Source organism: Felis catus, chromosome A3, assembly GCF_018350175.1.
Source record: "Felis catus isolate Fca126 chromosome A3, F.catus_Fca126_mat1.0, whole genome shotgun sequence".
Classification (NCBI taxonomy): Eukaryota; Metazoa; Chordata; class Mammalia; order Carnivora; family Felidae; genus Felis; species Felis catus.
The window spans coordinates 14,743,462-14,884,438 of record NC_058370.1 but is presented as its reverse complement, the minus strand read 5'-3'; the positions used below and the strand labels follow the sequence as shown (position 1 = coordinate 14,884,438).

Here is a 140,977-nt window from a genome sequence, read left to right as displayed (position 1 = left end):
GAGTCAGAACCCAAATCCCTCAGCTGAGAGTGATTTTATTTTATTTTTTAAAAGGGAAACAAGTAACATTATCCTCAAAGGATTTTTCCCTTTTGGAGAGGGAGGGAGAGAGAGAGAGAGATGGAGAGAAGTTTAAAAAAAAGAAAGAAAAACTAATATCTTCATTTCCATCCCCCCCTTTCAAGCTAATTTGTGGAAAATTAAAATGGGGAACTCACAGAGGCTGGCATTTTAATTGGATCTTGTCTGGCGTCCTCTCTAGGATTCCCTGATTAGCTTCCTTCATTAATTCCTCTGTACTCTGTTTAGCCTGTTTCCTGTTCTCCATAGGGCCCGGGTGACTCCCCACATAGAGAAGGGGCTCGAAGGAGGCTCTGGGGTCAGAGTGGCCCGGGTTGGAATCGTGGCTCTGCCCGGTGATCTGTGCGAGGCGCCCTGCCGGCTAGGCCCCCGTCCTCGTCTGGAATCCCCCTGAATGATTTACCTGGTGCATACAGTCAATACATAGTATTTCCTCCTTCAGCCCACCTCCAAGAGCTGGGGGGCCTTCCTAGGGTGGGACAAAGGCTGCTCCGCGGTGCCTTTATGCCCTGGAGGGAAAGCTTTCTCCCGCATCCATCTACCATCCAGTCTCTGGTTAAAAGGACAGTTTACTGCTTTTCTCACATTCAGGGATTTGAGTAATTAAAAATGAAAACGATGTTTCTTGAGGGCTCACTTCCTGTCTGGCGTGTCCCCCGCAGAAGCCGATTTTGTCCTCATGACAACCCAGAGAGGTAGGGACTATTATTATCTTCCCATTTTATGGATGAAGAAACTGAGGCCCAGAGAGGTTAAGTAATTGCCACACAGCTAGTTTAGGTGGCCGAGCCAGCACTGGAACGCAGGCGGTTTGGCTCGTGAAGCCCCCTCAACCCAGCCTCAGTTTCCCAGGTTTGGGTTTAAGACTTGTGTCTCCTGGCTTGGGGTTTCTGGCCCATTCCTCTGGGGCTCAGATCATAGCCGCTCCCCTCCCCACCTCCCCTCCAGGAGCCAGACTCTTCCAGAGCTGGTGGGAGAGGGACCCCCAGTGCCCTGCACTCCCCCACCCTGCAGGCCCAGCCTCTCTGCCCCGCGGGGGTCTGCAATCAGCGCTAATCAGCCTGGCTAATTACTCAGCCCGTGGGGAGGTGAGCCAGCAGAGACTCTAGGAGGGTTCCAGCCCCGCGGCTTGCTCAGTGGGACGCTGGCACGTCCCTCTTCCTTTCTGGGTCTGGGTTTCCCTGGCTACACGCAGGCGTGGGTGAAGGCAATAGGTCTTTAACTCTGAAAGGCAAGGGGAAGGGCCTAGCCACCCACCTCAGAGAAAACTACGGTGGCTGCATAGCTCCTGACCACAGGTATGGAGGGGCTCAGCCGGCTGCCGGGTTTGAAACCCCGCGCTGCCCCGAGCTGCCGGGGTAACCAATTTAGCTGGTCAGCTCTCACTTTTCCCATCCATCAGATGGGGATACGAGGATAAGCTTCAAGGACTCCTATCTGCTTAAGATGATTGTTACGAGGATTCAGTGTGGTCCTTGGAACAGTTCCTGACACACTGCAGAGCTCAATAAATGGCAGCTATGGTTACATTTCATTCCCAGAACAGCTTCCTTCTCACAGTTGAGGAAACTGAGGCATCGAGAGGAGAAGCCCCTTGCTTTGCAGGGCTGGCATCCGTTCACCCAGAGCATTTGCAGAGCCCCGACCAGGCTCTGAGCCCGCTGCTGAAACAGACAGAGAGCTCCCACCCTCTCGGGGCTCAAGTTCCAGCAACGTGACCACCACCCTGCCCCCCTGCCCCCACCCCCGACTCTTCCGGGGAAGGACACTTCCCCACACCCTTGTAGTAGCTGGGCAGGAAATAAGGGGAGGGGGGGGGGTCCCAGCAAATGGATATCCTTGGGGTTCGGGTGCCTAATGATCCCCTCCTCATAAACATCTCATGTAAATTTCTTTCATAATTACACTGAAAGCTATCAAACTATCTAATTTAATTTCTTTGCGAAAATAAATAGCTAAAGTGGCCCTAGGTACTGGCATAAATACTTCAGGCAGAACGGTCCGGGATTGCTGCTCGTGCAGGCCTGACTGGCCGCTGTACACACTTAATAAGTACATATTTATTGGGCCTGTGGTTCCCCACCCCCGCCCCCCCGGAAGAGGCGAGCATTCTGCTGACTCAGCCAGAAGTAGAGGAAGGCAATTGGGGCCATGGTGGCAATGTGGGAAGGAGGGGAGGGAGCGGAGGGAAAATATGCCGGGTAATTAATTATCCGTCTCTGTACATCCATAACTTTTTATTAAACAAATATGCAAATGCTGCCTAACCAGCTGCCTTCGCCCGGGTCTGCCGGGGGGATGACTGTTAATCTGTGGCCGGCCCGCGGGGGAACAGGCATGTTCGCAAAGTGGGTCAGGGCTGGGCCAGCCTCTCCTCCTTCCCCCACTTGCTGGGGCTCCTCTGGTCCACTGGGCCCAACACTGTTACTCCGATCCGCGTACCCACGGCCAGTGGATTTCGCCTTCTCTATCCTGCTCCTCAAGCTCCCACCACTCGTCCTTGCTGCCAGGGCTCAGCATCTGGCACTATCCTCTCTTGTTCTGGCTTCTGTCTACTACTTCTGCCTCATTTCCTGTTCTTCTCCCTCTTGGCTGGTATACCTCAGCCGGGCTGGCCTCCAACCAAACCCGCTCCACCCCAGGACCTTTGCACTAGCTGTTTCTCGGCCTGGAGTGCGGTGTTCCCACAGCCAGTTCTTTCTTGTCATTCGGGTTTAAAGTCAGTGTGGCTAATGTGGTCATTTCTGCTTTTATGCTACTCTGCTTTATCATTTTCCTCACGGCATCTATCACTTCGGTAATTTCCCCTTTTATTTATTAGCTTTCTAAGTTTATTATTTTTTTCCTTCCACTAGAATGTAACTTCCGAGACAGAACGGCCTTGTGTTATTTATTGCTGTATCTCTGGGTGCCTAGAGCGATACATCGCCGGCCCTTGCTAAATATCCATTACCCAAATGAGTGAACAGAGCAAGGAAGAGCCTCTAACTCCTCTCTTTGTCCCCGGCCGTCCTCTTCCATTCTCCACACGGTTTAGGATAGTCTTTTAAAAACACAAAACTTACTGTGGACAACCTTCCATGGCTCCCTAGTTCTTTGGAATAGTATCCAGATCCCTTTACCTGCCTGCCCCTGGCCTTCACACAAAACACCAGTCTTCCACATGAGCCTTGACACAAGTTGTTCTGGCTGCCACATTTTCTCCCACACTTGTCTCTGCTTGGCCAACTCCGCCTTCTCTTTTCTTTCTCAGATGGGGCATCACCTCCTCCAGGCAGGCTTCCTGCTTCATCTGTTTTGCCTTCCTCCGCGAGTGCACTTTCCGTCTCACTCTCTGACTTTTCTGCTTCTCTCTAGACGGAGAGCTTCCGGAGGGTGGGGCTGGTGTCTAACTTCTTATCATCCAACCATCAGACGATCGTGGAGCTGGGATATCAATCGGGTTCATGGATTCCAGAGCCGTCTCCCTGGATTCATACCCCGGCTCCATTATTTACTGGCTGTGCCACATCCCCACTAAGATGGCTCCCCAATGGGGTGGTGGCCTTTGCGTGGTACCTTTTTCTTGAGTGTGGCTTGGACCTAGTGACTTGTGTTTGATACACACCATACAGCAAGAATGATGGGCTATGACTTCTGAGAGTGGGGTTATAAAAAGCGGAGGCTTCCCTCTTGGACACCCTATCCTGCCGGCTCTCTACGAGGGAAGCCGGCCGCCATATTGTCAACCGCTCTATGGGGAGGCCCACGTGCCAGGAGCGGATGTCTCCAGCCAAGAGCCGGGGACACTGAGGCACCCGGGTAAATGGTGTCTGGATTCCTGACCTACAGAAGCTGCGATAATAAATGTTGGTTGTTTTACGCTGCTAAGTTTTGATCTAACTTGTTATACAGCAGCAGGGGACTAGATACTGACTGGGTGATCACGGGCGCGTTACTTGACCTGTGTCTCAGTGTCTACATCCGTCAAATGGGCATAATAATCGCACCTACCTTGTAGGGTTGTGCAGACCGAATGAATTAGTACTTACGACAGTGCGTGGTACACAGCAAGTGCTATCTTGGCTATGATCCTATTCTCAGCGCTTTGGAGATGCTTAGGAAGCACTGAACAGAAGCAAGGTTTATCGCTCTCTGGGCACCAAGGTCCAGCTTCTCAAGATGGTACTCAAGTCACTCTATGATTCCTCTGTTTTCTGGCCAGCTTCATGGCTGTGGTACTGGCCATTCTGTTCAGCCTGTCGCGTCTCATACCCTCCTTACAACATGCCTGTGAGGTGGGGACTGTTTTGTAATACACGTGGAGGGCTGGGGGGACACAGTTCGGTTGGTTACGCGTCGGACTCTTGATCTCCGCCCAGGTTGTGATCTCACCTTTCGTGAGTTCAAGCCCCGCGTCGGGCTCTGTGCTGATGGAGCGGAGCCTCCTCGGGACTCTGTCTCTCCTTCTCTCTGACCCTCTCCAGCTCGTGCTCTGTCTCTCCCTCTCAAAATAAAGAAATAAACTTAAAAATGTTTTTATAATAAACATGGAGACCTGGGTACAGAGAGGTTAAGTAAATTGCCCAAGGTCACACAGCCAGAATGAGATTAAACTAAGTTTTGCCTCCAGGAATGTCTGGCTTCTGGACACACAGCCTACCTGTGTGTCCCCGGTGCTCCCACAGGCCTGGCATAAAGCAGGAAGTGGGTGCATGGTCCCTGAGGGGGCACCTGCCTGGATGGATACTGCGTCTTCCCCCACCTCCCATTTGTCAGGTGAAGAGGCAGCAAGAAAGCTCAGCCTTGCCGAGAGACGCGGAGAGCAATGCCTAACCCAGAGGACTGACTGGCCAATGGGGCCTGGGGCATCAGCCCAACGACCCTGTTCGGTGGCCTGCTTTGACAGAGGAGGAGGCATCAGGACCCAGCAGGGACAGCTGCCATTAGCCCTAATTAGCAGCCCGTCTGGAAAAGAGCTTGGGCGGAAATTAAGATACCGTCAGTGGGTCCCAGCTGGGTCATAGCAGAGTGGCAGCTGCAACATTTCCAGAGCCTGAGCTCAAACACTCAGCTGGGAAGCCCTCTCTGCCTGATTCCACCTGAACCTAGCGGCCCCCGGGAGGCAGCCAGACCCTGCTTCACCAAGACGATGATCGCCCAGAGCCCCTCACACGTCAGAGGACTTCAAAGCTCTGGCCACCGGATCATCTCCTCCCACAGTGCTGGGAGATGGCACCTTTGTACCCATTTTGCAGAGGAAGAAACAGAGGCTTGAGAGTCTTAATGATGTTCCTGAGGCCACACGGCTGGGAGGTGGCAGAGTTTCGGGGGACTCTTGAGCCTGTGCCCGTCCGAGGCTGGGGGCGGATGGCAAAGGGGAGGCCCAGGAAGATGCCGACGCGGTCTTGGGTGGGGGTAGTCACCAGGAGGGCAGGGGACGGTGCCCAGGCTCCAAGTCGCTATCTTTGACTCCATCCCCTCCTCCCTTGCCGGGGCAGGGCAGAGACCTTTGGGGGAAGAGACAAGTTGTGCCCCAGTAGCCAGTAGTGGAGGGAGGTGGGTTGGGCTTGGGGCTTGGGAGGGCGGGGAAGAAGGGGTGGAAGAATCAGAAAAGCAAGAATCGAGAAGGATCCAGCCTGCCCCCAACTCTCCATTTTTTTTTTTTTAAGGCGCTAAGAATAAACCAGGCTTTAAAATCAAACTACAAAAAAAAAAAAAAAAAATCACAAATACCCTAAAGCTGCCTTCCAAGAAATCGATCGCAGTGATTTGTGCAGCAGATGCGTGGCGGGAAGCCCTGCTGGACAGCGGGAGGGGCCGCGTGGCGGGAGGTGAGCCAGGGGGTGCCCCGCCTTGGGTGGTCAGTATTGTTGTTCATAATAATAACAGGTACCGAGTTGAGGGCTTATTACCTACTAGATACTTTTTTTTTTTTCTCCCTTGCAGTTCACTTTATGAGGATGGGTACGTATCAGTCCTGTCCTTTTCTTCTCTGTAGCTGAAAAACACCAGCGCAGAGGGTGAAGACGCTTGCCTTCGTGACAAGTGAGGAGGGAGAGTGGAATTTCAAGTTCAAGTCCGTTAGGGTCCGGAAATTTGTGCGTGCCTGGGCTATGCGGGGTGGAAATGCCCTGTCAGCTCGGAGGGAGTCCCGTGATTTCGCCTCGAAGAATGACTTGGAACTTTTCGTACGAGTAAGTTTTGAAAGGGGAGAGAAGGGAGCAGGATAATGGTGGCCCAGGAAGCATGTGGTGGGGCATCCTGGGACTACGCAGGGGACCTACGCCTGGCCCGTTGCAGACCTTGTGGGGATTTCCTTTGGCCCTGGGAGCTCCTAGGTCCTCCTGGATCTCGACTAGGGCTTAGCAAACCACGACCTTTGGCGAGTCCCTGCCTATCCTTGTCCAGAAAGGTCTACTGGACCATAGCCACGCCCACTCGTACTGTCTGTGGTGCTTTCACACTACAGTGGCACAGATGAGCAGTTATCCAGTACCGTATGGCTCTCAAAGTGGGAAATGTGTATTATCTGATCTGGCCCTTTGCAGAAAAAGCTTGCCAACCCTCGTCCTAGACAATATTATCATCCCCTTTTACAGCTCAGAATTTTAGACTCCCAGAGCTGAAAGCATCCACAGAGGATGTTCTGTCGAACTGAGGCACAGAGAGGGGAAAGGATTCACCCCAAGACACACAGCAAATGGCAAAAGGTTCAAGGAGAGCAGGCACCCTCAGCTGTTGCATTGGGCCACTGCAGCGGCCGGGCAGGTCAGCCCTGAGAAACCCTGACAGCACCAAGCCTAGTGTGCTTCCAGAAGTGTGACTTCCATGACCTCAAGACCCATTGGCAAGAAAGGGGGCTCCTTCTCGGCTCTCCTTTCTTCCTTTCTGACTGTGTCAGAGAAAGGATGGTTTTGGTGCTGGCATGTCTGAAACACCTGTCTAATTCTCCATAATCTTCTTTTGTTATAAGGAGGGTGTGAGACTCAGATTGAAGACTTCAGCAGGACAGCATTATCAGAGCAGGGGTTGATAATATCATTTTACCTGAGTGTGTTTGTTTTTACGTCACCATCTATGTCCTGTGTTACTGTTTTTCCATTTAACGTATTGATGCACGTTTTGCTTCCCAAATAAAATTAAGTGTAAAAAGGGGGTCGTTGGAAGAAAAAGATTCAGTAAATAATAGCCCAGATGGTACTTGGAGATGGCAGAAAATCATGAATATGGTATTCGAATAGCTGAAATGGGGAAAATGCTGATCGATTCAATAATATTTCTAGAGCTGAAGTTCCAAGGTTGTGTGATTTAACAGCAGAATCTCATTTCAAAGCAAAGAGAGGGCTGCTATGCATGATGGTGCAGGCTGTCCACTGCACAAGGTTGCCAGGCCCTCCCCTGGAGGAAGGGGTTGCTTTTTCTAATTCACATGAAGGTGTTCTATGGGCTAGCAGACTCCCTAGCCAGGTTCCATCACCCCTGTACTCTGACTTGAGAAGCAAGTCCCACGGGGCTGGGAACTCGGAGATAGCCAGATGACTGGCAGAAGTCAGAGGTTAGATGTCGCCGAGATACAGGCTGTTCTCTGTTGCCACGTGGCCACTCCTGTCTGCAGTGAGGCTGCTCTCATCCCAGGCTGCTATGTGGCAATGACCTTGGTGCCATTGGGTGACCTGGCTTCAGAGGCTGCCAGCTGCCTCCACAGAAGCCAGGCTCTGGAGTCAGATCAGTTTGGGTTCAAGCGCTGACTCTGTGCTTGCAATGTGACATTAGGTAACTTCCCTCACCTCTCTGAGCCCCAGGTTCCTCGACTGTGAAATGAGGCTCCTTAGTGATCAGACCTGACTGCTAGGGCTGAACGTGAGGGTCTGGATTAGGTGGTGCAGGGGAGTGGGTGGCATACAGTGGGAGTGGAATAAATGACAGGTGGATGGAACATTCCTCATCCTGCAGTGGCCCTCTGGGAGGTACTGGGCAGTCAGCTCTGCCAGGGGTCATGGCTGGATCTATACAAAGCTGGCAACTGCAGAGGCGGGGCTGGTGACTACAGCCTGCGTACCCCCGTTTCAGCCTACCTGCCCACCCCGCTGCCAGGCAGAGTTGATGGCAACTGGCTCCCCAGCCAGCAGGCAGCTACTGCCATTGTTATGGGCAGATGACAGGTGATGAGCTTTCCTTTCAGTACCTGGGGGACATCCTAGAAAATGGTATTTGAATTGGAGAGCGGGACCAGGGAGAGTAGAGCCAGGAGGTGAGAGGCCCTCCCTGCCTCTGCCCATCTCCGTCCCTACCCCCATCTCCACTGCAAAGGAGAGAATCTGGTGAAGCCATCAGGCTCACATGGGCACCCAGAACCACTAGGGGTGAGACGGCAAGCGGGCTTGTCTTCTGTTTCGGGATTACTTTGTGTCAAACTCTGGTCCCAGAGGCTGATTTCCTGGAATTACCGATGGCACTGATTTTGCCTTGAAGGTCATCCTTCCTTCCTTCCTTCCTTCCTTCCTTCCTTCCTTCCTTCCATCCATCCACCATCCATCACCCATCCATCGATCCATCGATCCCTCCATCCCTCCACCATCTGTCGATCCCACCCACCCATCCATCCATCCATCCACCCACCCACCCACCCACCCACTTGTTCATCCGACAGGTAGTTATGGAGCATTCTCCTTGGCTAGGCACCGGGTAAGGTCCTGAGGAGAAGGTGGCCAACAGGGCAAAGAAGTTCCTGTCCTTCCCAAGAACCTTCACTCATTCATCTATCCAAAGGATGTTTATTGAGCTCCTATTATGTGCCAGACACTGTGGCTAATGGAGATACAGTGATGACCAACAAGGACACAGTCCCTATGCTTGGGGGCATCAGTGAGGATGCCGACCCAGGGCTTTGGAGATGGACACTGATGGGTACTCCTGAGAGTGTAGATGATGGACTTGCAAGGGAACTGAGGATGAACCTTGATGGTGCCCCCAGATCACTGTCAGTGTCCTCAGGGGATTGGTGCTACGTGTTGTTGTGCTCCCAAGGACATTGTTAATGACCATCGATGGCGCTCCTTTGGTACCAATGGTGGGCACCGGTGCTGAGCCCTAGCGATGCTCTCCGCAACGTTACCCACGGGCACAGGGAGGCTTTGCTCCTGACTGATCTCAGTTCGCCCTCCCCATTTGGTCTCCCTTTCCCCCAATCAATTACAACTCCTGCAGGCAGACAGACCTTGGGATGACACCGGGGTCCACAATGCGATGTGATGGTGGTCATCCCACCGCCTTCCCCCACCGGCAGGGCAGGCTCCCCAACTGGAGGCCGATTGATCCCCTTGCCGGGGATTTTCTCTGTGGCTAGACTGTCATTTTCCACAGAAAAACCCTCTTTCTTGCAATTACTGAGAATTACTTATGAAGAGAGAGAGTGTGTGTGTGTATTGATTACCACCCCCGAGAAGCTCAGGAATCATTTAGAGTAGATTAACCTAACTTTCTTTTGCCTTTTGGGAAGTTGGACTCTAAGTTATTTAAGGAGATTAATCAGCTCATCAGAGAACCAGACAATCTTCCTGGCTCTCCTTTTGTCATTTTCATCTGGCCTTTGAAATATCTTTTTTTTCCACAGCACTGCCTGTATTTTCACCATTACTTCTGTTCAGTCAAGCAGGGTCCTCTGTGTGGTCCTTTTTGGGGAAGAGGTAGGCACATCTCTGGCTGCCATTAGTTTATCCGGATGGCCTTGTTGCCCAGACCTCAGTCTGGGCACAACCTCAGAGAGGCCTGGGCCACCCCGGGCAAGTCTCCCTCATCCAAGCCCTGGCTCTCTGCAGCTGTCACCTAGGAAGGGTCCAGCCATTCCATTTACTAAAAGGCAGTGGCTTCCGGAGGCTTTTCTGCAAGGCTCGCACATCGATTCTGCAGATGTCAGTCTTATGCATCCACACCTCTGAGTTTCCAGGTGCAGCTCAGGCCCTCCTCCTGCTTTCCAGGAAGCCATCCCAGACTGTGCCATCATCCCGGGGACATCGGTCCTGCTTAGGAGGTGGAGAGGAGGGGAGGGGAGAGGAGAGTGAGACAGCCAGAGAGGTGCGAGGGAGAAGGCAGGAAGGAAGAGAAGGGAAAAGGCAGGGAGAGGGCCTGCGTAGGAGTCAACGTCCGCCTGACTCCACCGCACGTCTTCCGGAGTCACCCTGTGCAGGTGGATAAAGGGCAGGTATGGAGTCAGACAGCCTGGAGTTCAAATCGCTGCTCCAGGCTTTCCTGGCTGTGTGACCTTGGGCAAGTCACTTCACCTCTCTGAGCTTTAGGTCCCTCATCATTCAAACGGGACAATAACAGTTCCTATCTCGTGAGGTTTTCTGATGGCAAATGGTCATGTATGTAACATGCTTAAAACAAAGCCTGGTGCTTAGGAGGTGCTCTACTGACAGTAGGCAGCTCTCCCTGGGCCCCGGACGTGACGGAGTGACTCCCAGGAGATCGTCTGTGAAGACTTGCTGTGTGGTCTGGAACTTTGTCTCCGCCTTGGGGACCTCTATTCCTCTTCTCTGTCCCCAGGTAGATGCCGATGGGGCAGCCGGTGGCCCTGGGTCGCTGGGAGGAGAGTCTGAGAGTCTCAGCTCCTGGGGTCCGGGCTGGGAACCAGCTCCTTTTCAGAACACTGCAGGCCCTCGCTGCCCCCTCTCTGCCATCTCTCTCCTTTTCCGGGAAAGAAGTTTGAAGTCGAATGGGTCCCGAGGTGGGATATTTTCCAAATGTCAGTGCAATCTGTGGTACATTACAGCTAAATGTGATCATCTCAATGCCGGGTTCTGAATGTCAGCGCACCGGTCGTGATGGAGTGACAAACAGCAGGTTGACAGGGAGGGCCTTGGCTCCCTGTCTCCTGGGAAATCACCCTGGGGGCAGAAGGAACTGGGCCATTTGTGGGTTCAGCAGGCAGGACCCTGGGTGTCTGTGGGGACATGCAGAGGGCCAGTAAGGTGCGTTGTGTGTTTTGTGCGCGTGCGTGTATGCACCTGCGCCCGTGTTTCTGCGCCTGTGCGCCTCTTCACTGTCATTGTGTGTCAGTGTCACATGCTCAGACACCCTGGGGGGATGTTCAGTCAGTACAGCCTGAGGTCTGTGTGTGGCTGTGTTTACGTGTCCCCTCCACCTCAAGGTGTCACCGTCTGTCCGTCTGTGTGTTCCCACACATAAGCAGCACTCCTGGAATGCTGTACACATATTCCCACCAACCGAACACAAAACTGTGTGTCTCTGGGTAGATACAGACACCATCTATCTCATGGGGCCCTTTGTGTGTCGTGTGCTCTCTGTGCTTCCATGTGTGGTTGTGTGTGTGCGTGCAATTGTGTGCGCTTCTGTGTATACGTGATTGTGTGTATACAGTCTCAGGATTTCAGCGTGTGTGTGTGTGTGTGCGCATGTGTCTAGGTTGGCAAATCCCGTCTCGACTACAAAGGCAGATGGGGACACCGGAGTGAGGAGGGGGCTCTCTGCTTCGCTGCCCTCGTGGCGGGTCATTCTGCTTTGCTGCCTGCTCTGTGGAGCCTGTGATTGGCTGGGCGGGATGGAGATGAAATCGCCTCCAATTACCGGGGAGTGAATGGTGAGCTGTGAGGCCACAGGGATGCTGTGTATATGCCAGCAGCTGCCAGCCACAACGGGATTAAAAGGTCCTGTGTGTGCAGATGGGCTGTGTGTGCGCGTGCACGCGGATGCCCGTGTCGGTGTGTTTTGTGACTTTGCGTGTGGGGATACAGACCTATGAGAAGGCACGTGAACAGAGGTGCGTCGTGTGCGATGGTGAGGTCATAGACGTGTCCCTGCGCATCCGTCTCAACGTGGCGGTCATTGTGCCCAAGTGGATGTGCTAACACACGGCCGTGTGTCTGGGGAAGGCGTGTGAGTTGCGGTCTGTGTCGGTGCGCGTGTCCGTGGCTGTGAGCAAGTGCGTGTAGGATTAAGATGTGTAGGATTCTGCATGAGTGTCTGTGTGTGTGTGTGTGTGTGTGTGTGTGTCTGTGTGTGTGCGTGCACCTTCGTGCATATGGGTGGGTCTCTGAGGTGTTCTCTGAATGGAGAGTCTGTGTGTGTGTGTGTGTGTGTGTGTGTGTGTGTGTATCTGCAGTTAAATATAAGGTTCTGAGTGAACCAAGGTGTACGAAGGAAGAAGAGAAGAGGAAACTATGTCCCATCCCTACCCCATCCCAGCTCATGTCAAGGTCCCAAGACCTCCTCCCTCAGACCGCACCAGCCTCCACCAAAGGGTGGAGGCCACACACAGCCTCAGTAAGGGAGCCCGGCAAGGGATCTGCGGTGACAGGGGTTGCTGAGCCCGAGACGGGGGATGTTATGGGCTGAATTGTGTCCCCCTAAAATGCACGTACTGAAGTCCTTACCTGCTGTACTCCAGACTGTGATCTTATTTGGAAATAGGGTCATTGCAGATGTGATTCGTTCACACAAGGTCATACTGGAGTTGGGTGGAGCCCTAACGCAATGTCACTGGTGTCCTAAGAAGGGGAAATTTAGACAGAGAGACACATACAGAGCAGGAAGACAGTGTGAAAAGACACAGGAGAAGGCAGCCGGGGAGAGGGGACTGACTCTCGCAGCCCTCGGAAGGGAACAAGTCTGCTGACACCTGCATTTCAGCCTTCCAGCCTCCAGGACTGCGAAATAATAAAATCCCGGTTGTTCAGACTACTGGGCTTCGGGAGCTTTGTCGCAGCAGCCCTACCAGACCGATGCAGGGGATGGGTGGGGTTAAAAGCTTTTCTTCCAGCGTCTTCTGCTCCCGGAAGACCCATTTCAAGGTTTCCGTGTGGTCCTCAGCTGGCTGGCACCTCTTCTCTCTGCCCAGGGGGATCCAGCTCAGAGCACGCAGCTCGCAAGGCCTCAGTTTATCAGCCCCTCCTCTGGGCTAGCTAACCCTACCTCTCCGCCCCTCTCCCAACCCCTCTCCCATCCCCGGACCTTCACTTTCTCCCATCACTCTTGGCAAGGCTGGGCTTTGTCACCTTTCCAGTGGTAAGCGTGTCTTCTCCCCGTTTTGTCCCTCTCCCCACCTGGCTCTCTGTTCTGCATATAGCAGTGGCCCCCTAGAGGTCTCAGCGAAGGAGCCCAGGGTTCTAGACTCTTTCTGGGGTTGGAGTGGGAAGAAGACTCATCCCCAGTGCTCCTTTGCCCACGTGAAGCCCTGTGACCACGTCCTGACGGCTGCCGTGTTTTGTTTGTTTGGTTGGTTGGTTGGGTTGTTTCCCCTTTTACTCTATGCCAGGGCTGAGCTGGGGAAGAGCGTGGGTCACTTTGTCCTCCAGACAACCCCATGAGGTAGGTACTATTCTTAGCCCCATTTTCCAAAGGGAAAACTGACCACTGGGAGGGGAAATAAGTGGTCTGAGATCACACCTTAGAATTCTTGAATGTTAGATCAGAAGGGAACTTTAGGGATCAGTTAGGTTACCCCTTTCCGCCGCCCCCATTTTACAGCCGGGGAAACTGAGGTCCAAATGGCTCCTCTCCCTCCATCCGCCCGTGAGGCTTTCTCAGAATTCACCTAGACCCTCTGATCCCATGACTCCACACTCTGCTCAGGCCTCCCTTACTCTTATGGCTGTAGCTGTCCTGTAGATGGGGGTGACAAGCAGAGGTCGTGAGCCCCTCCTCTTTCCTGAGCTCCAGCCCTGAATTTCCACACCTAGGGCACATGGCCTGTAGGCTCTTCAAACTCAGCATCCCCAAACCAAGCTGACTTCCTGTGATCCCAGACCGTAGGCTTCTCTGAGTTCCCTGGCTCATTACCAGCTCCGTTGTCCGTATCACTCAAGCCTGACCTTCTTTACCCTTTGACTCTGGACGTCTTCTGTCCCCCATCGCTACATACACACCTACTCCTGCCGGATCTTCCTCTGAAATATTTCTCAAATCCACTATCGCTGGCCCAGATTCAGCTTCAATGTCTCTCACTGAGATTCCTGTGTCAGTTTCCTGTATCTGCTAGAATTAAGCGTGGCTGCTTAGGACAGGAAAAATAACAGTGACTTCAACATGTTGGAAGTTTATTTCTCTCTCATCTAATCCAGGTGTGGATGGGGGCAGTTCAGGGCTGGTATGGTGGCTCCATGAAGTGGAAAGGAACTAAGTCTCTTTCTACTTCTTTGGCCATCCATAGGGTACAGCCTTTGCCCTTGTGGTCCAAGGTAGCTGCTTGAGCTCCAGCCGTCTCAGCTGGGTTCACGCAGAAGAAAGGAGGAAGAGCAGGAAAAAGAGGCAAAGGCATTGGTCAACAGTCTTTTTATTTAAAATTTTTATTATTTATTTTTGAGAGAGAGAGAGAGAGACAGAGACAGAGTATGAGCTGGGGAGGGGCAGAGATAGAAGGAGACACAGAATCTGAAGCAGTCTCCAGGCTCCGAGCTGTCACCACCAGAGCCCGATGTGGGCCTGAATTCACAAATCGTGAGATCATGACCTGAGCTGAAGTCGGCTGCTTAGCCGACTGAGCCACCCAGGTGCTCCTGGTCAACAGTCTTTTGAGGAGGTGTCCCAAAAGCTGCCACATGACAACTCTGTTTCGACTGTATTGGCTGCAACTCGATCCATGCAATGCACAGTTGTGATGGAGGCTAGGAAGTGTGGTCCTTACAACAGAGGGCTATGTGCCCAGCTAAAAATTGGGGATTGCTTGATGAAAGAGGAAGGTGAGGTTGTGACCTCCTCACTTCTTCACGGGTCTCTCTCTCTCTCTCTCCTCTCACCCTCTAATCTATCTTGGATGCTGCAGCCACGGGGATCTGTCTGAGATGCTAATCCATAAATAGAATTGGCAGATTTGGCAAATAAAATACGGGGTGCCTAGTTAAATGTGAATTTCAGATGAACAACGACTAAGTGTTTTAGCGTTGTGTCCTGTGCAATGTTTAGAATATACTAATGCTAAAATAATTATTTGTTATTTATCTGAAACACACATTTAACTGGGCACCCTGTATTTTATCTGTCAACCCTAAGTACCTTTTATGGTTCTCTGTTGTTCTCGGTGAAAAGGCCCCAGCCCTTTGGAAGGGTTTTCTGGGCCCTTTGCAACTTGCCCTCCACCTGCCCTGCCCAGCGTTTCCTGGACAAGCCCCGCATGGCTATTGTGCCTCCAAGCCTTCTAGTCCTTGCTTACGTTGTTTTGTTGGCCCGGAATGCCGTTCTCCATCCAAGCCCCACGCACTGAGGGACTGTGGCCTTTGTGTTTCTGTGTTCCTGTGACATGGGGTGAGAGATGGTTTGGTGAATGAAACAAGTCCAAGCCTGCATAGCAAACAAGGGGCGAGCTTGGAGCGGCCGCCTGGACTCATGACTCCCTCCCCAGTGCTCTCGGCACCCGGGCTGGCTTGCGTGGGCCCAGTGCTGCCATCCGTCTCCTGGGCCTTCGTGCTCTGCGAGCATGGTGCCCCCGGCACACAGGGGGTTAAGCCAGCCTTGGAATTGGGCGCTGGAGCCCATGGAGTCCTTCCTGACAATAACGCTAATGAATCCCTCCTTGCCGGTTTCTCTTGCACAATAACAGTTAATCATCATGTGCACAGCGGATGAGAAGTTTGCGGCAGATGCAATTCTGCACAAGTGGCGATTTCTGTGTGTGGGCACTATTCCTGCTGTCCCCAGCACACCTGACAATCTGGGACTGGGGCAGGCTGCACCCCGGAGGGGGATGTGTGCACCCGTGTGCCAGGGCTGTGACCTCACACACACAGGGGAGCTGGGCTTCAGAGGCACATGACTGTGTGCACGCTTGTGTGCGGAGTTAGGTTCAGATGGCGAGGCTGTGAGTGATCCATGGTGGGCCTGCCTGAAGGGACGCGTGGGTAGAGCTGGTCAGGTGCCTGAGGACTGCATTCTGGAAGCGGAGGTACACACGTGGAGGCTGGCAGCGGCCTGGGGGTATATATTGTTGCACGTGTGTGCGGTTCTGAACGCTTGTATGTTTCTAAGAGATCGTGTTCGTTACGTACACACGGACTTATGTGCCTTATGTGCTCATGCAGGCAAACGGATCTATAGGCATTATGTGCTTGAGTTTAGAGTTGGTAACAGCGTTCCTGAGCCTATACATGCTTTCCTATGCAAGCACGCAAATGTGCATATGCACTATGAATGTGTGCATGGAGCTATGGGTTCGTGTGCATGTGCGCGTCTGAGGGGATACGCATACATGTGCGGGGTTACTGCGTGGGGGTGCCGTGAATGCGTATGGGTGCACGCCTGGAGGGGAAGATGGAAGCGTACCAGTGGACACACACGCACACGCGTGTAAGAGAACACAGCTACAGAAGGCGTGTGTATGGTTTGTGTACAAATGGGAGTGTGCACGTGAGAGCTTGCCTCCAGTACACGTGCAGTGTATGGGCATGTGACCACATTTGCAGAGCTGCAGATACGCTCTGTGTGCATGGCTGTGAGCATGCATACGTCTGCACCGTGCACGCAGGTAGGAGCGTGTCTGGGGGTCCACATGTGCATGCATCACGAGCCGGCATGGGCACGTGGCCGTGTTCCCACACTCATGTGCAGGCACTGAAGCGTAAACCCTCTCGCCTCAGAGTGAGGGCTGACAGGGTTACGTTTTCCAAAGGCTCAGCGGCCAGTGACAGAGCTGGCCTGAGAGCGCTTGCTGGCAGGAGGTAAGTGGAGCTGCTGATTCGTGACCCGGGGGTGGGCCGCGATGACGGCCGGCTGACGGATGCGGGCGCTTAGCCGCCCCCTAGGACAGCAGCCGGCTCTCTGGGCCGCCGGCCCCCGGAATCCGGAATCGGGAGGCGGGAGGTTAGTTCTTGACCTGTGTGCTTGAGTGCTGGCTTCCCACTTCCCCGGTGCGTGCCCACAGCCACATGCAGACACACGCACATCAGGACGCCCCGGAGATGCAGAGCTGGGCACGCACCGCAGCCCCGGCCCCACTGCCACCTTGCCTCCCGGCTCGGCCATCTGTCTGCAGGCCCCCCCCTCCTCACCAGCTGCTCCTCTCTCCGCCCCCAGCCCCAAAACTCCACTCCGAATCTGAGCTGTCCGGGTCCTGGGCAGAATCGAGGGGCGGTGTGCGTGCAACAGTCCCGCCCTTACAAGCTCTGTGGCCTCCGGCAAGCCTCTCCTCCTCTGCGAGCGCTGGATCCCTCGTCCGTAAACTAGGGCTAATCACCGACTTGTTTGCAATTCAACACTGCAACTTACGTAATGAGCTGAACACAGTAAACACAGAGCCCACCCTCCATGGCTTTTACCTGTGCTTGTGATAATTATGTTCAGGGCTCAGAACAGGGCTTAGGGCACGCAGCAAGCGCCAGGCAAGTGGGCTGTCACCGTCACCGTCATTACCATCACCGTCGCGGTCATTAACGTCCCTGGTTCTAAAATCCTTGGCCAATTACATGCCAATTCTTGCTCGTGACCCCGAATCCCCTTCTGTCCTGTGACGAGGACGGGGATGGAGATGATGACAATAAAGGGGGATTCTTTTCATTTCCCCAGACGCCTGGCAGAGAGGGCAGACATGGTAAATGGAACACTCATTGTGTTCTGAGCTCCCTCATGGAGCTGGGTGTGGCCAGCGAGAGCCTAGAGCCAGGGGGGTGGCCGCACTCTCTGCCTGGCACAGGGAGAGGATTTGGAGCTCCCCCGGGGGAATTTGGTGGGAACCCGGGAGACAGATGGCGAGAGGCCGTGTGCTCCACAACAGGACCCTTCTCCGCGCCCCCCAGCTCATCAGAACAGTCGCTCGCAAAATGCTCGGCATCAGTGGACGCCTCGCGGAGCCCAGCGCAGCAGCTGGACCCACTGGACTTCCCTCTTGGACTGGCTCAGAGTCCAGTGGGGATGGTGAGTGTGGCCACAGGAGCCAGAAGCAGAGGAGACAGGGGAGGCATCGCCTCCACACCCCACCCCGGAATTGGAAGAAATCATGGGGAGGCTTGAGGCCTCCCACGGGCCAGAGACCGCAGCAGGGAGCGGAGAGCAAGCTCTCCCGGGGCACAGGCAGCGACATCCCGATGTGTCCAGGCCACTCGTTCACGATTTCCTATGGGCCGGCCACCGGGCGTGCCGCTGAGGGTGCGGGTGCCGAGGGCCAGAACACGTGGCTAAAGTCTTGGCATCTCTCTTTATCAGCTGTTTGATCTTGGGCAAGGTATTCAACCTTTTTTGTGCCTCCGTTCCTCACCCATAAAATGAGGGCTGCTTACCGGGTGGTTGTGGGGTTAGATGGGTTCGTTCACCGTGACATGCTTTGGGCAGTGCCTGGCACGTGAGAAAGGCTCAGTATCTCCAGTCATGACAGCATTTCATCCTCGCCACAACCCTATGGAGCAGGTGTGCTCAGCATGGGCACTTCATGGATGAGGAAACGGAAGCACAGAGAGGGTAAATGGTACGTCCAAAGCCACACAGCTGGTAAATGGTAGAGCCCGAGGCTCAGAAGGTGAATCTGGATGAATAATGTTCTTGATTTCTGGCAAGATCTTTAAAACTCTGTGTGACCTTGGGAAGGTCATCCCCCATGTGTGGAGTTCGGACAAGATATTCAAGGAGGCCCGTTTGTACGTCCCTCCGGGCATACGTCCCTCTTTGTACGTCCCTCTTTCTTGGCAGGGTCAGACTCTGTCAAGGCAACCAGCACATGTGCAAAGAACAGAGACTTGGAATGAGGGCTCCTCTGTTGTCCCAGCTCTGTCCTGTACCAGCCGGGCCAAGTGACCAGTCACTTCCCTCCTCTGGGTCTCAGTTTCCCCCACTACAATGGAGAGAGCAATAATCAATCTGAGAAATGTCGCCGGGATTCTGTGACAGTGGAGTACACGCGGGTGAGGGAGGGAATGGCGTGTCTCCCCACGGGGCCCTGTTACCGTGCCCACTTGTAGAAGAGCTATGGGAACCATGGGCCAAGTGTCCTGCATGGGAGGAGGGTCCCAATACCACCCCATTTGGGACTGCCTCACTCAGCCCCTATACCTGCCATGAGCCACCCTCAATGGACATCAGCAGACATGCTCGAGTTGAGGAAGGTTTGTTGGCCTGGACTTTATGTTCTTTCCCCTCCTGCCTCCAACCAGCCTTCCCTGCCTCACATCTCACCGTTTCTCCACCCGCTGATCCATGGGACCATACACTGTCCCCGGAACCACCACAGGCTTCCGGCCTCCGCCCCACCACCGCCTTGGAATATGCTCTTCCCTCTGCTTGGAATGCTCTTGCTTGCTTGGTCATCTCGTACATCTCATTCTTTACGATCCAGCTGGAGTCACCTCCTCCGGGAAGCCCTCCACAAATGATTCAATCTTTTTTCAGTGCTGGGAGGACCTTGTTCTGTTGGTTCTGCTACAACTCTTATCAAGTGCATTATGATTGGCTGCGTCTGCCCACCGCACCCGGCCCAGTGGGGCCTTGGTTGGCTGGAAGGCAGGAAGTACTTGTGACCTGTGTAAACTTGGGTGCACTACGACATTCTGTGCCCCAGTTTCCTCACCTGTGATGTGGGGCCGACAGTATCTAACTTAGATGAAATGATAAGGCACTCAGGACAGAATGACCATCTCTGGATGTGTCACAGTGGACCTTGGCAAATGTGGAGGGAATCAATGAATGTTCCCTGGGAGAGTTAAAAAAAAAAAAAAAACGCTAATGAACATTTATTGAGCACTTGCAAGGTGTCAGGAAGGCACTGGGATCAGAGCTTAACATTCATTAGCTCCTTTAAGCCTCTTAACAACCCTTTAAGGGAGGAACTATCATTAGCTCCATTTTACATATGAGTAAACTGAGGCTTCAGCAGTTGAGGACCTTGATGAAGGCTGCCCAGCTAGCAGGGCTGGAATTGACAACTGATCAATGCGGGATGAATGAATCACTTGGGGGTGGGGCAGGAGGACAATTAACCAATCAAATGGTTTTAGAGCTGGAGGCTCTTAAAGACGACTTAGCCCTGAAGTTCTTAACTTGGGGTCCATGAATGGGGAGACTAATGGGCTCCTGGACCCAACAAATAAGGTCCCCATTACACCCAGTGGCTTCTGGCCCCTCCACCCCCTGCCAGCCCTCTCACCTCACCCAAGTCCTAGAGCTGCCCAGCTTCTCCTCTCGGCACCCCTGCCAGGGGTCCTCTCTCTCCCAGTCCCACCTGAGACTCTGGAAGGCTCCACTGTCCCTGAGAATGTCCCTATTCCCTACTCAGGGCAGGGGCAGAGCCAACAGCTGGGACCATTTTCTTCTCCCTTGGAGATGCTGGGGAAAGGGGGAGGGTGACTGGTCACAGAGAGAGCCATAAGGGGAGGCAGACGCGGTGGGCTTCTAATAACGACAAAGATAACAGTAGTGTCAAAGGCTAACATTTATTGAACACCTACTATGTGCCAGGCACTGTCCTAACCACGTGACACATACGAACCCTTTTTTAATCCTCAGGACTCTTCGAGGTAGGTTCTGTTATTAACCTCATGTGACACAGGAGGAAACTGAGGCCCAGAGAAGTGAGGTCACTTGCCCAAGGCCAGGCAACTTGGTAAGTTAAGTGCCAGAGGCTCCACCGTTTTGGCTAGGTGTCCTTGGACAGGTCACAGCCACTTCTCTGGGTGGCCTTCTCCCTCTGTTACCTGCAGGGCCCCACCTCATGGTTTCTGTGAAAACAGATGGTCTCTGCAGTGTCCCAGCACACAGTAGGCGCTTAGTAAATGAACAGCCTTCCTTCTCTCTTAACTCCGATGGGGGAGACCCGGGAGGGGGGACACCTCGGCAGCGTCCTCCCTCCTCCCTCACCTGCCAGGAGTGAGTAACCCCCCCTTCTCCACCCAGCAACGCGGCCCTATCCCCCCTTCTCACCCCAGAGCCACGCAGTGCCGGGTCTCGCTGCAATTTTAATGACGTTGGTGGTAATTCCCGTATGTCTGGGCAAAAGCTGCCCCACCCCACCCCCTGGGAGGGGGGGTGGGGGGCCAGAGGGGGCGTCGGGATGTCCGCCCCCAACGAGTCCTCCCTCCCGTCCGGCCGCCCTGGGAGGGTGGGAGAGCTGGGGAAGGGGGTGAGCAGGGGAAATGCTGGGTCCCGGGGCCCCGTCGGGCCCTCAGTGGGCCTGGAGGCGCGCCCCGACGGCAGGACGGGGGCGCTAGGAGGCCTGGGCCTCGTCGTCCGCGCGGTGGCCGGCGTAGAGCGCGGCCAGGGGCCGGAAGCGCGGGCCCCAGCTGCTGAGATAGGCGAAGTCCTGCTCGGAGCCCGACGAGCCGCTGTGCAGCGAGCTGAGCGAGGCGGCCGGCGAGTCCGCGCCCTCGAAGGCGTAGGTCTGGAAGGCGTCGTAGGGCGGCACCGACAGGTCCCCGTCCGCCAGCGCCACCTTGCGGCTGATGAAGTCCCTGAACACCGAGAAGTCCGGCTCGGGGCTGGGCGGCCCCTGCGGGAGCGAGTGGTGCTCCGAGGGCAGGCGGGCCTGCGGGGGGCTGCCCGCGCCCCCGCCGCCGCCCGGGCCCTCGCCCGCCGGGCCCCCGACCCCGTCGCCGCCCTTGAGCTCGCCGCCGAAGTCGTAGAGGCTCCGTAGCGCCGACATGTCGTAGGCCTCGGTGTCCTGCTCGCCGCCGCCCTCGTCGTTGTATTTGATGACGTTGTCCCGCATGTCCTCGTCCTCGTCCGAGCTCAGGTGGCTCTTGTGGTGGCGCCTGAGGGTGAGGATCAGCAGCACCAGCACTGCGAGGGAGACAGAAGGGGGCGAGTGAGGGCCGAGCCCCGCCCGGGGCATTCCGGGGGACCCCCCACCCCTCACATCCCAGTGGAGCTGGCCTAGCCTAGACACTGGTGCACATTTCCTAGATTTCTGTGCGCAAAGACGTTTCTTATGGTCAGAACTGTGCTGGCTAGATGGACAGGTAGTGAGCTACCCATCTCGAGAGGCGTGCAAATAGAGGCTAGACCACCGTGCCGCGGTGTTAAGGGATTTCATGGGTGTTGGGGGCTGGACCCACCCTCTGAAGTCTCCATCCTCAACTCTACAGAGATACAACCTGAGACGTCTCTAGGCTCTGGGGGTGGGGTGTACAAAGGGGGCAGCTGACGGGGCAGATGGGACTGGGCGAATGAAAGATGTGTTGAACCTGACCTCTCTTTCATCCTGGCCCTCCAGAAGGGGGAGCACCTGCTTAGCCCTTTGGGTCTCAGGTCAAGATGGTCTCCAGCAGGAGCCCTTCCCCAAGAGCTCCAGGCCAGCCAGGTTGAGTGCCTTCACCTCCAAGCTCCCCTGGTGAGCCCTTCCTCCCTCTGTCGCAGGGGTTCTCAACGCCCACTTGCTGGTCCAGCAGCATCAGTATCTCCTTCGAACTTGCTGGAAATGTGACTTGTTGGGTCCTGTCCTAGATCTCTTGGCAGTTAGAGCCGCCTCAACATACACACTCTAAACTCCCCTCTGGGACCTGGGGAGTGTTCCCCTAGCCTGGTTCCAGGCAGGCAGTCAGCCCTTGAAGTGTGCCTGTTGGCTGAATGACTGAAGAGGCGGATGGAGACGTGGTGCGTGTAAGGCTGAGACAATGACTTTGCTTTGTGCCCTTGACTTCCAGGACTCCACATTCTCTCCCCCGCCCCCATCACCTCACCGAGCTCTCATTCTGGGTCTCCTAAGCAGGTTTCTCCTCGCCTGTCTGACCCCTTAACATCATATGTCCCAGGATTCAGTCCTTGACCCGTTATCCACACCCCTGTCTGGGGGCTTTTGTACGGTCTGCTGGCTTTGCGTTCCACGTGGAGGCTGATAACCGCCCCCCATCTCAGGCCCCGGGCTCGGACTTACTTCTCCCCCGAAATCTAGATTGTATGCCCAATTTCCTACTGAGCAAGTCCTCTGGGTCGACCCGGAGCATTTCAAACTTAACACGTCCAAACTTGAAATAATCTTTCCCCTTCTTCAGTCTCCCCCGTCTCCGTGATGGCTACTTTAACTTTGTAGTTACTTCAGGCTTTTTGTTTCTTTTGTTCACGGACGAATTCCAGCGCCCACAACAGGTTAGCACATGGGGGGGACTCACTGGATGGATAAATAAGGAGCCGATGAACCAATGAGAGAATTAAATGGGTAGGTGAGGAGGTGGATGGAGACACACACGCTGGGTACCACGCCAGGCCGGGCCAGCTGCTAGGGCCATGGGGCCGGGTTCCCGCACACGACCTAACAAGGTGGCGCGTGACAGGGAAGGGGGTAGGGCCTGGGAACAGCTCCGGAGGGAGGGAAGGTGTCAGGAGAGAAGTGGGAAAGATGGATGGACGGCTTTCGGAGCGGAGGCTGGGAGCGGCGGAGGGGGATGCCCGAGAGAGCAGATGGTGGGGAGCGCGGGCAGCGGGCAACAGATGTGCCAGGCCTGATCAGCGATTCCGCCCGTCACCTTTAGAGCACTGATGTGCACTTTCTTCGTTTGTGGGCAATTAGGCAGAAATTTGTTTGCACTGCCTCGGAAAATGAAACCGCTGTAAAGTGCACCCTCTGGAAAAAGGGTTTCTGAGCCATGGGCTGGGGAGGGGAGACAAGGGGGGGGGCGGCCTCCCAGCTAGGAGGAGCCAGCCCGGGGCCTCTGCAGGGGGGGTGGGGGCTGGGGAGGAGCAGCGTGGCCTCAGGCAGGTTCTCAGGGGGTGGGCAGGGCCACGCCAGTGGCAGTGGGTGGGGTAGCTGACATCTCCCAGGGAACTGGGCCAAGCTGGTGTCTGCGATCTGGACCGCGCTCGAGTTCCTGGGGCTCTGGCTGGTCGGCGAAGTCCAGCGGCCAGAGCTGAGGGGAGGCCTTTGTGCTGTGACAGGAAAGAGGTGGCCTTATGGCCACTGGGATCCCCCTTAGCTCCTGGGACTTGGCCTCTTCACTGGTGACACCAGGTGGGTTCCACTGGCTGCCCATAGGATTGCTACAGGAGGAGAGTTTGCTTCCACTAAGTGTCTTTCGGATTTTGCCCCAGCTGCCCCAAGAGTTTGTCCCAGCTGCGATTCGTAGCAGGTGGTGTCGTTAAAGGAGCAAGGCACACGAGGTGAGCAGGCCTGATTTCAAGTCAGAAGACCACGTACCCTTATGTAAGCCACTTAACCTCTAGGGGCCTCAGTTTCCTCATCTGAAAAACGGGGACGATAGCTGGCTAAGTGGTTGTGAGGTTCATTTCCAAGAGCCCTTTTTTTCTAAAGTCCTAGGACCATGGACATATTTTTATAAGATGCTTGGTTTTTTAAACATTTTAGGGAGAATTTGGGCTGTGTAGAGGGCGGCCAGCATGAAAGTGGTCACGGGTGGGGGTCGACACTTTCTGGAGCTGGTGGGGGGACTGCCGCGTACTTAGAAGACTTGTCACGGGAGCCTGTCATTCGGGCCACCCTTCCTTGTGGGAGGGGCAGCTGAGGCCCCGTGGGGGCGACTAGGAAGGAAACCCAGGGCCTCAGGGTGAAGGCCAGTGGGGCGGGGCGGGGCGGGGGGGGGCGGGGGGCGGACTCACCGACCAGGATGAGGACACAGACCAAGAGGGCAATGAGGGCGCCTGGGCTGAGGGAGGCGGCCATGACGAAGGCTGTGGTATTGCAGGACTGGATGGTTCCGGAGCTGTCGCAGCCACAGATGCGGATGGTGAGCGTGCCCGTGCTGCTCAGGGTGGGCGGCCCGCTGTCCACCACCAGGATGGGCAGGAAAAACACATCCTGCTCCTGCCGGTTGAAGCCCATGTGCTGTGTGTGCACCGCTGCTGTGTTGTCTGCTCCGGAAGAAGGGAGGGGCGTGCGACTCGGGGTCCGGGGTCAGCCCCCCCCCCACCCCGTCCCCGCCACCTCCTCCTGATGCCACCGCGGGGTTTGCCTCCCTGTGTCCCCAAGCTCCTGCCTCCCAGGTGGCCCACGGATCCTTCCCCCCCCTCCAGTTCCCCCAATTCCGCCCGAAGATCCTGTTCCCAGCCACATAGCCCCCGCTTCTGTCCTTGGCTGTCACGAGATTCTATTCCCAGCTGTCTGAAGATTCTGTTTTCAGCTATTCCAAGGTTTTGTCCCCAGCTGTGCCAAGGTCCTGTCCCCAGCTTTTCCAAGATTCTGTCCCCAGCTGGGCCAAGGTCCTGTCCCTGGCTATGTCATTTTTTTTTTTCCCTCATTCATCTCAACAGCCTGTTTTTGTTCCACCCCGGACACCCAGACACCCTGACCCTGGGGCCCCGCGGTCCTTGGGTTGTGGCTTGCTGGGCCCTGACAAGTCCCGGGTCACAGAGAAGACTAGTCTTCTCCAGCACGGGCTTTGGCTGAGGGCTCTTTCTGGCTGGAGTCTAAGTGGCTGAGCCTGGAGGGCTGGGACCTGGCCCCTGGGGCCTGAGGAGGGGACCCTAGTGCACCAAGGTCTCCTTTCTACACGTGTGACCACAGAGGACAGCGAACTAACACCAGCCGTGGTCATTGCACCACGCCAGCCGGTTCCCGGGGATGCCAGGCAGGATGGCGGTGGCGCTCGAGCCTCCGAGCGCAGGCTCACGCGGTAGGTGGCGCCCACTTCTCCTGCCCTTCCTGCCTCCTCCGTCCCTCTCCCGTACGAGCCAGGCCACCCCTGAGCCTCCATCACCTTGATGGCCGTCAGTGCAGTGACCCGGAAGCACGCAGAGCCCGGCTGGCTGCTGCCCCCGCCCTTTGCAGCCAGCCCCACACAAGGGGGCCCTGCCTTCCTGCCCAGGGCCCAGGCTTCACTCCTGCGTCCTTCTCCCTGCCCCCACAGTCTTCCCGCTAACCCCTCTGACCTCAGACTTCAGCAGTCTGGGTCCCTTCCCTGGCTTGGTGGCCCCAGTTAGCCCAATTCAGTCCCTAGTCCTGTATCGTGGGCACGATACAAGAGAAAAGAGCTGGCCTGTGACCTTGAGCACACCTATGAACTACAGATCCAGCTCTCACAAGATGAATCATGGGTCGAAGCTCATGGGATGAGGAGATTTCGTGGGATGAGTATCAGGAGATTTCAGGAGATTCTATCTACTTTTATACATATTTTCAAGTTTCCACTAAAATGTTAAAAAATAATGCCAAGTCGATCGTTTGCCAGCTCAGGAGCTCACTAAGCTACCCTGGGCCTCGGGTTCCTCATCTGTAACCCAGGAAAATGGTAACACAGAGGTGTGAAGGGTAAATGGTGAGATTCACGAATAACCCTTAGAATGGGTCCCGGCACAGAGAAATTCTCAGTAGCTGCCGGCCGCTAAGTCGTTTGTGCCCCACCCCCTGTTCCCTACGCGGCCCACGTGCCCACTCTCTGGGTGGGCCCACTCCACCTTCTTGCCTGTGCAAATTCCTCATCTGTCATGCTCCAGCTAAATGTCACCTCCTTTCCGTGGCCTCCTTTCTCTGCCTCCCTGGAAAGGAAGGATTTATGGCTTGTCCCTCCTTGCTCTGACTATGCAGGTGCCACGCACACTTCTGTTACAGGACTTGTCACGTGGCGTTAGGTTCGGGTGTGCCTGACTCTCCCCTGGCACCGAGCCAGACCTGAAGAATGACACTTGCATGACCTGCACGTTTAAGGTCACTGGTGGTCCCGGGTCAGCTCCTCAAGCTCTGCCTCTCCCCGTCAGAGGGAGAATCACCCCCGGCTGTGAAAATATCTGCCTTCCCCAGGGGAGGAAAGGAGGCTTGAGAGCAAGACAAGGAAGAGGAAATGATGTGGGACTCCTTTGTGCTGACTGCATGCTTTTTATGCCTCAAGGATTGTGTAGATGCATGAAGTATATAGTGATGTTTAATCATCACAGCCACCAAGTGTTGTGACATTATTCCCATTTTATACACGTGGAAGTTGAGGCTCAGAGAGAAGTGACTTGTCTGAATTTAGTCCGTGAATTGGTGGCATAGCTATATTTTCCATTAAATCATCCATCCATCCTCCATCCATCCATCCATCCATCCAATAAATCTTTACTGAGTAAGTACTATGTCCTAGTACCCTACTAGTCGCTGGAAGAAAACAATGGAGAGCTGAACCAATCATAGTCCTGGATCTGAGCTCAGATCCTACTGTGAGAAACAGATGTTAATTAAATAAACTCACAATTTAGTCTACAGTTACAAACCATGGTGAGTGCTAAGAAGGAAAAAGTATAGGAAGAGCACCTAACGGAGGACCTGACTCGGTCTCAGAGGTCAGAGAGATCTTCTTGGAAGAAGTGATATTATTGCTGAGCCCTGAATGATGAGTTCAAGGAGACGGAACAGCCCATGCAAAGGCCCTGAGGTCGGAAGAAGCACAAGATGTTCAAGGAACTAAAGCAGTGCTTTGTGACTGGAGGGATGAAGGAGTGGCTAGAGTGAATCAAAGTGAGTCTGGGAGTCGGGGTGGGCTCCTCATGGGAAGTCTTGGAGGCCGTTGTAAGGAATTGGGGTTATTTTCTTTCTTTCTTTTTTTTTTTTTAATTTTTTTTTCAACATTTATTTATTTTTGGGACAGAGAGAGACAGAGCATGAACGGGGGAGGGGCAGAGAGAGGGGGAGACACAGAATCGGAAACAGGCTCCAGGCTCCGAGCCATCAGCCCAGAGCCCAACGCGGGGCTCGAACTCACGGACCGCGAGATCGTGACCTGGCCGAAGTCGGACGCTTAACCGACTGCGCCACCCAGGCGCCCCAGGAATTGGGGTTATTTTCTTAAAAGCAGCAGGAGGCCACTGATTGGTGGGTTTTAAGCAAAGAAGAGACTAATCCCACAGCAAATACTAATTGAGCACCCTCTGTATGCCAGGATTAGTCTAGCCCTCGAGGATACAGCATTGAACAAGACAGACATGGTCCCTGCCCTTGCTGAGCCTATGTGTGGGGCAAGGGAGTTTCTAGTCTAAAACACGAGTGGATGTGGAAGATCGGTCAGGAAGACACTGTGTGTTTTAGGTGTGAGAGGATAGTGGTTGTAGAGGGACAGAGAAGTAGACAGATTTGAAAAATGAGTGCCTGGCTCTGGCTCAGCCTCAAATTCCCAAGCAAGAACAGAGGAGGGGAGAGATGTTTGTTTCTCGGGGTTGCTGTCTTCGGCCACGAAACCATATGGTCTGAGAGCTCTGGTCCCTGCCACTCCTCGACAAAGGGGAATCCCTGGGCATCATCCCTGAACCTCCCGAGCTACTCTCCTGGGCAGTGGCTGGCTTCACCTGGGGAAGTCGCTGGCCACCCCAGACCCTTACCCCACCCTTCCAGGCAGGATCTGCGCCCAGCACCGTATCCATCCATCTGGCCTGACATACATCAGTGTTAATCCCTGGCTGGGAAAGCAATATTTATAAATCACGTTTCCAAACTGGCTACAAATGTGTACAAAGAAACAGATGGGTTGGGGTAGCTGTTTGTCACCCAGGATATTTATACGGTGAGGAGGAGGGGGCTTGGCAGGCCGTGGGAAGGGGCTAGGGGGCTGGCGGAGGAGCCCTTCAGCGGCTGTGCTGAGCTCAACACATGGCCCGCCACCCTTCTCCTGGAGCTCACACCAGGTGGTCGCGCCGGATGGGAGCTCCTGGTGGCTCCCCATCAAAGAGAGGCAGTTGGGACAGAACTTTAGGCCCCTTAGGTTGGAAAGACTTGTGAACTTGATGAGGTTAAGCCAGGCCTATTTGTGTCTCTCGGGGCCAACTCAGGATACCACTGGAATAATGAGCAGGCAAGGCACCACCAGTTGTTAAAATATTGAAATACTTCCAGAAAGGCTTAAATAGCTATGACTCTGAGTGTCCCACGTCCCTCCCTGCTGCCTTAGCCTTTTCCCCATGCCCACCCCCAACTTTGGCACAATCAAGCCATTGAGGGGGTGATGCCGGGCCCAGCAGGGGTTCTAGGGTCCCGTGCCAGGTTATTTATGGTCAGTGTCCCTTTTGATTGGTTGTGAGATATTTTTAATATGACTCTCGGAAATACAGAAGGTCTGGCTTCCAAGACCACTGAGGTCCCTTCTTTTGGAGGGAAGCATTGTAAAGGTCTCAGGGGTGATCCCAGAGATGTTCCAGGGTCAGAAAGAATCAACATGGCCTGGTCTCCTAGTCCTGGCACCCCCTCATTCCAACCACGCAGGCCTCCTGTTCCTTGAACATCCCAGGCCTGCTGCCTCCTCAGGGCCTTTGCACTTACTATTCTGTCTACCTGGATCATTCTTTGTCCAGTTATCAGCATGACTTACTCCCTAATTTCCTTTAGATCTCCACCACTCTTGATTCCCTCAGAGAGGGCTTCCCAGACCCCTTTATTTAAGATAGCTCCTACTCGGGGCGCCTGGGTGGCTCAGTCGGTTAAGTGGCCGACTTCGGCTCAGGTCATGATCTCCCGGTCCGTGAGTTCGAGCCCCGCGTCGGGCTCTGTGCTGACCGCTCAGAGCCTGGAGCCTGTTTCAGATTCTGTGTCTCCCTCTCTCTGACCCTCCCCCGTTCATGCTCGGTCTCTCTCTGTCTCAAAAATAAATAAACGTCAAAAAAAAAAAAAAGTAAGATAGCTCCTACTCTTACTCGGCTTTACTTTCCCCCGTTTTGTTTAACACGTTTGATTGCACACCCACTATGTGCCAGGCACTGCTCTAGGCACTCGGGGCCCAGCACTGAACAAAACAAGGTCCAGACTCTTGGGGAGATTGCATGATCCACGTTCCAGCCACTTAGCATGCCCGACATATTATTTATTTGTTTACTTTCTACCTCCCCTCACCAGAAGGTCAACTCCATGAGGGCAGGGGTTTCGTCTTGTTTGCCACTGTATTCTCAGGCCCTAGAATAGTGCCTGATATATAGGCACCGTGTTTCAATAAGCGCTCAATAAATAATTGCTGAAAGCAGGAAATGACACGTTCTGGGTACTAACAATATACCTTGGTAGCCCTCATCTCGTTGGGGCCACCTAGCCACCTTCGGCCGAGCTAAAGGGCGAGGACAGGCATTTTCAGCCCCATTTTGCAGATGACACAACGGAGGCTTAGGGAGGTGCAGACCTTGCTGGGGTTGCACCGAGAGGCCCTGGCTGAGCCTGGGCCAGGGACCTCACTCCCAGCGCACTGACAGTCCCCCTCCCGTAGCTCATTCCTCAAAGGTTCAGACTGAGGCTTCTTGAGGGATGTCTCACAGCGCGATCAGCTCAGGCTGGGCCATCACTTGCAAGGTGGTGAGTGAGCTAAAGCAGGAAGCGTGCTGGATCTGAGACAGGGGTGGCTTGGAATCCCAGCCCACCACTGACTGACTCCCTGCATGGCCCTGGGTGGGTCCCCTTCTCTTAAATGTTTATTAGAGACAGAGAGAGAGGGAGAGCGGACACGTAAGTGGGGGAGGGGCCGAGAGAGAGGGAGCAGATCTGAGGCGGGCTCCATGGTGACAGCAGAGCCCATCGTGGGGCTAGAACTCACGAACGACCAGGTCACGACCGGAGCCCAAGTCGGATGCTTAACCGACTGAGCCCCCCCGGCCCCCCGGCCCCTTTCCTCTTAGAGTCTCTGTTTTATCACAGGGGGCAAAATAGGAGGAGGGGTAAGAAAACCGCCTCCCACTTCCCAGGACGGCCGTGAGGAGGCAAAGAGAAACATGAGTGGGACACAGCGCTTTTTAAACTGAAGGGTGGGAGTGTGTGCACGTGGGCTATTTCAATCTTCACTCAGACCCGGGGCTCAACCCACTCCTCATCTGTTCCTTTTCTGTATCTTTCCATTCTCTTCTCTTGGGGTGCCCCCTCTCCACTCTGCCAACTCACCCCCAGCTTGTGCTCCAGGGTTTGGCCAGTGGGCTGGCTAACAGCTCCAGCCTGGCCCAGATTTTTCTGGGTGATGTTGGACCCGACGCTGATCCTCTGCATGCCCCAGCCTCTCCCCCTATAATATGGGAAGGGGAGGCTAGGCCCCTCCCTCCACGCCTCCTAGGATTTGGTGGTTCAGAGGTGACTCACCTTGGATGTCAAGCAGGGAGAAATGAGGGTTGCTGGGTGCTTCAGGCACCAGGCGGAAATAGAAGCGATGCCCGCCCTGAGGCTCGTCTCTGTCCACCACGCTGATGGTCTGGATAAGCTGAAGGGTGAGGACAGGGCAGGGAGCTGAGGCGAGGCTGAGCCCACTCTGGACCTGGATAGAGGGTGTCCCGGCCAGTCCTGGCAACAGGCCCCCGGCCCCAGCCCCTCAGTGTACCTGTCCTGGCTTGGCGTCCTCGCACACCGCTGCCTCGTAGGGGGTGGCCAGCTCCGGGGGATTGTCGTTCACATCCAGGATTCGGATCCTTAGGGATGCCCGGGAGAGCTGGGCATGATTGTCTGCAGCGAGATCACAGGAGCAGGGTGAGAGGCATCCAGTGCGAGATCTAGACAAGCCCCCATCTGCTGCTAGGACCAGACTAGGCAGTGGGGTCATGCTGAGAGACCTGTGGGTTGATCAAGCAGGTAGGAGGATCAGGACTGAGGACGTCTGGCATGAGTGGGTCACCAGCACTGTTGCCGTCACCATCCATCACCACCCACTAGGTCATCGGTGTAATCATCACTGTCACTGTCACTGTCACCGTCACCACCATTGCCTTTGGCACCCTGGTATCATATCATGTATCATGGCAACCTCCGCCACCATAACCCCCAGTGCCGCCCCATCACCGTCGTCAATACCATCTCTGTCACCCATTACCAGCGCCATCGTTACTGCCATTAGTCCCACCGTAAAGACCCATATCACCGTCATATCACCACCCCTACTCCCACCCCCAGCAAAACTGTCACCGCCGTTGCCATCAGCCAACATCCTACGCTCAGCATCCCATCACCATCGAGCGCACAGAATGCGCCTGGAGTATCCACATCCATTGTTTCAGGTACCCTGGCGGAAATCCTGGGCTTTGGTTCAATGTAGATCCCCGCTTGGCAGAAGAGAAACTAAAGCACGAGAAACATGAAAGAAATGGGCCACTGGCACCTGGACCCCCAAACCTCTGCCCTTTCGAGAGCTGATCCTGAAAGGGCAAGACAAGGCCACTGGGTGTGAGTCTTGGCCGGGGCCCTCAGCAAAACCATGACCTCCCCACACTTCTACCTGTGATGTCTTTGAGGTCAAGGTCCCTGTTGTATTAATCCCTGGGCCCTCGGCATTGTGGGATACGGCCCAGAGTAGGTTCTAATACTTCTGTTGGACGAATGAATGAAGTCTGGGAGGACTTTCACGGAAAGAGGCTTGAATTCCTGGCGTGGCTCTGTCTTTGACCCAGTGTCTGATCTTGGGTAAGACCTTTCCCTCCCCGACATCACTTTCCACGTGTGGACAACGAACGGAGAGCACAGTGATTCAGAGCAAGGTCTCCGAGCCAAGGTGTTCCGATCTCAACTCCGCCACTTAGTAGCTGTGTGATTTGTGGCAGGTCGCTCGACCTCTCTGTGTCTCCACTTTCTCACCAGCAAAAAGGGGCTCCTAGTAATGGGTTGGTTAAGAGGACAGATTGAGTTAGTATCTGCAAAGCACTTAAAAGTACGTATGTAACACATAGCAAGTGCTATATGAGGATTTATTTGTTAAATAAACAGACATCCTTCAAGGGTCCTTTCAGCAACGACATCAAGTGATTCAAGGATACCTCGTCCCAGCCTGTCCTCTCTGAGCAGCACCCTGCGTGTTGGCCTTTTCTGCCCCTTGCCCCTCAAACCTCTTGGGTGCTCGTTGGTGCCCTGCTCTCAGCTATCTTAGTCATGAGTTCGTTACCGACAAGCTTTACCAGCCAGCGACCTCGAGGACTAGGAGAGGAAGCCACCCCTTTCAAGCAGTGACCTGATGGCTGGATCTCTGGCCGGGAGCTATTTTGGGGGGGAGCCTAGAAGCTGCCAGGCAGCCAGGAACCCCACGAGTTCTGGCGGGGAGTGAGGTTGATCAGCTGCCTCTTTTCACTGAACTCAGGGGCCACCACACACAAAGAGAAATGGGATTGGGAGGCAGTTGCAGCCACCTCCCGGGGGTCAGGGAAAGGAGGGGGGCGAGGCCTTAATTAACTCAGACCCTGACCCCTCTCTGGAGCTCCCCGTAGCCAGGGGCACCTTATCTTCTCAGCTCACCCAGACCTGCTGCTTCAGTGATTAGAGGGGGCTTTTCTGGGGGCGGGAGATTGGAGTCGTGACTGGGAATGCCCGGCAAGCCGTTATTTTTAAGAGCGTGCTGCCGGAGAACTTAAACAGACAGAAGGTGGGTGCATTTGGGAGGAGAGGAGGTGGGGAGGGTGAGGCCCGCTGCCAGGACCAGGCACCTCTCTCCCCGCTGAGGCAGAGGGAAGGGGTGATGGAGCCTATGCGCCATGCAGAAGGGGGAGCCCAGAGCGGGGCGAGCTTGTCCGCGGCAGACCCGCTGTGGAGAGTGGGGGTGGGGGGGGGGGCTGGGTCCACTGCTGGCGAGACCCGCATTATTGCACCATTCCTTTGGGATCTGCTGGGCCTCTTCTGGCTCCCCCCCCCTTTTTCCCCCCATCTCTAGCTTTATTGAGACAGAATTGACATATAGCCTTGTGTAAGTTTAAGATGTGACGATTTGAGACACGTGTATTTCGTGAAACGTGTCCCATAACCAGGTTAGTTAACCCATCCCTCACCTCACATAATTACCTTTTTGTTGTTGTCCTACCTTAAAATGTCACAGGTCACCACTTGGGAAAGGCCTGAACCCTTTGGCATAGCTGAGGGTCCGGGATCTCAGAGGCGGGGCAGCTGAGTGAGCAGGGAAGGGGGTGCCTCTAGGTTGCCAAATTTGCCACCTGCAGAGCTTATCCCGGGGCCCCCTGAGTTTGGGCCTGGCCTGGCACTCCCAGAGCTTGTGGGCCAGCCCTCTGTCAGTTTCCGGTGCCCATGACATCACGGCGGCCTCCAGCCTGGCTGCACATTTAGAATCGCCTGGGAAAGCCTTGAGAAAGCACTTATGCCCAAAGCTTAAGGTTTTTTAACAGCTCCAGGAGTCTAATGTGTGCCAAGGGTTGCCAGCCACTGCCCCGGGTGACTGGCGGGTGGGGGGAGTCCCATCTGACGTCTTACTTCTGGTGGGCTTCCTCCAAACCCCTCCTGATCAACATCGTTTGTGATAATTGCTAATAATGAATTCGTAGTGTTACCCATTTAAATGTTTCTGGGAAAAAAACAAAGAATCCATCAGTTAATTGACCTTCACCGCTGTGCGGGACGTTCCAGTTTATAACAAACTTTCGTATCTGTGACCTCATTTGACCTGAAAACAACCTGTAAAAGAGGTCTGGCTAGACCCATTTTGTAGAGGAGAAAACTGAGGGCCAGGACTTTGCCCAGAGCCCCAGGCGAGTCCGTGCAGAGCTGGGTTGGGACCTGGGTCTCCTGCCTCTCAGGCCAGTGCTTGGTCCAGACACAAGGCAGGCAGACTCTCCTGCAGCCTGGATGTGTGGCCCTCCGGCGACAGCTACTGCTCGGACCCAGGCCCAAGCCGACCTTCCCCAACACCCAGCAGCAGGTGCCCTGGGTGCCCCATGGGCCTCAACCCCCCTCTTGGCATCTATGTTCAGCTGACTGACATGCAAATTAGTTTAATTATTTCTTCTTCTAAAATAAATTATATTTTGCAGTAGCTGCAATATGTTGTGTCAGGCAAAATTGCATTCAATATTTTTAAACTAATTGATGCAGCCTTGAGGAAGGCTGATTGACAGCCCGGGGCTGAGCAGGCCTGCAGCCTTAACAGATTCCTAAATGAAAATTAAACGTGCTTCGGCCTGGTGCTTCCTCCCCGAGCTAGCTCACTATGAATCCGAGAAGGTGGCAGGTGAAGCCCTGGGGGCCTGCGCGGCCGAGGAGGCTGGACAGTTCAGTGGGTGCCTCAGGAAGAGACTGGACTCGGGGCAGGAGAACTGCTGAACCACGTGGGCAGGTCTCCTTCCTTCTCTGGGCCTCAGAGCCCCTGACGTATAATGGACAGGGGATGGGACTGAGCGGTTTGGAGCTGAGACTTCTGGGTTTTGCTGACAATTATGAATTGAGTGCCTCCTTTGCGCCAAGGACTTAACGGTGAATGAGACCAACGCGGTCTGTCAGTCTGGTGGCGGGGATAGACATCACTCCAGACTCCGATAAGAGCTAAGAGAGAAAGGTTCGGGAGCGGGGTGGGTGCAGGGACGTTTTCCCTGAAGTAAGTGACCTTTGGGCTGAGATCCAACGAGGAAGTAATCAGGTGAGGGGGATGGGAGGGAAAGGGAACGGCATCTCCCCGAGGGGAAGGGCGGGCTGCAGATAATGAGGTCCTGGATCCCCTCCAAGGAAGACCCCAGCCCCTGGCAGGTACTTACCTGGTATCTGAACCAAACCGGGCTTGGAGGGCTGGGGGCCACTGGGAAGGGAAGAGGAGCTGGGAGCTGGCCCGGTAACTGTTAGGGGCACCCCTAGGGACGTGAGCCTGCCCGGAAAGACATCAGCAAACACCTACGGAGCATGCGCTGTGGGCCAGGGTCTGTGCTGCCCCATTTCATCCTGTCAACCGTTGTGGGAGGTAGAGACTAGTATTATTGGCGTCTTACTGATGAGGAACCCATTCAGAGAGGTCTCCTAGGGAACGACCGATCAATCTGGGATCGAACCTGGGTCTGGCTCCAAAGGGGGAGCCTCCAATCACCAGGCGGTACTGCCTTTCCTGCCGTCTTTAGCTGTCAGAGTCCTACTCGCCTCAAAGTCCTGAACGAATGTCTCTGCCTCCTCCTGGAAGCTCTCCGTGACTGCCTCAGTCCTGGGCCACCAGAATATACACCCAAGTCCTACATGCTCGCAGGCCGCACACAATCTTGCCACTATCATCTCCCTGGCTTTGTCCCTCACCCACCCCTCTTTGGCTCTGCCCCAACTTCGATCCTTCAGTTCTTTGCCCAGATGCCTTTTCAGAGAGACCTCTCCTGATGACCGTATTTAAATACGCCCCTTGCCACCCCACCAGACACTCCCTTCCCTGCTTTCTCTCCATAACGCTTACCCAACACCTCCTCTGTTTTGCCTTACTTGAACTTGCTCATCACCGATCTCCCCCACCGGAAAGTAAGCAGAATTTCTGTTTTGTTTACCGTGATGTGCATGGCACATAGTAGGTGCTTAGTAAAGATGTCGAAGGAATGGATGTCACTGTCTATGGCATCCCTGACTATGCTGGGATGCTGGGGAGGCCACAGGGAGAGACCAAGCCCTCTCCGGATGGACTGACCCTGTGGGGGCTGCACCCCCTCCAAGGTCTCTCCGTCTGGGAACCAGTCAGCCCGTGTGACCCTGTTCCTGCCTCTCTCTTTGGACTAAGGTTTTCTCATCAGTAAAACAAATAGGAGCTGCACTCTCAAGTTCTTGGCTGCCACAGACAGAGTGAGAAGTCAGGGCGAGGAGGGAGGGACTGGCGGGGAGGGGGTGGGGGGAGGGGCAGGGGGAGGGGAGGGAGAGAGGTTGGGGGGCAGCTCAAAGGCACCTCCTTCCCACTCACTTGCGGTGGGGGGTGGGCAGCAGAGCCGGACCCTCTTCTCCAGTCCCCCCCCCAGCCCCTCCCTCTCCCGAGAGAATTAAATTGCATCCAAACACCAGGCTCTGATTAGAGCTGGCCAGCTGGGCAGGAAGATTTATCATCCCAATTACCCGCTGGCCAAGACAAGCGTGCAGACCGGTGAGGGGGCTGGGTGAGCAAGTGGGGGCGCTCCAGGGGAGGGGAGTCAGGGCTGTCGAAAGCGGAGTCCTTACACCCCTGCCCTGTCCCAACTCCCCTGTAGTGGGACCACCAGGTTTAGGCACCCTTCCCCGTCTCTCTCGTCTCTCTCGGGGCTTTGAGATCTCTTTGGCTTCCTCCTCTGGAGGCTCTGACTTTGTTGGGGGGAGGGATGTGTAGTCCTTCAAAGGGTGAGGGGGGACTTCGGGGCGAAACAGGAACCCTGGAATGGGCTGGGTGGGAGAGAGTTTTCCTTCCTAGGGCTGAACTGGTCCTGGAGACTCCACGGACATCACGAACCCTTCATTCCAGGCGTCATCTGTTAGGTATTCAGATGGCACAGGAGTCTGGGAGGCACCCATGGCGCGAGGAACCCAGGCCTGGTTTACATACCTCTGGTGATGGGGAGTTCAGTGCCTTTCAAAGCAGCCCCTTCCATGCAGGGTCGTGTCAAGCCTCTTGCCCAGACTCTGCTCCCCTGGCGCCTCTTCCTGCCCGTCCTAGCCCTGCCCTCACACCCCCAGCTCGTGTCTAAGCCTGAGTCTTCACAACGGCCTCCCCTCCTGTTTAGCCATGAGCCCAAGCGAACGTTGGGACCGCTCATCTGACCATATCAGTCTTCTGCTCAAAGACCTGCATTGGTTCCCCATTGTCTCCAGGAGATGTCTGGCTCCGCACAGGACATCCAAGGCCCTTCCTGTAGAGGACCAGTGAGTTTCTGCATGCTCGCCTCAGCGGCCTGCTGCAGCCGGCCCCCAGCCCTGGCCCCTGGCCACGCTCCGTCTCCCTGTTCTCAGAATGGCCAGTGGACTGCCCAGCTTCTAGGTCTTTCTGCCTGGAGCCTCCAAACCCTCTTTCCTCAGCCCTTTAGACCCAACTCACATGTGCCCTCTTCTAGGAAAGGCTTTTTGCCTTCGTCCCCTCCGGGTGGGCAAGTCCCTTCGTGTTCCTCCTGAGTGCCCACTGTCCCCTTACTTCCACTTTGTGTTCTAGCTGACTGTTGGCATGTCCAGCCCCTGCCCTACCCCCCCTCCATGAGCTCGGAAGGCAGTGGCCAAGCCTTGTTTACCACCAGGTCCCAGCACCCAGCCCAGGATGGGTGGTGGCCAGAGGCCCTCAGAAAACACTGGCCCAGGGTAGACGTGGGGGAGGGGCGTGTCCTTGTGGTACCTTCTCACTCCTCTGCCAGCCCTCACCCCCATCCCTGCTCCTTCCTCCAGCCTCCTCAGATCCCCCTCTGTTGTCCTCCTAAGGAGCACTGGACTGGGAGTCATAAGGCCTTACTGCTGGACTTGAGTAAGTTGCTTCCCTTCCTTGGGTTCAGTCTCCCCAGCTATGAAGCGGGGGCGGGTGGCGACTGCAGTCCATCATCTCTGACATTCCTTCTGCCCTCCGATTCTTTCTCTGGCTATAAATAGCACATACTGTGTGTTGGGAACCATGCTAGGCACTTTACATGCACAGATTAAAATGTACACGCCATGAGATGCTTTATATAAAGCCTTCGACATGATGTCTGGCATACCGTTAAGTGTCAAATAAGTAGAAGCGGCTATTATCGTAAAGACAGCGTAAAGTTATGTTTGCAGCCATCTAACAACAGTGCCACTTTACAGATGAGAAAACTAAGGCAATGAGTGGGGGTGGGGGGGACTGACCTGTCCCAACTCACCCCGCAACTGGCACAGAGTTCTTGCCTGCCACGCCCCCTGCTTTCCTAACTGGGTGGGTCAGCCCATTCATCCGTCCATTTGGTAAATATTTACACACGCCTACTAAGTGCCAGCCCTGCATGAACGGGGCAGATGCAGATGCAGACCCTGCCCTCATGGAGGGTATGCTTCCTGGGGAAAAGAGATTAGCTACACACGTAAATGCATATGTAAATCATAACGCGAGCTCCGTGGTATGATGGAAAAACCAGGGTGCTGTAAGACGTACTCGGCCCGGGGTGACCCAGATGGGGAAGCTTCTTGCTAATCTGGTTAACTCTTTGCTGTTCCCGGCAGCTAGTGACCACCCCCTCCAGACCAGCGTAGGGCCAGACGATGCTGGGGGAGGGGGCCGGATGCAGCCCCTGGCACCCCCGTCCCTGGCACTGGCTTTCCAAGTCCACACCCCCGTCTCTTTGAAGACTGTCCCTTTACAACTGCCCTTTCCACCGAAGGATTCAGACACAAATTGTACTTTAAATTCAATATTGGTCATTAATATTTCATGATTACAAAACGTTAAAGATAATGTCAGTGGAAGGAGTGTCTGCATGGGCAGAATGGATGACTCAGAAGTTCGGGGAGAGGGGAGCCGGCATACTAAGTGGCTCGGGAGTCTTTGAGGTAATCCAGTATGACAGTGGCGGTGGCTCCTGACCGAGCGCAACGTTCTCCAAGGGGGCTCACCAAGCTCCGCCACTGTGTATAAATATTTCCCCTCTGATTCTTGTCGCCTCGTGTTTGTTACGCCCGGAGCAAGTGGGGCCACTGTGACCCTGCCAGCATCCTCGGTTTCTGAGCAAGTCAAATGGATGCTTCCGCAGGGGGGCATGGGCGGGCAGACCCACTGGCATGGCACTTGGCTGGCTGCTGGGAGGCAGGAGGGCTGGGGTGGAGCCCTGGCGCCGCACGGATTTGCTCTGTGACCATGGTGCCATCGCTGTTCCTCCCTGAGCCTTTATTTCCTCATCTGTAAAGTGGGGATAATCATTCTGCCCCTGTCTCACACCCGTGGTGAGAAGCTGGAGTGGGTGGGTTATTTGTGACACTCTCGGATGTGTGCCTGGCACCAGAGAAACGCGACTCGAGGGGCATCTGGGGGCGAGCCGGGCTTTGGGGTCAGACGGGCTGGGGCTGGGAATGTGGACGAACGACTTCACCTCCCATCCACACGTTGGGGACAAGGGCAGAGCCGACACCTCTCAGGTGGGAACATTCAGCGAAGGCAACACTGTAAAATGCCTTGCGCCGGGTTGGTGCTTAAGTCAAGTGCACAGAGTCAGGATCAATACATATCACTAATTGAGCACTTATTAAGTACTAGGCTAAGTTCTTCCCATGCGTGATCCTACCGAATCTTCCCACCAGCTCTGTGAAGTGGGAGCCATTCATTTTCCCATTGATTAATACCTGGTGAAGGTTGGGCAGGGGTTGTTGATTGCAGCTCAGAGGGGGAGGATGTCTAGCCCAGTAATCAGTCTTCTCCCTTCCGAGCCTCATCTACCCCATGCTCAGCTGCTAGGGACGGGTGGGTGGGAGAGGGGTGGGGCTGGCTGCAGAGAGTACCAGGGAAAGGGAGCCCACGTGGCAATGGCGTAGAGGGAACCAGGCAGGCTTGCTGCACCTCCCTGGGCCAGTTTCCTCTCTGGGCCTCCATCTTCCCGTCGGTAAAATGGGTGCTGATAGGCTACGGATCCTGATTCAATAAAAGTCCCCCCTAGAAAGCATCTAGCCCAGAACGTGTATTAGGTTAACGTTGCAAAATGTTTGTGGGAGGGTCCCCTCCACCTTCTCCTGTGCGATGGCAGCCTTACCGACTTTGTCTGCCACTCTAGCTGCTTTCTGAAAAGAGACCCACTGGCTTCACCCAAGAGTGGGGTACCAGGCACTGTGACAGGCTAGCGGGGGACACGCGTTTGTGGGCAGGGAGAGGAGGCATCTGGGCCCAGCAGCCAGGCCAGTCCCCCCAGCTGCCCAGGGAGCAGGTTCAGGGAGGTAAGGGGGGGGAGCCCTCCTCCCCCCTAGTCCAGCCGCCACTTCCTCTCCAGCCACCTTTCTTATCTCCCTTTCATGCCGTGGAGGAGTGGATTCAAAGGCTCCGGAGCAGCAGGCACGGAGGTTTGAGCCAGCTTTGTATTTTCTTTTAAACTGCAGTTGAAAGAGACCAAGGGAACTTCAGCCGAGGGACTTCCTTGGCCCACGGGCCAGTGGGGCCCACAAAGTGGGAGGGGGCCAGCAGGCGGAGGAGGAGGGAGGCCGGCAGGGGGGCTCACATGGGCAGGAGGGGCTTGGGGCCGAAGTGTGCAGAGGCAAGCCTGAATGTCGCCCACCCACCCGAGGCTCAGAGGCTCAGAATCTCTCTGCTGTGTCAGGGCTGCTTACAGACAGCTCTGCTGGCTCCTGTAGCCTGAGAGCTGATGGGGGGGTGGGGAGGGGGGAGGCTTGGGGCTTGGGGACCAGGGCCCGGCAAGTGCACTCTCCCCTCTCCTGGGGCTCTGTCAACCCCTGCGCTCTTAGCTCCTCACTTCCATGGCCTTGCTTATCTGGACCCCGTGCATAGACGCCCCCCCTTTTCCCTCCCAGCCCACACTCCTCCCCGGTTGCCCACGCACACACGCCCTCTTCCAGAAACCCAGGCCAAGCACCTCAGCGTAGTCCTGGACCCCTCTCCATCTCTTACCTCCCTTTTCAGCCTGTCTCCCAAAGCTGATCACACCTCGCACCCTCTGTGGCTGATCGCCCCGGCCCAGGCCACTGTCACATTTAACCCCCAGTTGAGCTCCTGCTTTCCCCCTCAGCCCCCAGTCTATTCTCGAACAGCCACCAGAGGTATCCCGTCAGGCAATGACCCCTCCTTGGCTCAAATGGCGACACCATCCCGTGATTCCCACCTCATCTAGAGTCGAGTCCAAAGACCTTACAATGGCTGATCACTCTGCCCCTCACCAACCATGCTGGTTTCCTCGCTGTTCCTCCAACGTGCTGGGCAAACTACTACCTCAGGGCCTTTGCACTGGCTGTTCTCTGCCCTTGGAACACTCTTCCCTTAGACATGGGCCCGACTCCTTCACTTCAGTGAGGTCTCTGTTGAAATGTCTCCTTCTCAGGGAGGCCTTCTTCTAAGAGCAACAACACCCTCTTCTTCCCAGTCCCTTTCCCTGGCCTTCCTCCCCGGTTTCTTACTAGCCCTTCACACATCTGACATATGTACACCCTTTCCATCAGTTTGCTGACAGTCTAGCCCTCCCCCACAAAGCCAGGAGCTTTTCTGTCTTGTTCAGGGCTGTATCCCCAGCCTCTAAAACAGGGCTTCGTATGTAATGGGTGCTCAATAAATGCTCAAAGAAGGAAGCCAGCTTCAAGACCGGCTCTTCGCCTTTCAGCTTGGGATCCTTCCCAGGTCTTTGCTCCTGCCCATCAGCTTTTGCCTCCTGCAACTCAGCCATCGGCGCTGGGTTTCTTTCTCTTTGCCCCGCCTCAGCCCCGCCCCTCACTCTGCCCTCGTCCCTCCCCCCCCATATCCGCCCCGCCCCCCGGCTCACCAGCCTCCATGGCCAGCACCGTGATGTTGTGCCAGCCCGCGGTCTCGCGGTCCAGCCCCTTGCCCGTCACGATGGCGCCCGTGTCCGCATCGATATCAAAGATCTGATCCAAATCCGAGTCACGGTCAATGGCGTACCTGAGGGAGGCAGGGAGGGGCTGATTGGAGGTGTCCTGGCATCAGGTGGAGCCCATGCCCATGTCCCCTCCAACCCACCCTAAAAGAGGGACCACCTGCCAGGGAGACCCCGGGAGCAGAGACACTCTTTCCAACAGAGGAGCGGTGGAAAGGGATCTGGGTTTGGATCTCTGTTGCACCGGTACCTGCTGTGTGACCGCGGGCACCCTCAACCTTTCTGAGCCTCAGTTTCCGCAGCTGGGTAATGGGGCTAATAATTTGCACCCCACAGCTGTGACGGCTGGAAGCGGGCAAAGACCCTGGCACAGCGCCATAGCACCCACTGCACATTCTATCATCGTTCCATAAGAGGTGACCCTAGAATTGGGCTTGTCAAGGGGGCGGGGCAGGCAGTCCGGGCTGGGAGGGAACAGAGGTGCAAAGAATCCTTCCGAGAATGTCGGGCAGGGATTGTTCAGAGAGTGGCAAACGGTGCCAAACGCGCAGAACGGGGAAGCAGGCAGAGCGTGGCCCCGGGCCCCCCCCCCCCCCCCCCCCCGGGCGCAGAATTCAGGGCTTGGACGTGTCGGGGAGGGGGGGAGGGGAATTCGGAGCAGGAAAGAGGGGGTCGGCGTGGAGGCCCCAGCCCAGGGACCCGGGCTGAGCGAGTGCGGTGGCGAGGGGTCTGGGCGGCGGTGGGGGTGGGGGGGTGGCCGGCGGCCCCTCCCCGCCTGCGCAGCACGCGCGAGCTAATCTGCGGCTTTTCAGTTGCCGCGTGAAAAAGCCCTTTGTTCCGCCTTCTTCCCGGGCCTTTGTGCGGCGGCTCCAGGCCTGAAAGGCCCGTGTCCAACACATGTCTCGGGCGGCGGCCCAGAGAGGCCCCGCCAGCTCCGGCCGCCGCTTCCCGGCGCTGATAACGCGGGCGGGGGGCGCCGCCGGGCTGCGCGGCCCACAAAGGCCTCGAATGCCAAGCAAGGGCGCATTGTGCGACGAGGACAAAGAAGCTCGGCAGGGCGGGGCTCAGCCTGAGCCGCCAGGCCCCTCCCACAGGGCGGAGAGGGGCCCTTTCCCCATCTCCCAGAAGGGAAACTGAGGCCCAGGAAGGTGAGGACACGAGAAACGCCCCCTGCTGGAGGCACAAAGTCCCGAGGTGGACCCTTCAGTGGGGCTTAGCTGCATTACCAAACTTTCGGGGGCCTCCGTTTCTTCATCTGTTAAATGGGAATGATGACACCCAGTGGAACTGACGGGTCTGAGACAGAGCTGGGTTTGAATCCTGGCCTGCCTCCTCTACCGGTGTGACCTTGGACAAGTCACTGACCTCCTTGGCCTCTGTTTATCTGGAAAACGGGTGATTCATACTCATCTCACATGGGTGTGGGTTAGAGGAGCTAATTCATGGGACTGGGCGTAGGTGAAGCCCTTATTCTTTGCATAGTTACTAGGTTGGGGGCAAAGGCAGCGAAGGCAAACTGTGTGACCAACTATAAAAGGCTGTGCCTGTGGGGACAGTGGGCATTACAGCCAGGCTCCCCAGCCCCCACTAACTCTCCTTCCTGTCCCTCAGCTGCTAAACCCACCCCCTCCTTGCCCCTGACCAACCTGGGCCCTCCTGACCCGGGTGAGAGTGACCTAAGATGACACTTCCTGCTTTTCCTGCAGCCAGCTCTCTGTGCGTTCCTTTGCGCCCAGACGTTGAGTGCCTCCTCTGTGCTACGTCCCGGGATAAAAGGGCAAAACGAGATAGATGAGGTGACCGCCTAGCATCCTGTGATGCTGATGGGATCTCCCCCGTCTTACAGAGGAAGACACTGGGGCTCAGAGAGGAAACTTGCCAAGCTTAGGACTGCCACGTACGGTTGTGCAGGCTGTGTCCTGCACAAAGGTACCAGGCTGAAGGGGTGAAGCGGAGTGAAAGTCTAACCAGTCAGTGTTCAGCTTGCCAACCACGTGTCCTAGCTGAGGGAGTATCTTCTCAGAGAGGGATTTTTTTCCTTATTTATGCAAAGATGCCATGTGGGCTAGTGATGACCCTGCCTAAAATTGCACAGGGACTGTCACAGAATTGGAATTTGTACCCATACTGGGGACTCTAGACCCAGAGTTCTTTTTAGCTCGTTGAACCATCCAAAACTGCGAAGCACGGCGCCTCAGGTCCCCTTTGCCCCCAGCCTGGCCCTGACAGATGTTTGGGTCCAGAGGAGGAAGAACCAACCTCTGAGTGTCAGCTCAGCTGGAAGGAACCTCCTCTTGGTTTTACCGGTGGGAGAACAGAGTCCAGGAGAAGGCCAAGGCCTGCACAGCCTGGGGCTCCTGATCACTGGGGGGAGCCGGGGGTGTGAGAGCTTGTGGAAGGATGCCTACCACCTTCTCGCTTCTCCCCTTCCTGCTCAGACCTCCCTCCTGTTCTCTCTCCTCCCAGCTTCTCTCTTGTTCCCTCCTGGAGGGGAAGGGGGCGGCTGGAATCTAAGTGGAGGCAGCTGTTCCCAAGGCCGTGGGGCGGGCCGCAGGGACCTGCCATTAACCAGCAAAAGACTTGGGGCTGCAGGTCAGCGTGGCTGGCTGAGCCCAGGTGGTTTTGTTCCAGCTCAAGAAGCCAGCCAGTGAGCGGGAGGGAGGGGTGGAGGGGCGCGGGAGGGAGGGGTGGAGGGGCGCGGGAGGGAGGCAGAGAGCACGACCTGGCAAACATGGGGGGGGCGGGAGGGGGGAGGCTTGTGGACCTCACGTGTAGGTGCATGAGTTGTGCGGCTGGTCTGTGTTGTGGGTGGAAACCGTGTGTGTGTGTGTGTGTGTGTGTGTGTGTGTGTGTGTGTGTGTGAGAGAGAGAGAGAGAGAGAGAGAGAGAGAGAGAGAGAGATACTGCTGTGCTGTTGGAAAAGCAAACGCTCGAGAGAGGCAGCCGCTTAGCCCTGGGTGTGGGTCCAAGTCTACGATGCCCCTGACAAGTCACTTCCATCTTTGAACCTTAATTTTGAGCAAAATGGAAATGATAATCCTACCTTGCGAGTTGCTGGGAGGATTAAATGCCTAGCTGGGGGATAAGGTGCCTAGCTGAGCTCTAGGAAAATTACTCCGTGAGAGGGAACTATTGTTATTCTAATTATTATTCAGAACCGTCTGGTAAGGGGTACTCAGGAGCCCCTCCCACCCAGAATGTGGTCCGTGTGCTCTGGGTTGGGGGGGGGGGTTGTGGGAGGCACGCTGTATGGTCGGCCCAGAGTATTGCCAGCGGGCTGAGAAGGGCAGGAGGCAGCTGTGAGTCTGGAAGGTCCTGCTCCTGGTTCAGTCCGCCGGGGCCTGGAGGGCAGGAAGGGGAAGCAGCACAGGTGTGGGTGGAGAAGTGCAGCGAGAGAGTGTGGGTAGGTGTCAGCTAGTGTGCGTGCGCGTGCGTGTGCACGCTTGTGCACGCGTGCAGGGGAGGCCCCGGGATGGAGGTCTGCAGGGCCGATCTGGTGCCCAGCGGCCTTCGTTTGAAATCTAGCTGTGTGGCCTTGGGTAAATCACTTAATCTCTCTGTTCTTCAGTTTCCTCCTCTTAAGAATGGAGATACTATCAATACCTGCCTTACTGCTGACCCCGCGGCGGCGAGGATTAGACAAGCGACTAGCCGCACAACACTCGCGAGAGCACTGGGCACCTGCCGCGTGCCCGGTGGGTCAGCTCTGATGCTTTTTGCCAGGCCTGAGGGCGGGCTTTACACGCGTGAGCTCCTCAGATCTTCCCGGGTACTCTTATCACCCCCATGTCGCAGATGAGGAAACTGGGCTCTCAGAAGCCGGACGCCTTGCCCTGGGTCGAAAGGGCTGCGTAGTGGCAGAGCCAGGTTCCCAGCCCACACGGGTCCAGGGCCTCAGGTCCTAAGAACACGCCCCTCAGGGCCAGCCGGGTACACCTGCGGGCACTCCCACACACTCTAACAGCCCCAACTGCCGCTGTCGTCAAGGTTAAGGGTGGGAGGAGTGGGGAGGGTACTGCTTCCTGGCCCCGGGTGTGCATGTGGTTTTTCTCCAGGTAACTATCTGCATAGACAGCGCACACACAGGCACGATAAACACGAAAGGCTGAGGCTCCCGCGTGTATGGCCTGCCCAGCGCTCCCCTGTGGGCTCGGTAGGTGAGGGAGCTACTGGAGGGAGAATCTCTTCAGATGCAAAAGGGGCTCCCCCACCCGCCAGCAGGGAGTCCCCTCTGCCCCCTCCACCCCCCCCCCCCCCCGCCCACACCCTGCCCCCCCCCAGCCCCGGCTTAAGACACCCACTTAAAGCCCACACATGATGCCTGGGAATTCGTATGTGGTTAGTACTGGCTGCGGAATGAAGGGTAGAAACGGGTGGCCAGGCCACGAAGAAAAATAGTAATGTCCATTTCCTGAGGACCTACTATGTGCCAAACAAGCCTCCCTCCAACCCTGGGAGCGCCAAGCACAGAACCTAGCAGGGCACAGGAGACATTTCATACCTATTTTTTTTTTTTTTTTGAGTAAAAGAATGAGGCGGGTACTATCGTGATGCCCATTTTAGAGATGGGAAAACTGGGGCTCGCTGTGGGTCCAGTGATTTTCCCACGGTTCTATAACTGAGCTGGGATTCCGAGCCAGGCCCTCTTTGATTCCAGAGCCTACGTACTTTCTGCCGCACCCCACTGTGGAGAGCTGGGAGGAAATGAGATATTTGCTCCCTCTGGTCTGGTGTGGGCTTGGCTGTTTTCAGTGTTCAAGGGAGACCCGCCGGGCTGTAGGGCTATGCTGGGCTGATCAAGGGCCTCTCTGCCCCTCAGAGATGAGCCCATCCGAGCACCGTCCTTCCTCCCTCCAAAGCTTCCAAGGCTTCCCATCGCCTAAGCACAGAGTCCTAGTGCTTCGCCTGACGTTCAGGGTCCTTCCCAGCCTGTCCCAAGAACCCCTCTGTCCTCATCGCCGCACACCCTGACACGAGCTCGTCCAGCTAATCATCCTGCGGCTGGACTTAACCTCCTGGCTCCATGGCTCTGTTCCTATCGCCCGGAGCTCCCCGTCACCCCAACCTGGAGCGCCCTCTCCCTGGTCCAACCTCGCCTCTTCAGCCTTGTTCTGGGGCCTTCTGGGGAAGCCTGGGCTCACTCCCCTCCGTGGCGCACACCGATTACTTGCCCTTCCGTGGAGTTCTGTACTCCCCCAGCCCCTGCCTCAGGCCAAGACCACTGGGACTTTGATCTGTCACTAGATGCCTTCACGTGGGGGCCTAGCCCTCCTGTCGGCTCGCGTCTGATTCGCCTCTGTGCCTTCCGCACAGGGGAGGACACCTAACCACACAGAGAGTAAGAAGCAGGGGTGGACACGAACCGGAGGCTGGACTCAAGAAGCTGACAATAATGGGTGAAACCATTCCTTCCTCTTTCAAGCGGCATGACACTGGGAGAGTCACTTCTCCTCTCTGTGCTTCAGCTCCCTGATTCCTCCTGAGGGGGAAATGCCACAATACAAGGCACTGTCCACTCTCCCCAGTGCAGAACTCAGAAGGACATCACTCTGTGTATCTGCACCTCTGCATTCCCCAGGTGCCTAATGTGGTAGGCAAAATCTCCCAGGACACCACTTAATGTCTTCACCTCCAGGAACATACCAAGCCGCCCCTGCCTCAGGACCTTTGCACTCGCTGTTCCCTCCACCTGAACCTGACCGCTCTTCCTCACAGCTTCACAGGTCGGCCTCTCTCTGTATCTGATCTCAGCTCATCTGTCAACTCCTCAACTACTCATTCCATAGAAGCCCCTGCTGCCCCAACCCTCCTTATCCCATTACCCTGTTTACTCCCTTCATAGCTCTTCTCAGCAATTATTTCAAGACTGTGTCAACGAATGCTTCACTACTTGTTGACTGTGTCCCCGCCCCGGGAGAAGGCAGACTCTACGCGTCTGGGGAAGAGGCTTTTTTACCTTTGTTTCCCCTTGACTCAACGTGTAGGTGGTGACTTGAGTCCCTGACCCTTAGAGATCAGGAGCTGGGATACAAGCTGGGCTCTGGGCAGTACATGGGTCCCATGAGGAGCCCTTCTGTCTCTCAGTGGCACCTCACCGGCCTCTTGTTTCCATGTCTGTCCTCTGTAGGCGGGGGTGCTCCTCCCCAGCTCTGCCCTTGGCTGAGTCAGCTTCCCCGGGCCTGGCTCAGGGCCGGGCGGGCATGAGGAGGAGCTGGGTAAATGTTTGTGGTGTTAAATTGGACCTGTCTCGAGCTCCTCCTCGCTGAGGAGCCCCAGGGAAGGGGCCAGCAAAGAGAGATGAAAGAAGGTGAGAAGCTGGTTTCAAAGTTGGCCCTTTCCGAGCAGATAAAAGCCGGAGGAAAGGGAAGCCGAGGGAGGGAGGAGGGGGGAGACTGAGAGGGGGTGTGAGAGCCACACTGCAGGGGAGGGGAGCAGGCAGACAGGAGCACTAACCTGGGAGGCAAGGACTCAGCTCCTACTCCTGGCTCTCAACTCCCTGGGAGGGTCCGGGGGCACCTCCTCCCCGGCCTGGCCCTCAGTTTCCTCCCAAACGTGGGTGACGATTCCCTCCTGGGAGAGGTCTGCGGTCCAGCCAGAGGCTAGGGAGATGCCGCCAGATGCTGGGCGGAAGGGCAACGGAGGAGCTCAGAGGCGACAGGACGGCTCTGGCAGTGAGGAGGGCAGGGGCGGCCCAGGCCCTCTGGACAGAGGCCCTCGAGGCCTGTCAGACTTGGCTTTTGCTGCCTCGTCTCCCTCAGTCCACTGTAGCCATCACAGCGGCACATCTACCACTCCTCTGCCTCCATCTGTCTGCACATGCTGTTCCTCTGCCTGGAATGCCCTTCACCTCGTATTTACACCTGACCATACACAGGGACCAGCTCGGTTAGTTTCCTGCCTCCTCCAAGGAGGTCTTTTAAGACCCCTGAGGGCATTTCCCAGTCTGGGAGCCCACAGACAGTGGCAGGATGGCCTCTCTGCGTCCTCACCCGGGGCCGCCGTGTAAGATTGCACAGGCTGTGCACTGTACAACTCAGAGAACCATTCCCATGGATGGTGATGGGAATGTTACCCATGCGGAATTGTGTAATGCAGAGATCCTCAAACTAACCTCCTTTCTCCCTCTCTTCACTGCTCGGCCACATAGCTGGTTCAGGGACAACTTACTTATTATGTACAGGGGTTTTGGGGAGGAAGCAGGGAGCTCAGGAATCTCCTTCCTGTCTGTCCAACAATGGCCATTGCCCCTACCCCCTGACGTCCTCTGGATCAGTTTCGGCTGCAGCCTTTCTTCCCTTCTCTTCTGTCCGACCTTCTTCCAGCTTGGGTCACAGTCAGGGACACCGACAGAGCTGCAGCGTCCCCTCCCCTCGACCCTCCTGCCTCCCTCCCTGCTCGCCCCTCTCTCTCCCTGTGTCTGTTTCTCTTTCTTCCCCTTTCTGGCTTTCTCAGCAAATCTCCGCTGTCTCTACATTGTCAGGTAGGCCCTCTGCCTCTTTTAGGTACTCCCCCTCTTTCCACTGGCTCCCCCCTCTCTCTGGCCTCCTCCTCCCACTGGGGGTCTCTCCCCATCCCCTTGAGTCTCTCTCTGTCTCTTTTCTGTCACCATGCAGGCAGTGAGTGTCCACTAAGTGCTGGGCGTCAGGCTAGGCCCTGAGGGTAAACAGAAACCCCTACCCTCACGGAGCTTATCTTATAGTGGAACGGAGACACGCAAAGTAGTCAGAAAAATAGGTCGTATGTTAGATCGTGATGCGGTGGGGCTGGGGGCTGGGGGGGGGGGTGCCGAGCAAAGACCGGGGGTGGGGGGGAAGTAAGACGACAGATTGCGGGGGTACTAAGGAGGGGAACATTCTAGGCGGAGGAATCAACAGTCACAAAGGGCCCGGAGGCCGAGAGTGAGCTTGGTACGTCTGTGGGGCTGTGAGGGGGCCAGTGTGGCTGAGCAGAGAACTAGGAAGCAGGGCCATGGGAGCAAGGGTCAGAGAGCGTACAGAGCTCATGGCTCTGGGGGTTATTGTGAGAGCTTGGTCTTTTATTCTGAGCCAGATGGGCGCCTCTGGGGGGTGGGGGTGGGGGTGGGGAGGCTCTGAGCAGAGGGGGGCGGTGCTCTGATTTCAGTTTGGGCAGCATCGAGAGCCTCCCGGGCCAGTTCCGGATTAAAGAGGGGGCGGGGCAGGAGCAGGGAGACCCGCGCGGGGTAGAGGGAAGTGCAGGAATGGGGGTAGCAGCAGACGTGGAGAGAGGCGGTCGGATTCCGGATAGCCTGCTAAAGCGGGGATGGCGGGGACGGGCCGGGGTTCGGAGGGAGGTGTGAGAGAGAGAGGCGGGAGTCAGGGGGTCTCCAATATTTTTGATCTGAACAACCGTTAGGGTGTTTATGTTTTTGTTTTCTTTGGGTGGAGAGACCTGGAGCTGAACATGGTGAAGTCTGGGGTGCCTAGGGGAGCCAGATGGCCAGGTGAGCAAGAGTGTGGAATCGGGGGTCATAGGCATGTGGATGGATAGGCTGAGGGCACCGAGGGAGCCAGTATAGACAGAGGAGAGGGGCTGAGCCCGGTTCACTCTGCGGCGTCTGTCGCTCCTGGGTCTCCCTCCTTGTCCTGAGTCCCTTGCCTCTCGGTGACCGTTCTCACACCTGTTTCCTTGGTCTCTGTGTCCACCCTCCTTCTCTCCCCCCCCCCCCCGCCCCTCCCCCTGTGCCCGCAGTCCGTCCGCGGGGCGGTGGCGGGATAGCAGGCAGCAGGCGTGGCCCCGGGCGGGGGTCTCACCGGACGGGCCGGTTGGCGGCGTCGGGGTCCCGCGCCGTCACCACGCCGACCAGGGAGCCCACCTGCGCGTCCTCCTGCACCTCCAGGAGGCCGGAGGGCGGCCGGAACTCGGGGGGCTCGTCCACGTCGGTCACGGCCACGCGCACGATCGCCTGGTCGCGGAACGTGCCCAAGTCAGCGAAGCGGGGATCCACGAACTTGTTGAGGGCCTCCAGGACCACGGTGTGCACGGGCTGGGACTCGAAGTCCAGGCGCTGCGGGGAGGGAGCAGAGGGCGGGTGAGGGGGCCGGGTGGGGTCCGCGTGGGGAGAGGAGGTGAGGGGGGCGGGCCCAGAGGGGGCGGGGCTGGCCCAAGGTCACGTCGACCCTGCCGGGGAGCCCGAGTAATGGACTGCACCAAGGAACCGGCGGTTGGAGACCCAGACCAACCTTCCCTGGTCGCAGGTGGGCAAAGTGAGACGGCAGGGGACAGTCTTGCCTAGGGACACACAGCCCATCAGGGCTAAAGGCCACTGCCCGCCCCCCACCCCCAACTTCCCGCCTCCCAGCACAGAATGTTGGGGCATTTGATTCATGTATTAATTCACGAAGCACTTACTAGGCACCAGTGTTTTAAATACATTCACTCATCTAATTTTACAACCTCCCTAAGAGGCTTGGGTTGTGATTATCTCATTTTACACACGAGCACGTGGAGGCCCAGAAGGCTCTGTAACTTCGCCCAAGGTCACTTAGTCACCGGCAGAGGCAGGATTCAAACCCGGGGCCAGCGCAGCTCTCCAGCCCTGGCCCCTCCTCACGGGAGAGGACAGCGCACTGGTTCTGCGGCTGACTAGCTGTGTGTCTGTGGGCCATCTATTTAGCCTCTCTGGGCCTCAGTTGTGAGGGTTAAAGAGACATTCCCCCGGTGTGCTGTGTAGGCAGCAGCAACTAATGTGAGTTGAGCCTGATAAGCCAGGCTGCCTTAGAGCTTTCCTTGGAAATCTGGCTAAACCCATGCTGAGCCTTGCTTCCCATCAGGGAGTACTAATGGGTGACCTTCTGATGAATGAGCTCCAGGGCTGTGTGTCCGCTCCGGCCTTCTAAAGACAACGCCTTACAGCAAAGAGAAATCACAGTGGTGGAGCTCAGCCACCTCAGTAGTGTGGGGGGAGCTATCTGAGTGGCAAGGGTAACCTTCCTGGGGACCTGCTCCGTGCATAGCGACCCTCCGTTTCTCTCAGAACATCCCCCCCCCCCCCCCCGGGGACCTTCTCCAGCAGCAAAAAGACCACCTCCGTCCTCTGTCCTGTTGCCTGGGAAATCAGGACGCAGGGAGGCTGGCGGTAGCCAAGCCTGTGAGTGAGCGATGGGCTTTGGAGCCAGGCCATCAATCAGACATGGGCTCCGCTCCCCGAGCCAGCGAGCCAGCGTGACTCCACAGAGACGCCTCAGGCGCCAGGGCTGGAGCAGGTGGGAGGGGCCCGGGATGGGGGGAGGGGATTAGGAGCAGCCTGGGGGTGAGAGCAAATGCAGAGGCGGGACCTGGGACCTGACTCTGCTGCTCTGTGATGCTGGTCCCCATCTGTGAAATGGGCTCATCTTCCAGTGAGGACAAATGGAGCTCAGAAGACTGAAAGCCATGTAAGCTTAAAAGGGTAGATTCTGGGGGCGCCTGGGTGGCTCAGTTGGTTAAGCATCCCACTCCTGATTGCGGCTCAGGCCTTGATCTTACCGGGTTCGTGAGATTGAGCCCCACATCGGGCTCTGTGCTGGCAGCACAGAGCCTACTTGGGTTCTCTCTCTCCCCTCCCCTCTCTCTCTGCACCTGCCCCCCAAATACATAAATAAACATTTAAAAAAAGTGTGGGGTGCCTGGATGGCTCCGTCATGATCTTATGGCTTGTGGACTCCAGCCCCATGTCGGACTTCACGCTGACAGCGTGGGTCCTATTTTGGATTCTCTGTCTCCCTCTCTCTCTGTCCCTCCCCCCGCCCCAAATAAATAAAAACATCTTTAAAAATTATTTAAAAAAAAAAAAGGGTGGATTCTGGAGCCAGACTGCCTGGGCTCATAGCCCTACTCTGCTCTGCAAGGTACGTGACCTTGGATGCAGATTACTGAATTTTCATGGCCTCAGTTTCTCATCTATAAAACGGGCAATAATAGTACCCTAGGGATCGAATAAGTTAATACATGAAAAGCAGTTGAAGAGTGCCTAGCACACAGTCTACACTTTATTATTAGTAGTAATAGCTATTATATTTTAATCTTATGGGAAGTAGCTGGGGAAACTGGGGGTCTTCTCTTTTCACACCCTGGAGGCCAGGTAGGGAGCAGGTCGTTAGATGCTCATTGAGTGAAAGAAGGGCCCTCGGGGCAGGTGTTGCTGTGGGTCCCAGAAGGCAGGACCCAGGCTGACAGCAGCAGATTTAGGGCGACACAATCTGGCTGAGTGGGGGGGGAGAGCTAGCTTCTGGACAAGGGCAGGGAGCGAGCATCCCATCCTGGAGTGACCAGACCAACCGGGGTTCAAATCCGGACTCTGCCCCCTCCTGGTGTGACCCTGGGCCAGCCCTTTTGCCCCTCTGAGCCTCTGTTTTCTCACTGGCAAAAACGGGCCGAAGGACTGAAGTCTCTTCGGAGGGAACCACGAGAATTAAAGGAAATGATGAGAGTCAAGGGTGTGGACTCGAAGGAGCCCGTGGCAGTGATCACAGGAGCACAGAGCCAAATCTGGTTTGAATCCTGGCTCGCGTAACTGGCTGTGCAACCTTCACAGGCCGCGTATCCTCTCTGGGCCTCTTTTTCTCATTTGCAAAATGGGACCGGTACCACCACTGTTTCCCCAGGCTGGTCCTGGGTCTGTGGAGCGACCTCATCTCTGGAGCCGAGTGGGGTGGGGCCGTCTGGCTGCTCTGAGGCCTCCCAGACCCGGCCACCCTGGGTCTGCCTCCCCCTGTCCCTCGAGGCAGCGGGGGCGGGGGGGGGGGGCACACCTTCTGCACTACAATGATGGCCTCCTGAGTGTCGCTGTCCGTGGTGACCTTGAACACATGGCCGCCGCTGCCGCTCTCCTCCTTGAGGTGGTAAGTCATGTCTGTGTTCTCGCCCACGTCTGAGTCCTCGGCCTTCACTCGTCCCACAGCCGTGCCGATGGGGGCCGACTCCTGAATGCTGAACTGGTACATCTCTGTAGGGGACACAGCTGTGAACAGGGATGGGGAGCAGCCCCTACCCTGACTTCCACCAGCTTTAGGGGACAGGAGGCGGGGGGGTCCAGATGGGCTCCGGGGAGGACAGTGTCTGCAAGGGGCTCCCAAGCGGGCAGTGCAAAGAGGAGGGTCCTCATTCTGACCCTGGGTTTATTTGCTGATTGGTTAGGGAAAGTGCCTGCAGATTGGAGGGCTTCGGTTTCCCCATCTGCCCACGAGGGGCACAGAGGAGCACAGCGGTCAAGGCCCAGGCTCTGGAGTCAGCCCTGGCTGTGTAATCCTCAGCCTTGGTGTCCTCATCTGTAGAATGGAAATAATCATAGTGTCTTCCTAACAGCCCTGCCATTATCCCGATTAACTGAGATGATGGGGCATGAAAAGTGCTTAGTACAGAGCCTGGCCCATGGTGGCTACTCGATAACAGGAACAAACTATATTACGGTAGTGGGGCTTCATGCTGATTTTTCTGTTGCCGTTGGTGTTCATGACATTGATTCCTTCATTTCCACAGATTTGTTAAGCACCTGCGACATCTCAGATGCAGTTCTAGGCACCGGGCTTATGGCAACAAGCAAAACAGACCCAAATCCCAGCTCTCAGTGCCTTCCTCTTACGCAGGAAGAGAAAGACACAAACAATCACATCAGTAAAACAGGCAGTATATCAAATGGTGATAGGTGCTTCGGAGAAAAATAAAGTAGGGGAAGGGGAACGGAGAATACCGATGAGGGTGTGTGTGGAGTTTTAAATAGGGGAATCGAGAAAGGCTCCCGGGGAAGATGGCATTTTTGCAAAAGTCTGAGGGAGGTGAGGGAGTAGGCCAAGCAGATATTTGGGAAAGAGCATTCCAGACAGAGGGAATGGCAGGTGCAAAGGCCCTGAGGTGGGTGTAAATGCCTGGCGTGTTTGAAGAATGGCAAGATGGCCGTTGTGGCTGGAGGGGAGAAGCAGAGAAGAAACAAGAAGAAATGAGGTCAGATGGGACAGAAGCAGGACCCTGCTCTCGTCCCAGAGTTGAGGCCGAGATGAGGGTCATTTGCGAAGTGATGGGCCAGTACAGGTGACGCAGGGGCCGTGGAGCTGGGGATGTGCCTCTTGGAGTCCCCAAGCCTGGATGACTTGTGTGAAACGGCGGCCTCTGATTCATTCTCACACAACAGCAGGCGCGGGGCTCTTTCTAAAACAGGCTGATGGTGCCACTCCCCTGCTTGAATCCCTTCCGTAGCTCCCGCTGCCCTGAGGTGAGGCTGTCGAGACCTTGGGCCTGCCCCACAGGACGCCTGCTGCCTGGCCCCTGCCGAAGTCTGCAGCCTCAGCCTCCCTCTCCCCGAGCCCAGACCTGCCCGAGGTACGTGTAATGCCTTATCTCCCTCTCTTTTCCCTTCTCTTGCGCCCTCCCCAATTCCTACCCTTCCTTCAGTCTTCCTGAATGTTCCCTCCTCCAGGGAGCCTTCTCAGACTGACCTCCAGGCTCTGCTCCTGTGCCCCAGGGCCACCAAGCTCATCCCGCTTCGTAAGGCTTCCCTCATTTCCCTCTCCCTTTCTGCCTGTTCTCTCCCCGCTCTCTCGTCTCTCCTCTGTCTGGGGTGTGAGCTCCTGGAAGGCAGGAACCGTATCTCTTATTCATCAGGCGTCCTCGAAGCCTGGCGGAACACCAAACTGTCACATAAATGAAATGTGTGAGTGACTAGGGAGTGAATGAACAGAAGGAGCAGGAGTTACTCGTCGACGCTCGCCGGGTTAACCCGGATTCAAGAGTCTGACAATAGCAAGTGGTGGTGAGGATGTCCTCCAGCGGGTGCGTGCATTTTTTCGTGGGGGGAACAGTCTGGCTTCATTTAGTAAGGCTGAAGATGAGTACCTCCCATGAGGCAACTATTACCCTCTTCCTCTGTACACACACTGGGGAAATGCGCGCCAAACGCGACTTGGAGATGTTCAGCGAGGTACAACAATGTATGCAGCAGTATCCCTCATAATGGCCTCAAACTGGAAACAAACCAAATGTCCGTGGACATAGAATGGGTACATGGTGGAACACGATCCAGCAATGAAAATGAATACATTGTAGCCACAAGCATGACCTACGAATTTTAAGAGCGGGGGTGGGGGGGGGGAGCAAGACACAACCAGGTTATATGGTAGGATTCTGTTTATATAAGGTTAAAAAAAACAGGTGAACTTAAGGAGGGATGTCAGGTGATGCGTGTATAGGTCAAGCGACTCCAAAGCAAAGAGGTGGCAATCTCAAAAGCAGATGGTGCTTAACTCTGGAGGAGGGGGTGTGGGGGTGAGTTATGATCAGGAAAGGCACATGGAGGCTTGAGGGGGGGGTGGTCGTCAAGGGTGGTTGCGGGAAGTGTCCGCTTTAGAATTATTTGCCAAACGGGCCATTTATATTTTACACCCTCCCGTTTGGGTGCGTGGCTCACAATAAAGAAACGTTCAAAAGAGAGAAAGAATGAATAAGCGAATGAGTAGACAAGAGTCTTCCGGGGGCCCGGGGGCCCTCTCCTCTGCTCGGCCCCACTGCTTGCGGCTCAGAGCTGGCACAGAGCCCCGCACAACTGGGCATGAGACTGGGAGGTCCCCACCTGTCCCCACGCTGCCTCCAAGCGCCCCCATCAGCAGTGCGGCTGGGCCGGGGGAGTGGGCAGGCCAGTTTCCACACCGGGCTCCCTGGCCCCCGGCGACACAGAGCTGGCTCCCGGCTCTGCCCACCCCACTCTGAGTCTGGGCCGAGGCGCTAGGCCCTGATGATGGTGAGCTCTCAGCTAAGGGATTGGATTCCCTTATCTCGCGGGGGTCAGTCCCCTGTGGCGGGCCTAATGTGAGAGCAGCAGACCTCAAGTAATGACTCTCCGATAGGGATCAGCCCGGCTCCCCGCGGCATTTAGTCTCTGCCAGCCTCGGTAGCTTCCCCAGTGCGGCTCCCAGCCGAGGCCTGGACAGAGGGGCTGGCTGGGCTGATGGGGAGGTGAGGGGCTCGGCCAGAGAGCCAGCCTCCCGTCCCCGGTTGTGCCAGGAAAGGCGGAGAGCGGAAAGAATTCAGAACAGGGCCCTGTCCTCTGGGCTCACTGTGCGGACGGGCCTGTCACCCCGGACCTCAGCTTCTCCATGCTCGGCCTGGGTCTGGCTGCGGTCGCTGTCTGCACCCCCGTGTCCCCCACCAGTCCTACCCTTTGCAAACTTGGGTCTGCGGCACATCACATGGAATAAGCCGGGGGCTGGAGCAGGTGGACGGATGGGGCTCAGCCTCGGCAGGAAGCAAGGCGAGGGGTGGGAAGGTAACCGCGTTACGTGGCCGCGTGGGAAATCAGACAACTCTGAGGGCTTCCTCTGCAGGAAGCACGATGGGCGGGGGCCTGGGGGTAAGTGGGTGACTTGGGTGGACAGACAGACAGATTCCAGTCCTTCCTTTGGCCGAAGCCGAAGGGGAAGCATGAGGTCATGCGGTCGCTTGGTGGTCTGGAAGGAAGAACGGACACCCCCAGGACCCCCGCCACGGCAGCCTGACGGGAGAGGTGCTGGGCGTCTACCGGGCAGATGCAGATGTGACCGTGTCCCCCTGGGAAGGCCTCACTCACTCTGCGGGAAGCGGGGTGGGTTGTCGTTGACGTCGGTGACCACAATGGTGACGGTGGTGGAGCCCGAGAGGCCGCCCAGCTGGCCCGCCATGTCTGTGGCCTGGATCACCACCTCGTAGCGCTCCTGGCTCTCGCGGTCGAGGTCGGGCACGGCCGTCCGGATCACGCCTGTGGGTGAGTGAGAGTGAGGCCACGGATGTCCCCCCCCCCCCCCCCCCCACGAGCTGGCGGCTGACACGGAGACCCCGCCACGGGCAGCGGCCGGGCTTGGGCAAGTTCAGGAGGGGAGCGTGGAAGACGCGGAGGTGGCAATGTCCAGAAGCAGGCCCAGCGGCCGGCGCGCACGAGGGCACACGCTCCCCCACGCGCTCACGCAGATGTGCTCGTACAGATAACTCGCACTCACACCTGCTCAAACAGATGTGCTCTTCATCTGTCGGTGGCACTCACCAGAGCCAGGTTCGCGGAGTGTTACAGGGACCCGACTCACTCACCCGGATTCACATACCGGGTACGTCCCATACACTTACATAAGAGCGCACGCAAGAACGTACGTGAGATCGCACACACGCCCACGCACGTGCACCCTCACGGCTACAAGTGCGCACTCTTATTTTCACCCACCCCTCTCCACCCCGGAGTCAGCCCTAGGGTCCCTGTGCCCGGCCCTAGATGCTCTGTCCAGGCACTAGCTGACCACTGGTCAGGTGATCCTTCAAGCTGTCAGGGCAAGAGGGGCAGGGGCCGCAGGAATGGGGGTGACCGCAAGATTAATTCTGCCGAGCGGAAGGCCGGGCTTCTTGTCTCGCTGCCAGTGGGAGCCCAAGGTGGAGGGGAGAGTCGATGAGGCATTCAGAGCCTCCCCCGCCACTCACTCCAACCTGCCGAGGACCAGGTGGTGACAGGTGGTGCCCGGGGCCTGAGCGCCAGGTGGAGTCATGCACCAGCAACCCCGCGATGCGCCCCATAAAACCCAATCTCCGGCTCCTGATGTCCCCAGACAGCCCCCAGACTCCAATACAGGCAACGGAACGAGGGGAGAGGTTGCAGCGTGTGTGTGCATTTGTACGTGTGGCTGGGGGAGCCAGGGGGAGGGCATCTAGGAGGTGGCCCTGTGTTTATGGGATCGCACGGAGATACGGAAAATGTGTGTCGTCTGTCTGATCAAGAGCCGTACAGACCCTCCATCGGCGGCCTCCCAGTCCCCTCAATAGGCTCCCTGCTGATGACCCCTCTGAGAATGGTCTTCCCCAGGTCAGAGGGGTCTTAGGAGCAGCTGAACTTTTGGGATAAATCCCAGATCTGCCATTTGTTGGCCATGTGATCTTGGGCAAATCCCTTCCTCTGAACCTCCTTATCTGTAAAATGGGACAAATACAATGCCTCCCCGAAGAACGGGCATTCTCAACCTTGGCGCGATGGCCGCTTTGGGTGGCATAACGCTACCCACTAGATGTCAGTAGCGGCACCCGCCCCACCAGCCCCAATTCTGGTCAGAGCAGGCCCTCCTTGACCCGCCCCAGGTGCTGCGCCCCGACACCGGGACTGGGAACAGGGCGCCCTTCTGGTGATGAGGGGAGGGCCCAGGGCCTCTGCTGGTCTGTCCGCTGAGGCTCTGCAGCCCCAGATGGCGGGGACTGAACGGGGAAGGTGGGCCCACCAGTGCTCTCTGCCCCGGGGGGCTGGAAGGAGGGAAAGAGCAGAAGACGAGAGAGAAGAGACAGAAAAGACACGGGGGCCTGGGGAAGAGAGATGGAGAGGAACCTAGTGAGAGGCAGGAGGGAAGAGACGAGAGAGACAGGCACTGGGGACAGTGCCTTCGTGACCAGGGAACAGACGGTGAGGGAGACCTAAGGAGCCCAGAAAGAGAGAGGAAAAGAGGGGAGTGGTCAAGCAGAGAGAAATGCACACTCAGGAGGACACACGGAGAGAGAAGAACGGGAAGCCAAAGGCCTGGAGAGAGGGGAGCAGGGAGAGAAAGGCAGAGAACAACCGAGACAGACAACGGAGTCACAGCGCTGGGAAGGGGTGAAGAAAGGTGGTGGGAGGGAGGAAAGGGAGAGCAGACAGACCGATGGTGGCACGGCCACCGGGCCAGAGACAGGGGCTCCCTGAGTGCACCAGTCAGAGGGGCCCGGAGGGGAGCTGAGCAGTGGAGCCCTTACCGCCTGCTAAGCTGTGTGCATTCGCTTTGCATCCAGGACCTCCCTGAATGTAGAGGGGTGTTGGGGTTCGGGGCCGCCGAGCGTCTGTGAGCTCGTGCTCCAAAAGCTCGTGAGTGGGGCTGAGGGCTAGGCTCTGGCCGAGGTCCACCCCCGTGGGTGGACTCCTTGCTGCCCCTGCCACTTCTAGCTCCAGAGGACGTGGGGACACTAAACTCTTGGAAACTGGTCACGAAGGCATGTAGATGATCAGCTGTCATCTCTGGGAGACTAGGAGGTGGGTACCCAGCGGCTCTGCTGCCTCTAGACCCAGCCCTGGGATCACACCCAGCGGTAGGTTGCAATGCTCCCCCTAAAGCACACCAGCTGCCACGCACACCCTTGGGTCACCGCCTCGCACACGGACTCTTGGCCACGCAGTTTGCTTTGGCCAACGCGGCATCAGCGAGTGTGACAAAAGCGGAGGCTCGACCAGCCCTTGTGTGCTGGGGGCCTGTCCTCTTGGAACCCCCAGACCACTGTGCTGGAAAAAAGCCCAGGAGGAAAGGCCACACGGAGGGAGGGGCCCAGCCACGCCAGCTGTCCCAGCTGACTGGCCCGCTGACTGTTGCCGCACGAGTGACCCCAGCAAAAGAACTGCCCAGCCAACGCACAGAATTATGACCAATAATAAACTGTTGCTGCTTGAAGTCACTATGTTTGGGCGCAGTTTGTCATACAGCCGTAGATAGCTGATGGAGAAATCACGTTCCCGGGCCCGTTCCTCTCCTGGGCTCACTCGTGCAGCCGCGTTTCACTGGCTCATCAGCTGCCTGAAAGGCCCGATGTGGCCTCATGCCTCATACGTGTGGCAGCTGGTCCTGGCTGTCAGCTGGGGCTTCTCCTGTCTCTAGCAGCCCGGCTAGCTTCCTTAGATGGTGGTCTTCGAAGAGGAAGAGTGAAGGCCACGAGGTCTCCTAAGGTCTAATCTGCAGAACACAGTCTCTGCTCCCAGATTCAAGACTCCGCCTCTTTTCTTTCTTTTTTTTTTTTTTTGGTAAGCCCAACGAGGGGCTCAAACTCATGACTCTGAGATCTAGAGTCTCAGGCTGTACAGATTCAGCCAGCCAGGCACCCCTCAAGACTTCCCCTCTCGATAGGAGCAGTGGCCAAGTCACTTTATCTAGAGGGGTGGGAGGAATTGACGGCATATTTTGTTAACCTGCTGTGTTCCGCTCCCCACTTCCCACCTTCTGATGCTGGGAGGAGCACCCTGGAGGCTGGTGCCTTTTCCCCCGGCTCTGGGGGGAAAAGTCCCAAATCAGCCCACGACTGAGACTGAGTGAGAGAGACAGAGACAGCACTAGTGGGGGAAGGGCAGCTAGAGAGGGAGAGAGAGAATCCCAAGCAGCCTCTGTACTGCCAGCACTGAGCCTGATGTGGGGCTCGAACCCACAAAGCTGTGAGATCATGACCTGAGCTGAAACCCAGAGTCGGACGCTTAACTGACTGAGCCACCCAGGCGCCCCTACAGTCGTTCTTGAAACCTTCTGGCTCGGTTAAGTCCCTTCGTTCACTCATTTATTAGATCTACTTACTGAGGACCTACTGTGCTACTTACTACTTATTGAGGACCTACTATGCATAAGGGCCACAGAGTCACATATGAGGCAGTACAAAAGGGAGGGACTTTGGAGTCAGACAGACTGGTTCGAGTCTTCTTTCCACCATTTACATGCTATCTGACCTTGAGCAAGTTCTTGAGTCCCCCTGAGCCTCAGCTTCCTATTCTATAAAATGGGGCTCCGGTTCAATGAGACAAAGTTGCCAGTGACAGGTCTCACATTCCGGGGATGCCTTGATGATCCCCCCCACTCCTCAAGTCCTGGATTTGGGTACCCGATAAATAAGTTCCATGAGGGCAGAGGTTCATACTGGCCTTGTTCATCATCTTACCTATAGGGTCTGGCACATAGTAGGTGTTCAGTAAACATCTGGACTGCCTGACCTACGGCCACGGACCCTCTGTCCCCCCTCTCACTGTCTGGGTGGCATTGTCTGTTGGTCTCTGGCTTCTCTGTTGGAACAGAAGCCCCGTGGGGGCAGAAACCAGATTTAGTTTATCATCCTGACCCAAGGATCTGGCACTTAGAAGGTGCTCGGCAAAGGTTTGTTTCATTCATCCCGGGAAAACAGACATGTCTGGCCCCGATTGAGACTTTTCAGCAGGTATCTTGAAGTCTCTGAGAGAGCCTTGCTATTCCTGCGGGGGCGGTGGTAGTGGAGGGGGCTGGGAATTAGAACCTGGCCACGGCTCCCTGCAGCCTTGTCCTCACCCATCGCCCCCAGTTCCAGCTGTCGTCCTCGCCACCCCTGCTGTCCCCTCCAAATTCTGCAGAAGGGGCCCTGGAGCCCAAGCGATGCCTCATTAGCCCACAAATGCCATCCCCGTAGCCCCTGTGGGGGGCTTGCTGGCAGGCCTGGCCTTTAAAACACACAAGTTAATTCCTCCTCTGGCACTCGGCCTCATGGCACCCCGCCTCCTCCTTTCCCTCACACCTTCCTCTCAGGGCCCGTTCCGGCTCTGCTCCCTGCTATCTGCACAGCGAGAACAGACTGTACCTCGCAGCAGCTGCTAAATATAGACCCGCATCAGCGGAATATTCCTGGCTGGGGAAATGGAGCTCGGGCTGGGAATGGCACCAGGGCGGCTCCTGCAGTGGGGCTGAAGGCAAGGGTAGGTGGGGGGCGGGGGAGGGGAGTCTGGTCCTTCCTGGGAAATGTCAGCAAAGACCTTCTCCGACTGAGCAAGTTGAGGACCCTAGGACGGGAGCTCGTGTGCGCTGCCTCACCTTCCTAGCCTGGTGCCCGCTTGCCGGCCTCTTGGGAGCCCTTCCTGCCCCACCCCCTGGGCCCCACGGCCTCCCACTTGCCACCCTCCTCCATGCTCTGGCTTACAACCTGGCGGTCCTCACCGTCATGGAGTCTGGCCTTCCAACTGCTCACCCCTGCCACCTCCCAGACTCAATCCCGGCCCCTCCCTTCTTTCCACTTCCGGTCTCTTCCTCTTTCTGAAAGGGGATCAACTCTAAGGCCCCCTCGTCGGGCTGAATGAGTGAAGGCTTCAGCGGCGGCAGCAGCCCCTCGGTGTATGGGCAGGTAGCAGACACTGAGCCGAGCACTTTGTATGCTTGCGGCTCCCTTGGCCTGCACGATCCCTCCTAGACACTCATACCCTCACTTCACTCGTCACCTCCCCAGAAAGGCCTGTCCTGATTTCTTCAGCTAAGTCAATCCCCTTACCCTGCTTTCTGTGTCTTGTTGCTACCTGACGTCTGTTACACATTGATATGCTTACTGTCTGTATTCCCTCCTTGGATGAAAGCTCCTGGAGGGTAGGGTCTTAGATTTGCCTCCCGCCATATGCTTAGAGCCAGGCACTTAGTAGGCACTCAACAAAGAGCTGTTGAGTGAGTGAAGGAACTCTCCCGTTGGACCCTCACAGTAATCACGTGAGATGAGAATTTATTATCCCTCTTGTGTGCATGGGAGACCAAAGCTTAAAGAGCCCCGGCTATTCAGAGAGCCCTGGGCCCATATTTCGGACGGCCTCCTAGATGTTCTAAATGTTTCTTTCCTCCCTTCGCTCATCTTAAAGCCACTATGGTTAAAATGGAATTAATTAGCTCTGCACCAGATCCCAGGGCACATTCACTCATTCTTCTGCTCCTAGTTTCCTTAATCCACATTCCTCCTTCTGTTGCTGTAGATGGGGCCCCTTCCCATCCCAAGACCCAAAGGTGGGAACCCCTCAATCTAGTCCCCTACATTCATCCAGGTCCCCAAGGTTTGCCCTGGGCAGGATCTCACTGTCATCCCTCATTCTCCCTCCTCCGCATCTCAACTAACCCTCACCACCAATCCTGTGTCATCTTTGGCTCCCTAACTGGATGGAGCAGGTTAAGGAGGCTGGGTAGGGGCTGAGAAAAGGCACAGACCTTGGTGTTTGTCCTTTGGGGCTCTCTGCTGGACACCCCAGGCTACTGAGTCTCCCTGAATTCAATTCCCGCCTCTGAGCCATGCTATCGAGAGCAGCCCGAGGGATCTTGTTAAAATGAAAACCTGAGCATGTCACTTCCCTGCCTAAAAGTCATCAATGAACCCAGAGTGTTGGTGAGGAGGAGGGGAAACAGGTGCCTTCCTACGTGGCTCTCGGGAGTGTAATCTGGTACATTTCAGCATTATCTATCCAGACTCCAAATGCATGTGCTCTTTGACCCAGCTTCTCCACTTCCCCGAAATTATCCTGCAGATATACTCACACAAGCACAAAATGATGTATGTATGAGGTTATTCACTGTAGCATTGTTCGTTGTAGCAAAAGATTGGAAACAGCGTAAGTGTCCATCAATAGGGGACTGGTGAAATAAATTTTAGTGTATCCACAACAGCTGTTAAATAAAAGAATGAGGAAGCTCTTTATGTACTGATATAGAATAATCTTCAAGATGTATTGTTAAGTGAAAAAGGCAAGCAGTGTGTATAGTGTGTGTTTATAGCTACCGTTTGTATAGAAAAATAAAACAAATACATGTACCTATTTTCTTGTACATGCATAGAATAGCTCTGGAAAGATATCCAAGAAAATTACATTGGTTGCCTTGGGGACACAGACTGGGCGGCTGGGGGACTGGAAGGGGTGAGGAATTTCCGCTAAATATCTGTTTGGACTACTTTTTGAGTTTTGAACCTTGAAGTGTGTTACCTATTTAAAAAACTTAATATTTTTCAAGTGAGTGAGTCCAGAATCTCCTAGGATATATACACCAAGTGGCTACCTTTGGGCCACAATTACTGGAGATAAGGGCAGGAATTTTGTTTTCTTTTTCCTTTTCTTCTTTCTTTTTTTTTAAACATTTTTAAATGTTGGAATGTTTCCTAAAATGTATTACTTTTGCAAGGAGGAAAAAAAATGACAAAGATACTATGTGTGAGATAATACAATTATAACTGTGCTCATAGCCTGGAATCCTTAACCCCGACCCCAAGAAAACAAACACACAAACAAAAACCCAAAACCCAGATCCATCACGCACATGCACCCTTCCCCACTACCCTTAGAATAAAATCCAAGGTCTTGAGCCTGGCTTATATTGACTGGGCCCAGTCGGGCCCCTGCCAGCCAGCCCACGTCACATCTCAGCCTGCCTGCTTCCCCAGTCCTGAGTTGCTTACAATTCCCCTCATGCCTCAGGCTGTTGTTTCCCTTCCTAGTTTTTTGCCCGCACCAAGCCCGCTGCCTAGAATGCCCCTCTCTGAGTCGCGTTCAGGACCGCCTTTTCTGAGCCTTTGGGGGATCAGCTGCCACCACCTCCCACTACTTTGCATCCCAACTGCTCGTGCGTGTGCCCCAGCCCCCGCCGGACTGTGAGTCCCAAGACGGCACCAGGTAAACACATTCGGGGCTGCCGCGTCTCATCTCCCGCCGTCGCCCCTGCCCTGCCCTGCCCCTCCCCCGCGGGCGCAGGGAGAACACCCCGCTGGGCGCCCGCAGCCACGCCCCGCTGGCTGTGTGACCTCAGCGCAGCGCTTCTCTGGTCTGGGCCTCTCCTCCTCTGCCCTCCCAGCCACTCTGGCAAGGCCCCTCAGAGACGTCATCGGGTTCTAACCTCCGACGAAGTGAGTGGGGGCTGTGTTTGGTGGTGCCGGGGAAGGGAGAAGAAGCCAGGAAGTCATTCTTCTCCAACGGGGTCCTCCCAACAGATCCGTAACAACTGCCCTTTGAACAGAGCGTTCACAACTGCTGCAAAGATGCCCTCCACCAGCTGACTCCCCCGAATACACGTACGACCGGCCCCCTAAGGGCTGCAGACCACACTAGCCTCAGTTTGGCACCAAGGACACGAGGGCCGCTTAGTTCGGACCTCCGAAGTCCTTTCAGGGCGCCCCATGTGGCCGCATCCTGCTTCTTTGTTTCTCTGCCAGTCTTGCCGGCGCCCCCAGGCCTATTCTTTTCTGTCCCTCAGCCCTTCGCTCCTTCTGTCTGGCCGCCCTTCCCTCTCTGCAACCCTGGAACAGGCAACACGCCTCCCGCTCCGGCCTCACCCTCTGCGCTGTCGGGTTAGTTCGCAGACCTTGGCCCGCCCTCTGGCCCCGCCCCCTCACGCCCCTCCTCCGAGTCCGCCCAGGCCCCGCCCCTCTGGCCTGGCCCTGCCCCTCACCGGTCTTGGGGTCCACGGTGAAGTGGTGCTCGCCGTCCAGCACGCTGTACACCAGCCGAGCGCTGCTGCCGTACGTGGGGTCATCCGCATCCGAGGCCATCACCTGCATCACCGACGTGCCTGGGCCCGGGGGGACCAAGAGAGACGGGGGGGTCACCCGGGGGCCGCTGTGCCTGTCCTCCCCACCCCAGGGAAGCTGGGGGAGGAGATACGGGCTGGAGGTCATGGCTAGTCCCCTCACAGTCCCCATCCCCACACCGACTCCCAACCCGCTTCCTGATCTGGGGCCTTCCTGTGGCTCAAGCATGACCATGGAATCAGAGCAGGATTCAAATCTCCCTTTGGTGGCTCCCAGCTGTAGGAAGGCAGCCTCTCTGAATCTGTTTCCTCGTCAGCAAATGGGGGTAGTCCTTGGTTCTTAACGTCGAGGGAATGCATTTCAAACTCTCAGGGCAGACTAGGCTCAGTCTCTCAGTGGGTGGTGGCAATGGTCATCTTCATCAGTTAAGGCCATAAGGGTCAGGGTTAGAGCCAGGACTGGAAACCAGGCACCTGACTCACAAAGCAGGGGTCTCCCTACCCACCCCAGCCCCTCCTGACTTCTCAAGGGAATTCTCTTTCTCCTGCCTTCTTCCCCCTCCAACCCGATGAGAGTTGGGGCAGCCCAAGTTCCCTGGGGCTCAGAGGCCAGTGTCATTTGTATCTGGGGCAGGAGGATGGCAGGGCCCAGCTTTCCCTTTGGAAAGTAGTTGGCTATGGGCCCTCCTGCCCTCCTCGCCCCTCCCCCTAGGTGCCCAGACAGTCCCTGCCCCCAGAAACACACACACACACACACACACACACACACACACACACACACACACACTTCTCCACATGCTCCGCACGCTCTGCACGTAGGCTGCTGGGGAGAGTATAAATTGGATAAAAGTCCATCAAACAGCGGCAATTAAGTTATTGATTTTCGACGCTGCCTCATTAAACTGGGAGCTTCTCTCGGCCTGTCCCAGAGATGGCTCTAATTTGACATCATGTTCAATTTGACGAAATCAGGGCTTGGGACGTGAGGCTGGACAGGATGGGGGTGAGGGGAGGGGTGGGGGAGGGGTTGGATGGAGACACAGGCAAAGCCTTCTGGGCCATCTGAACCTTTCCAGAAAGCAGGGGGTGAGGTAGAAGACTCAAGAGGAATCTCGGGGGGGGGGGGCTCAGGACCTCAAGGGGATGAGACTTGAGACCTCAAGTTTCACCCAAGGAGATGAGACTCAGACCTCACTTCCAGCAGATGCTGCCTTCTGAGTGCCCTGCTAGGGAGGGGATGGCGCCCAGACCTGATGAAGTTCTGGGTGGGGCCCTCCTGTGGCTGAAGTTGGACTCGCTGGGCCAGCAGGGTGGCACACTGGGAGGGGAGGCCCATTCACTGCTTGGCTAATGAGTGAGGCTCTGGAAATGCTACTGCAGCAATTCTGCTAAGCCCAGCCTGCCGCCCGCCTCTCCCGCCTCCAGCCTGGGGCCCTCGATCATTCCAGACAGACACATGTATTTATTTTTCACTCTTTTGCATTTCTCATTTCCTTCTCCGTGTCCCCCCTCCCAGCCTGAGCCTCTTAAACCGGCCCTGCAATGCGCCTCTCTTTGGCAGCTGCGGTTCCATGTCAACCACGTCAGGGCTGCCCAGAGAAGCGAATGTCCAGCTTCACCCGCCACTTAAATCCATCATCTCTCACCCTCATAGTGTTTCTGAGAGGCAGAGTGGGCCCCTTCAGGGTACAGGTGAAGAAACAGGTCAAACAGGTAAAAAGACTTGACCAAGAGCACACAGAGAGGAAGTGGTGGGATTTGAGCCCAGGACTCTCTGAGACCAAAGCCCTCCTGGGTGGCAGAGTCAGCACAGGCAGAGTGGCTCTGGGGATGGTGGCCCAGGGTACTTAATCATGATCAGTGATGAGTCTGCCACTTATTAGCAGTTTGACCTTGAACACGTCACAAATCCCTTTGTGCCTCAAATTCCTCTGTGAAATGAGGATGATAGCACTACCAAACTGCTGGGATTGGTTTTGAGAATTCAAATAGATTTCCATGTTCAGCACCGAGGACAGTGCCTGGCCCTTGCTAAGAACTCCGTAAACGCAGGTTGTTGTTGTCTCGGAGGCAAGGCACGCCAGTATACAAGAGTACAATCATGCCTCCCTCACAGACATGCTGAAAAGGGCGAAGATACATAAAGCATCAGGCTCATGGTGGGTGCTCAATAAACAGTAGCTGTTGTAACTGTTATGAGAGAGGGTCTCCCTGTCATTCTCCTCTGCCTGTTCCCCCCACCCTTGGACAAGGCACAATGTCAGGCTGAGTGACTCCCCAGGGACATGGTTGATCTCTCTCTCTCTCTCTCTCTCTCTCTCCCTCTCTCTCCCTGTCTCCCTGGCTGCATCCCAGGGACTCCTGCGGGGATGATGGAATCATTTCCCCAATCCGGGATTCTTTATTGCAGCCATTACAGTTAATGCCGACACGTGGGGATGGTGAAGGGTCAGTGATTCACCACTGGCTCCCCTAGCTCCAGACCCCCTCCTACTTTCTTCACAAGTCAGCCGTAGCCCAGAATGAGCAGAGAAAAGGGTGCCAGGCCTATGGCTGCTATGAGGCCACCTCGGGGTCATACCCCCTACATTCAGCACTTTGTATATATAATGACCATCATGTCCAATCCCTCCTTTAGTCCTCAGGTCTACTGTATGATGTGGATGCAGTGTTGTGCTGGTAAATGTTTAACCATCGTCTCCAAGGGGTAGATGGGTGGGGAGGAAGGCCCTGCTTTGTAGTGTTTGTTGATTTCCATGTTGATTTCCAAATACTCTCACCGGGGCCAGTTTCAAGCTACCAATGTGGATCAACTGGCTCACAAAACAGAAAATCACTATTTCCCTCTTGTGAGCTGATAGGAACAAGCATAGTACAATCCTACATCAGTCCCATTTTACAGATGAGGAAACTGCTATGCACAGGGAAGGGTGAAAATGTGAATTAATAATAAATGATGACAAAACCCACTATTATATATCATTATCTGATGATAATGATAGATTACATTTATTGAATAACTACTTTGTGCTAGATACTACGATAAGCCATTTACGTATATTATCTCATGGAATTTGCAAAATAAGCTTGAAGTAAGCTCTAGTAAGATTTCCCCTTTAGAGACAGAGAAATGAGGCTGAGTGAGGTAATGAAGCCCTTTGTGCCTCAGTTTCCTCATTTGTGAAATTAGGGTAGTATTACTCCCAAACTCTCGGGATCCTTGTGAGAACACAAATAGGTTTCCCATGTTCAGAACTGAGGACAGCGCCTGGCCAAGTTCACCTGGCAAGAGGCGGGATTCAAACCCAGGCTGATCTGATATCAAAACTCACTTGTGTCTGGCCTTATCAAGTAGGAGGTCAATAAGAGTCGAAGTAGACAGGCAAGGGAGAGAGGGAAGAGCCAGAGAAAGGAGAGGGAGGGTAGAGGAGGGGAATGGCAAGGAGCTGCTGGTTCAAGCTCAGACTTCCAGAGGCAAGGCCGGGACTGGCTAGGATGAGCTGGTCACTGTCGTGGTGCCTATGCCAGTCAGCTGTTGAGCTACATGGGGTCAAGGGCCTATAGGCTGGCATGGGAAGGGTTGCCCAAATGATTCTTGGGTAAAACAGGATCTCAGGGCCCAGGGTTCCATGTGGAATGTTAGCTATGGAAAGGCTGGTCCTTGGAGAGCACAGAAACCAGTGTTTCTCAACGTGGCTGCACATTAGAATCTCTTAGGAGCTTTAAAATAAAACTGATGCTGAGCCCCACCTCAGACCAATTCAACAGCGCTCTCCTGGGGTGGAGCACAGGCAAGGGTATTTTTAAAAGCTCCCACAGTGATTCTAAGTTCATCCCAGGCCAAGAACGGACGCCCTAAACCAAACCCCTGATTGAACTGATGAGGAAACTGAGTCATTGAGCCTTTGCTCCATGACCCTCCCAAGGTTCTACCATTAGTAAGTGGTAGGGAAGGACTCAAACCCAGGTCTGTTGGAGCCACCAGGTCACCCTCCTGGACTCACTGCACCTGTGCTGAGACCGGAACCTGGAAGGAAGAAGTAAGGGTGACACACGCCACCAAGTCAGCAGTGCTCCTCCCAGGCAAAACCAGCATGAGACAGCTGACCCTCTTGCGAGGAGATGACCCTGGGTGACCCTTGGGTTCAAATCCCACCACTTCCTCACTCTGTGCCCTTGGTCAAATCTTTCTCCCTGTTTGACCTCTTTCCTCACCTTTAATCTAGAGGACGCCCCTCTGCCTCTCAGGGATGCTCCGAGGACTAGAGATAATGGATGTACCCGGCTGCTAAAGCTGGCCATGTAGCAGCGCTCAGTCGTTTATTCCTCTCTCCTCTCTCTGCATGGTCAGAAGGTCTCTGGGGCTGCGTCCTCGGCCTGGAGTAGGAGAGGCCTGGGCACCATTATCAGGAGCGGGGGGACATGGTCACCCCTCATCTCTGGTTTATCTGGGTGGCTCTGACATGGTTTGTCATGGAGTCAGAATTGGAACCCGGGGCCTGGTTCCCAGGCCAGAATTCTTTCCTCTCTTGTCCCCTCAACTTGACTATCTGTGCTCTGGGACTCCCAGGAGGAGTCCCAGTTAGCTCAGGAAGGAGGTGGTGCTGTATGGAGGGGACTTTAAGGAAGTCATCCCCGCCGATTCCTCAGCTGCGTGGCTGTGGGAAAAGTAACCTGACCGGGCCTCAGTTCCCCTTCTGTGAAATGGAGATAACACCTCCTCCTTCCTGCCTCCCTGGGTGAGGGAGGCCCTTTAATGAGATGAAAGAGAAGAAGCACTTTGGAAAAGAACAGAGTCCTCAAACGAGGTGACCAAGTGTCATTATTACGAAGATGTTTGTAATTATTACCATCCTGCCTCTTCCCTACCTCCCTTTGCTGCCCTGCTGGGCCTGGGGAAACCCTCAGCTCACATTTAGCTTCTCAAACATTTATAAAAAATGAGTCCCACCCCCTGCTGCTGCCAGAACGGCGCGGAATGCTTTCTATTAAAAATTAAAAACCACTTGTCGAGTCCCTGGGAACGTTCAGATTACACGGGAAACAAACCCCTTCTCAAACTCTCCCTCCCAGCTCCCTCTTTGATCATCACTTATAACGCCGGCTCACTGGGCTGGCCTCCACAGCTTTCGCCCGCCCAGCCAGGGCAGCCTAATGACTTGCTGGAGAATGCAGGAGTGTGGCTGCAGGGGAGGGGGATAGAGGGACAGAGGGGGAGGATGCAGGCCCAGAGACAAGTGACAGAGAGGGGGGCACTGAGAGAAGGGGCTAGAAAATGGGTCAGAGACGGAGAGACAAGGGATTCGAGGGGCAGAGATTCAGAGAGACGGGCAGCGAGGAAAGTGGGAAAACAGATACTCCGACATATGGGGAGAAATTAGGACAGAGACAGAGAGATGAGCAGCAGAGAGGCAGAGATACATAGAGACAGGGAGAAAGTGGAACACGGAGTGTGACAGAAAGAAGTAGAAATGCAGAGATAAAGTCAGAAAGTAGACTTATATAGAAACAGAGACAGGCAGAGATACATATTAAGCAAGAGGAGAGTGGGAGAGAGTGGGAGGGGGGACAAAAAGAAGCAGCAATTCTGGCTCCGTTGGACGAGGCTGCCCTATGTTGCCAACACACTTCTCCAGGGGCTCCAGTGACCTCTGCGACACTGTCCCCTCCCTTTCTCCTCATAGGTCCCAGCCACGGACTCACCCGTGCAGGCAGCCCTTGAATATTTGTGGGAGCCTAATCTGTCCCCCTGAGAGAAAGGACTCTCCTCCATTCCAGCGTGAGACCTTTGTGCTCTCTGTCCTTTCCGCGTTTAAAGGGGACCCTCTAGTAAGTAGTCTGGTCACCTTGTTTGTTTGGGACAGAAACATTGCAAGTGTCTGCGATAGGATCCCTCTGCCTGTTGCAGAAAGCAAACATTTTTTTTTTTTTTTTTTTTTTTTTTTGCTTACAGTTCAGTTCCATTCAGTCATCCGACATCTACAGAGCACCCACTGTGTGCCGGACCCTTTTGCACGGGGCCTGGCCTAGAGACGGTGCTCGTGTTTGTTGAATAACTTGTTGATGGAAACAACAAAGAAAGGCAGGGATACCGTCTTCACCGTCCAGGTTCCCTGGGCCATGGGGACGACTCCCAAGGGCCAGGGCCTCTGCTCCTCTCTGCCACCTCTCCCCACCAAAAACTCTCCTGTCCTCTGCCCCCCACCCCCGCCCCCGCCGATCCTGGGTGGTGAGAGCCAGTGCCGTTGCTAGGCAAGGAGATATTGCACATATAGATCTTCCTGGACTTTAATTAAAAACATCTTTAGAAGTTGTCTCTGCAGAGGCCAGCGATTGATTCCTGGCTTGGGCCCGAGGGCTGCTGAGCCACACTCTCTCTGGCTGCAGACAGGACAATTGGAGGCTCCCAGCTTGCTGCTGCCCTCCCCAAATGAGACCCTTGGGGAACACACTGCCTCCTGCCCTCCTCCTTTCCTCCCTGCCACCGCCCCCCTCCCCCTAGCACAGGATTCAGCAGTCAGAGAGTACGTTCTTCCAACTTTTATCTCCTTCCCCTCACGAGCCTCAGTTTCTTCAGCTTTGAAATGGGCATGTCAGCGCTTGACCCGAGAGCGCCCGGGGGGAGCGAAAGGAGATCAGGGACGCGAAAGCGCTTTTTGCAAGCCGTCAAGGCCCTGTGCCTGGCTGTTTCCCACACAGGCTGAGGCCAGTGGCTTGGGTTCTGTTTCCGGGTTCTGGGTCCGGTTCTGGCCCCAGCTCTTACTCTGGAAACTCGGGCAAGTTACTTTATCGCTCTCTGCATTTATTTCCTCATTGGTTAAATGAGGACAGTAATACCTGCCCTGCTTATTCCCCAGGATTGTGAGGATAAAGGGAAATAGCTCTGCGAAAGCAGTGTTGGCTGACAGCTGTTATTTAGTAAATGTCCCAAGAAGCGTGGACTGTACTGCAAAACGGCCTCTTTTCCATCTATTAAAGATGCTGCTCACAGAGGAATTGGGATACGTGGAAAAACCAGCCATGGCAGAGCCCCTGCCCATTTCCACAGCTCACTGAGCCCCAGTCCCAGGGCCCAACAATGCCAATCCTCTGCCGAATGAGCCACCCCGGGGGCGCCTGGGTGGCTCAGTCGGTTAAGCGTCCGACTTCAGCTCAGGTCACGATCTCGCGGTCCGTGAGTTCGAGCCCCGCGTCGGGCTCTGTGCTGACAGCTCCGAGCCTGGAGCCCACTTCGGATTCTGTGTCTCCCTCTCTCTCTGCCCCTCCCCTGTTCATGCTCTGTCTCTCCCTGTCTCAAAAATAAATAAACGTTAAAAAAAAAATTCAAATGAGCCACCCCGTTCTCTTGCCTTTGCTCGCAGCAGACATCACTAATCGATTGCGGCGTTTTCTCCAGAGTTTGAACGAGGCCTCAGACTCCTTCTCAACACAACCCTACAGTCACTGCCAATTGACCGGAGTTGGCCCCAGAAACGAAACTGATCTGACACCACTTTGAGGCCAGGGGGAGTGTCTCGCTCATCTCTCCATCCCCACATACCTAGCAAAGTTGCCATGTACCCAGTAGGCACTAACACGTGTTTACTGAATTGAAAGCAATTGCTTCTTTTTCTACCCCCTTGGGGCTATATATAAAGTAGGTGCTAATAAATGTTTGCTAAGTTAGGTGACTCATCTTTGCAACCCAGACAGAGCCAAGTATACTGGAGGCCTTGTACATAATGGGTGCTAATAAACATTTGTGGATTTAATTCAATTACTTATCTTTACATCCCCTGCAGTGCCCAGAATAAAGCAGTGGCTAATAGATGTGTGTTGGCTTGAACTTCTCATTTCTGCATCCTCAACAGTGCCAAGCATACTGTCTTATACGTAGTTGGCATTAATAAGTAGGTGCAGTTGGATCGTGCATGAAAGCCCTGCGGAGACTTGCTGTCCCCTGGCCAGGTTGTGACACTCGTGGGTAGGGGTCTGGTGCCCCCAACATGAAGTGATTGTCCAGTCCAAGTCTTTTCTCTCAAAACTCACTCTCTTGTTGACTTCATCCAGCCTCAACCTTTAAGTTCCTCCTCTCTGCTGATGACTTCCACAGTTGAATCTCTGACCCTGATCGAGCTCCTGACCTCCAGACTCAGAGATCCAACTGTCCCCTTGACAACTCCACTGGCATTTCTGGTAGACGTCTTAATGTTAACATGTCTGAGAGTGGAGTCTTCATTTTGTGCTGTAATCTTGCTCTTTCTGGAGCATTCCCCATCTCAGCATCATCCTTGCCTTGTCTCTCTTTCACCCCCCAATATCCAATCCCTCCCAAACCCTGTTGATTCTACCTTCAACAGGCATCTGGAATCCCATTCCTTCTTAAACCCTACACTCGCCTACGAATCAGCCTCACCTCTCGCCCGCATGATCGCAGCTGCCTCCGCGCTGATCTCCCTACTTCCAAGTGTGTCCCCGAAAGTCTATTCTCAACATGGTGGCCAACAAGTCGGCCTTTAAAAGTATAAGTTCGATCACGGCACAACCAAAATCCTTTCAACGGCTACAACGTCCTACATGATCCGGCTTCTGGAACCTCTTCTGATCTCATTGGACACCCTCCCCTCCTCTCTTACTCCTCTCTTCACCCACACTGACCCCTTGCTATGCCTCAAAGGTGACAAACACACAATGCCTCAGGGCCTTTGCACTTGCTGTTTTCGCTGCCTGAACAGTCTCCCTCCAGCTTAGTGATTCTCCAAGTGTGGTTCCTGAGCCAGCAATAGCAGCATCGCCTCGGAATTTTTTAAAAATGCAAACATTTCTAAAAGCCCAGACCTGCTGAATCAAAAACCCTGGGGGGAATAGGGGCATCAGTCTGTATTTTAACAATACACTGTAATGTGGGTGCACAACAAAGTATTAAGCCACTGTTTCACATAGCTCCTTGGTTCCTTCAAATGTCCTCTTTTATTAAAAAAAAGGCCACCCTGACTCCTCTTTCTAGAATAGCACTCCCCCAATATAATGCCCAGTTCCCTTAGCTTCACAGCATTTGGACCACAGGGCTGATGCTATATTGGCTTGTTTATTTCTTTCTTGTCTGTCTCCTTGCTCTATATGTAGGTAGGTTTCCTAAGCATCCCCAACGCCTGGCACAGAGTAGGCACTCAGTAAATGTCTGTTGCGTGAACGAACCCCTTCGGTGCTTAGAAGAACACTTTGTGCCCAGAGAGAGGCAGGGACTTGCCCAAGGTCACGTAGGGAGCCAGGCCTCCTGACTGTCGGCCGCAGGACCTGCTTCACCACATCAGGCTCGGCCTGCCTGGCTGCCCCTCCTCAGAAGCGTGGCTCATCGGAGGCCCCCGGCACACTTCCCTTCCTTTTTAAGCTGTGAGCGGTTTAATTTGCGAGCGCCGCCGCCTTTCATGTCCCAAGCTGCGTCCCTGCTCCCTCTGATCTCCGAAGCTGCCCAGATCCTGGTGCCGCCTGTCGGGCCCGCCCTCCTCAGCCCAGATCAGGAGGCTCAGTAATTGTGACTGATTTTCAAAGCCGCCTGCAGTCTCCGCAAGCACCCCGGTGTCAGATTTGCTTTCCCTTCAAAAAGTTGCTCAAATGAAATAAACTAATTTAATTTCTGCTTCCTCCCTCCCCCTCCTGGGTTCCTTGGCTTGTCCGAGTTGAGTCCCAATGCCTGACTCTTCCCTGAGCTGAATGTCAGAGTCAGGAGGCTGGGAGAGGGAGGTGAGGCAGCACAGGGGTGCCTGAGGCTGATACTCACGAACCCGGCGGTGGCGGGTGCGGGGTGGGGTGGGGTGGGGGTGGGGGGTTCTGCCTCCAACAATCTGGGTGACCTTGGATGTGCCCTTGCCCTTCTCTCGGCCTTGGTTCGCCCAAGTCTGACACAGAGACACTGCCACTCCAACAGTCTGGGACCCAAGCCCTGACTTCCTCAGTCACCGACTTGCTGTGTGACGGTGGGCACATTTTCTCCTCTCTGAGCCTCAGCGTTCCCATCTGTCCTATGGGGATGCTACCATCAGTCCTGCCATCTCTCAGAGTTGAAGTGGGGGTGAAGTGGTGGAGACCTGGTGGATGCCTCCCTCTGAGTCCCCTGTCCCCACCCGCTCTCCGAACTGTAGTAGAGGGAGCTTTCTAAATGCCCATCGCTCCCTTGCTTAAGTCTTTCCCAGGTTCGGTGCCTCCCTCAAGTCCTCCGGGTATGGTTCTTGCTTCCTTCTCCAGCCTCATCTCTTCCCACCTTTCTGGTCTTTTCTGGTCTTTCTGGTCCGTTTGGGATGAAGCGAGACAGGGCCAGAGTCTGAGTCGGTGAGTAGGGGCTGCAGGACCAAGGAAGTCCAAGACTTGCCGTGTGACCATGGACACATCACTGCCCCTCTGAGCCTCAGTTTCCCCCATTTTCAAAATTGATTTCTCGGTAATCACTGGGCTCTGAAAGTCCACGGGTCTTTGCTACTGACAACTTTCGATTTATCTCTCCACCGAGCCTATATATTGAAGTGCCTTTCGCAAGGTCTCCGCTTGGCTGTCTCATCAGTACTTCCAACTCAGCACGATGGAAACCAACTCCTGATGTCCCTCCGTCCTCCAGACCTATTCCTCCAGCTGCTCCTCCCGTCTCAGTAAATGGAAATCCCGTCAGTTTAATTGCCCAGGTCAGAATCTCGGGAATCATCCCCGAATTGTCTCTCTCTCGCACCCCGCATCCCATCCATTAGCAAATGCTTTCAGCTCTACTTTCAAAATACACCTCACAGTCGACCTCTTCTCTATACCCTTACTGGTCCCACCTCGTTCCAAGCCACCATCATTTCCTGCCCAGGTAATTGCAATATCCTTCTCAATGGGCAATCTGCTTCTGTCCCTGCCCCACGGCCAGCCCCACCACCATCTAATTTTCACCGAACAGCACGGGATCCTGTTAAAACGAAGTCAGATTGTATCCGTCCTCTGCACAATCCTCTCCACTGACTTCCCGGCTTGCTCAGCATAAAAGGCAAAGCCCTGACTACGGTCCACAGGGCTGCACGACCCGATCGCGTCTCCACTTCTCCTCCGGGCCTTTGCAGCTACGGTTCCCTATGCCTGGAATGCTCTTCCCCCAGGGCCCATCCTTCACAACCTTCAGGCCTCCATTCAATGTCATCTCCTCAGATAAGCCTTCCCAGACCAATGACATGTGTGTGTTCACTTGCTTCCCGCCTGTCTTCCTCAGCCAGAAACTATCCTCTGTGATGGGGAGACTTGTCTGCCTTTTCAATGCCATGTTCTCAGTGCCTGGCACATAGTAGGTCCTTGTACATGCTTGTTAAGTGAATGAATGAATGAATGAATGCACTCAAACAGACACATAGCACGTCCTGTGCACGCACAGGCCTTAAAGTGCCGTTTGACCAGCCACATCTGGTCACTGCACACTCACGTGTGAATGCACCTGCACACCAGGCATACGTGCGGACCTGCGCGCGCGTGTGTGTGTGTGTTTACAGCAGCCTGCACCCACGTTCATGGCCTCCTGTAACTACACTCTGGTGGAGCCTGGCCCGCGGGGGGTAACGTCTGTCTGTGGCTCTTGCCCGTGTCTCTCTGTAGGGGTGGCTGTGTCTGTGCGTCAGCTCCATGTGTGTGGGGGGCTGTTTCCTGAGTGGGGTCGTATGTGGCTGTGCTGGGGTGAGGTCATGTCTGGTTGTGTGGCTGGGCCTCGTTTCAGCTGCGTTCGGCTCTGGCCGTTTCCAGGTACAGGAGCGCCTGTGGGCAGGTGCACCCGCGCCTGTGTAGGGGCTGTGGCCAAGGGCCGTGCGAGGTCTGCGTGGGGCTGAGCTCCGGGGAAGGGCCGTGTGCAGGTCAGCCGAACTTGTAAGTGGGGCTGGGCCCGTGTGCGTGACTGCACGTGGGGCGTGTCCGTGTCCCAGGGTGTTGCTGCGTCCACACGTAGGGCCGTGTCCGTGTGGGGTCTGTGTCCGTGAATGTGCCCGAGGTCATGTGTGTGCCTTTGTCCAGGGGCGCAGCTGTGACCGGGTCATAACTATGCCTGAGCCCCTGCGGGCACCTGGGCTCATGCCCGTACCCCCTGCCTGACTGGAGCAGCGGTTCCTGTCTCTCCTGCCCCTCTAGGGTGTCAGCCAGTCCCACAGCAGGCTCCCACTCAGAGCCCCGTAGCTCCCCTTCCCCCACGCCCTGGCTCAGCCCCGCGCCTCTGGAGCCCGCCGCCCACCTGTGGGTGAGAGCTCAGCCACGCTGCCAATGTAGGGGCCGTGCAGGAAGCGGGGCTCGCTGTCGTTGATGTCCTGGACCTTGATGATGAACTCCGACTCAGGCTCCAGCAGGCGGTCGGTGGCGCGATCCCGGGCCTGAGCCCGCAGCGTGTAGAACGTTTTCTGCTCCCGGTCCAGGCGCTCCATGGCATGGATGTCTCCCGTCAGCTCATCAATCAGGAAGATGGTCCCAGCGCCCTCGCCTGAGATGGTATACTTGATGGCCCCGTCACCCTCGTCCGAGTCCGAGTGGATCTGGGGAGGCAGCGGGGGGGGGGGGCAGGTCAGTGGGTCTGGGGGGGGGCCTTGGTGCTTGCATTTCGAACAAGCTTCCAAATGGCTGTCTCTGACCTCATCCTGAGTTCTAGGTCCAACCCCCGCCAGACTCTGAGCCTGGCATGTGGTGGGGACAGGGAGCAGAGAAAGGGAGGGGGGAGGAAAGGGAATGCACACCGAAGGGGCACCTCCTCCGTGCCAGGAGCTGTGCTAAGCAATTCACGTACTTCTTTAAAAAAAAACAAAAAACAACCTGCTAGAGGAGGTTTTCTATCTTTATTTTATAGCTGGTTTTCTTTTTCCTTTTCCTCCTCAGGACTAGAGTAGTGGGATGGTCTGCTCAAGGTCAGACAGCTAGAGGAACGGATCTGGCCTCCGGCTTGGGCTTTCTCACTCCGTCGTCAAGCCTTCTGGGAGCAGCCCTCGGGGAGGAGGAGGCAGCGCGACGTGGCCCTGGCTAGAGCATCATCCCCCTGGGTGTCCCCGCACAAGTCACTGCACCTCTCTGGGCCTCCCCAGTCACCTCCTCTGTAACACGTGGATCATACGGGCACCTCCCTCCTCGAGGTGCTGGGGGGCTCAGTTTAAAGTCCACAGAAGATATTAGCACTTGCCTGGCACCACGGGGCACGTGATATTTACCAGCCAACATGGCGGGGGCACTGCCATGGCATCGCAGCAGGGCCCTTGCCGGGCCAGGCAGGACCCTGTGGCTACGGGATCAGGGAGAGGTCCAAGATGCTGAGGCAACTGGGGCCAAGGGAGAGGAGAGAGATTATTTACCTTTCCACTATCTTAACGACCGGCTCAACTGTACTGGTGTGTACCAGCTGAAAATCAGCCCTGCCAGAGACATAATAAGTGTCCAATAAATGGTAGCTATCGTTATTATTATATTATTTACTAAATGTTAGCTATATATAACTGGGATTTAATCCAGGCATTGTGAGGCTCCAAAGCCCAGGCTGTTTTCACTGAACTCAGACTTCTTAGGCAAGGGACCAGGAGGAAGGCTATTCTCCGAAACGGAAACACCTAGGTCCTGATCCTCCAATGCCCAAATTTCTGAGGCAGCTCTAGGCACAGGGAAAATCATCCAATGAAGCTGGTGACCTTGGGGGGGGTCTCTGCCCCGCTCTAAGCTTCTACAGAGATTGAATGCGAATGACAGAATCCTTAAGGCCCCTTTCGGGCCAGGATGCCATGTACCCCAGCCCACTCAGCAGGATAACAGGTGCCAATGAAGTCGTCACGGAGAGGGACGAACGCCCACCCCTTGCCACGCGGGAGGAACCCGGGTATAAATTCTGCTAGTGGAACTCTGTGTCTGAAAGGTGGATTATAGAAGTGCCATTTGGAAGATTGAATGGCCCATAAACATTTTCATATTTCATTAGCCGATTAATGGGCATCTCTCTCTTTTTGGCGAGTCTGCTGATTCTCAGCAGAAATTGCGGGGAGTAAATGGAGGCGTCTGGTGGAACCTTTCCGGGTCCCCGTCCTGTTATAGATTGCCCCAATTAATGCCCGTTCTGGGCTCCACCGAGAAGCCTTCTTCCTGTCCAGTTACTGTTAATAGATTTCTCATAAGTGGCTGGATTGTAAAAACCTCATAACTCAGTTTAATGCCCCCAATAAAATTATCTCAGGACGTCAGCCCTGAATCATCGGCAGTGCCGGGGATGAGGAGACCCGTCTCTCCTGTTTGCTGTTTATGTCTTCCCTCCACCTTTGCCCAGGGGAGATGGGGACAGGAGAGGGTCAACTCGTTCTGTCTGCGAGTGCCTCCACGCCTGCTTGTTGTGTCAGTGAACGTTTCTGAGCCGTGTGGTGGAACAGACAGCCTGGGGGGTGACTCTTAACAGCTATCATCTAAGTAGTTTTCAGCTCTGCCCTAGGAAATATATTATTCTCCCCATTTCTCAGATGGGAACACTAAAGCACAGAGAGGGGAAGTCATTCACTGTGTCACACAGCTAAGTTCGGGAAGCCGATCTCCTGATCCCATCACTCACCCACGCTGGGATCATGGGCTTGTTCATGTTTCCTCTCTGAGTCCGTTCGCCCACCTGAGAAACTAGATCAAACCCTTCTGGCACAGGTACAGTGAGGATTAAAGGAGAGCACTTCATAATGACCCGAACCCTCTGTAGATCATCGCCGCCTTCCCTTTCTGTCCCCTGGCTCTCTATCCTGTCCCTGCAGACCTTACTTGCCTGCATGTGAACTCAGACTCCGGGCAGGGATCGCTCACGAGTGACGGGTGGGGAGGAAGGAGTGGAACCCAGCGGTGATGTCACCGAGGTCCTTCTGTGAAGAATGACCTGGGGCTTACGCGGTGGCCCAGTGGCTACCCTCCGGGGACTGCAGAGTCAGACCGGGCTGAGTGACGTGGGCCAGAACCAAGAGCTCAGAGCTGTGGGTTTGGGCCTGGCTGGGGCTGCCTGCCCAGCCTGCCTGGGTCCCAGCTCCGGAGTCAGAAAGTGCACCTGGGTCTCTATCCCAGAAGGACACTTCTCAAGACTCTCGGTTGTGAGTGGAGGCCGGAGGACAGTGCTCTTATGTACAGAGCGCCTACTATGTGCCAGATGTGTTGTGGGGCCTCTGTAGAAATCTAATTCCACGATGGAATTAGATGCACATCAATGTATCCCCCTTTCCCAGGTGAGGAGACTGAGCTGGGCCTACATCTGTTTGACTCCAAAGTGCAGTTTGTCCGTCTGTGGCCCCTGCGAATCTGTCAGTCTGGCTGGAGGAGGGGGCCCGGACACACACCCCTTTTGCCTCGTCCCGGCCCCAGTCACAGGCGGCCTCTCTTTCATCATTTGGGAGAGGACTGCACATCACAGATCAGGAGAGGTGACGGGCTTTGGCTTCAGGACCAGCCACCGGAGTAGCCTCTCCACCGCCCTGCTGCGTGGCCCTGAGGCAGAAGCTGCCCTTCTCCTAGCCTCAGTTTTTTCATCTGTGAAGGACACGCTGTTGCTCCCCTGCGCTCCAAAGATCCATGAGACAATGTGTGGAAGCTTCTGGCACATGGTAGGTGTTCGATGCAAATTAGTCTCCTTTTCCCACCCCGGTCTCAGGAGGGAGTAAGGGTCACCCTTCGTCCCCGTCTCCTGACACAAGACCACAGGCTGAAATCCTGACCTGACGGAGAGACAGGGGCATCATCTAGTACCTTCTAGTACCGTCGTCTGCCTTTAATGTTCGTTTTTGAGAGAGAGAGAGAGAGAGAGAGAGAGCGAGCGTGAGTGGGGGAGGGGCAGAGAGAGAGGGGACAGAGGATCCGAAGCGGGCTCTGTGCTGACGGCAGCGAGCCCAACACGGCGCTTGAACTCTCGAGCCGCGAGATCATGACCTGAGCCGAAGTCAGATGCTCAACCGACGGAGCCACCCAGGCGCCCCTACCTTCTTGTCTTTTAAACCTAGCTTGTTTTCTCCTTCAGGCAATCCTCTGAGGTGCCCCCCACCCCCACTTCGTCCTGCGCACGCTCCCCGCCCTGCTCCACACTCCCCCAAACACCTCAGTGTCGCACATCTGTCTCCCCAGCTGTCCTGAGCCTCAGGGGTGTGGACTAACTTTGATTCGTGGCCGCTGAACTCCCCATGCCTGGGCCTGCAGAGAAAGTACGGGGGAAGTGAGAGAATGGAGTGTGCGCGTGTGCATGTGTGTAAGAGTATATGCACGTGTGCGTGAGAGACGTGAGAGCCTTGAGGACCAAGCATGTGGCTGTTCGTTCCCATCTACCCAGGACCCAGCACACAGCCTGGCACCAAAACGTATTGAATAAGTGAACACGAAACATACAGCTGCCGGTAAGACTCCCCAGCTGCCTTCTGGGATTTCTGGAGGATCCGATCACTGTTAAACCCCAGGTGGAGAAGAGCCACCAGACACACGTCTAGACCCTTTACCGTAACCTCACTGATGTCTCATTATGATCTTGTGAATCAGAGGTTTTTCTCTCCCTACTGCACAGATTGGCAAGCCGAGGCTCAGAGAGGGTCTATATTCCACCTAAAGTCACACAGCTAACAGGAGGCAACCCTGAGGCCTCACTCTGCATCCTGGGTTCTTTCCTCCACGGCCTCCTCCTCGAGTGTGGACTGGCCCAAACATTGTGGAAAACACAAGAGTGATGGCTTCTCATCCCGGGGGAACTGAAAAATGGGATTTATGAGGCCATTAATTACTTCCTCCTAATTAAATCAAAATTAAATGCGAGCAGAGGTACGTTTTCCTTATTAAAGACAATTAAACGGACAGCGCAGCTACGCAAATAAAACGAGTCCAGGATTTAAACGGAAAGCAAATCAAATAAAAAGCCTCCCCCCCCCCCAGAATGAGGGGGTCTGTTCACGCCTGTGCTTCTCGTAAACCAGGAGTTCATCAATTTTCTTTAAATATTAGCAACTTAATTAAATCTGCTCTCCTCCCCACTTTAATCCTGCTGTATATCTAAAATAGATCTCACCGCCCACAGGAGTTGGTCATAAGTGCTGACCCCATAATTCTATCTTTTTTTTTTAAAAAAAATTAAAAAATCCTACAAAATCCACATCCAGCTGACAGAAGCCCCGGGGGAAATTACAGTTCGGAAAAGGGATTAGTCAAAGTACCCAGATTGTATGGAAATCTGGGAGGTTGATTTGAGGGTGGGTGCTGCGGGAAGGTTCCCGGAAGAGGTGGGCAGGGTTGCTGAGGGGGCAGGACCACGGAGGGAGCCGCCGCCGGTGCGGGGCCTGGGTGGCGACCACTACCCGCTACGGGGCCCCGGCGGTTCCTGCGGGTGCCGGGTGCCGACAGGAGTCTGGCGGTGAGTGATGAAGAAGGCGCTTGTAAAATAGGTTACCGTTGGGCGCCCGGGGTTCACTCGGCGGATGGTGCGGTTGCTAAGCTACCTTTGGAATTCGACAAGGACGGATGCTCCCAGCGGCTCCCTGGGGCGGGGGACCAGGAAGCAGTGAATTCACAGAAACCAGAAGTCCTTGCTTCCCAAAGAGCCAGAGAGTGTGGTATGAGTGTGTGTGTGTGTGTGTGTGTGTGTGTATGCGTGTGTGCACATATGACCGCCCACACGAAGGTGGGGCTCGGCTGGGAAGGAGACAGGTGGTTTTTAAAAGTCCAAGCTCATGTTCTTCATATTCCTATTGAATACGGAATATTCAGAGACCACCTGCCCCTGCCCACCCCCCTCACCCCCCGCACCGCTTCGTGGTGAGAAAGCAGGACATCGGGTTGCCAAGAAGGCTTTCGGGGTTTGGGGCAGGGGTTTGTAGTGTTCTGTGTAGCTGGGAGGCTCGAGGTGGTGGGAATACCAGGCGAGACCTCTAATAATAAAAGCTAATATGGAGCACATGCCAGGTGCAGGTACGAGCTATGCTAGGTCCTTGACATATGCTAACTCGGGGAACCCTCACCGCAACCCTTTGAGGAGGGGATAGTAACAGCCCGTCTCAGCAGATAGGGAACCCAGGGTTCAGAGAGGTTAAATAACGTGCCCAAGATCAGAGAGACAGTAAGGGGCAGAGCTGAGATCCGAGCCCGGCTGCCTGGCTCCAGGCGGCCCCCTGGAGCCACACGCTGTATGCTGCTTTTCCGAAGAGAGCGTGCTCTGGGCAAATGTTTGCAAAGGGGTGGAAACTTCTCTCTCCTCCCCGCACAGAGGTGGGCTCTGGGAATAAGAGAGGGGGGCTCGGGGTGAAGATGCCGGAGGGGAGGATAACACCGTCGTCGTGACAGCAGTGGGGATGTTGGGAGAGGCTTCCTCAAGGAGAAGAAGGACACCGGGGCGGGGCACGTGCTTGGCTCACAGCCAAGGGCAGTTACACTGCACTGGGCCCGCAGCTGGTGTCGGGATGTCGGGTCCCTTGGGTTGGTTTGGTCACCAGGTTGCTAGGTGACCTTGGTATGATGTTCTCTGCCTCAGGCCTCAGTTTCCCAGCCTTATAATGAAGGGACTTAGTAAGGCGACAGACGGTGTTTCCTGGAGACAGAGGTAGGCTTCCACGCGTGCCGGATGCAGTGCAAAGTGCTGAATCAGGGGCGGGTTTCCTTCATCCTTGCAGGACCTGGGTGGCTGGGGAGGCCTCAGGGCCCCAGTGGCCGGGCAGACAACAGAGCCCAGGTACCCGAGATCATCAAGCTGACGTTTAGGTGGATGTGTCCGAGCCCTTCTCCGTCTCTCTGGGGTTTTCCTGGACCCAAGTCCATCTCCCAGGCCTGGGCGTCTGGGAGAGGTTTGGAGAATGTCTGGGAGAGTGTTTCAGAGGAGAACGAGGAGGAGACAACAACGAACATGCGGCAGGCTGAACACCGAATAGGCTGTTTTCTTCCTTAATCCTTTCAACAACGCTAGGACTCGGGCTCTTGTAGCCGCCCTCTTACAGATGAAGACACAGGTTCAGAGGGGTGAGGTAACTCGGTCAAAGTAATATGGTTCACGGGTTGGCAAAACCAGGCCCGAAACTCAGGTGCGTCTGGCCCCCGAGCCTGCCTTCTTAGCTTTCCTCACCATCAGCTACGGCCCAGACGGTACTGGTTCCTTCTTCCCCACCCCCTGACTCCATTCTGCCAGCCCTGCCACCTCACTGCCCTGGCTGGGAGTCAGGAGCCCTCGGCTCTGCCACTAGTTGGCTGGGTGACCTTGAGGCCACGTCTGGAGGGAAAGTAGCCAAGGACCAGGGATTACTGTGTCTAGACCCAAAGAAAATCTAGGTTTCTTGCAAGACAAACCTAGATATTTACATCAAGGCTTTCCTCCCCTCCCTGATCCCTGAGCCTCCGAAATGAGCACGTTGGTCAGTCTCCCAATTCTCAGACTCGTTAAGCACACAGGCAACTCCAGAGTTGGTCTCTTCCCCGTGTCGGCCGACCAAAACTTCCTGGAAGGCTGACCGGCCTCAGCAGAAACCAGAGAACTGTACCCTAGAAGCAGCTTCTGCCTCCATATCTCAACTGCTGACAAGCCTCTGAATAAGCCAGCCTCCTTCAGGCCTCCAAGTCTTTGCAGAAGCTATGCCCTCTTCTTCATCAGCCTGATGAACTCCTACTCATACACCAAAACCCAGCTCAGGTGTTTTTCTCCTCCACGAAGCCAGCCAACAGATGCCATTTGTTGACCGTCTGCTCAGTGCAAGGTGCTACCCTGTAACGTGTTACCAGAGCATTTCTGCTACTCCGGGGAGCCTCCAAATGGCAGAGGCTGGATCTTACTAGCCTCTGCCTCTCCATGCGGGGCTAGGGATTGGAAGGGCTGAAAAAAAGTCCTTCCCAGCTTCACACACTCCGAAGGCACAGATCTTTAGCCACATTCACGAGCATTTACTCAGGGAGTTTGAGAAAGTCACTTTCATTCATTCTTCATTCATTCATTCATTCAATGAACAGTTTGCGAGCAATGTCTGTGCTGGATTTAACAGTAAGCAAAACAAACAGGGTCTAATAGGAAAAACATACATGAACTGCACAATCAAACAAACACATGCCTAATTAAGTGCTATGAAGGAAAGCTATGGAGACCTTGGAGGGCACATGACAGGGAGGGATGGCCACATACAGGGGATCTGTCCACGCCTGGTGTGGTCAGGATGGCTTCTTTGGGGACGTGGCATTTGAGTGGAGACCTGAGTGTCAATATAGTGTAATCAGCAGAAAGAGCAGGACCGACCTGTTGCCGGGGAGGAAATCACCCAGGCAAAGCGGCGGGGGCAGGACTGGGCGGGGCACTGTAAGGACCAGCGGGAGAGCCCAGGGGCTGAAACTCAGAGGAGTGTGGCAGACGGGGCTGCAGGGGGAGCCAGATCTCTGTGGGCAACGGGACGAAATTTGGACTTGACCCCAAGCGCGTGGGAAGCTATTGAAGAATTTTAAGCAGAGTGGAGAGAATACGTGTGTGACACGAGCAGATCTGCAAACTTGCTCCTACATTCTCGATGCAAGACGGGGGGCCTGGGTTTACCTACTAGCACTCTCCGAGACGCACCGGGGAGAGGGACCGGAGGAGGGCGTGGGGCAGGGGAGGGAAGCGGCGGGCAGGACCCCGTCGTCTGCCCCAGGCGGGGCGCGGCTGGGCGGAGGCACCAGGGACTGGGACGGGGGTTAGGGGAGCTGGGGTCCCTCGCGCCTCCCAGTGGGTGTCTCCGGGGTCCAGGGCGCGGGGGCAGCGGGTGCGGGGGCCCACTTTACCTTGCCCACGTACAGGGGCTCGGTGCCCGTGTACTCCTCCACCACGAAGAACTGGTTCCACACCCAGCCGCGCTTGACGCGGCCCGCGCCGGGAGCGCCGTCTTGCCGAGCCCCGGGCGTCCCCGGCGCGGGTGTGCCCGCCGCCCACAGGCGTCCCGGCAGCGGCGGCGGCGGCGGCAGCAGCAGCAGCAGCAGCAGCGCGGGCGACAGCGCGGCTCCCGCCCGGAGCCCCCGACCGTCGGGCCGCGGCCTCATGCTTGGCGTGCGCCGGGCCGGGGCCCAGGAGCATGGACGGGAGGCACCAGGGCGTCGCCGCTCGGTGGCAGCACGGAGCGGCGCCGCGTCACATGGTGGCTTCAGCGCGGCCGCCGGGGCGCCGCCCCCGACGGGGCACCCGGACAGGCCCGCGGCCCTGCGCGCCGCCCAGCGGCGGGGGCGCCCGGCTGCAGGGGGAGGGGGCGCGGCCGCTCCCGGGGCATGGACTGGCCCCCGGGGTCCCCGCCCGCGCCCCCCTCGCGCCGCCGCGGCCGGATCACCAGGCGGCGCCCCCGCGGCTCCCGAGACAGCCGTGCGCCATGGTCCCCGCGCGGAGGGGTGCTGGTTGCGGCCGGGCGGGTCCCTGGAGGACTAGGGGCCGTCCCGACCGGACCGATCCTGCGAGAGAAACAAGAGAAACGTCAGAGGGGGCGCCTTGTGGTGGCAGGGCTGGTTGAGTCGACGGCTCTTCTTTTAGGTACTAATTAGACACCTGCTGTGACCCGTCGTCGTGATCCCGGCCTTCTTGGGCCAGGGTCTGGTCTGCCCCTTTTCCCCACCCCCACCCCCTGCCCCCAGCCCTGGATCCTTCCTTTCAACTCCCATCACACGCCTGTCCTCTCTCAGCCTCCGCCCACTTTCTCACGGCCCGGTCCGGCTCCTTCCCCGTGGTCCTCCCTCCAGGAGCCCCCATGCCCACGGGAGCAGGGCCCTTACCAGCTGTTCCCCCTGACGCTGGCTGACAATCTATCTAGCCCAGCCCAGCCCCTGGAAATCTCCCGCCCCAGAGAGGGAGCAGGTCCTTCTAGAAGGGGTCTTCAAGGGCTGCCAGGACCCAGGCCTCCTGGGTGCACAGAATCCAGCACCCAGCCTGCCACCCACACTCCTGCCTTCTTACAGCAGGTGAGAGGTCACTTCATCCAAACCAGGAGCCCAAGGAAGGCCCTCGGATCTGCTCGTCCCTGCACAGCCCCTTTCAGAGATGGGGCACATGAGTCCCCAACGGCCTTGCTTGGAGGTGTCGAGTGACTTTGGGCAGGGCCACAAGCCCTCTGAGCTTACCACGGTGTCTCACATTCCCCCAGAAAACATTCCTTTCGCAGGGTCTGAGACACACTTCTCCCCCCCACCCCCACCCTGGACCAGCACCACGGTCCCCAGATCAATCCATCTCCCCCTCCCTCACCCCGCCATCAGATCCTGCTTTCAGCAAAAAAGGATCTGAGGGACTAACTCCTACTCAAGCCATAATGATGAATAATGGCTTAATGTGGGTGTTTACAGGGGACAGCAATGCTGCTTTAATGGAGGAATTTTAGGCACCGACAAAAGTGAGTGGAGGTGAGGGGCTCAATCTCCACCCCTCTCCCCAAGCCCAGTTCCGCTCAGTTCAACAACTCAATTCCACGGGGCATCGGCTTGGCCAGGTTTGGGCTGGACAAAAATAAGTTCACAGTTTAGAGGCGTGGGGATGAGACCTCCCAATAACAACCTAAGTGCCAGGCAGAGTGTGAGCAGGGCTGTAAGAGGGGCTCCGGGAAGGGAGTGGGCACCTGTGTCTGCAAGGGGAAGGTGGGTGGGAGGGAATTAGGGCTGTTTCTTGGAAAAGGGGGCATCTGAGCCGGTGGGGAGAAAGGGCAGAGGAGCAGAGGCAGGCAGTCTAGGAGGCGTCCGGCTGGTGGGGGGAGTTAGGTTGGAAGCATGAGGGGTGTGGCTGGGCAGAGGTCCACCTGCGGGTGACCCAGGTGGCTGGAATCTCGGGGGGCAGAAGAAATGTAGACCACCCCCTATGAGCCGGCACCAAAGAGGCCAGTTCTCATCCCTTTAACTGACTTGTGTGAGTCACGGCAGCTGTGAAGGTTGGTGTTTTATACCCGTTTTGCAGATGCTTGATTCCCCAGTGGTCTTGCCGGGCACGGGCACCAGAATATCCTTACGAAAGGGGTTCCGGGTAGGGAGTCTGTTGGAAGGGGGGACGCAGGAGGTTGATGCTGCATTTGAGAGCCTCACAGCCCCTGGGGAGGAGAGGAGGGAGGAGTCCCGGACATGCTGGTCCCTCTTTCCCTACAGGCCCCACCCTGAACTAACGGAGGTCAGGAGGGCCCGTGACCCTGCTGCGAGCACCCCCAGCACCCCGTCCCACCCCCTCCTCACCCGCTCTGTAGGGCCTGGGTGTGAAGGCGGAGCTGAGGCCTGAAGACACCCCCCTCCCCTTGGGGCCCTGCTCTGTGATCCCGGAGATGTGCTCCGGCCTCTGGGGAGCCGGCTCTGATTCCCCACGTTACAGCCTGGGCCGGTCGTAATGAGGTTGGAGTTATGGGTGAGGAGAGGAGGCATCGCTCCGCAGCCTTCATTTCCTGGAGCTTATGACTTCCCTGCGGGCTCGGCAGGAACTGTTCCCCTGACTCCATCAGGCAGTTCCAGGACCCATCAGGGCCCTGCAGGGACGCAGAGGGGAGGGGCCGGCTGGAGGGCGGGTGGGGGGGGGCGCTGGGGCCACCCCTGGGGACATCTGCGGAGGCGAGGCGCAGGAGGTGGGAACAATGGGAGATTCCCCCCCCCCCCCCCGCCGTGTTTGCAGGCACCCCATCGCCGCTCTCCCTCCTTCCTTTCTTTACACCACCTTTTCAAAGATTCTATCATTCATTCGTTCATCAAACACTAGCATCTACTACAAGGGGGGAGACAGAAATGCATGCATTCATGCATGCATTCATTCATTCATTCACTCAACATACTTTCAAAATCGTTTCTCTGTGAAGACCGCAAGATACAATCAGTTGCTCAGCTATATATCAGGAGAGAGATGCATTTCTTCTGGTTATTCATCTACTCTTTCAACAACTATTTACCACACCTCCCTGATGCCGGCCCCCGTGCTGGGCCCTGGAGACAAAGCAATAAACGAAATAGTCCTGGCCCTCCTGGAGCTGACCTTCTAGTAAGAAAGGAAAGAAATCTACCATATAATTTCTGGGGGTGAGAAGCGTTACGAAGGAATACAAAACGGGAAAAGGGGAGGAAGAGAATGATGGAAGGGCTGGAGTGGGTGTCTTACTCTAGATGTGATATCAGGGAGGGCCTCTCAGAGGAGGTGATATTTGGCTGATCTGGAAGGATGAGAAGAAGCCTGGCACAAAATGGTTCCACGCAGAGGGAACAGCACATGCAAAGGTCCAGAGGCTGGAATAAGCCGAGGAACAGGAAGGAGGCCACTGGGGCTGGTGCAGAGCAAGAGGGTGGCTGCAGATGACTTGGCCATTTTATTCTGTGTGTGCAGAGAAGGGCTTGGGGGAGTTTTATACAATAAAAACCACAGGAGACCGAAACGGTCTATGGCCATAAGGGGATTTCGTGATGGAAGGCCCTCAGCACAGAAGGGCCAAGCACAACACAGTGGGCTGTGGGGTAGAGGAGGTGTCACCTGAAGTTCGAGTGCAAGAAGGATTTGGACACATGGAATTCGGGCTCTTGGGGAAGAAGGAGCGCTCTGTGGAAGGTCTACGGGCCGGGGGGGGCAAAGGCCAGAGGTCAGATTTCACTTTAGAGAAAGCAGAATTCAAGAGTGGAGGAGTGTGGTCTCGAACCCAGGCTTGGATTCCCCTTGGCGTGGGGCACCTTCGAAGGACTAGGAAAAGTCACCCCTCTCAGTGATAACAGCCCTGTGCCGGGCGGTGGGGGACATGCTGGGCGGGACAAGGGTGGCTGCATCTCGGCCCCAACCTGCCGCCCTGGCTGGGCCCCCTTGGGCAGGGCACACCCAGCACTGTGATTTGAGACCCCCCACCTGTGTCTCCTCCCCGGGCCCTCATCCCGCCCACCTGGGCCTCTCTCAGGCACCGGCCTGGCCTGGCCAGGGTCCCCAGCCACCTGCCAGGACTCCTACAGCCACTTCGGCCTCTTCTCTCCCTCCCTTCCTCCCTTTCCTGCTCCAGCTACGTTTCCTGAGTGGGTGTAACCACAGGACCCTGTCCTGGCATTCAGTCCTTCACTGGGGGCCACTGTGGAGCCTCGGGCCTGCATTCCCATCTGCCAGGGTTTCCCAGGAGATCTTAGGCACGCTGGTGGCTTTCTCTAGGCTGCAGGTCTCAACCTGCCGCGCGGTTGTTTAATCCCAAGTGGGATTACAAGCCAAGCCCCAGGCTGGCTCAGTAAACGTCGGCTGTGCTCTCTCCACTCTTCAGCCTCTGCTCCTATAACCCATGTGCTCTGGGGCCCGTGTGCGCGTGTGTGGTTCCTGTGTGTGTGGGCCTGTGCCCGCAATCACGGACGTCAGCGTGTGTGCGTGTATGTGGTGCACATTCACTCATTCCAGAAATATTCGTGAATTTCCACTCTGTGCTGCTCTAGGCACAACAAGAAACGGGTAGAGTCCTCGCCCTTGCAAGTCTAATGGGGGGCAGACGGTAAACAAATAAATAAAGAAACCAATAAATAACATGATGGATCATGGTAAATGCTATCGAGGGAAACAAAGCAGGGTAGGTGCCAGAGTGGGGGGATTTGCTCTTTCTGTCTCTCAATCGTCTCTATAAATGAGAATTCATACAAGGTGGCCATGGAAGGCCTCACTGCTAAGGTGACATTTGAACAGACCTCCAAAGGGAGGGAGGGAGGGAGCTGTGCACATAGCTGGGAGAAAAGCATTGCAGGTGGCAGGAACGGCAAGTGCAAAGGCCCTGAGGTCAGTGTGTGTTTGGTGTGCGGGAGGAACAGCAAGGAACCCCTTGTTGCTGAAGTGGAGTGACAGGGGTGTGAGCAGCAGATGAGCTCAGAGAAAATACGGAGGTGGGCGTCAGAGCCTGCTGCATCTTCTTTGGGTTTTTACTGTCCGATGGGACCCCTACCCTGGGAGGGCTTGAACAGAAAGATGTGATCTAATTTATGTTTTAAAAGATCATATTGGCGGGGCGCCTGGGTGGCTCTGTCGGTCGAGCATCCGACTCCCGCTCGGATCTCGTGGTTCGTGGGTTCAGGCCCCACATCGGGCTCCCTGCCGTCAGCACAGAGCCTGCTTTGGATCCTCTGTCCCCCTCTCTCTCTGCCCCTCCCCCGCTTGCACGCGCATGCATGCTGTCTCTCTCTCTCTCTCAAAAATAAATACAGACATTAAAACAAATGTAAAAGATCATGCTGGCTAGCTATCGTGTGCAAAATAGAAGGAAGCCGGGGCTGGAAGGGGCTGGGGGTGCCGTTTCAATAATGAAGAGGGGAAGCGAGGGTGGCTGGGACCAAGGCGGGGACAGTGGGGGCTGCCTGTGTGGCAGGCTATGCTGTGGGTCGGAAATGGGGCACCAGGGGAAGAGGAACCAAGCACGACCACCCTGCAGCCTCAGTGGCGGGAGTGGGGGGGTTCCGGCTCCCCGAGCTGAGGACAGCTGTGGGCAGAGCAGAGGTGGGGGGGGATCAGGAACTCCGTCTTGACGTGTTACATTCAAATGCCTCTTAGGCGTCCAGTAGTGACATCAAACAGCCCAGGGCACCTTCTGCCAGGAGCTCAGGAGCCGGGTCCTGGCTGCAGGCGTGCATTTGGGAACTTGGACGGTATTTAGAGCCGGGACTGGGTGAGCCCACGAAGGACTGAGCGCAGGTGGAGAAGAGGTCCAGCACCTCAACCACGGAGATCTGGGAGACGGAGAGGGCGGAACCAAGGAGACTGAACAGGAGGAGAGAGGAGGGCAGGGGAGGGGAGCCAAGGGGGGGGTCCTGGAAGCCCACTGGGGACAGTGCTGTAAGGAGGAAGGGGTCATCTGTCCAGCTTTGCCCGTGACAGTCCTGCTTTACATCCAGTGTCCCGGCAAACCTGTTGTAGTGTCCCGCCCCCTTTTACTCCCAGTTTAGATGATGAACTATATGGTCATCCTACCGCCAGGTCAAGTCCGCTGTGGACTTCAATGAGTTGACCGTCGGTCTTGGCCACACGGAGGTCAGCGGTGGCCTCGATAAAAGCGAGTTTGGTGGCGCGGTGGGTGTGCAGGCTTGAATGGAGTGGGTTCAAGAGAGACTGGGAGGCGGGGAGGCAGAGACATCGGTGGGGGTGGGTGACAGCCCCTCTAGGGATTTTTTAAGGTCACTTTCGCCTGCTCCCCCAGCTCCCACCCCTACCGCAGCAGTCTGCTGGGTTTTATGGTATGTAAAAGAGACAGATGGTGGGGACGCCCTGGGGGCTCAGTCGGTTGAGCCTCCGACTTCGGCTCAGGTCATGATCTCACGGTTCGTGGGTTCGAGCCCCGCGTCGGGCTCTGTGCTGACAGCTCGGAGCCTGGAACCTGCTTCACATTCTGTGTCTCCCTCTCTCTCTGACCTTCCCCGCTCACGCTCTCTGTCTGTCTCAAAAATAAACATTAAAACAAAAATGTTTTAAAGAGACAGATGGGAAATACAGCCTTGGCCAGCTGCTAATAGCCAGTCCCTTTCCCAGTCCTGTCTTGCTGCGATTCTGTCTCAATATTCACAGAATATTGAGCTTGGCCATATGCTCACCCCCTCCCCTATGAATAGTGATTCATCTAAAGGAACGAGAACCTTTCTCCTCTCCCCACCAGTGATTGGTTTAGAAAGTATCCATGTGACACAATTCTGGCCAATGAGATCTGAAGGGATAACTGCTAGAGAGCTTCTGGGAATTGTTTGCCGCTCTTTAAAAAGAGATGCCTTGAGGAGAAACTCTTCATTTTCTGCGTGTGTGAAGAGGTGATGGCTGGAGCTACAGCAGCCATTTTGGGACAATGAGGGAAGCCCCCCCACCCCCCACCCCACACCCCCCTCCGCAAGAGGCTAAAGGGGCTAAGTAAGAAAGAGGGTACAGTCTGTGGCTTTGATAATGTTGTTGAGCCACTGACTTTTCCCACTGTGGGCCTTGAGGATCCAGTGCCCTACTTCCGGCCCCTACTTCCTCCAGCCTCTCATTCTCTCTCCTCCAAACTCCCTCAGACCTGTCTGCCCGAATCTTCTCTGGGGTTCGGTGTCAGCTGTGATGGCAAGCTTCTGGAGGACAGAAGGCACGGCCATTCCTTCTTCTGTCCCTCCCTGCCCCTTCCCGCACACGCCTGCCAGAGCCAAGCACAGAGCTGGGTGCTGGGAAGGACTCCGGAGAATGTCGCCTCGGACAGATTGTGGGAGCTGCTTGGGCAACATTCTTTCCCTGTCACTGAGGGGCTGGCAGGCTTGCTGATTTGCTGTGGCCTTGTCTATGCTCCGGGCATCACTGCCACTGCCCACACTGTGTCCTTCCAGAGTCTAGGCTGGGTGGCCAGCGTGTCCTCTTTTGATTTCTCCGTGCCCTGGTGTCATTGTTGCCAAGGCTGTCCGACTGCCAGCTCCGTGGCTCCAGGCCCTCCTTTGTCATCTGGCTGTCTCCCTGGGGACAGAGGAAGGGCTTCTCATCCTACCCATCCCGCGTTTGTTTCCCAGCCTGTCTCTGTGCCAAGACCAGGAAGAGGGGCTGGGCACCGTGACCCCCCAGGCGGGACAAAGCAGGGGAGACGTCACGGTGCAGCCGGGACCTCCTGACCTCTGCCTCCTCCCCAGGGTTCCTGATCATCTTCTTAGCCCCTCTCTCTGGGGCAGAATTTAGCGCTCAGGGGGCCTAAGAGGATGGGGTCCAAAGTCGGACCAGGGTTTGAGTCCTAGCTCCGTTACTGTATGCTCACCTTGGCAGTTTGCCCCGTTTCTCTGAGCCTCGGTTTTCTCATCTGAAAAAGGGGCTAATAGTGCTTATCTCCTCCGGCCGGAGGGAAGGCCAAATAGGACGACACCCATGAGGGCGTCTACGGCCTTTGGCAGTCAATGTTGGCTGATGAGGTAATAAGGACTACGGTCACCATTCCTGCTAACTCGACTACTCCTGGACCCCTAATTTGTACATAGTATCCTGACCAGGTGAAGGGGCTCCGAGGTATTTTTCTGCTCATTCGTTTAGTCACTCATGCGTTTATTTAACAACCGCTCTGGGGCCCACGGGCACACCTCGCTGCAGGAAGAGGGAAGGTGTGTGCAGGGTAAGGGGGTTCCTCCTGCACGGGTGCAAGGCTGGTGCCCGAGACGAGGGCCACGCAGGGAGAGGCAGCTCATTCATTTGTTCGCGCATTCGTTTACTCCCCCCGCCCCGCCCCCTGGCTTGGCGTGGATGCGTCCTCTCTCCCTGCCCACCTGGCTCCCAGGTTTGCCAGCGGGAGCCGTGCCTGGCAGCCTGGCTCCTGTCTGCACTCTCTGTGCTTGGCTGCTGTCTTCTCCCTGGGGAGAAGGAAAATTATTTCTACCAGCTCAGTGCTCTCCCTTCCGGCCAGAAGGGATCCTAGCGTAAGGCAGGAGCTGTTGGAGGGGCCACCCCGTCTCTGCTCGCCACTCTTGCTTCCCGCGGCTCCCGGGTGGAGGGCCCCGCGAAGTCGCCAACAGGAGAACAGACTAGTTATTGCCTCGTGTGCCTCGGGGCACCCGTGTGCCAGGGCCCATGTGTGCTCAGCACCTGGTCCCAAGGGCGACTCCCGGCACGTGTGGGCGCTCAGCAAGTGTGGCGCGAGGGGCCGCATGGGTGTCTGCTCCTGTGGGCTGGGCCCACGGGCTATTTCTGGGGCCGTGGGTGTGATGCCAAGCTCAGCAGTGTCCTGCTGGGGTGGGGTGGGGGTTCACATCTCTGAGTGTGTTTGGGGGTCGAGTCAGGATGCGCCAGAGCTTCTGGGCTTGGTAGCCAGACCATTAGCTAGGGAGGCAAAGGTGGGGGGCCAGGGGAGAGGGGACGAGCGGGGCGGGGGCCATACGCACCCCATTCACACGGTCACCCCATCTGCAAAGGCTGCTCCAGGGGCCCCCAGTCTTGTCCCCCCCCCCCACGCTGAGCGTAGATTTGCCCTCACGAAGCCCAGCTCGGTCTGAAAGTTTCTCCCGGGCCAAACCTTCCCTGGCTCTCTTTCACCTTCAAGGTAAAGTTAGTTAGTTACCATTCGGAGTAACAAAGGGACTTTCACGCTCAGGGGCTCTGCACACGATCCTTGGAGGTGAGCACTCCTATTTGCACTCATTTTCCAGTTGAGGAAACCGAGGCGTGATGAGGTCGTGTGGCACCATGTGGGGCTGGGGTTTGGACCCTAGGCTGTTAGGTTCAGAGCCTGTCTGTTAGCCACCACACACGCGGCGGCTCAAGGCCCCGTGAGATCTGGACCTGCCCCCTCTGCGTTATCGTCGCCGTATCTGACACGTGCAGGTGCGGAGGGCACCACCCGCTCTTTCCTACTGTCGTGCCTCAGGGCCTTTGCTTCTGCTGTTCCCTCTGCCAGGACGCTCTCTCTCCCTTGTTGCCCCACGTCCAACCCTGACCCGGTTCCTCCCCTCCACACAGTCTGTCTCCTCCCCCAAGCCCCCGTGAGCTCACTTATCTGAGCCATGGCTCAGAGCCAAATTCGCCCTTGACTGGCCTCAGCACCTGGCCTGCTGGCTGCAGGCACCCCCGTTGCTGCTCTGCGCCCTCCGATTCATACCTCTGCTCCGCTCAGAGTGGCCACTACTGAATGTGTGAGGGAGTGGGCACAAGAGGGTGTGGATGGCTGGCTGGACAGAAGGGCAGGTGACGGGGGTGCCTGTTCACTGCCACGCCACCAGACTGCCCTTCTGTGGCACACCTCCCTCTGCTTATTCCGTTTTCTGAGTCATCAGATATTTGTTGAGCACCTACTATATACCGGGCACTGTGTTGGAGGCTAAGGATGTAGCATTGGGTGAATCAGGGTCTCATGGCCATGCCCTTCCGGGGTGTGTGTGTGTGTGCGCACGTGTGTGTGTGTGTGTGTGTGTGTGTGTGTGTGTGTGTAAGGGGACATATTTATTAAGCCAATATTCTCAGGTAAACGCACAATTCTCCACAACCAGAAAGTACAGCCCTCCCTCCCCCCACCGTATTTCACAGGGGATACGATCTCATTAGGACCGGGTGGGGCCGGGGAGGGGCAGTCCGCTGAGACAGGGGTTTTGACCTGATGCGTAAAGAAAGCACAGATGACCTCACTGCAGGTAACAGAACGAGCAAAGCCACATTTGAGGGCCTGGGAGCTCAGGGGCCAGAGCGCAGTGTGGACGGTGAGGCAGCTGCCCATGGAGTTTAAGGAGTTCAGTTTCTGGCTCCAGAGCAACGAGAAGGCATTGAGCACAGGACAGGAAGCAGGGGACCAGTGAGACGGGGGTGGCGGTGTGGCCAGAGACCTCCCTCAGACCAGGGAGGCCATCCTGGGGTGGAGATAAGGTGACAGATATGAAATATTTAGGAAGCAAATGGGCCAGACTTGGTGACGGATCAGACGAGGCGAAGGGGGTGGGGCGGGGGAGGGGGGCTAGATCAAGAGCGACCCATGATCTGGTTGTGTTTCAGCGGATGGCTGTTGATCACCTCCTAAGAGCCGGGCACTGTTCTAGCACTTTGTGCCTCACCTTACTGTTCCCAAGAAACCCAGGTGAGTCATCATCACCCCTTTGCAATCTCACTTCTCTCTGGAAAGAGTGCCGGGGCAGTGGGACCTCCTGGGCTTTGTCCCAAACCCGGCTCCTTTGGGGGACAGCCTTGGTGGATCTAAGGGATGGAGAAGGGAGACGGGCAGGCGGGTTGCACATAGTGAGGTGATTCTGAGTCAGTGAGGATAATGACAGACAACATTCATAGAGCTTTTACTGTGTGCCAGGCACGGTGCCATCCAATTAGCTAATAATGAGGGGTAACACTTAGTTCTCTGCAGAGCACTTTATGTCAGTGGTCTGATTGCATTGTCGCAGTAGCTGCCTTAAAATTTCCATTACAGAGGAAGGGACAGCGGCTCAGAGAGGTTGAGGGACTTGTCCGAGGTCACACAGCTCGTGGATGGTGGATCTGGAATTCAAACGGGCTGTGGTAGGGGAGGGAGAGGAGGATGGGCACAGGGGGCGTTCGGTGACTGCCGCGAAGGACAGGCCTGCGATTGGCTCTGAGCATGAACCACGTCCCTTCCCCCCAGTTCCTCCTGACCCTGCTCACCCCACGCCTGGGCCTCTTCTCAAGGCCTGGCCTCCCATGCAACTTATGAACACGCACGTGTACGCACGCACCCGCACACGCATAGCCCTTGGCTGCCACGGCTCGCCTGCCCGGGGGCGTGGCTGCTCGGAACCTTCCGCCCCAGATGCCCCCGGCCTGCTCCTGCCTGTCTGCCCTGCCCCCACCCTGCCCGCCTGCTGGTGCCGCAGGCAAAGTCCGCTGTACATCATGTTGACAGTAGAAATTACATCCCGAGCCGCTGTTTTACACCGCGCCCTGTCAGAACTCACCGCAGCCCAGTGATCAGGACAAATTGAATACCATCCTGGCCGTGTCAATATTTATTCCATTTTACAAACGCGGCCGGATGGGGGACAGGGCACGCTGTGGTACCAGCCAGGCATGGCCCCGGGAACCCCTTCTCCCTCTCACGCTCGAGCCGCCTCGTCCATCCTCTCCTCCCCTCTCCCTCCTCCTCTTTCTCAGCTTTTCGTCGTGCGCAGTCAAAATCGTGCAACTCAACATCGCTACCCAAAAAGTGCGCAGACCATAAACGCAGAGTTGAACGAGTGATTAAACAAAGTAACGCATGTTGAAGTGCTCAGCACGGTGGCCAGTCGTGGAAAATGAACCGCCCGTCGTGGATCCACCCGTCGACCCAAACACTGAAAGTGGCCCCCCTGCTGTGACAGGAGCCCACGGCTTCCCTCCATCCTGGCTTTTGCGACAACCAGCTCCTTGCCTCTCTTTATAGCCCATCACCCGATTACGCACTCTTAAAATCTCATTTTAGTTCTGCCTGTGCCTGAGCTTCATGTGGATGGGATCGTACTCCTTTTTTTCTTTTTTTTTTTTTTGCATTTTGCTCCTTTCTCTCAGCGCTTTGTTTTTGAGATTTGTCTCTGTGCTTGTGCGCGTGCCTTTTCACTGCCGTGTAGTACTCCCCCGCGTGGATGTACCACGATTTCCGTCTCCGCTCTGGCCACGCTCCCCTCTCCCTCCTTTCCCCTTTTCTCCTGCTCTTCTTCCAGTCGGTATCTTCCTCCCCTTCCACCTCCTTCTCCCCTGTTCCACCTCCTTGATGGTCTGTCTGCCGTACCTGCTCACATCACACACACCTCATCCCAGCAGGGGATGGCATCCCACCCGGTGCCCCCTCTGGGTGTCTCCCTGCCCCCACCCAGTTCCTGGACTATGGGCTCCAGCCAGAGGGAGGGTCCCCCAGACCTGAGCCTATGACCCTATGACAGCTGATTGGTTGCAGGGGATCCCCGGGGGCAGTGACTGGGGTCCACGGCAGGGCCCCTGCCCTTGTGTATCCAGCTGCTATGCTGGCAACCTTGGGAGAGGAGGACTCCCATCTGGGATCTCCCACCCAGATAGTAAAACACGATGCTCTGTCCAGGCTGAGAATTGAGGTGGTCCCCGGGCACCTGGGTGGCTCAGACGATTAGGTGGCCAACTTCAGCTCAGGTCATAATCTCATGGGTCATGATTTCGAGCCTCGCGTTGGGCTCCGTGCTGACAGCTCAGAGCCTGGAGCCTGCTTCAGATTGTGTCTCCCTCTCTCTCTGCCCCTCCCCTGCTCATACTCTCTCTCTCTCTCTCTCAAAAATAAATAAACATTAAAAAAAAAAGAACTGAGGTAGTCCCAAGGGGCCCCACCGCCATCAGTAGGAGGCACAAAGGATGGGGGGAGTGGGGGTGGCGGTGGGGAAGAACCCGGGCCGGACAAGGGCCAAGCCCCACCCTCAGCTCTGCTCACTTAAAGTCTCAGGCAGCACCCATCCCGTGTCTAACGGTGAATCTCACCTCCCCACCAGCAGAGGAGACCAGCCGACTGTGGGGCAGCCTTCCAAAAAGTCACCACAAAGCCCGCTTCCACACCCCAAGAGCACATCTGACACATTTCATTTGTCTCCCTTAGTCCCTTCTCTGTCTTGGAGCTGCTCTGATGATGACATATTCAGGGTAGTTAATTTTTATTGCAACCCGAACAGATGACATTAAGGAACCTGTCCCTTTGCAGTACGGGGGAAAGCTCTCTAGACTGGAAGGCAAGTGGACTAGGTTGGAGCTTGGCTTTGATCCCCCCACGCTGGGTGACCTTGGGCAAGTCCTCACCCTCTCTGGGCTTCTTTACAATGAAAGGTCAAACTGTGATTTCCAGGAGCCCTCAGAGGGCCAGGGCCGTGCTGGCAGTGTTACAAGGGGGACTTGTTCAAGATGCACGTCCTTGGGTCCCCGGAGCGTCTGATTCAGTAACGATGATCATAATACCAAGAGGCAACATTTATAGGGTGCTTTCTGTGTGCCAGGACTTGTATATTTGATGAGCTAAAAATAAAGAAGCCGTGCTTATTGGCCGGTGTGCTAAGTACTTTACGTGAGTTACCTTGTTTTACAGATGAAGAAGCTGGGTGCAGAGAGGAGAAGGAACTTGCTCTGGGCTATAGCCAGGAAGTGGGGAAGCCGGGGCCTGGACGAGGAAAGTCTGAGCCCGTCCTCGGTCTGGGCTAGCTCCCCAGCAGACTCTGAGGCTGACCTGGGAGCCCCGGACCAGGTGGTCAGAAGCGGCGAAACGGAGATCAAGCCCCGTGCACCTACTGTGAACAACGCATCTTGGTAGTGAGTCATCGAGATGTGTGTGAAGGCCTCCGCCCCGCCCACACCCCCAACCAGTATGAGCTCTTATGGTTAATATCTTAGGCCACCCCCACACCAGCCTCCCGAGATGGGCTTTCGCCTCTCCAGTTACTGATGAAAAAACAGAGGCACCAAGAAGAGGTCGCGTGCTCTAGGCCACATGGCTAAGGGTCTCGTGGGCTTTTACCCTAGGACACTGCTTCCGTTACCCCCTCTCCCCTGCACCTAACAGATGCTGAGTCACACCCCCCCCCCCCACCAGCTTTCTGGGCCTCAGTCTTCCCAGCTGTAAAATGGAGGTGTTGGACTCATGGGCTGGGAGTCTGGCATCCCAGCTTCTGCCCCTAACGCCATAGCTCTTAGGTAGGTTTCTTCCTTCTCTGGGTCTCCCCATCTGGAAAAGAAGTCTCTGTGACCCTATCCCAACACTACACACAGTCGCTGCTTTAAAACAAGCCTCCCGGTGATGGAAAGCCTCAGGTCTGCCTCCCTGGAGACAGGCTCCAGGGGAGAGGTTTCCTGGGGGGAGGGTCGTGAGGAACACCACGGAAGGGGTGAGGAGAAGGTGAACCCGGATGCTGTCCCAGAAGGGATCTCAGCCGATCCGCGGGCACTCTGGAGCTGCAGTGCTCCAGTTGAGGAAAGAGGCCAGCCTCCCAATCCGTGCATCTGCCAGACATCGGAAGTAGGTTGCCCACCCCTCCAGAGGGCGTGACCTTGAGCGAGACAGCTCCCTTTGGCTTGGGCAGTCAGTAGCTGCTGTCACAGCCGTCCTGGGCGGTCCGTTCTGCTGCATAAAATCTGCCCGGGGCCGGGCCTCAGCTCCAGAGATGACAGCAGACACGATGTGGCCTGAGCCCTTGGCTTAGCCAGCCGGGCCCTGGCCCGGCTCTGAGCCCCGGTGCCCCGGCTCCACCGCCTGCTGTGTTCACAGCGGGATCAGCGCCCTAGATCTCGCTTAAAGCCAGGCCGCTGCCACCTGCCTTGCGGCTCATCTCCCGTGCTTCCCCGAGGTCCCGGCGATTATGCCACTGAAAATTCCGCTTTCATCTTGTCAACCTCGCAGTAAATTACAGGCCCGGGGAGGCGTGGGCCTCCTCCTTAAACAAGATTCAATTCCACTTAGCTGCCCCCCTTCCTGCCCCACACGTAGGTCCCTCCCTCCCGCCACCCCGGGCGCAGGATTTATGGCCTCTCCTTGCAGGCAGCTGGTAACCATGGCAGGCTCCTTAGGGAGGCTTCAGGCTGGAGCCTCGTCAGCCCCAGACTCCAGTGCGGCCGCTTCCTCCTAGGATGGAGGGGAGAGGAGAGAGAGGCCAAGACGGCGGAAGGGGCTTCTGGAAGCCGAGGCAGAGAGATCACAGTAACCCCAGCAATAACAGGAACATCGATGCCGTCGCATCGACTGCTCTCACACTGCCCGTGATGCAGACCCTGTCATCACCCCCATTTTATAGATGGGCAAACTGGGGCCAACGAGCGTGAGGTCAAATGCCAAGGTCACATTCCAAAGAAGCATGCCAAGGCAGTGCCAGGGCTGGGGCACTTAAGCGCTGTGGCCATTGCCTCTTCCCCCAACTGCTGTTCTTGGAGGGATATAGAGTCTCTCAGGGGGTTTCAGGCCCTCTAAGACCTTGGCTCCCTCATCTGATGTCTGATTCTCTCTTAGATCTCCACCCCTGCCCATATCCGCCCCCAGGGATGGGGAGATCACTGCCTCTCCGGAGGGCCCATTATCTCCCTAATGACTAGACACAGTCTCCAAATAATTGATCAAGCCCTGTCACCTCTCAGAAGCATTGTTTTGGCATTTAAGGTCCTTCGTGATCCGGCTGCTAACTCCCTTCTGCTAACTTCTCTTTTGTGGGTCACCAGCACTGCAGGCTGCCTCGGGATCTCCCCTACCTGCTCAGCGCTCAGCTCTGCTCCTGGGTCTTTTCTTATACTCCCCCCCCCCCCCCGCCTCCACCTTACAATCGCTACCTCCCTTCATCCTTATCCCAGAATATCGGGGCTGGAAATCACTGCTGCCTCATTTTCCCGATGGAGACAGGCTCAGAGAGGGGATGAATTTTCCTAGTGTGCAGGGGGAGCCGGTGGGCCCAGATCTTCTGCCCATGAAAATAACAACCCATAATGAAATAGCTAACATCCACTGCATGCTGGATCCCCCCGTTCTAAGCATCTCACGTGTATAATCCACTTAATTCTCAGCAACGCTATGAGGTAGATACTATTCTAGTGCCATTTTGCAGAGGGATGAAGTATGGAGAGGTCAGGTGACTTTCTTAATGTCCCAAAGCCGGTCTGACGTCAGAGCCACGCCCCTAACCACGTGCTTCCCTTGCTCCGTGCTGCCCTTCCCCACACCACGTGGCTTGTTGGTGAGGGCAAGAGCAGACACGGGTGCCCAGACGAGCCAACATGCCAGCGAGAAGTAAGGATGGTTAATTTGCCAGGGGACACTGCCTGTCACTTGCGTTCTTGGGCCTGAGGCCTAAAGCCAACACTCCCCCTGCCCCAGCGCCCGTTAGGGCTTGTCACTTTCCACTTCTGCAGCTTCCCATCCACGTCCCCAGGGACCTTCAGCATCGTCACTTCTTCCTCCTGGAGGCCAGACCAGGATCTGATGCACCTCTACCTCCCCGAGCCTAACTCGGGGACCGGCACATTGTAGGTGCTCAATAAAGGCTTGCTTTTATCTAACAGACTCAAGGAGGGCTTCCTGCAGCAGGTGACATTTGAACTGCTCCTGGAGGGATAGGTAGGGGGTCACCGTATAGAACAGGGGGGAAAGCGGACTCCCACGTGTGAGGCGGAGGGAAGGGCTTGAGCAGAGTCTTGGAGGAAGGAACATTCAGAGTGTGGGAGTGGGGGCTGGGAGGAAGGAGGACGAGGATAGAAAAGTAAGGGGTGGCCAGGCTGAGCACCTTGGTAAAGGGCTGCGCCTCAACTTGGGTGGGAGCATCCATTATGACTTGTGCCTGGGACAGATGGGGAAAGGTCATAGGGACAGAACATTCCTCACGGGTCCTACATTCACAGGCCGGGGCTGCCTGGGCTGCCAAACCACCCCCCAGACTAGGCACAGGACCTCGTCTGGGGTGACAGATGGGCAGCACGGATGCCGGGGCTGAGGGGCATCTTCATTTTCTCTCCTGACGAGTGATGGAGCCGGCAGAAACAGCATCTTCTTCCCTAATCTCCCGTCTCCGGCTGGGGAGAGACAGCAAGTGGGGCCTGGCACCTTGTTCAGACCTTAATCCTCTCCTTCCTGAGTTTAAAGCTACAGATTCTAGTCACGGATGCCCCGCCTCCAGGGAACACGACAAATACAAAAGAAAACGGAGCCTACGCGGAAGGCTACACTGCAGTGGCCGCAAAGGGGCCGCCGAGGTCCCAGAATCTGCATCCCCTTTACAGAGAACACAGGAGTCGGATCTGGACTGGACTCCAGACTCTGCTGCTACCAGCCGTGTGACCTCAGGCAAGTCCCTTCGCCTCTCGGAGCCTCAGTGTTCTCCTCTGTAAAATGGGTAACATAAATCTATCCAGGTTTGTTGGGAGGCTCGAATGGGTGCTGGATATAAAAGGAATCCTCTGGGAAGAGTCAAGTGCAGGTGAGGCTTGATTACTATCATCCACTTGCAAGAGGAATAATAAATCTCTCGGAGTCGTGAGAGCAAAAGATCATAATAATCGGGGCGCCTGGGTGGCTTGGTTGAGTGTCTGACTTCGGCTCAGGTCATGATCTCACGGTTCGTGAGTTTGAGCCCCACGTCGGGCTCTGTGCTGACAGCTCAGAGCCTGCTTCGGATTCTGTGTCTTTCTCCCTCGCTGCCCTCCCCTGCTTGTGCTCTGTGTCTCTGTCTCTTTCTCTCAAAAATAAACATTAAAACAAAAAAAATTTTAAAAAGATAATAATAATAGTGGCTGTTTGTAGAGCGTTTACCACCTGCCTTTGCTTCCCCAGGTTGGGCCTGTTGTAAACATCCATTCAGAGTCCCCACCCCAACTCCCTGAGACTGTCACTGTTATTATCCCCATCTTCGAGATGAGGGGACATAGCTGTCTCCATCATGACTGCCTTTTGCAATGGAGGAAATCTCTCTCCTGGCAGAGCACGGTCCCCTGATCCGGGTTCTAGAGCCCAATCATACCTCCCCTGCATCTGAGAAACCTCACACTGTGGATTCTCTCTTCTCCTGCCCTATCTTCCCCCTCTCTGATGGGCTCCTGGCATGACACCTGCTCAAGTACATTCCATCTTAAAAACAGCAGCAACCACAAAGAGGCACACACCTCCCAATACCTCCCAGCCCCTTCCCGTACCAACCAAACTTCTCTGAAGGCTGGCCGTACTCACTGTCTCCTTCACTCACCCCCTCCTCACTTCTCAGCCCACTGTCCACCTAGCTGTCATCCCCAGTGCTGCATTAGGATGGCTCACAGGGGTCGCCAATGGCTTCGGCCTTGCTAAATCCAATGGATGCTCTCCACCCTTCACGGTACTGGACCTGTCAGCAGTATTTGACAAGTGGGTTTCTTCCCACCCCTCGAATTACGCCTGCACTCCCCCCACCCCTTGCAAGTTCACATCCCTGCACTCCACCTGCAGGCTCCTCACTCTTTGCTTACACAATGTCAGCCTTGCCAGTGCCTCCAATTACCATCAATACCATGGCGACTCCCAACGTAGGCTCAACCTCCCTTCTGAAAGCCTGTAGATAAAAATACAGTTGCCTTCTCAACACGTCCACTTGTCCAAGATGCCTCGGAGACACCTCAGACCCAACATATCAAAAGCCAAATGTATGCTATTCCTCAATACTGGCCCTTTGCCCGGGTGCTCCACCTCATGAATGATACCTAGCTCTGTCCGGTGGTCCAAGCCAGAAGGCTGGAAGTCATGCTTGACAACTGTCACCCCTGTGCCCCCAATGGGCAATCTATCATTAAGTCTGGTTCACTGGTACAACTGAAATAACTCCTGAGGTTGACCACCCTGCATCATCTCCAACACTACCCTAATTCAAACGAGGGGTTCAGGATGACTCTTAGGTTTTTGCCTTGGCACCAGATGGTGTAACACTTGACCCTGATGGAGTGAATGAGGGGAGGGAAGAAGGTTGAGGAAGGAAATAAGAATTCCTTTTTAGGCATGCTTGAGACTTTCACGAGACATTCAAGTGGCGATGTGTAGCAGGCAGTTGGATGCAACAGTCTGGGACTCCAAGGAGAGGGGACATAAATCTGAGATCATCAGTTTGTAGTGATATTTAATGCGGAGGAGATGAATGAGATCACTTGGGGAGAGACAGAAAGCAGGCCCAGAAGCGAGCCCTGGGGCACTCCAATATCAGAAATGAGATAGAGGGGAAAGGAGGCACAGAGACTGAGAAGACCTGCCAGTAAGGTTGGAGGCCATCCAAGAGACCGTGGTGTCATGGAAACCCAGAGTGGAATGAGAAATCAGCACGTCGAAAGCTGCTGAGAGGCAAGGTAGACTGAGGACGGAGAAGTGACTCCACTAGGCAATGCAGAGGGTGTTAGTGGCCTTGATAAGGTGTTGATGTCTGTCTATTCTGCTGGACTGTAAGCCCCACGAGGCAGGGAATATCATTTGTTTGCTCATGTCATACCGCTAGTGCTTAGCTCATTAGCATTGCTTTCTGGCATGTCTGTTTATCTTTGACTGTGTGTTGGCCATTGTAATTGGATTTTTTTTTTTTTTTTGGAGGAAGAATTTCAAATTCAGCATGAAGGTGTTTTCTTCCAAAAAGGATTTGCATTTGGCTGTGGTGCTACCATTCTGATATTGCTTTAAACAAAAATCCAAGGCTGAGGTTCCCTGGAATACCCAAGTAGTGTGGATGAGGCTGCCAAACCGTGATTCAAGGCTGGACTACAATTAGTTCACCCTTGCCCCAAGGGTGAAGCCCTCTGGAGTCCCAACTTGTTTCCGTAAGGATCTCCTTCTTGATTGCCCACCTTATGCAGGCCATGGACTTGGATTTCAATTCCCTTTGTGCAGTGAGATCATCAAAAAATAAATTCAAAATTTCCGAGATCAGCAAATGCCCTCAGGACAAAAGCAGATTCTATGCTCTCAAACTTCTCTGGGTTTCTGTTTTCCCTTCAGTTTTGACCTAATAATGCCTGGTAATTCCTTACAAAGAGCTTACTTGTCAGCGCTTTGATGCTTTAATAAGATGCTTTTTCTATTTTATCCAGCATTCTTAGCTCTTTTCAGCTGAAGGGTTGGTCCAAAAAACCTAGCCTCCTGTTTCTAAACACAGAACTTGCTCATCTCTAGGGCTTGGCACTGTGCATGGCACATTGTCATGGCTCAGTGAATATGTATTGATGGAACGGGTGAAGTGGACCCAGGTCTCCAACATCCCTGCTTCTGCTAATGCACTAGCCGTCACACTCCCAGGCCAAGATACTGACAGAGCACTGTGGCCAGAGCTCAATGAGCTGTGCAAAGAGGCAGGGCTGTGAGTGCGGAGCGGGGAGTGGGAAATCTCTGTGGGATGGGGAGGGACAATGGCAAGGGGTAGAGCATAGGATCAGGATGAGCACAAAGATGGAACTTGACGGCAAATTAGCCATTGGTTTAGGAAAGGAGAACCCACAGGAAGTGGCACTTTAAGTAAAGGCCTGTGTAAGGGATCCAGCAACCAAAAGTGGGCAGAGAAGCACGGGCCAGCCAGGGGAAAGTTGGAAGGCCAAGGGGGCGGGGGCCCTGGGCCCGCTGTGAAAGCAGAAGCAGAGCCCTGGCAGAAGGAGGGAGGAGAAACAGCTTTGTGAAAATGCACACACGATAATTGCGGAGAAGAGCATCTCCCCCAGTTTAAAAAAGCTCTCTCCTCTGAATTTTCCTTGGTCCCAGTTTCAAAGGAATTTTAATTGCAAAGAAAATTTGTCATCTCCCTGGGGGGAGAGGGCTCTGTAGCTTCCAACAGTCATGCCTGATGCTGATTCTTTCTCCAAACTGGAGATTTCCACGCTTTGGCTGCGTGGAAGCTGTCTGGGGATTGGGCAGCATGGAGGGAGGGGTGGGGGTGGGGGGGAACAGGCCTCCTCGTGACTTTCTGCGGCCAGGCAGGCCGGGTTTGCAGCCAGGGGTTTCCTGGCCTGGGTCCTACACGAGGGTCTTTGGTGCCAAGTCGGTGACAGTCCTAAATCCTTTCTCCTCGAAACCCAGTGGGTTTATTTAATTAATTATGGCAATTAACAACTGGTCTCTTGGCTTTCCATCTTTGCTTTTGCTCTGGGCTCGTCTCTACCCAGCAGCCCATTTGGAGAACGATTTGGGAGTTTCTTAAAAAGTTAAACATAAATCACCATACGATCCAGCAATTTCACTCCTAGGTATCTACCTAAGAGAAATGAAAACACATGTCCCCGCAAAGACTGGTAAGCAAATGTTCACAGCCGCATGATTCAAAATAGCCAGAAAGCGGAAACACTTAAAAATCTATCAACTGATGAATGGATGAACAAAGTGTGGTATATCCACACAGAGGAATACTATTAAGCAATAAAAAGGAACAAACTGCTGATATATTCTATCATAGGGACGCATCTTAAAAACATTATGCTCAGCGGAAGAAGCCAGAAGCAAAAAGAAACCCCACGTATGGTGCGGCTTCATTTACATGAAATGTCCAGAAGAGGCGAATCTATGGAGACAGAAAACAGATTAGTGGTTGCCTGGGGCTGGCGGTGGGAAAGGGGATTGGCTGCAGATGGGCACGGAAAGATCTTTTTGGGGCAAAAGAAATGTAAAACTGGATAGCAGCCGTGGTTGGTTTAATTTACTAAAAATCATTGAATTGAACGCTCACAACGAGCGAATGTTACAGTACGGAAATGACACCTCAATAAAGCTGTCGAACAAAAATGGCTCCCGTTTCTCTCGGAATAAAAGTCATAGTTTCTACAAGGCCTTACGTGATCTGTACCCGTGGCCTCTTTGGCCTAGCTCCCTCCTCCCTCCCCCCCCCCCGCCCCAACTTGGCTCCCACAGGCTGCTGGCCTTCTGGGTTGTCCTTGAACATAGTGGATGTGCTCCTACCTGACTGCCTTTGCAATGGCTCTTACCTCCGGCTGGAATGTTCCCCTCCCTAGACAGTTGCAGGGCTCCCTCCCTTGCCACTTTAATATCTTTGCTCAAATACGATCTTTTCAGTGGAAACATGACCACTCCATCTAAAACTGTAGCCCCTCTCCAAGGTTCTGCCAAGCCTCCTTTCTCTCCTCATTTTTTTGATAGCTTTGTCACCTTCTAACCTGCGATTGATTGATTTATTATGCTTATTGCTTCCTTCTCTCTCTCTCTCTCTCTCTCTCTCTCTTCTCTAGCATATACGCTTCCCTGGGATAGGAATTTTTGTTGGTTTGAGTCACTGATGTAACTAATCCTAGGGCATAGAAAAATCCCGCAACAGAATGGTGCTCAATAAATCATCGAGTGGATGAATCAATACGTGATTTCTGAATGTCCTCTCTGTGCCAGGAGCCGAGCACACAGCAGTGAACGGGAGGAACAAATGTCTCTCCCTTAGGTGGCTTGCATTTTAGTGGCAGAGAGACCAGAAGCAAGAAAACATTTTAAACCTGTTATGGAGGGAAACCCCTAAACCCCATCACCAAGAAATCATGAACTTGATAAACTTTTACAAAAGGCTGTTGTTATGGGGGCAGGATGAGGGAGAGTCTTCTGGGCCAGTGACCTGATGGATAAGTAGGGAATTGGCCAGTTGGGGTGGAGGAGAAGAGAGGATTTCAGCCCAAGGAACAGCATGTGTGAAAGCCCGGAGGCCAGAGAGAAAGGGTGTCCTGTTTGGAGATATGTGTGAAGTTTGCTCCAGTTGAAACATAATCTTTAACATGGAGAGTTGGGGCTGGTGTCGTTTAACAGTCAGTTCCGCAGGGCACCGGCCAATCAGGAAAGACACTGGCCATAACCGGTGGGGACATGCGAGCTGAATCTCTGTTTCGCATTACCCCTCAAGAGCCTGGAGTTCAGACGCGCTGGTGGTCGCTGGAGGGTTTAAACAGGGGGGAGCGACAGTGTGGGGCAGGATACTCCAGCTACCGAGGGCAGAACAGACGGGAGGAACCGGCATTGATTCGGGGAGGCCCGGGGGGAGGCTTTATGCCAGTCCTGCTGGGAGAATGGCCGGTTGAGGGCGACTGATTGAACGATAGGTGGTTGGGAAAGGGAGGGATCATGGATAATAATGATTGCCACAGCCAGCATCTGCTGAGCAGATATCGTGTGCCAGGGGAGGCTCCGAGCGCCTGACTGGTACTATCTCTTCATCCACACAACACACGAGGACTCTGAGCCACAGGGAGCCTCGATGACCCACATGGTGCATCCAGGATTCGGATACACTCTCCAGATGACGTTAGGCCTTCAGGGGTGACCCCTGAGGTTGCTGGCTTGGGTGCGAGGCAGAGCCACTGGGGGAGATGGGGGGGGGGGGTGCCGGGGCAAGAAAGAGAGAAGCCAGTTTGTGAGGGAAGATGCTCCACCCACAAAAAAGGTGTGAGGTTCTGGGGACCACCCAAGTGGAGGTGCCAACCAGACAGCTGAAAACGTGGGTCTGGGATCCAGAGAAGAAGCAAGAGGTAGCAGCAAGTGATTCGGGTGTTATGCCCACAAAGACACCGCCCGATGGCGGCTGAGATGGCTAGGGAGGCTGAGAAGTGAGAAACGGCCCAGGCCAGCCCCAAGATCTCAAGGGGGGCAGGAGAAGAAAGCAGGGTGTCAGCATGATCGCAGTGAGTAAGTTAGCTTCGCGGTAAGTAGAATAGCATACAAACATATGTGCTGGAGTGTGAACGAAACAAAACATATTTCTAGAAGGAATTAGGAGAAAGTGGGAACAGGGTTTACCCCTGGAGAGCAGCTGGGAGGGGGGAGCTCTCATCCTACACATGTTCCGAGACGTGCGATACATGGGCCGCATCTATTTCTTAAAAATACCAATGGGGATCGAATAAGCCATTGGTGAGAGTTAAAGTCACTTTTGCAACTTTTGTCTCTATAGACTTCTCTGTATTTTTTTTTTTTTTTTTTTTTGCTTAATGATAAAGGTTTTTAACAAATGAAGAGGCAGGTGGAGGAAATGGTGGCAAAGGTGACTCAAAGGAGCCACCAAGAGAGGCGGGGAGAACGCCTGGACAGAGTGGGGCGGGGAGATCAGGGGAGGGAGATTTTGGAGAAGCCCTGCGGCTCAGGTCCCAGTTCGGAAGAGGCCCAGCGCAGTAAAGAGATCCGGGCTGTGGCACAGTGTAGCCTGGAGGCCAGGGGCCCTGTGGGAGGTGTAAGATTATCGTGGCTGGAGGGGGAAGTGAGACAGACAGGCTGCGGAAGGAGGGATGGAGGAAGGGTCAGAGAGGGGCAGGTGGGGTGGCCTGTGTGGTGAGGGAGGAGCTCTCAAGGGAGGGAGCATGGAGCCTGTTCGGTGCTGTGTGGATGGGCCCGGGGGGCTGGAGAGGGGGTACCCAAGACTGAGGGTAGATGCAGGAGGCAAGGGGTCTGGAGCCCTGGCAGAGAGAGGACCCGCGGAGGGGAGGGCAGAGCTGGGAGCTGAAGTCAAGCCTCAGCGAGCTGGGGCCACCCCTCCTGTTCCTTCCCATTTGGTTGTGGCTTTGGGGGGACAATGCCTCGCTTGCTTCTCATGGTGACCACCAAGCCAGGCTTCCGGGCCCCTTTGGTCAACTTCTTGGGCCACTGGACAAAGCGGTCTCCTGACGGTGCTTGTCCCCTGGCTTGCAGCGTGACCTTCAGCGAGTCCTGCCCACCCCCACCACTGGGCCTCAGTTTCTCCTTAAAGGCCAGTCCCACCCCAGGATCCAAGGACTGCATGGTCCACTGTGCCCACCAGTCTCTGCCCCGACATCTGCGTGAAGGAAACATCGCGAGGGGCAAGACTGTTCTCCAAGGCGACAACAGGAGCCTCCCGGCCCAGAGAGACCCTGGACACGTCTCATAGCACCAGAAGACGCCTGCCACTTGGAGTTTTGTGGGTTCTGGGTTCTGGGTCCGGCACGGTCCAGTTTGTTTTTCCAGAAATCCCTGCCCTAAACCCCCATGAGGGAGAGACCACTGCTGAGGCAGGGGGCGTGCTGGGCTGAGAAAGGCCGCGTCCCGGTCCACAGTCTGTCCCCACCCAGCTCCCTGGCGGTCAGTGAATCCCACGGGGTTCTGGATCTCAGCCTTCTCATCTGAGGAGCGGACAGGATCATTGCTCCCGCCTGGTTTTCTTTCTTTCTTTTTTTTTTTTTTTATTTTTTTTCAACGTTTTTTATTTATTTTTGGGACAGAGGGAGACAGAGCATGAACGGGGGAGGGGCAGAGAGAGGGAGACACAGAATCGGAAACAGGCTCCAGGCTCCGAGCCGTCAGCCCAGAGCCCGACGCGGGGCTCGAACTCACGGACCGCGAGATCGTGACCTGGCTGAAGTCGGACGCTTAACCGACTGCGCCACCCAGGCGCCCCACTGCCTGGTTTTATTTCAAGAGTTAAAGGAGGCGATGCACATGACGATCCTAGAACAACGCCGCACAACTCAGTATCCGATAACTATAATCCTGAAAAAGCCGCACCCCCATCTATGAAAAGTGAAAATATATGAAACCCATGACCCAGAAGAAGAGCAGCATGTACTCCAGGGGATGGGTGCATAGTCACCAGAGCCATCAGGGAAAAAGGGAGAACATTCTACGTGTCTCTTGGTAAGGGAGTGGACAAAGAAAAATGGAGTATATTCATGCAAGGGAACTCAGCCACTTAAACGGAATGAACCGGAGCTATATGTATCAACATTGATAGCTTTCAAAAACATTGTTGGAGAGAAAGAAGCAGGTGGCAGAGTGATGATACATCGAGTATAAATCCATTTACATTAAAAAATACATGGGGCGCCTGGGTGGCACAGTCGGTTAAGCGTCCGACTTCAGCCAGGTCACGATCTCACGGTCTGTGAGTTCGAGCCCCCCGGTCGGGCTCTGGGCTGATGGCTCGGAGCCTGGAGCCTGTTTCCGATTCTGTGTCTCCCTCTCTCTCTGCCCCTCCCCCATTCATGCTCTGTCTCTCTCTGTCCCAAAAATAAATAAACGTTGGGAAAAAAAATTAAAAAAAAAATACAAAACAATGCTACTTATTTTCTGTGTGTACATATCGTGTATACCACGGTATAAAAACAGGACACAGTACTATATATCAAGCTCATCACTGGAGGGACCCCCGAGGAGGGCGGAAGGAGACCAGAGTGGACGTGGTGGCAAAGGGGAGTCCCCAGCCTCATCGGCAGGGTCCTGATTTCTCAGAGAACGGGTTCGTGGATTTCTTACGAAATTAAAATTAATTTTTGAAAAGAAATTAACTTAAAAAAATCCCTGCCTGCCTGTTTCACTAAATTCTTTGGAGGATCAAATGATATGTGCACAGAGAACGTGTAATTCATTTCCCAGTTGATGGAGCGTTGTTTGAGCCACGTGACCTTCCTCTATCTTCTCAACGAGACTCGAGATGGATGGATTGTAATTTCTGTCCTGTTGAGGAGGAAACGGGGGCACGGGGAGGCGAGGCATCTGTCCCGGGTCACACATGTGGAGTGGGGCCAGAGCTGGGGCTCAAGCCTGGGGCTGTCTGGCTCTGTCGGGTCCTGCTTTCTACTGCTTCAGGCTCTAGGGTGAAAATGCCTTTTCCACGGTCTCCGGGCCACTGTGGTCATCAGGATAATGATGGTGGGGGCACATCCCACTGCTAAGCTCTCTCTCAGGGGCGAAATCCCTGTAGTCTCCAGGCAGAAGGCCTATTGTCCCACCTGAGCTGGCCCTAAGACCTCACCCACAAGCTTGGGAGGCAGGACGGTGCTAATGATAGGCCTTGGATATTGGCCTCAGAGAGACCTGGATTCGAACCCCGGCTCTGTTACTTACTAGCTGGCAACCTTGAGCGAGCCACTTCCTTGCCCCGCAAAACAATACTGAGTTTACCGGTTGCTGCGTGCGAAGGGTACGTAGTGAGCAAGCCACGAGTGTCGGTGCCTGCTCCTTCCTCCTTCCCACGGCTTTCTCGACTCTAAGCAGGGGCCTGACTCGCCCTGGAGTCCTGTGTCGGGCTCCGACAGTGCCCGATATAAGTAAGCGCCCAGGGAAGCTTGTGGCTTGGCTTCTTGTGGGCTTAGATTATCAGTGACAACAGGGAAAGTCACCACGATCTAACTGGTCCTCCTAAGCAAAGGTCTTCTCGACCCTAGCTGATTGCTGGGGTTAGATTACTGGGGCCGTTTTGAACTCTACCTTGAGGGCCACGGGGAGCCATGGAAGGTTTAATCAAGAGAGTGACGTGGTTAGACAGATCTCAGAAAGAAGACGCCGTGTGGCGTGTGGCTTTGGGACGGACAAGCCCAGAGGCAGGGACGCCTGTGACGAGGCTGTGGTGAACAGTTCAGGTAACAGACTGAGCCCTGAGGTCCCTTTTCATCCTGTGAGATACCTAGGGGCAGGGGGACACCAGGAAAGAGTGGGTGGCTAGGCCAGATTTAGAAAGACGCTAGGATTTTATAGATTGAGAGAAAACACGTGATGTATATGAGAACGTGCTTTGTGAATGTAAAAAAAAAAAAAAATCACATACACCCACCCTGATCTCATTGTCACGGTCACAGCCTTTCTTGGGCATACAGCATCCCTGCCCCTTTGTATTCAGGGAGCATCGACACAGGTCTCCAGCAAATTCCCAGCTCACCTGAATCACTTGGCAGAAACAAGTTTTTATGTCAACTCACAAAACCGACCCATATAAGCCCGACAAACAGCGCGTTATTGCAAAAGCAGATAGCCAGCTGAGCGGAATGGTCAGCTTTCCTTTCTCCTGTTTGTCACAGACACGTCCGTTGACCGGCACCCGGCACATGCAGGATGATATCACGCGTGCCCGAAACTTCCGCTTCGAGGGCAAAGCAGGGAGGGCGGGTGGGAATAGGACCAGCGTGGGGGAGGAGGGTTACGGCTTCTCGCCATCTCTCGGGTGCTTACTGTGTGCCGGGCACATGCACTAAGTCTTGGACCAAGCGCTGACACGGGTGCTGTTTTTATGTATGCCTTTCCCAGATGAGGGGGACGCAGACCGAGGCAACCGCAGGATCTCCCCCAAATTCACGCAGCTGGGGCTCAGAGCTCGTGTAGCTCTGAGGTCTACTGCGACCGCTTGGTGTTTTCCCCGGGCTGGTGAATCCCAACCCTGTCCTTTTGGTCCCCAGAGACACTGATGCTGATGATTTTAGTGGTGTCGCTTCATTGATTCATTTAAAAAGGAATTCCCGCGTAGCTCCTCTATGCTTGGCCGTGAGGAAGGGGCCACGCGGGGGAAGGGTGCGGGCAGAGGTCGGGAGGCAGGGATGTGCGTGTGAGGTGCCCAACCCGCCCTGGACTTGCCGGGTTAGAGCCTGGCTGGGTGGGGAGGGGGGGGGTGTTCTGTAAACAGTGGGCGGAGATGGGGGTGGGGCAGGAGAGCACGGAGGGAGCAGAGAAGGAGTCTCGCTTCCTTATTTATTACCTCTGGGCTCTCAGATGCCTGACTACCGGGCAGAAGTGACAAAATAAAAAGGGAAAGGAAAAAATGCCAGCTACAGCCGGAATAAAATCAGGGCAAATAGAATAAAACCTGACAGCCAAGTATAAATAAATATTCGTAAAAGAGTTAAAGGACAGATTAAAATAAAAACACCAAATGCAATTCTTACCCCTTGACAAATGCAGTGCGAATTGGGTTCTTTTAATCAAATGTTTGGCAGGTGTATGAATTATTTATAATTCAATATCGGGTGGTTAAATGGAAAATGGAAGATGTTCCCGTCGTCTTCTCGGAGCTTATCCGCCTCCCTCGGTGAGCTCTCTCGGGAAAGGGGGGGGGGGGATCGACCCTCCCCCACGCCGGGCACAGGCGGGGACCCCAGGGTCCCGGAGCCCTGCCTCTCTCTCTGGGCGTCGCCACTTGTCCACCGGCTCCCTGGTCACAAGCCTTCGTGAGGCTCAGGAGCTTGTTCTGGAAGGAGGCCCCTCAATTCAGGGCACAGGAGCGGAAGCAGCTGACCAGGGGCAGGGGTGCTGGGAGTCCAGAGACCTGGGGTCTGGTCCCCGCCTTCCACGTACCCTTGAACGTGCTCTTGGCCAAGTCTTTGCCCCTCCCTGGGTCCTCCTCCCTCACATGAGCTTCTCCGTTGCCATCTTCTACTTTTCCGCCTCACATTTCAGTTGGCCAAATGCATTCATTCCGACATATGGGCCTCGCCACACCCTTCTGTGGCAGGAAGCATGATAACCGTGCCCATTTGACAGAGCAGAAAACTGAGGCTCAGAGAGGTGCCTGGTCGTGCCTCTGGTCACACCGCGGGTATGAACTCGAGGTGACATGGGAGCCCAGGTCTTCAGACTCCACGTTCACTGGGAGTGTGATTCTGGGAGCAGGTGGAGGTCCGGAATCCGGGTAGAGTGCACAGGGCACGAGCACCATAATCAGACAGACTCAGGATCCAATTCCAGCTCGGAACTCACGGTCTGTGTGATGGGGGCACGTTACCTAACCTCTCTGGTCCTCCGCTTCCTGCCCTGGACACTGCGCTAATGAGAATAGCTACCCTTGGGGCCAGAGTGAGGATTAAGAGCGGGTGGGGTCCCCTGGGCAGTGCCCGGCCTCAGGGAAAGCAGGACATCCCCTGTTACTATAGCTACAAGAAATGACACTCATTGTACAGATGAGGACACTGAGGACCAAAGAAATAATGTGACTCCCCCAAAGTCATCCTGTGAATCAGTGACAGAGAACCTAGGGGTCTGGGAGCTTGCCAGGTCACGTGCCGCTGGCTCGTGGCCGCACCTGCCCGAGGTTCCCACCTGCCCCCAGTGCTGAACTGGCTCCGTCCCCTCCTACCCCGGCCCACAGGCCACTCTGCTCCTGTCTGTCCCAGCTCCCCATTTGTCTCTCTCTCTTTCACACACACACACACACACACACACACACACACGCCCTGTGGGTGAAAGCAAATGCTGCCTGACTTCCCTGAGCAGCCGATGAATGGGTCCAAGCAGTGAACAAACGGCTGTCGGAAAGGTGGGAGAATGAAGGTAATTAGTCCCCTTAATGCCGATTTCAGACTAATCTTTCACACTTAAGGAAATTGTTCCAATGATTTTCTTATTTTCAGGGGAGCTCGTTAAGTAAGAATTAGAAAAATAGATATGGTAAGAGATAAGAAAATGGATCTGGTAATGACAAGCTGCCTGAACACACCAGGAGGGGGCTGGCTAGGCCAGGATGGAGTGACAGATCCAGGTCCCGTCTGGGGTGGGTGACAGCTGGATGTCCCCGGGCCCCTGGGCAGGGCGGAGACCCCGGGAGCCTCGGCTTGGGGCCTCTCTGGAGTAGGTGCTCAATGCATGCTGGTTGTAGCTGCTGTGTTTGGACCCAGCACATCTCCATCAGCCTCTGTGCTCCTAGGCCCTGGCCGGGGGCTCGGGGTCAGGGGGGCGCTCATCAGACAACTTTCCTGAACATCTGGAAAGACAGAGTCTTTGCCAGGATGCAGTGGGGAATTCAAACCTCAGCACCTTCTAGATCCTCTAGGGAAGCTAAGGAACATTCATTGATTGCCTGCTGTGTGCGAGTTGCTCTGCCGGGCGCTCTATCTCCATTTTCTGCACCCCCCCCCCCCCGCACCCCCGTAGCCTCAGGGGGTGGATTGCAGAGTGTGAGAGCCTCTCCATCTCCGTTGTATACACAAGACTCAGAGGCGGAGCCCAGGACGCTGGGACAGGTCCTACTGGTTGTTTTCGGGTGTTCTGTCCTGGCTGGTCAGTGCCTGTGCCGTTCCAGTCGTATCTAAAGACTGAGTATTGCCCTTAGTCCCGTGACTTGGCCAAGGCCACGGTGCTGTAAGTTCCAGTCTGCAGCTAGAGCCCCCAGCAGGCCCCACCGAGGCACACCCCACTTCTGCCCCTCTGCTTACTGAGTCCCAGTGGCGGGAGGTCGGAAGAGGAACACTTAGAGCCAGGAGAAACTGTGTCCCCTGTGGAAAAGGGCTGGCTTCCCCAGGTGGGAGAGTGGGAGAGTGGGAGGGGGGCCCACTGGAGGAGGAAGGATGTCCTGTGTCTGTCCTCCTGGAATGGGCACAGGCTATTTTTTCCCTCACTCCCCACCACCACTCATGCCTGCCTTCTCATTTCTGCTTGGCTCTAGCTGCCCCCCTGACCTGTCTCTAGCTTTCCCGTCTCTCCAAATCCCCCAGAGCCTCCCCGGACTCCAGCTCGATTGCTCCTGGCCTTCATCCCCGACAGCCTCAGCTTTCTCCCTTACATTTGAGCCTAGAAGGGACCCAGCGGTCCTACTTTTGGCTGCAGTGCATTCTGGGAGGCTTAACCTTGCCTATCCAGTGACCTGCGTGTGGCCCGGGTCAGCGCCGTCAGCGGAAACCGCCTGGTGATTGGCTCTGGCAAGAACTGCTCTTTAACAGGCCAGGTGGGAGGCTATGACTTTGTGAAAATGTCAGTATGACATTTCTCCTCTGGTCATGGGTGAGGTCGTGCATTCAAGTCTCATCTCTCCTCTGTACCTCCGATCACAAGGTAAACCTCCACTGTTCAGCATTTGTGCCTCGTTGGAGAGAGCTCCTAGGGCAGAGGTTGTCAAGCAGGAGCGATTTTGCCCCCCACCCCCACCCCCCGAGGACATTTGCAATGTCTGGAGACATTTTTAAAAAATGTTTTAAGGTTTACTATTTATTTTTGAGAGACAGAGACTGAGCGTGAGTGGGGGAGGGGCAGAGAGAGAGGGAGACACAGAATCCGAAGCAGGCTCCGGGCTCTGAGCTGTCAGCACAGAGCCTGATGCAGGGCTCGAACCCACGGATGGTGAGATCATGACCTGAGCCGAAGTCGGATGCTCAACGGACTGAGCCACCCAGGAGCCCCTGGAGACATTTCTGATTGTCCAACTAGGGTGATATTACCAGCATCCGGTGGGGGGAGGCCAGGGATGCTGCTAAACAGTCTACGGTACACGGGACGGCCCCACAACAGAGTCACCGGACCCAAGATGTCAACGGTGCCAAGCTTGAGGAACTCCTCTGCAGAGTCGTTAGATCCAATGTCCCCATTACGGAAACTACCTATGAGGTAAGGGTAGGACCCAGCTCTTCTGACCACGTCTGTCCGTGGGATTGGATGGTAGAAAGGCCAGTGACCCTCCAAGTCAAAGATTCCGGGTCCTGACACTTCTTGTTTTCAATCCCACAAACGTATATTGCGTGCTTATTATGTGCCAGGCATCGTGCGAGGTGCTGGCTGATCAGTAGTGGACAAGATAGATAAAATCTCTGCCCATTTGGAACCCACAGCGTAGTAGACCCTGAGCTGGGCCACCTTAGATTTGTCTCTTTCCCTGTCTGAGCCTCTGTGTTCTCATCTTTTCATCGCTACAGTGGGCACAATACCATGTCTCTTCCTCTGTGGTTGTGAGGCTGCCTGAAATGTAAATGTCAGATACAACCGTAGATGCTCGACAAATAAGGGGATTGAAGGTTTCTCCCTTCTGGAGAGGGCTGGGTAGGTGGTAGAGATTGCTTTGCAGGCGGTGGGGACAGTCTTCTAGTAGGAGAAGAGAAAGGGGGGGAAAATGAAGGTATTCCTGAGCACTTACTGTATATGCTTCTCATGGATCCCCCTAGCAACCCTGCAATGCAGGTGTTTTTATGCTCCAAGTGCAGACGAAGAAACTGAGGCACAGGGAGGGAAAGAACACGGAGCCGCTGGATTTGAACCCAGTTCCCCCGGCTCATCCGGCTCTCTCCTTTTTGCCATCTCCAGGGCCTTTTAAGGTGGCGCTGGGCAGGAAGTTGAGGTCTGAGCCTGACCAGGCCTGGCCTTCAAGCCTTATTCCCCAGCACCCCCCCGGGGTCTGGGTCTCACCCCATTAGCGCTGCTTTAAAAAGTGCGGACCGACCGGGGCGCGTTATTGCCCACATAAATCAGGCGGCTCCGAGTACCGAACACCTTTAAACAAACAGCTGATGGGAGTGAAGTTCCAGGATCATTATTAATAGCTTTTCATTTCGGTGGCCGCTGTGCTGTGACATGCCTTCCCAGCAGAAGCCCCGCGCAGCCAGCCCCCGATCGGCTGATCCCCTGAGTCCGCCAGTCAGAATGAATGACTGTACCTTTGTGTTAATTGTGGAGCCCAAGCCACACGCGGAATGCTAATAGGGCCAAGTGGGAGGGGGCAGGTGCCAATCTTGCCTGGCTGCTGGGCAGGGAAGGACCCCAGCTCGGGGAGCCCCCCTCCACGGCAGCCAGCAGCGGGGTCTTCCTAACATACTTATCTGAGCTCCGCCCTCTTCTGCTCCAGAAAGCCCCACAGTTCCGTGGCCCGGAGCCAACTCTGGTCTCATCCCGTCTACCGCTCCAGCCTCCCTGCTCGCATTCCCACACCACCAGCCCTGTACGGCTCGAACTCCTACTCATTTATTCATTCATTCATTCAACATTCACTGAGCCCTCTGAAGGAGGCAGGGGACAAAGCTCTGAACGAGACAGACCCGTCTTCCTCAGCTTGTTTAACATCGAGCAGGAAAGACAGACGTCTGCGGGCTCTGGAGCCAGGCGGCCTGGGCCCACATCACGGTTTGTCTCTTTCCTAGCTGCGATGTTGCGCAGAGAACCTCCTCCAGACCTCAGTTTCCTCCTCTGTACGATGGGAATAATAACGGTAGCTACCTCCTGGGGATGCGTGAGGAATCCAATGGCTAAAAATATATGAAATATACATGAAATATATGAAAACACGTAAGGTATTAGCACTTCTGGTGGAGCACAAAGTATCCAATAACTTTTCTATTATTACCATTCACTCACGACTGCATTAAATTGGGGGATAATGACTACAAAAGAAAGGTACGGGGAGCAAAGGGGGCATCATGCGGGGGGGGGGGGCGGCCCCGACTCTAGGAAGGGTTCCCTGCCAAGCCTAACTCTCTTGGACTGGAGAGAGGAGTGGGTGCTAACTGAACCGGTGGGGTGGGCAAGGGGAGGAGACAGCAGTCAAGTGCAGGGGGCAGCGCGGTGGGTCAGGAGAAGTAGGCGGGGGCCACGCCACACAGGGCCTCCTGGGTCAAGGTACACTTTACGTTGTGTCCCGAGAGTGATGGCAAGTGAGAGAAGGCTTCCGAAACGGAAGCTTGGCGTGAACCTTATTCTGCTTTTAAACTCACCCGGGACGCTGTGTGTGTAAAGCAGACTGGCTCCCCCTCACCCAGCTGGGGCCCTCCTGGGGTGCTGAGAAAGAAACAGCGAAATGGGAGAAGGTACTGTCCAGGTGAACGGTCCAGGGTGCGGGCAGTGAGGGCAGAGAGGAGAGGCCCGCTCCTGGATGAAGTGACAGGATGTACATCCTAGAGACGGGACTGCTCCTAGAATCCTCAGGACACAGTAGGAATGCACCTGTCCGGGAGGCCTCCACGGCGGCCCATGGGTGATGTGGAGAACAGGGGGAGAGCAGGGGGTTTGGAGGGTTGGAGACCACGAGCTCAGTTTGCGTGCCCTGGGGTCTGTAGGCCTCTGAGCCTTTGCATGCACTGTTCCTTCTCCCTGGAATGTGCTTCCCCAGTCTCGTCTAAGGGGGATTTAAAAAAAAAAAATTTATTAATTTTTAAGAGCAGGGAGGGGCAGGGGCGCCTGGGTGGCTCAGTCGGTTGAGCGTCTGACTTCAGCTCAGGTCATGATCTCAACAGTTTGTGAGTTCAAGCCCTACGTCGGGCTCTGTGCTGACAGCTCAGAGCCTGGAGCCTGCTTTGGATTCTGTGTCTCCCTCTCTCTCTGACCCTCCCCTGCTCATGCTCTGTCTCTCTCTGTCTCAAAAATAAATAAAACATTAAAAAAATAATAAAAAAAAAGAGCAGGGAGGGGCAGAGAGAGAGGGAGAGAGAGAATCCCAAGCAGGCTCCCCACTGTCAGCGCAGAGTTCGACGCAAATCTCGATCTCATGAACCGCGAGATAGTGACACGAGCCGAAGTTCAGATGCTTAGCTGACTGAATCCCCCAGGTGCCGTGCGATGGGGGAATTTTTAACTAATCACTCAAAGCCAGGTTCCGACATCACCTCCAACATAGGGAGCCTTCCCTGGCTCTCCCAGATTTGGCCTCTCCCTCCTCTGTATCAGCTTCTCTATAAACCACAACTTCAGGACGCCCGGGTGGCTCAGCTGGTTAAGTCATACTCTTGATTTGGGCTCAGGTCATGATCTCGAGGTTGGTGAGTTTGAGCCCCATGTTGGGCTCTGCGCTGACAGCGTGGATCCTGCTTGGGATTCTCTCTCTCTCTCTCTCTCTCTCTCTCTCTCAAAAATAAATAAATAAGCGGGGCGCCTGGATGGCTCAGTCGGTTAAGCGTCTGACTTCGGCTCAGGTCACGATCTCATGGTCCGTGAGTTCGAGCCCCACATCGGGCTCTGGGCTGACAGCTCGGAGCCTGGAGCCTGCCCCCGATTCTGTGTCTCCCTCTCTCTCTGCCCCTCCCCCACTCACGCTCTGTCTATCAAAAATGAATAAATGTTAAAAAATAAAAAATAAATAAATAAGCTTTAAAAAAAACCCACAACCTGATGAAAAAGTGTGACAAAGGCAAAGGTAAGGTACATCACATGGTCCTCCGACTCCCCGCGCCTCACTGACCCCAAGGCTCCCTCTCCTCTGCTGTTTCCACCGCATCTCCGTCCATATGGAGGGTCCCAGAGCTTAATCTTTGGGTCACTCCTCCTTTCTGTCAACATCCCTGGGTGACCGCACGCGAGCCCACGGCTTGAAAGCCCATCAATTTGCTATTGACCTCCACGAGTGAAGGCTGATCTCTCCCTGCCACCCCACCTCCTAAAGTCTCAAATGCACCTGAAACTCAGGATGACCAAAACGGGACTCCTGACTTCTGCCTGCAACATACACACAAGTAATAATCAAATCAAATAAATTCTGGACCGCTCCTTGTCCGGCTTCGCCCATTTCAGGATCTGGCAACTCCATTATTCTAGCTGCTTCCGCCAAAAGCCTCGGAGTCATTCCCGACTTCACGCCATCTCACACCTAGCATCCAATCCGTCAGCGAATCCCGCCCGCTCTACCTTAAAATAGATCCAGAATCCGGCCATTCTCGCCACCTTCCTTGTTAGCAGGCTGGTCCCAGCCACCGTCATCTCTCACCTGGGTTATTGCGACAGCCTCCTCACTGGTCTCCCTGCTTCTGCCTTTGCCCCCTGCAGACTGTTCTCAGTGATGGGTGTTATAAATCAGATCAAAACACTCCTCCTCCTAAACCCCTTCGACTTCTCATCTCACTCAGAGTAAAATGGCTCATAAGACCTGACATGATCTGGCCTCTTGTTATCTCTCGCTTCCTCCCACCATCCCCGCCCTCCTGGTCCAGCCGCACCGGCCTTCTGGATGTTCTCTGAATACAACAGGTCTCAGGGCCTTTGCATAGGCTGGTGCTCCTGCCTGGAACACGCTTGCCCCTGATATCTGCCTGGCTCACTCTCCCCTTGCCTTCGACGTTCGGCTTACATCATGGCTGAGTCTGTGAGGCTTTCCCTGACGACCTGGGTAGAACAGCTCCTCTGTCCCTCATCCTCCCTCAACCCTTAGCCTGCTTCCCCCGACCTAGAACTTAGCACTGCTCGGCATTTTACACTTTACTTAGTTCTGATCTGCCTCCTGGCCCTTTAATGTGAGCTCTGGGGGTCGAGGCTTTGCCCTTTGTGCTCAGTGCTGTATCACCGGCCCTTAGAACAGTGCTCGGCACTAGGTAGGTGCTCAGTGGCGATTTCTCGAATGATGCCGGAATCATTGCTTTTAACTAACTGTTTCCTTTTTTCCTACCTCTCTGTCTCCCCCAGCAGATAGTAGGCAGCAGTGGGGTCCGATTCGCCACGGGTTTTCTGGTGTCCAAGGCAGAGGCCGCAGAGAGTGAGCGTCCATTAAAGGTTCGAATAAACAAATGGATAAATAATAGAATTTCCAGATGGGTTGCCTGGGGTGAATTGAGGAGGGCATTTTGAGACAGACTGAGTTGCCTCCTGGAGCCTTTTATTCCTACAGCCTTCTTGCCTCTCCCCCCGTGACCTGGGGCTACTTTGGAGGGAAAAACCTGGAAGCTTGAGCCAGAGACTCTCCAGAGGCCAGAGACAGACAGAGGGACTGGATTAGGAGCCGGTGCTAGCAGGATATGGAAGGTGCAGGTTTCCTGCTGGGGCTAAGCTTTGGACTGAGAATTCTGTTTGAGGTTAAGGAATCTGAAGTTTTGAAACGGGTCAAGGGTTTAGGATTAGGATTTGAATTGAGGGTTGGGGTTGGGAACAAGGTGACCTTTTGGATCTGAAGTTAAGATCCAGGGTTTCTGGTTAGGGCCGAGAGTTGGGGAGTTGGGCCTGATGCTTGTGACCAGCCGGTGTGGGGAATGGGTCAAAGGATTGGAACTTTGGTCAGAAAATGGGATAAAGTTGAGGGCAGAGCCAGGGGCCTGAACTGAAGACAGTCATTAGGTTTTAAAAGGTTCTCTGCCAGGGGCGCCTGGGCGGCTCAATCAGTTGAGCAGACTTCAGCTCAGGCCGTGATCTCACGGTTCGTAGGTTCGAGCCACCTATGCTCTATGCTCTATGCTGGCAGTGTGGAGCCTACTTGGGATTCTCTCTCTCTCTCTCTCTCTCTCTCTCCCAAAATAAATAAACTTTAAAAAAAAGTTTCTCTGCCAGGACACTGTAAGACAGAAACTCACATTGTTTTAAAAAAAAATGTTTTAATGTTCCTTTCTTTTTGAGAGAGAGAGACAGAGGCAGAGAGTGGAGGGGTGGGAGCAGAGAGAGAAGGAGACACGGAATCAGAAGGAGGCTCCAGGCTCTGAGCTGTCAGCACAGAGCCTGACACGGGGCTTGAACCCACGAACCGTGAGATTATGACCTGAGCCAAAGTTGGACGCTTAACCGACTGAGCCACCCAGGCGCCCCCAGAAACTCAGATTTTATAGCAAAGTTCTAGAACAGTAGTTCCCCGCCAGGGGTGATTTGGCCGCCCAGGGGACAACTGGCAACGTCTGGAGGAGGAAGGGAGCTGTTGGTATCTAGCCGGTAGAGACCAGGGATGCTGGTAAATGCCCTGCGAGGCACAGAGATGCCCTCTCAACAGAAAATGATCCGGGGCCCCACCTGCCGATAGTGCTGAAGCAGAGGAGGCCCGTGCTAGAGGGTGCTGGAGAGTTCTTCTGTGCTCTGAAGGGTTGGCCAGGCGCCCATCCAGGTGGGCCAGGGCTGGGGTATGAGCGCTCGGGGCTGTGGGCTGGTGTGATGGGGCCAGCGTTAGGGAGGAAGGAGCAGGTGCACACCTGTCCCCCCCCCCCCCAGTGGAGCTCCCCCTGGCTCTGGGGGTGGAGCTAGGATCCTAGAAGTCACAGACCAGCAGGGTGGGGGCTGCAGGGAGGGAGCCCCACAGCCGGGCAGGGTGGCAAAAGACGTGGGCGGGGTCTGCGGGAGGCTTGGGTCGGGGGAGGAGGGCCAGGGCAGACAGCTGTGGCACCCGCAGGGACGAGTGTCTGAGACACCTCCCGGAATTGCACCCGTGCCTCCCGCTGGGTTCCAGACGGAACCCGCAGCACAGCAGCGACCACGGACGCGGTGGTGGCAGTGGCTGACGTGGCAGAGCGCTGCTTCTGAGCCACTTTAAGTGCTTTACATCTGTTAGCTCGTTTTTCATCTGCCACCCCCCCGCCGCCCCCCCCCCCCAGCCTGCGGGGCGGCTACTGCTTGTAATCCGCATTCTACACACGAGAAAGTGAGGCACAGAGAGGTTAAGGTGTCCAAGATCCCACGGCTCGGAGCGGCAGGCTCCGGGAGTTTGAGCTCAGGGGCTCGGGGCTTGTGTTGGCAGTGGAGGGGCTCGGGGTGGGGGTCCCCGGGCCTCCTGGGTTGCCGTCTCCCTCTACTATCTGCCCGTGTGATCTCCTCCCAGCCTCTCCGCCGGCTCCCGAGACAGGCACTGTCATTGCTGCCCTGTTCCCGCGATGAAGGAACCGAGCCCCGGGGAGGTTAAGTGCCTCTCCACACAGCCTGTCCGTCTGCGTCTCTGCGTTAGAGCGCGGGGTGCATCTCTGCACGGCCCTCGGTGCCCACTCTCGTAGCTCATTTGATCTCCACCCACCAGGCTCCCACGGCAAGGCTTCTCTGCCTCGTCACTGTTGCCATTTGGGACCGGATAGTTCTCCGTGGTGGGGGCATCCTGGACACGGGAGGAGGTTCAGCAGCCTCCCTGGCCTCTAAAAAGTGAGTCCAGAAACTGCCAAAGAGCCCCCATTGCCTCCCCCCACCCCCCACGCTGCCCCGGGGAGCAGGCAAGGAGGGTCCTCCTACGACACAGACGAGACACAGACGATCGTGGAAACTAAGACCTGGACAGGGGTAATGTCTTCCCCAAGGTCGCTCAGAGAATCAGGGGCAGGACTGCAAACAGGACTCAGGTCCACTCAGCCGAGAGAAAGGTCTGGCAGCCAAGCCCTCCTGCTGGACTCACGCTCCTTCTGAGCGAGTGTCAGTGCCAACGGTGGGACAGGAGGGCATAGGGCAGGCTGTCCTTGCCGGGCCCGCTGCTCTCTAGCTGAGCTGAGGTGCTGCTCCCTCTGCTCCCAACCTCGGTTCGGTGAAGATCGCTCAGCCTTTGACACCCCAGAGACCAGCTTTCAAATCCCAGTTCTGCCATATCCTTACCGTGGGGCTGGCCCTCTGTGTCCCCATCTGAAGAACGGCAAGTTTGGACGAGAGCCTTTCAAAGCCTCACGTAGCTCCCATGTTCTGGTTGTCTTCTTTCTTTCTTTCTTTTTAATATATATTTTTAATGTTTATTTATTTTGGAGAGAAAATGAGCACAAGTGGGGGAGGGGCAGGCAGAGGGGGACAGAGGATCCGAAGCAGGCTCCACGCGGGCAGCAGCGAGCCCAGTGTGGGTCTCGAACTCACACACCATGAGATCGTGACCTGAGCCGAAGTCCAACGCTCAACCGACTGGGCCACCCAGGCGTCCCTGATGTTATCTTGTGTCTCAGTGCCGGCTGTGCCCCAACTTGAGGTGGCACTTTGGACAAGTCACTGCCCGTCTTCAGAACCCAGTTTCCTCAAAGGCGGCCAACATGTGAGCCAAAAGAACTTCACTAGCTGTGAAAACTTCCCTGCCTTGGCTTATGCCATCACCGCTGAAAATACCATTCACCCCCTTATCTACCTGGAGAACTATTCATCCTTCAAGACTGAGCCCAACTCGTTTGCTCCAGATCTTTCTTATTCCTGCAGGCAGAGCTAATCACGCCTTCCTCTGGGCTCCCTCCGCTACCTACCGCCCGCGAACCCTCTAGAGCACCTGTGGGTGTTGGGTGTGCGTGCCTTCCCTTCTAGAATGAAAGAGTCCTTGAAGACAGGGGCTGGGGGCCCCTAATCCTTACATCCTCATGGCCCACACAGTGCCTGGTGCAGAGTAGATGCTCAATAAATGCTGAATAAATAAGAATGAATGAATGGCAGCCGTAGATGGTTGCCAAGACCCTTGGCGGATCCAACACTCTAGAATCCAGGGAAGGAAGCCAACCTCTTGCTGTCACCCAGTCTCACGTTCAGAAGACTACCCCCACCCCCACTCCCAGCAAGTGCCTGCCTGCCGCCCCAGCCACCCCCACAGTCTGCGGACCCAGGGAGAGCCTTGGACAGCGACCAGACGCTATTTAAAAAATGCTTTTATCCTCCGTGGAGCTGCCACTACAGGGAGCTGTCTGTGCAGACCTGCATCCCACGTGTGCCCGGCGACGAGTATTCATAGAAAAAAGGCCTTGCTTCTCCCATTTTCCAGGCCATCCCAGTGTGAGGACTAGGCAGGGACCTGCATTCTTCACACTTAGGCTCTGAATCCCCGGCCTCAGACCCAAGGTAGCGGAGGATCTGAATTCCCTCCCTCTCTCGCCTCCTCCAGAAATCTCTCCTCCTCGTCCGCTAAGCCACACGTCTGCAAATTGCCCTCAACCCCCTCTTCCAGGAAGCTCTCCAACTGAAGAAAGCGGGTCTCAGTCCCTGACTGGCGGGGGGGGGGGGCGGGGGGCAGGGGTGACAGAGGGAGAGCAGTGGCCTGTGCTCTTTGAGGCCCATCCATTCAACAGGTATTTTCTGACAAGTTACAAGAACACTTGGATTCAGCTGAACTTCTCAGGGCTCACCTTGTTCACCTGTCACACAGGGGTAGGGGTGGGGTAGGGGTCCTACAAGCTCAAGTCCTTAGAAGGGGACAGCTCTGTGGTTTGATCTGTCAGTCCCTCAAAGCAACATGTCAACTCCAATGTCCCCTGAAAAGCAGAACTTTGTGTCCCAATTCAGCTGCTTCCATCTGGTGCGGCCCTGGTGAAAGTCCCGACCTCGTCTGTGCCTCTGGAGGCAAAGGGAGTGGGTTTCTGATTTGGGTTCAGTTCTGGGGGCCTGACTTTCTAGGATTCTGCAAGGAAGCCGCCTCTTTCCTCCTCCTATCCAGGGAAGGGGCTGGAGCCTCCCAGGGTGGGTAGGAGGGTGTAGGAGGGAAGGATGTGTCCTAGCCCGGGTGTGAGAGACGAGTTAACAGCTCAATTGTTATTTCAATTACACGGATTATTTGAAAACAATATTATGAGTTTCATCACTGACAACCCCAGGAAATGGCTGCTATGGCAACCGGGGAAAAGAATGGTCCTGACCAGCCAATCAGAAGTTCCAGCCATGCCCCCAGTTTGTACAAACTCTCTCTCTCTCTCTCTCTCTCTCTCTCTCTGTCTCTCTCTCTTCTCCAGGGGTGCCCCTCCCATCATCTGCTTGGGGAGGAGTCTTGGGAAAAGGATGGAAACAGAGGGGCAGGAAGGAGGACCACTCTGTAAACAGGAGAAGGTCAAATGAGGAAACTGAGGCCAGGGAGAAGAGCAACTCCAGGAATTGGCTCTTTCTCCCAAGTTCCTCGAGGGCCAGGACCAGTGTCTGGAGTCCCCAGCCCAGTCCCCGCCCGGAGCAGACGCTCTGAATCAGGGCTAGTTCCGGGTAACAAGGGCTCCTCCCGGTTGAGGAGGGGCTCCTGGACAGCCCTCCCCTCCTCGTTCAGCCAGACAGCGGGAGGGAATTCTCGCAGACCCCTTGACAAAGCGTCTCTGTCCCCCTTCAGACAGCAGCAGGGCTCACCTTTCACCGACAGGAAGTGTAATCAGGGGCCACCGCTGGGCCAGAGAAAGGGCAGGTGAATTTCGTGGGGCTCGGGGGTACAGCCAGGGGCCCTGGACCCCTTCCCCCTCCGCCCTCTCCAGAGCGTGTCTCTGCGTCTAGTGTCCCTGCGCCCGGCCTTCTCCCAAAGAGGCACTCGAGTGGTCTCCAGAAAAAGCCTTTTTCCTTCGAGAACACCCTGCGCTCTCCTTATTCAGAAAGAGCCCGGTTTGGCAGGCAGCGGGCTGGGCTCTAACTCTGCAAAAACTCAGCTCTGAAAGCCCAGTTCCTATTTTGCCTGAGCTCCCCCGCTGTCCACTCCTATGTCCCTGCATCCTCATTGGTTCTAACAAACAAACCCTTTTATGGGCCTGACTAGCGGCAGGCACAGTTCCGAGTCCTGCACAAATACTAACTCACCAAAGCTGCACCATAACCCTGTGAAGCAGGTACAGTGGCCACCGGCCCCATTTTACAGATGGGGAAACCGAGGCTCAGAACATCAAAGAGACTTGCCCGAAGCCACCCAGCTAATATGTGTCAGAGGAGGACTGATGCCCAGATCTGTCTGCCTCCGCCTGCCTTTAGACAAGCTTCCTGTCCTGGAGGGACCGCCAAAGAGTCGGGACAGGTAACAAGGGCTCCCGAAGGGCTGAAAGGCGGCCCAAGTTCAGACCCAAGAGCAGGCAGAGTTCAGGCCACGTGAACAAAGGCCCGCAGGTGGGAACGGACCTCGGAGCCGTGGCTTAGCTGGAGCAGGTGTTGTCGGGGCTCTGCGGGTAACCATGTCAGACGATAGGATGGGGCCTCAAATGCCAAGCAGATGGTTTGGAGCGGATGGGTGAGGCCACAGGGAGCCATTGCTGGCTTAGGAGTCTCTTTGCCTCCCTCCCGAGGCGGCCTCCCTCTCGCGCAGCGGAGCAATTTCCCAGAGCATTTTCTCTAATTTGTGATTGTTTTCCTAACCCAGAAGCAGCGAGAGTCTCCAGATTCTCCCAGCCCACGAGCCAGCGGAGCTGAGCTGCCAAAGCTGCCGGTCTCCACCCCCAGTCCAGCCCACTTGGGGACCTCTGAGCCCCTCCGTCCCCCAACCCCTCCCGGGGTATAGAGCTGACTGTGCGGAGGGGCTGGTGGGCTCACCGGGTGCTTGCGGAGCCCCTGGGGATGGCTTCAGAGCAGGTGCCTGAAGGAGAGAGGGCCTGGTTCCTGGAGGTGGATGGCACAGGGGGCTGGCACAGGGCTCTGCGATGGGGGAGGGAGGGGCCCTGAGGAAACTGGGCTCAGGGAGAAGAGGAGGGTCCAGAAAAGAGACAGAATTCTGTTAGGAACAGGGGCCAGCAGCTACGTGAAGTGGTGCGGTGCCCAGAGAGGGGCTTGGGTCTTCGGGGGTGGGGCGGTGCTCAGGGAGAGGACTGGGGGCTCCGGGAGGGGGTGGGGGATCCAAGAGGGGCTAGGGCTCTTGCAAAGGGGAGCATGAGCTCTGCTGGCAATGCTGGGGAGTGGGGGCGGCTCCCTGCCGTGAGAGGAGAGAGCCTCCACAGGGAGATGGGGCTCAGAGAAGGGGGGGGGACTCTGGAGGAGAGGATTCTGGACAGGGACTCAGTTGAGGGGCCTGGGACTTGTGAGGAGAATGGGGGGGATCTTCAGGGAACAGACACTTAGAAGAGAAAAACATGGGTTCAGTGAGGGGACCAAGGGCTAAATCGAAGGGACAGAGGTTCCAGGAGGGGTCAGGGCTGTGTAAGAGGATCGGGGCTTCGACGGAAATGTTAGTTTAGGAAGGGTAGGGGGCTGGGAGAGGACCATGGAGGAGCCCTCGAAGGAGGGTTGTTTTGAGAATGGAGTGCAGCTATTTCCTCCCAAGCCATCACCTCGGTGCCTTATTTTGTCCTGGCTCAACGCAGCCACAGTTTCCCTCCTTGGCCCACACAGGTCCCGTCCCCTGAAGACCCCTCATCTTGGTCCTCTGCTTCTCCACGCCCACTGGAACATTCCACCCAGCTGAGCCCTGAGTCCTTCTCCGCTAACTATTCCATAAATGCCCCAGTGGGCACCCATTCCCTTGAATTCACCCATGTGGATTTCGTATCCTGCTGCAGCCCAAACACATTCTCAGTAGGTACTTCAGACACCAGTAATGATCAGTAAGGTCATTCTCCCTCCAAGCTAACCTCAATCCCTTCAACTGCAAATGCGGCCAATTTCCTCTGTTCTGTCCTGGGAATAGAACATGGCTGATCTGCAGGCCACCTTTTATCAGGGCATCTGTCATAGCTTCAGAGATGTAACATCTCCTCTCAAATTTCTCTCTTCTAGGTAAATTAATCCTGGTCCCTCCATTGGTTTTTCTGATTACTATATTTATGAGTAGGCATCTCCTAATGATTGTGGCAGGGCTTTAGCACAGCCTGGCACACTGAAGGCTCACAAGAAGTGTATCTTGGATGGATGAATGCATTGGCGGATTGATGGATGAATGACAGCAGGGAGATGGGTAGCGAAGAGATGAAAAGACAGGTGTTGGTAATGGTGGTGGATGACAGGTAGATAGATGGAGGTGGGTGACCTGTGGGCAGATGAATGTTTAAATGGAGATGGGTGGGCAGGAGGAGGATGGATGGATGGATGGATGGATGGATGGGTGGATGGACAGTTGAGTGGGTGGATGGATGGATATATGGATGAATGGATGAATGAATGGATGGATGGATGGACAGGTGAGTGGATGGATGGATGGATGGATGGATGGATAGATGGATGGGTGGATGGATGGATGGGTGGATGATGGGTGGATGGATGGACAGTTGAGTGGGTGGATGGATGGATGTATGGATGAATGGATGAATGAATGGATGGATGGATGGACAGGTGAGTGGATGGATGGATGGATGGATGGATGGATGGATAGATGGATGGGTGGATGGATGGATGGATGGATGGGTGGATGGATGGATGGACAGTTGAGTGGGTGGATGGATGGATGTATGGATGAATGGATGAATGAATGGATGGATGGATGGACGGGTGAGTGGATGGATGGATGGATGGATGGATAAATGGAAGGAAGAATGGCTTAGACAGGATGCTGGACAGATGAATAATCTCAGTTGGCATCTCAATTTTCCCCCAAATCTCCCAAGTATAGAATCCTCAATTTGATTAATGGCACCCCAGTTCTCTCAGATACCCAGGCCTGAGACCTGTCCATATATCACTTCTCCTTCATCTCCCACAACCAAGCAGCTCTGAGACCTGATGATCTTATTTCCTTGATGCCTTTTCCTTTTGGCCCCAGTCCTTCATGACCTCACTCAAGCCCCCAGCTCATCTCCAGGATGACTTCAGCTATCTTTCTCTTTCCTTAAAGCTGACCTGAAACAATGCCATTGACTTGACATGGCGTTCCTACCTCTTAACTCCAGTCAACAACCTTCGATGGCTCCTACTGCCTGGAGCTCCATGCTTCCTAATCCAGCTGAACCTCCCATTCATAGCCTCTCTCATTCCTCTCCCTTATGGACCCTCTACTATGTAGCCTGGCTGTGGCCCCAACATTCATCAAGCTTCCCCTCCTTTGCTCATGCTGTTCCTACCACTTGGACTGCCCTCCCTGCCACCTCCACCTGTGGCAACACCATCCTAGACTTCAACACACAGCTCAAGTGCTGCCTTCCCAATGAAACCTTCCCTAATCCCTTCAACTGGATGTAATCAAATAAGCCACTTCATCAAGACACATTTATTGAGCACCTACTATGTGCTCAACTGGCTGAAGGGCCCTAATGATGGCAGGGGGAGGATACAGGATGAGAAAGACACAATCTTTGCCCTCAAAGGCAGAGCCTACTTTTGAGCACACGCATGTGCACACAAGCACATACAGAATTCAATGGGGGAAAATAAAGGCAAATCACATAACATTAATAGTTAATGCATATACAGCACTCACTGCGGCCAGGTACTGTTCTTTTTTTTTTTTTTATGGAATCTTTTTTGAATGTTTATTTATTTTTGAGAGAGAGAGACAGTGTGAGTGGGGAAGGGGCAGAGGGAGACACAGAACCTGAAGGAGGCTCCAGGCTTGGAGCTGCCTGCACAGAGCCCAACGTGGGGAATCGAACTCACAAACCGTGAAATCATGACCTGAGCTGATGTCGGACAGTTCACCAACTGCGCCACCCAGGTGCTCCAGGCCAGGTGCTGTTCTAAGGGCTTTACTTTTGGTACCTCATTCGGTCCTCTCAATGAACCTGCAAGGTAGGTACAGATGAGGAAACTGAGGCCGAAGGTGGGGCAATTTCTCGAAGGTCAGCCAGCTAGTAAGAAACAGAGCAGGGATGGAACCTAGCAGTCCTGCTCCTGGATCTGTGTCCTCAACAGCGCACAGCAGTGTGGTGGAAACAGGGCCGTGGCTGGAGCGAGAAATCCGTGACAGGGTGCACTCTGACCTCCCAGGCCTCCTGCCCTGCTGGAAGCCCCTCCTTTGCTGACCTAGTCCTCGGCCCTGCCAGCCCAGGCGAGAGGCTCCCTTGGGAAATGAAAACGGACGCAACGAGGGACCAAGGACCCAGTCTGCCACTGTGACACTGTAGGACCCTGGGCAAGTCCCCTTTTCCCCTGGGCCTCAGTTCTCCGTCTATTGGATGGGGTTGGGCCCATCCACCCCTAAAGGCCCTTTCAGCTCTAAAACGTGTAATCCTAAACACGGCTGCTTGGCTGATAGAAGACAGAAGCCCCGGGAGCCTCTTGGCTTCAGGGCCTGGCTGCATCTCCTAGGAGATCCCCGTTGTCCCTGAATACATCGCCACAGCCCCGGTTCCTCGGGCCTCATGGGAGGCTGCAGTCCTATGTGTGGTCACCTGAATCTGTCCGGCTCGTCACTGCCCATCATCCTGTCTGCCCACTGACCTGGATCTATCTGCCTTGGCTACCCATCCATCAGCCTGCCTGGGCCCATCCACCTTGTGTTCCCCGCCTGCCTGGTGTCTGTCACTCTGTCCATCACACACACACGCAGTCCACCTCCCCACCCGCCGGTCCCCTACTCTGCAAGCAGCGCAGTGACAATGAGAGATAGGGTGGGGCTTCTCCTTTTTCGCTCACAGAGAAGTCCGGTCTTAACATCAGAACCCACTTTCCAGGAGCCAAAGCAGTTCTCTGCCATCCAGCATCCTCTCCTTTCCCCGGGGACCCCCAACCCCCTCCTTGCTGGGCCCAAGGGCTTCTACTTGAAGAAACTGGTCAGGGTCACATGGCTTCTCCCAAAAATGTCCAAGTGGTCCCCAAGGAAATCACAGGACAAGAACGTGAAGATGTGTGTACAAGGATGTTCATCGCGGAATTGTTTGTAATCGCGAAGTGTTGGAAACAACCCAAATGTCCAACAGTGGGGGCTGGTTAAATGAATTATGGGCCAGCCACACAATGGAGAACCATGCAGCTCTTAAAAAATGATGATGTAGATGTATATTTATCGAAATGGCAAGACGTTCACAATATATTATAGAGTGAAAAAAGCAGGTTACAAAGGCATATGTATAAAGCAAGATGCCATTTTTATTTTTTAAAAATCTATATATGTCAAGAAGGATATGCACTGAAATGTTAGCCAAGTGGTGGTGGGATTATGGCTAATTAAAAATGCTTGCATATATAAAAAGACACACACACACACACACACACACACATGCATATGTAGTCACTCTGTATTGAAAACCACCAGCCCCACATTTGTCTATATCACCTTTGTCATAGCCTTTGTCTGTATCACCTCTCATGCTCTTTCCTACAGTCTTGTCGGGTAGGTTTATTAAAACCATTTTACAGAGGAAGAAACGGAGGCTCACTCAGCGAGTAAATGGCAGAGTCAGGCCATAAACTTGGCTTTCTCTGACTCCAGAGCCCATGCTCTACCTACTCAGCAGGTAGTTGTGTTTTCTCATTTTGTTTACCTGTAACTTGCCTGTTTAAACAAAGATAACATCTATTTACTTGGGTGGTAAAGAAATGGCAGAAGTTAACAAGACAAGGAAAAGACTACATACAGCGGGAGGTCCTCAACCTCTGGGGTCTCTGGCAGCTTTTCGGCGGGCTTTCTCCCTCGACCCTCGACCTGTTTGTTCCTCCCTCCTCCACAAGTGCCTGTATATGAGGCAGGTGCAGCCTGCTGGGGAGGGAGCGGGCAGCCGTGGGTAGGACTGGGCTTAGGTATTGCAATGCTATGTGGCCTGAGGCCCCCTCCCCGAGGCCACATTGAACTCCATGAGGGCAGGGAGGGCTTGTCTTGCACCATATGCTGCGCTGGATGCCAGGGAGACCAAAACGGAAAAACCCAATGCCCCCTTTCAGGATCTTTTCATCCAGGGCCAGGTTTCTCAACCTCCGGTCTATCAGCATTTTGGGCTGCATAATTCTTTGTTTGGGGGGAGCTGTCCTGTGCATTGTAGGATGTTTAGCAGCACCCCTGGCCTGTACCCACTGGACGCCAGTGGTAGTTTCCTATCCAGTGGTGACAAACAGAAATATCTCTAGACATTGCCAAACATCCCCGAAAGGCAAAATTACCCCTGGTTGAGAACCACAGATCTAGTGGATAATACAAAGAAGGCAATAAAAGAAAACCTGAAATGGTTGCTATTGGGCTCAGTATGAGTGGGAGCCTCTTGCGCCCGGATGGGTCAGAGGAGGCTTCCTGCGATGCACCCGCACCTTGAAATGCGAGGGTCCCTTCTTTTCATTCTACAGACTTATCCTGGGTGACCTCATCCATTCTGTGGGTCCAAAGATCTACTTCTGGATGGGCTCAATCTTTTCTGCACAAGTGCCTACTGGGCGTCCCCACTGAATGTCCCACCAGCATGGCCTCCACCTCTCCTTGAGAGCCCCTTCTCCCAGGACCCCACACAGCCTCCCCAATCAGAAACAGGGGCTCCCCTGCTCCCCCCACGTCCTGGAAGCTTCCCAGCCCTGTCCAATTCTACCCTGCCGGCCCCCAGCCTCCAGCAGTGCTGGACCCCGTCTTCCCCACAAACTGTTCTCCACCCAGCAGCAGGGCCAGCCTTCCGAAGGCACACCCCCCACCATGCCACTCCCCTGCTGAAAACCCTTCAGCGCCCCCATGGCTCCCAGGTGAAGTCCAGTCTCTCCTTGTGGCTTCTGAGACCCACAGGACCTGACTACTGTCCGCCTGGCTGGCCTCATTTCCTGTAGCTCCCACGCCCGCACCCCAAATTCTGTACGTTCCTCTTCAGGCAACTAAACTTGCCATTCTCCCCCAATCCCCCCTCACCTCCGGGCCTTGGTACCCTCGCCTCTTGGCCTGGAGCTTGCTTTGCCTGCCCCCATCCTCTGTCCCCTCCTTCATCCCCTCGATAGCTGCTAACCAACCTGCAGGTCTCTGCTTAACCACTTCCTCCTGGAAGCATCGGCCGCCCCGCCCCCTGCACACAATTGGCTCTTATCATGGCTTGTGAGAATTGCTTAATCGTCAGTCTCCTTTCTGGGACCACCAGACCCCCATTAGCTGGGATCCTGTCTATTTGCTCACGGGCGTACCTCGAGCATGTAGTACAACGCTTAGCACACAGTAAACACCTGATATGTATGCGTAAATATATACTTTTAACTGGATAGTGCATGGGTGGACAGTCAGACGGCAAGACGGGTAGGAGGATGAAGAGGTCCTGTTTGAGTTGGGTTTTTAGCGCTTTGAAAGATCTTCACGGGGAAGGGCGTTCAGGTAGAAGGGCAGGTGTGGCTAAATGCGGGAGTGTCGGGTTGGAGGCACAGTAGGAGATAAAGGAGGGCGCAGACAGATTACAAGGACCTTGAATGTCACGGTGCAGAGTCTGGACTTAATTCAGTAGGCGATGGGGAGCCATGGAAGGGTTTTAATCAAACAAGTGACACGAACCCACCTGCGTTAGAGAAAGATCGCTCTGGCTGCAGCCAGAATTGCAGATCAGAGGCTGGGAGGCCAGGGAGGAGGCTGCTACAAGAGTTCAGGCAGAGCCAGTGAGGTCTGGGTCAGAGCCGGGATCGCGGGATGCACGGAAGGGGAGGAAGGGCAGAGACCAGAGTGCAGTGAAGCTACGGGCACGTGGCGCATGTTCTGATGCCCCGGCCGCCGGCAGGGACCGGGCAGCCCCTTGAAGGATCCTGAGGTCAGAGGCAGATCCCGGCGATTCTGACAGAATTCCACTCTCCTCCAGGGGTGACAACGCCTGCAGGGGCGCAGGCAGGCAAAGTTACCCGCCGAGGAACAACCGTTCGGCCCCGAGGGGACCAAGACCACAAGTGGGGGGACCTAGTAACAATACTGCCTCGTTTATGGAAGATCCGGTGTGCCAGGCACTGCCCGAGGTCCGTACACACGCCTATTTCCTCTTCGTAACAACCCACGAGGCAGGCATGACTGTTTTTCTCCATCTCACAGGGAAGGAAACAGGCTCCGAGAGGCAAAGTGATTTGCCCAAAGTCGCACAGCCAGAAAGTCACAAATCCAGGCTGGTCTGCCTCCCGTGGCCATGCTCTTAACCCGTTACTTTATCTTGCACAATGGAGGGAGCTGGTAGCCAGTGGATGACTGGAGGCTGGTGGGTCTGATGAGGAAGCAAGAAGTTCCCAGCCTACTTGCAACGTGATAGCACGAAGCGACCTGCTGATGAGGCATGTGTTCAGACCCGGACTCACATATTCAGAAAGGTGTGTCCCCATCGTGAGAGGACTGGGCTAAGGAGCGAGTTGCGCTTAACCTCCCGTTGGGCCGCCTTAGTGAGAATTAAAGAAAGGCATCTTCCTCTGGGGGCCATGTAGCCTTACAGGCCCATGGCTGGTTAGGATAGGAAGGCTTTCTTGCAAATTAGGGAAAGATGTCCCTTTCTCCAGGAGGACATAGTCTGCCTTTAAGGCACCTGATTTGTTGAGTGGAGCTCACAATGGATTTCCACCCCTATTCTCCTCCTGCATTGAGTGCCCTGGGACAGTCAACAACCTGCCCAACCGTACACGACAGCTACGCCTCCAACCACTCTGTCCTGTATCCATGTTCCAGCAGCCACTCTGCATCATCCTCAATGAGAAAACACTCCCTCCGGCAGATACGTAGAGCTTGTCAGTCCTTGCCTCCTCCGTGGGAGAAAAGACAAAGTCTGATTATACCCACTGCCCTGATGAAAAAGTTGAGGTCAGAGACTGTCCTGCTGGTGAAAAAAACCAACCAACCAACCAACCCACAACACAAGGCTTTCTTTACAGAGGCTTGTATCAAAACACAAGATTCCAGAAAGCAAAGCCTCTGCTCAAGAGCTCCATCTTAAGGGCACTGTGAGGTGTCCAGGGAGGTAGAGGATATGCCCACCCTCACTGGGAACATGAGGCTTCTCTTCCTGGGCCTGGCCTGAGGCCTGGGTCTTCCCTCAGCCTGGCAGGAGTACATTCTGTCTTGTCCCTGATCCCTAGCGCCCTCTTTGGGTGAACTCTGGGGCAGGATGGGGAAGCCCCCAGTCCAAGCCACCTCCTTAGGGTCTCCTCTTTCCCAAGAACCACCTGCCTCTATCCTCAGCTCCCAACCCTTCCCAGGCCCCGCTGAGAGCCGGCTGCGGCCCGAGTTATATAAACAGAAATCATTCTCTCTCTCTCTTTGAATACCTGAGGCTGCATTTCCGAATGGAGCTCCCTAATGGAAGAAAAAAGAGGGGGAAAAAAAAGAACAGAGAGAGGGCAGGAAATTTAATTGGCTGACTCCTATCACCCATGTGGTAGTTTGGTTGCTCCAAACTTTGCTAACCGGGTGAGACAGGCCCTCCTGGGGTCTCTGCCCACCCCCCCCCCCCCAGAGCTTTGCGATTCAGGGCTTCTGCAGAGGCCTCTGGAAAAGCAGAGAAATGACAAGGGGATCGGAAGTCCTGCCTCTAGGCACATTATTCCAGACCACCAGAACCCACCTGAAATCACACACTTTCTATCCAAGGGCTGTGACTTGCCTGGGGCCACAGGGCTCCTTTAGGGAGGGAGCTACGCCTTCTCCCCCAAAGGCATTTATTTCAACAGCTTTCCCTGGGCACTGGGGGTCTAACTTTAACATCTCTTACATTTAAGCGGGTATCTTCTTGTTCTGCTTGCAATTCAAAGGCAAGAAACTGCTCCATTCACCGCCCCCCCTTCCAAAGACCTGCCCCAAATATAAGGTAAGCTGGTGGGGCCTGGAAGTCAGGATTCCTGGGTCCCCATTCTGGCTCTGGATGGAGCTTGCTGTATGACCCAGGCCTCTGTCTGCAACAGTTTGAAATGGGAAAGAGGGGGGCCCAGGTGGCTGCTAAAGTGCTCACAGTCAGGAATAGAGGAAGGTGGGGGTTTCTCGTCTCCAGGAGTCAGCTGAGAGGGCCCCCGAGGAGGGGCAGCTGCCCCTTGGCTGAGAGAGACCTGGCTGGCTTTGCAAAGTACCTTCCCCAGAGGCACTGGCAGGGATGGTCTCAGAAGGGCACACAGACATGCTCAGGGAGCAGCGTTTAAATGTTGACAATGGCCTTCCCTTACAGCAGGAATGGAAGAGGGGCATCCCAGACACCGGGGAAGGGGGAAGGGTAGGGGTGGAGTGGAGAGGTAGCTGGGGCAGGCGGGGGGGGGGGGGGCGTACCTAAGAGGTGACCACCACAGAGAAAAACTGGGGCATGCAGGTTGGAAGAGGGGCCGAAGAGATGGTCACAGATGAGCAAAGACCAAGGATGACATTATAGGTGTAGAGGCCAAGTTCCAAAAAGGGCTATAGAATAGGGGTAATTAGGGGGACAGAGTGGGCACTGATGGACAAGTATAGGGGGTACTAATGAGGAACAGAGGGGCAGGACGGTTAGGGAGGAGTCTATGGGTTCCAAGGCCATGGCCATGCTGATATCAGGCAGTGGCACTGAACACAGAAGGAGAGGATGAGATCCAGAGCTCCGCAGGAGGGGCCAACAGGGCTGGCAGCAGGCAAAGTCCTCAAATGAGCCTCTGCCTGTGCTGTGCACCTTGGCCGGCCCCAGGGACCCAGAGAGAGCTGGCATCAGACCCAAGGAAAACGGAGTTGGCATGCGCAACCTCTGGCCAGGCCTGGAGGGGTGGGAGGGAAGACTGCGAAGGAAGAACCCTCCCCAGAAGCACGAGCGTTGGAAGCCTTGGCAGGCTTCAAACTGCGGCTTCTCTGCCCGCCACCAGGGGGTGCCCCTGCAGCTCGGGGAGACCTCGGGGGACACCGGGTTAGTTCCTCCCGCCGCAGCCGGGCCTGGAGGTCTCCAGCCGCGCCGCGGCTGGGGCAGGGGCCCGAGAGTGCCAGAGAAGAGGCAGAGGGGAGGTCAAGTCTCGAGGCACTAGCGAGACGGGTCCGGGCCGTGCCCACCGCGGGCCGCCGGGCACCCAGCGCACCCACACAATCCACAACTCCCCCTGCAGCGCCCCGGCCCCCGAGGGTCAGTCCCAGTGGCGCTCCCTTTGGACGTGAGGCCGTCGGGCCCTATCTTTCTCCCACGGAGGGGGCAGTGTTCCCAGAGCCGGGTCCTAGGGAAGAGGGCAGCGCTGTCCCTCGCTCACGGCGGGTCCGCGGGCCGGTCCGACGGCCCGAGGGCAGCGGGGTCGCGCTGCTGCGGCTCGCGAGGGTCCCTTTGGGCCGGCTGCCCCCTCCCCACGAGGTGGCCGCAGCCGTGCGTGTCGCCGCGCCTCGAGTCCGCCTCTGGGCGCCCCCGGACGCGGCACGACCTCGCGCGCGCACACACACACACACACACACACGCGCACACACACACACACACACACACACACACACACACACCCCGCGCGCTCACGCTCTTGCCGTGCGGTATTTCCCGGCCTCGAACCCCGCCTCTGGGAGGGGCCCGGCAGCCGAGCCCCCGCGGCAGGGGGTGGGGGCGCGGGGAACGCCTGGGTCCCGCCCCCCCCCACCCCGAGTAGAGACCCCGCGCCCCCTCCGCAGCCCCTCTCGGCGCGTCCGCTCGGCCCCCGGCGCTGCCAGCCCGAGGCCCGCGGGGGTCCCCGCGG

The 140,977-nt window shown here is 55.5% G+C and overlaps 1 protein-coding gene and 1 long non-coding RNA gene across 2 annotated transcripts; one reads left to right on the top strand and one right to left on the bottom strand.

The window, feature by feature from the left end:
• Window positions 1-20,407: 20,407 nt before the first annotated feature.
• CDH22 (cadherin 22) lies at window positions 20,408-87,018 on the bottom strand. Its single transcript, XM_023251172.2, has 11 exons — window positions 86,739-87,018; window positions 78,232-78,526; window positions 65,940-66,059; window positions 57,578-57,745; window positions 53,775-53,968; window positions 50,796-51,049; window positions 41,953-42,089; window positions 31,185-31,306; window positions 30,950-31,067; window positions 24,538-24,789; window positions 20,408-21,768 (listed from the first exon to the last, which is right to left on the bottom strand). Exons 1-11 carry the CDS (start codon window positions 86,991-86,993, stop codon window positions 21,197-21,199), a joined length of 2,487 nt encoding a protein of 828 aa, XP_023106940.2. The 5' UTR covers window positions 86,994-87,018; the 3' UTR covers window positions 20,408-21,196.
• LOC109497971 lies at window positions 42,742-48,392 on the top strand. The gene is made up of 4 exons (XR_002740951.2): window positions 42,742-43,172; window positions 45,593-45,770; window positions 46,080-46,177; window positions 47,338-48,392. It is a non-coding gene; the product is annotated as an uncharacterized LOC109497971 (long non-coding RNA).
• Window positions 87,019-140,977: the final 53,959 nt, after the last annotated feature.

Coding starts and splice junctions, on each gene's coding strand:
- CDH22 (XM_023251172.2), bottom strand. CDS start 86,993: ATGAGGCCGCGGCCCGACGGTCGGGGGCTCCGGGCGGGAGCCGCGCTG. Junction 57,746..65,939: donor CACCGTGGACCCCAAGACCG/GTGAGGGGCAGG, acceptor ACTCACCCACAG/GCGTGATCCGGACGGCCGTG. Junction 31,068..31,184: donor AGGACGCCAAGCCAGGACAG/GTACACTGAGGG, acceptor CTCACCCTTCAG/CTTATCCAGACCATCAGCGT.